The 144,179-nt window shown below is 36.2% G+C and overlaps 1 non-coding gene across 1 annotated transcript; it reads right to left on the bottom strand.

Annotated features, from left to right (window-relative positions):
• Nucleotides 1-7,238: 7,238 nt before the first annotated feature.
• Nucleotides 7,239-7,344, bottom strand: LOC149834922 (small nucleolar RNA R71). Its single transcript, XR_016432882.1, has one exon. It is a non-coding gene; the product is annotated as a small nucleolar RNA R71 (small nucleolar RNA).
• Between the last annotated feature and the right edge of the window lie 136,835 nt (nucleotides 7,345-144,179).

The following is a 144,179-nucleotide window of genomic DNA, read 5'->3' as shown; positions in this document are numbered from 1 at the left end:
GGGTTGCCTTGTTGGAAAAATAAATCATTTATAACTGGGCTAGGAAATAGAGATTTCCTTAAATGCAATTCACGATTTTAGAGGGATTGGTCTTCTACCAAAAACGAATTCCCAACTATAAAGACTCAAATGCCCTTCTAGCTAACATCTCACATTAAACAAATACCTAAATTATTTTAACATTAGTCTAACTAAACTAATAGATACACAACTAATTCAAGGGTACAAAGAGTAAACACGAAATGGAAATACCTAACACAATAAATCCTATACCAAAAATAAATTACTAAGTAAACACTAAATCAACTAGAACACAAATTCAACATTATGCTTACTCTAATTCACGTCTAACTAAAGCTAAAATTAAACAACATAAATTATTATATGAACTGCTACTTATGAGACTATGAACAAAAACTAAATACACAAAACGTTGCATGAAATCTACACTAAAGTAAAAACTAAAAGATACAAACTAATAACATATTCTAATCTAAGTTATCCTCCATTAATATACTATTGAACATGAACTGAAAAAAAAAACTATGAACACTAACATTAATCTATTTAACCTGCTGGGAATTAAACTAAAACAGAAAACGTTAAATCAACTACCTAAGATAATCGGCTAACATGAAAACATACAACATAAATTCTACCATAATGCAAGATAAAAATCTATTGAAACCTAATCAGTAATGAACAGATTGACACTAATTCGGTAAACTAAAGACTACAGAAAACACAACTAAAATTACATTAATCAATTAATACCATCCTACAAAATGATATTCACAAGAATCACTAATTTGATCAAGGACTAAACAAAATTAACAATCAAACTATCTAAATAAGCTAATGCTGGTAACCACACGTTCAGACCTAACTCCTAATGGCAGACTAATGGAATAAACATGCAGCACACAACCGAAAATGGCAGTCACACGCACATACATAAAAGCATCCAACGTTGGAATAAAAATATGATTTTAAATAACACAAAACCTAAACATTCTACATGCTGGTTTATGCATGACATTTTCTACACTAAGGCGGGACGAAAATACAGAAAACACCCAACACATTACACACACACATGATAGGTTTTAGCTAGAAGAGAAGGGAGAAGAAGACCTACCTCTTGGGCGATCCGAAGACTGAGGGGAAAAGGCAGAGCGGACTTTGCTTGGCTTCGTACCGTGAGGGACCTCGTTGATGTTGGAAATACGCCATGGTACCATGTCCTACAGCTGCAACACGTTGGAAATCCACCGAAGATGAAATGTGAACCGATTCTCGATCGGGGGGCGTAGAAGACCGGATGGAGGTAGGGTCGGCCCTTCTCGTTGGAGTGTTTCGCACTTCCACCCGAGAAAAGTGTTTCCCACCTCTGCTGCACCTGCAAAACACAGCAACAATGGAGATTAAACAACATGGAAGATAAAGAAATGAGAAGATTTGGAAAGAAGGCAAGAAAAAGCTTGAATCTCAAGCTTGTCTTCATGCTCTAATGGAGATGGCATGAGGTGAAAGATGAGAAGGGGGCTGGAGTTAGAATCGTGCTCCTAGGGCACGAAAACCAAAGCTAAGACAAGGAATGGCTGGGCGTCTCCCCCTCTTTTAACGATTTTGCTTGTTTGGGTTTATTTTCAAAAACAGTGTTAAAAACAAAAGAATTGCTGGGTGCCTCTTTCTGCAGAGGGTTTTCAGAAAATGTTTTATGAAAACATGAATGGGTTGGAGCTGGGTTGAATCCATGTATTTTGGTCCAGATCCAGGATCCAAATGGGCGTCTGGATCCAAATCTCTCAAATCGGATCTGATATTTGACCTGTTACACTGTAAATGCCATAATTCCTTCAAATTAACTCCGATTTTGATGAAATTCGAACCAGAGCTCCCTAACATCATTATTCACCTAAGTGTATGCTTTAAACCTATAAATGATGCATTTATGCAGTAAAATTGTATTAATAAAACGTGATATTTATGCATCATCAAATACCCCCATGCTAGAATAATTGCTAGTCCCTAGCAATACACTCTACCATGTAATGAAAATATGGACTACCCATTTAACATGAAAGCTCTTATTAAATAAAATAAAATAAAAATAAAAAACTAACTCACTTTCGTAGGAATCACGGTTTCATTTAGCTTATGCAACAAGCCCTTTAAACCCCTGGGTTACCCCAGTGGACGAGTAAGGTCTCGTGAGGGTTTGCAGAGATGCTACCCACAAACATCAAAATCATGCATGAATAATTTTTCAGAAATAATAGGCAATTAAGAACTTATTGTAAACAAATATTTCATGTAATCTACATTTTCAAAACAAATTTAGAAATTTCTATGCCACCACAGTAAAAATTATTTTTCTTTCACTTCTCTAAACTTGTAATTATTTATGAATTTTCTCAGAAAGTCAAGTATTATCATGTTTTACTCATTTATCCTCACCTGTATATTTTCTGCACAGTAATTCATTAATTCTTCTTAAGCATTGAATTTCTCTCTTTAAGCTCATTCTTTTTCTTTTGATATTCTATTTTCACTCTTTTTCATTCTTCTAAATTAAGCACTATTTCGAATATCAAGTTTTCGTGACCTGTGTAGCGAGCTTTAGGTCAGTGACTCCTAGGTTGGCCGACCTTAGGGCACCAGATACAAAGTATCCCTCGGACTTAATTGCTCGAGTCACTAAACCTTCAATTCTAATAGTTACGTATAGTTTTCCTCTCATCATGTGCAATGTCTCTATCTCTTAGGCTTTCTATGCAGTCCTTGTAACAAGTTTTCGAATCGATGACTCCCAAACCAGCTGGCTTTAGGGCACCAGGTGTAAAACACCCTTCAGACTCTACTTACTCGAACTACAAAGGCCACAGATATCGACTAGATAAGAGAATAATCTCCTTCGTTATCCATTTCGTAAGAGACTCAACCATTTCAACTCGTGTCTGAGTTCCACTACTAGGATTCGCGAAGAAATCAACAACTAAACGTCGCTCTATTCTATTAAACTCATTTTTCAAAAACATAATTCAATTGCTCACTTCTCTCATAAAACACACTGTGCATACTTATACTTAAGTGAATCAAAACTTTATAACATGCAAATACTATCTTTTCTTTAAACTATTTCATAAACAACTACTCTATTTAAATCAGATAAGAAAAAAAAATTCACATGGGCTTATACATTTCTAAATTGTCAGATCATGCAGAAATACAATCATAAATGCTACAACTTATTCTTAAAAAACTGACTTTTATGAGTTTTCAAGCTATCAGACATAAAGAAAAATTTTAAAAATTTGTGCATCTAAACCATCCCCCCATGCTTGAATGACACTGTCCCTAGTGGCATACAGAATAATGCAAATATGCAACGCAGATGCACACTACAGAACAATAAAATGAATAAGGAGGAAGGATTGATACAACCTGGCATACTCAAACTTCTGAAGTTGTCGATTGACTGGATTCTGCACCACCACTATGCATGTACAAATGCATAGCTTTCTGCTGATTTGGTCAATGTTCTACTTTTGAAGGCTTATTCATATCCGATTACTTGAACTCATACATTGATGGATCGGATGTTCATACATGTAACTCAAGAAATCCAAATGAAATCAAAATAAAATTCAAAATAAAACACATGAATACTAACTACTTTATTTTAATATACATATGATACATCCAATACTACAGTTAATAATCTAAGAACACTAATACATAAAACAACTAGACTATGTTAGACTTATTCTATCAATGCAACTAATAACCTAAATCTAGGTCTAAATCAGTAAAACAATGAACAAAATAGCAACTAACCTATGTTAGAATTAAACTATGAAGATTAAGCAAATCTAAATCAGCAAGTTAACAACTATTCTATTTTAAACTATGTTAAACTAATCTAATTAATCTATGAAATAAAAGCATCTACTCTAAATCAGAGAGTTAAACACTAAACTATTTTAAACTATGTTAACACTATCTAATTAGTTTATGCAATCTATGTTAACAATGTTAAACTAAGTTAATTACTCTATGAAATAAAAGATAAGTGATCATGCATAATATTTGCATTTTATTAATCATTATTTATGCATGATCCGTGTTAAAAATCGCTCTAAAAACATTATTTATTGTTAATTCTGAGAAATCACATTGAATCAAATTTTATCAGAAAATCGAGTTTTCAACGCTTTCTCTACGGTTTTAGTATTTTTATTAGATTTAGATTTTCTTAATGGTAGTTTAGTTAGCTTAGGTTTGTATTAGCTAATTTGTAATTTTTAATTAGTTTAGGAAGTTTTCTTTTTAGACAATAAAATAGGTTTTACTAAAGTGGGTCTTTTTGAAAATTATTGAAAACTGTTGGACTTGTGTTGAAAAAATTGCTTTAACCTAATATTATATTATAAATAGTATACTAAAGCAAAAGGGAGACGTTTTTCTCTGGTTGGAGTTCACGCCTCTCTCTCTCTCTCTCAAAACCGGCTTCCTTTCTTCTTCCTCTTCTTCTTCTTCCACTTCTTCCGTTTCCTTGTCTTCTTTCTATTAACTGCTTCATCGCTGGCTACCTCATCATCTTCAATAGAAAAGTGCAGCTGCAGCCCAGGGATCAACCGTTCTTCTCTCAACCCTTCTAGCGAATCACTCGGTAACCCTATTCGTCTCTCCCATCTTTGTGGATTTGAGCTTCATCGTATGGATATTTCTTTACGTTTTGCATGAGCATTGCATAGAGTATATTTTGTATTCTTTTGGTTGTCATTACAGCTAATTAGATTAGTAGTTTTCAACCTTTGCAAAAAGAAAAAAAAAGAAAAGAAAAAGAAAAAAATTTGTAGTATCGGTTTTGACGTTAAATTGTGAGGCCGTGTAGTTGGTTCCACGTTTTGTTAATGTGGCTGTCGGTTGTTTGATTTCTGGTAGTTAGTATTATTGAGTATTGGTTAGGTTAGAGTATAGTTTCAGCATCACATAGTGTGTTGGATTAGGCATAGTATTTACTTTGTTGATTGTCATCTATTTTTTTTTTTTTGAATAGTGGTTAAAAAAATAATATTAAGTTCACATCATTTTTTTTTCTGTTTTGAATTAGCTAGTGTCAGTTGTTACCTAATACCTTTTATGCATTAGTACAGTAGTTGTTCTTTCTTTGGTGCATCATTTTAGTAGTTTATTGCATTAGCTGTTTGGAATTTAAGTTTCATTAGTTGTTTATGCCTAACGTTATGTCATTTTATTTCACCATTAGGTTATTAGCTCTTAGTTATTAGTTGTTGATTTCTGCAGTATTTATTTCATTAGTCGTGGGGTACTTCATTAGTAATTGTTTGTTTTGGTTATTCATTACATGGGTCATTGATTGCATTATTCCATGGTTGCACTGATTTCATTAGTTTGAGTGCATTAGGCATATGTTGTAGTTATTTATTTCATTAGTTTATGTCACGTTATTTGTTTTAGAATTTTATTTCATATGTGATTCAGCCATCTTAATTCATGTTGCTTAGTTTGGTTGATTCAACATAGGGTGATTAATTTGTTTTAGCTTAGCCATGCTTAATTAGATTTTTCGTATTATAGTGTCGTTCACGTTCTTCTCTACATTAGAAATCATTAATTTGCTTTGAGTCTATGCTATCGGTAGTTAGATCATAGTTGTTTACTCTAGATTCACGGGTGGTGTTTATAGTTTTATTTTAGTTTCTAAGTTGTTACAACAGATTGCTAGTTAGTTATACTAATTCGTCTTGTAGTGGTTTGCTAGAGTTAGTTTAGATCTGTTTTTAGTATTTTTAATCTTAGAATTGTTTTACTTCTATTTGTACTGCTGCGTTTTGTATTGTTGTTTTGCAGGAAAGCGTTTGGACGTGCGAGAGAAGTGATCTCAAGCCTCTGAAGATTTCTCAGTCCCTCAGGAAGGGCCCCTCAGAAAAGCCAAAGTTCAAGAAAACATACATTACCTCAAGAAGGGATAGGAAGCCTCAAGCACTGAAGACTTGCTTTTCTTTTTAGATTAGGATTTTATTTCATTTAATTCAATTCATTTGGGTTTGTAATAAGGCACCTTAATTATTTGTTTAAGCACTCTGCGTAGGATAGTACTCTTTAGATAGTCATTCATTTATTTAATTCTTTTTCTTTATTTTGGCAATAAAGAGTAGTGTAGTTGTGTGTTTGAATAAGAGTATTTCCCGTTCCCTGAGTTCGACCCGGACTTCACCACTCGTGCGAGCCGGTTTTTATATTTTTGGTGTCTGGCTTTCACTGGATTTTCATTAAAAATATTGTTTTAAAAAGGGTTTTCATAAAATTCACACCAAATTTTGGCGCCGTTGTCGGGGAACGGCGAAATACTAGTATTCACTTTATTGCCTTGTGTTTGTTCTCGTATTTATAGGTTGTTAGTTTAATTCAGTTCTTTAATTAGGATTATTTAGTTTGCTTTTCGCATTTAGGCTTAGAACCACGTGTGTGCATACCGTAGAGACAAGCTTACTTTTCTGCACAGCTCACCCATTAGGATCCCTTTAGAAGTGACTGTGTACGATTGGTACCGTGCACATAGATTTCATTTTCGTGAATTCTCTACTGAGTGCAACTGCGTGGTGCTTGTTTATTTCTTGTTTTCAGTAATTGTTTTTGTTACTCATTTTGTGGTTTGTGTGGTTTGGCCGCTAGCACGTTAGTGAGGTAGAAAAACCCAATTTAGGACGGTTGCTGCACCGGTCTACCCTTTGGTGCATGCACGGGCGACGTTCGCGTGAACCTGAGCTTGCCGAATTTGTTAAGGATCCCGAATCTTTCTTTAGGAGAGCCCATCAATCCAGCCCCATGGCTGAAGATCAGCAGTTGATCCGTCCTCTTAGGGAGTACTTCATGCCCAACACATACACTCCTGCCTCCTGCATCACAAGACCTGATGTAGGAGCGAACCATTTTGAAATCAAGGCCAGTGTCATCCAGATGTTACCCTCCTTTTATGGCCTTAGCAACGAAGACCCATACCGTCATCTCGACAAATTTCTCGAGATCTGCTCCACGGTGCGGATCAACAATTTTGGAGATGACGCGTTAAGGTTGACGTTATTCTCCTTCTCCCTTAAGGATAAAGCCAAGCATTGGCTGAAGGCCCTCGATACAGTTCAAATTACCACTTGGGAACATATGCAAAGGGAGTTTTTAAAGAAATACTTCCCAATTGGTAAGACGAACCAGTATCGAAAAGTCATCACTAGCTTTTCACAGATCGAGGGAGAAATATTTCATGAAACGTGGGAGAGGATGAAAGATCTTCTCCGCAAGTGTCCCCACCACCAGGTGCCCCGCTGGCAAGTGGTGCAATATTTTTATGATGGTCTCACTGAGAAGAACCGTCAAATGGTTAACGCTGCCTGTGGGGACACTTTTATGCTCAAAAGTGAAGATGAAGCATGGGCCCTTTTTGAGACCTTGAGCGAGAACTCCATGCACCATGCTTCTGCTTCACGATCTGAGAGGGCCACACCTGTGCAAGATGGCGCAAAGAAGGCTGGTATATTCGAGATAGGGATGCACCTTGAGTTGCAAAACAAGGTCGACCAACTATCCCAGAAATTGGATCAGTTGTTGTCGGGTCCCTCTCCAGTCCTACAGGTGTGTGCGTTGTGTGCTAGCCCTGCACACCATGTTGTTGATTGCCCCGTTGCGCCACAGTCCTTTGAGTTTGTCCAGGAGCAAGCTCAGATGACGCAGAGTTTCGCTAGGCCCGCACCCAATCCATATTCCAGTACATATGACTCGGGCTGGCGGAACCATCCTAATTTTTCATGGAGAAATCCACAAGCCCAACCTCCCAACCCTTCCCAAAGCCAACCCAGGCAAGGCGGTTATGTGCCTGGATTTCAGAGAACTAGCTACCCTTCAGCTCAGCCTACTTATAATCAACCCCAATCTCAGAAGCCTTCGTCCAGCCAGTCCTTTGAGGACAAGATGCTGCAAGCCTTCTCGGATATCAAGGCAAATATGAGCTCCCATACACATTCTATTGCGAAGCTTGAGACGCAAATGGGACAACTCGCCGAGGCGCTTAGCAGGCGGAGTGTGGGGGCTTTACCTAGCCAACCGGTGGTGAACCCTAGGGGTAAGGAGCCGATGCATGGCCTGCACATGACAGATCCCCATCAAGAGCAGGCTCAAGCGATAATCACCCTTAGGAATGGGAAGCAATACCAGGCGAGGGAGGCTGCAGAAGAAAGAGAGAGAACGAGTGAGAAGCAGCCTGTCCCCACCGTCCCACCTCAGGAAAGCGAGAGGGCTCTAACATCTGAGCCTTCAAAGTCCTATATTCCCAAAACCCCCTTTCCTGAGGCGTTAGAGAGGCCGAAGTCATTAGGCAAGCATGGAGTGAACATGCAGGAGATGCTTGAGATATTCAAGCACGTCCAGATAAACCTCCCCTTACTTGATGCCATTCAGTAAGTCCCTGCATATGCAAAGTTCCTAAAGGAGCTTTGTACGCAGAAAAGAAAGTTGAAGTCACAAGTGCCGAAGAAGATATACTTGACTGAGCAAGTGAGTGCGGTGTTGCAACACCAAACCCCACCAAAGCTTAAGGACCCAGGGACTCCAATTATTTCATGTGTCATAGGAGACATCACTGTCGAGTGTGCATTGCTCGACCTTGGGGCAAGTGTCAATATCTTGCCGGGTTTCTTTTATGACAAATTTGGATTAAAGGAGATGAAGCCAACACCTATGACCCTGCAGCTTGCAGATAGATCAATCAAGGTCCCGCGAGGGATTTGGAAGATGTTCTAGTCAAGGTAGAGGACTTCTACTTCCCTGTTGACTTCATCATTTTAGATATGGAGGGAGTTAATGATATGCGACAGACCCCCATCATTCTTGGACGCCCCTTTCTGGCCACTGCCAATGCGTGCATTAATTGTCGCACATGCGCGATGGATGTCTCATTTGGCAACAGGAAGATGAGGCTGAACATTTTTCATGCGGCGATGGGACCTGCCGGCGATGAGGCTTCTTTCGAGGTCGACTTCATTCAGGACCTGGTAGAAGCAGAGCATGCCTGATTATTGAGTGATCCACCTCAAGAGGAGGTTGATGAATCACTCGAAGAAGATTGCCATGGGTCGATAGAGAGTCGGACAGGTGATCTGAGTTGGACCTGGCACTTCGAGCCGCTTCCTGAATTGGCAGAAAAGCCGGCCTGACCATCCATAGAGAGTCCGCCTGAGCTTGAGTTGAAGCCCTTACCGACCTCACTCAAGTATGCCTTCCTAGGCAAGGATCAGACTCTCCCAGTCATTATTTCCGCAGACCTGACTGACACACAGGATTGTCAGCTGTTACAGGTCTTGCACAAGCATAAAGAGGCGATTGGATGGTCGGTGGCAGATCTGAAGGGGATAGACCCCTCCTTTTGCATGCATCAGATTATCATGGATGAGGGGGCTAAACCCTCAAGAGAGGCGCAAAGGAGACTAAATCTCCATATGAAGGAGGTGGTAAAGAAGGAGGTAGTCAAATGGTTGGATGCTGGGATCATTTATCCCATCTCTGACAGTCAGTGGGTGAGCCCTACCCATGTTGTCCCCAAGAAGTCTGGGCTCACTGTAGAGATGAATGAAAAAAGAGAAAGTGTCCCCATGAGGACTACCACGGGATGGCGAGTATGCATAGATTATAGAAAGTTGAACAGTGCCACTAGGAAGGATCACTTCCCTCTGCCGTTCATCGACCAGATCTTGGAGAAACTCGCCGGCCAGCAATATTTTTGTTTCCTGGATGGTTATTTAGGATACAACCAGGTGGCCGTTTATCCCGAGGACCAGGAGAAGACGACGTTCACCTGTCCATATGGCACTTTTGCTTATAGGAGAATGCCGTTTGGGCTCTGCAATGCCCCGGCAACATTTCAGCGATGCATGATGGCGATCTTCTCGCATATGATGGATGATGTCCTTGAGATTTTCATGGATGATTTTTCAGTCTATGGCTCTTCATTTGACGATTGTCTTCAAAAGTTATCTCGTGTGCTTCAGCGTTGTAGGGAGACAAATCTGGTTCTTAGTTGGGAAAAGAGTCATTTCATGGTGAGACAGGGGATTGTTCTTGGACATATTGTGTCTGAGAAAGGAATCAAGGTTGATAAGTCCAAAGTGGAGACCATTGCTAGATTAGCTCCACCGACCTCTGTGCGGCAGGTGCGATCATTTCTAGGGCACGCAGGTTTTTATAGAAGGTTCATTAAGGATTTTAGCCAGATTTCTCGACCGTTGTGCAACCTGCTATCAAAAGATCAGCCGTTTATGTTTGATGATGCCTGTCTGAAGGCATTCTTGGCCTTGAAGGAGGCTCTGACTACTGCTCCTATTCTTCGATCTCCTGAGTGGTCAGTGCCATTTGAGATTATGTGTGATGCGTCAGATTACGCGGTTGGAGCGATTCTCGGTCAGAAGATTGACCGACGATCTCATGTGATTTATTATGCTAGTAGGACCCTCTCTGATGCGCAAATGCATTATACCACCACAGAAAAGGAATTACTAGCCGTAGTTTTTGCTCTTGAGAAGTTTCGCTCATATTTGTTAGGCTCCAAGGTCATCATTTACTCAGATCATGCAGCATTGCGATATTTGATGAGTAAAAAGGATGCCAAACCGCGTCTCATTCGATGGATCCTTCTGTTACAAGAATTTGATATCGAGATTCGAGATAAGAGTGGATGTGAGAATCTTGTAGCAGATCATTTATCCAGACTGACAGTGGAGACATCCACTGATCAGGGGCAGATTGATGATTCATTTCCGGATGAGCAGCTCTTTCATGTCAAGCATCTGCCTTGGTTTGCGCGTATAATCAACTTTTTGGTGACTGGAGAATACCCTGCGCACTGGAACCGCAATGAGAGAGATCGATTTTTCTCGCAGGTAAAGCACTATTTTTGGGATGAACCAGAGTTGTTTCGATTATGCCCAGATCAGATGATTCGGAGGTGTGTTCCTGAGGAGGAGTATGACTCCATTCTATCATTTTGTCATTCCTTGGCTTGTGGAGGCCATTTTTCTAGTCGAAAGACTGCCGCGAAGGTCCTCCAGTCAGGATTTTGGTGGCCGACACTGCATAGAGATGCCCATGATTTTTGTAGGAGGTGCTTGCGCTGTCAGCAGACGGGACGCATCGCCAAGCGTGATATGATGCCCCTCCTTCCTATTTTGATTGTTGAGATTTTTGATGTGTTGGGCATTGATTTTATGGGTCCTTTCCCGCCTTCGTTCGGATTTATTTATATTCTAGTGGCGGTTGATTATGTCTCAAAATGGGTCGAGGCCGTGGCCACCCGAACCAATGATCATAAGGAGGTGCTTCGATTTATCAAGCACAACATTTTTAGTCGGTTCGGAGTCCCTAGAGCGATCATTAGTGATGGTGGTACGCACTTTCGTAATGTACAAGTAGCTTCCTTACTTAGGAAATACTCGGTACATCATCAGATTGCCACACCGTACCACCCACAGACTAGTGGCCAAGTCGAGGTCTCCAATAGGGAGATCAAGCGGATTCTTGAAAAAACAGTCCGGCCAGACCACAAGGACTGGTCTCAGCGCCTTGATGATGCCCTTTGGGCCTATAGGACTGCTTTCAAGACTCCGATTGGCATGTCCCCATACCGATTGGTTTTTGGGAAACCATGCCACCTTCCTGTTGAATTGGAGCATAGGGCATATTGGGCTATCAAGAAGTTCAATTTTGATATGGCCCAAGCTGGCGCTGAGAGGAAGTTGCAGTTGAGTGAGCTTGAGGAGTTGCGCAATGAAGCCTACGAGAGTGCCAAAATATACAAGGCTCGAACCAAGCATTTCCATGATCAACATATTGTGAGGAAGCAGTTCGAGCCTGATCAAAAGGTGTGGCTTTATCATTCACGTCTCCATATTTTTTCAGGGAAGCTGAAGTCCAGATGGGATGGACCATTCATAGTCCATAGAGTTTTTCCACATGGAGCAGTAGATCTTTTGGACCCTCGAACGGGTAGCATTTTCAAAGTTAATGGGCAGCGACTAAAGCCCTACATTTCTGATATGGTGGTGCAGCAAGACATTGAGGCTATTAACCTCGTGGATGCATGAGGGGGAGCACAGGTTTGTATGTTGTATTGTTAGTAGGATCTAGTAAATATCATGGATGGTTTTTCGTTATTTTGCTTTGCTTTCTTGTATCTCATGAGTATATTGTTAGATCAGGTACTCATTCTTGTGCATTCATAGGACATGCATCCATATGTCAGGTGACTTCTACTCTTTTCTTCCGATTATCTTGTTTTCATATGCAGTCCCTTAGTTTCATATAAGCATGGGGGAGTGCCACTGAGAACAGTGTCATTTAAGCATGGGGGAGGGTGTAGTTTGCACACCCAATTTTTCATGTCTTTGTACTTGCATTTTTATGTCAACTCATAGAAATTAGGCTTTTAGGGAATGAGTTTGAACTTATATGACTGCTTTGCAACATCTAACGTTTTTAGAGAATTTTTAAGCCCCACGAAAAACTTTTTCTAACACGAATCTAGAAAACCATGGCTATTTATGTGTATTTCAAAGAAATGATTATAGATGCATGTTAGAGTTTATTTTGAATCACAAGTATGGATATGCACAGTTTTATTTTTTTGAAAAACTAAGCCAATGAACAATATTGCATTTAAGAGCTCAAAAAGTGAAACGAGCATACGTTTAGTTGTTTGATATCTTCGTACTCCCTAATAGCTGGGCTTAGACACAAGTTGAAGTGTTTGAGTCCATGTTGAAAAGGATAACGAAGGAAGTCAATTCTTTGTCTACGTTGATATATGTGGCCTATTTTGTTCGAGCAAGTACAGCCTGAGGGGTGTTTACACCTGGTGCCCTAAAGCCATCTGGTTTGGGAGCCACCGGCCCGAAAGCTCGTTACATGGACTTTATAGAGAGCCTAATACATATTGACATTGCACATGACAGAGAAGTAGACTATACGTAAACTATAGAAAATTGAAGGTCTAGTGACTCGAGCAATTAAGTCTGAGGGATACTTTGTATCTGGTGCCCTAAGGTTGTCTGGCCTCGGAGTCACTGACCCAAAGCTCGTTACACGGGTCACAAAAACTGGAAATTGGGTATAGTGCTCAGAAAAAAAAATTGATTGAAAAATGTGGAAAATTAAAAATCAAGAAAGAGAAAAGAGCGTAAAAGAGAAAAGTTCATTGCTTAAAAGCAAATATTGAGAAAACCTGTGCAGAACACATATGAGTGAGGATAAGTAAATAATGATATGTATGTATCTCAATTTCTAAGGATGAAACATAAATGATTATGCTATTTAGAAAAGTGAAAGAAAATATTTTATTCTATGGTGGCAAGTAGAAGACTCTAATCCTGTTTTGATGATGCAATGGCATGAAATAATTGTGGAAATGAACTCCTTAACTGCCTAATGCTTTGTGTTTTAAAATGCTTATGCATACTTGACACAGATGTTTGTGGGTAGCATCACTGCAAACCCTCACGAGACCTTACTCGTCCACTGGGGTAACTCAGGGGTTGAAAGGGCTTGTTGCATATGCTAAATGCAACCATGATTCCTACGAAAGTGAGTTAGGTTTTTATTGTGTCTAGTTTAGTATTTTTGCTTTTGCTTCAGTTTGCTTGAGGACTAGCAAACGATAAGCATGGGGGTATTTGATCATGCATAATATTTGCATTTTATTAATCATTATTTATGCATGATCCGTGTTAAAAATCTCTCTAAAAACCCATTTTTATTGTTAATTCTAAGAAATTGCATTGAATCAAATTTTATCAGAAAATCAAGTTTTCAACGCTTTCTCTACGGTTTTAGTATTTTTATTAGATTTAGATTTTCTTAATGGTAGTTTAGTTAGCTTAGGTTTGTATTAGCTAATTTGTAATTTTTAATTAGTTTAGGAAGTTTTCTTTTTAGACAATAAAATAGGTTTTACTAAAGTGGGTCTTTTTGAAAATTATTGAAAACTGTTGGACTTGTGTTGAAAAAATTGCTTTAACCTAATATTATATTATAAATAGTATACTAAAGCAAAAGGGAGAAGCTTTTCCCTGGTTGGAGTTCACGCCTCTCTCTCTCTCTCAAAACCGGCTTCCTTTCTTCTTCCTCTTCTTCTTCCACTTCTTCTGTTTCCTTGTCTTCTTGCTATTAACTGCTTCATCGCTGGCTACCTCATCATCTTCAACAGAAAAGTGCAGCTGCAGCCCAGGGATCAACCATTCTTCTCTCAACCCTTCTAGCGAATCACTCGGTAACCCTATTCGTCTCTCCCATCTTTGTGGATTTGAGCTTTATCGCATAGATATTTCTTTACGTTTTGCATGAGCATTGCATAGAGTATATTTTGTATTCTTTTGGTTGTCATTACAGCTAATTAGATTAGTAATTTTCAACCTTTGCAAAAAGAAAAAAAAAAAGAAAAAAGAAAAAGAAAAAAAATTGTAGTATCGGTTTTGACGTTAAATTGTGAGGCCGTGTAGTTGGTTCCACGTTTTGTTAATGTGGCTGTTGGTTGTTTGATTTCTGGTAGTTAGTATTATTGAGTATTGGTTAGGTTAGAGTATAGTTTCAGCATCACATAGTGTGTTGGATTAGGCATAGTATTTACTTTGTTGATTGTCATCTATTTTTTTTTTTTTTGAATAGTGGTTAAAAAAATAATATTAAGTTCACATCATTTTTTTTTTCTGTTTTGAATTAGCTAGTGTCAATTGTTACCTAATACCTTTTATGCATTAGTACAGTAGTTGTTCTTTCTTTGGTGCATCATTTTAGTAGTTTATTCAATTAGCTGTTTGGAATTTAAGTTTCATTAGTTGTTTATGCCTAACGTTATGTCATTTTATTCACCAGTAGGTTATTAGCTCTTAGTTATTAGTTGTTGATTTCTGCAGTATTTATTTCATTAGCCGTGGGGTACTTCATTAGTAATTGTTTGTTTTGTTTATTCATTACATGGGTCATTGATTGCATTATTCCATGGTTGCATTGATTTCATTAGTTTGAGTGCATTAGGCATATGTTTTAGTTATTTATTTCATTAGTTTATGTCACGTTATTTGTTTTAGAATTTTATTTCATATGTGATTCAGCCATCTTAATTCATGTTGCTTAGTTTAGTTGATTCAACATAGGGTGATTAATTTGTTTTAGCATAGCCATGCTTAATTAGATTTTTCGTATTATAGTGTCGTTCACATTCTTCTCTACATTAGAAATCATTAATTTGCTTTGAGTCTATGCTATCGGTAGTTAGATCATAGTTGTTTACTCTAGATTCACGGGTGGTGTTTATAGTTTTATTTTAGTTTCTAAGTTGTTACAACAGATTTCTAGTTAGTTATACTAATTCGTCTTGTAGTGGTTTGCTAGAGTTAGTTTAGATCTGTTTTTAGTATTTTTAATCTTAGAATTGTTTTACTTATATTCGTACTGCTGCGTTTTGTATTGTTGTTTTGCAGGAAAGCGTTTGGACGTGCGAGAGAAGTGATCTCAAGCCTCTGAAGATTCCTCAGTCCCTCAGGAAGGGCCCCTCAGAAAAGCCAAAGTTCAAGAAAACATACATTACCTCAAGACGGGATAGGAAGCCTCAAGCACTGAAGACTTGCTTTTCTTTTTAGATTAGGATTTTATTTCATTTAATTCAATTCATTTGGGTTTGTAATAAGGCACCTTAATTATTTGTTTAAGCACTCTGTGTAGGATAGTACTCTTTAGATAGTCATTCATTTATTTAATTCTTTTTCTTTATTTTGGCAATAAAGAATAGTGTAGTTGTGTGTTTGAATAAGAGTATTTCCCATTCCCTGAGTTCGACCCAGACTCCACCACTCGTGCGAGCCGGTTTTTATATTTTCGGTGTCTGGCTTTCACTGGATTTTCATTAAAAATATTGTTTTAAAAAGGGTTTTCATAAAATTCACACCAATAAGCTATTCTAAATCAGAAAATCAGTAAATACAGGAATCAACACTGCATTCTCTAACACTCGACTGTTTAATATATCATTGAAGCATGGAATTCAGTGAATCTTATCAAAAACAGCAAATGAACCCTATATTTTTCTATGTTAATTCTATACTAACTAAAACAATTAAAACATACTAAACTAAACACATATATTAATAAAATGATATCTCAGAAATATTCAGAACATAATCGTCGTTCCCCGGCAACGGCGCCAAAATTTGGTTGCACGTTTGGAGATGATATTTTTAAACAATATTTTTCAATAAAAACATGGAAAAATCGTCAACCAAAGATATAAAATCGACTTTCCACCGAAGTGGCGAGTACAGGTCAAATCCACAGGGAACAGGACAATTCTGAAATACTTCTAAAATAACACTTTATTAATCAAACAAAGTTTACAATCTATGTCAATGTTTACAAGTTACATTAAATAACATTCTAACTATGAAAATAAACTACAATAGGTGACTAAGTCTTCAGCAGGTCTCCAGGGGCAAAATTGTCATTTCACATCAAGTGCAGTCGCACATCACAATTGAATTGCATCTGTGAACCTGTTCTAACTTAACAACCTACATAATAAAAACACAAAGTCAGTGACTAAATTAATAATTAATCTAAATTACATCTACAACGATTTCTAAATTATTTCTAAATTAAACTACAGTTAATTTAAATATAAAAAACTAAAATTATACTATCTAAGTGAACTAACTAAGCTAAGCAACTCTAATTACTCTAAATACTGTTAATATACTAACTACAATGTTAGAAAATAGTAAAACTACACGAAATCAGACAAATGAGTAAAAGACTGTTTTGTCCCTAAAGAAGGCAAAAATGGATTCTGACAACTTTTCGCAAAACGACTGTTTGAGGAGTCAAACGAATTCCAAAATTCATCAAATCACTTCTATTCTGTAAAAGACAGATCCAAGAAACTGACACATTTTACAGAAGTGAAAAATACGTTCTGGATCTCCAGAACGAAGCGTTTCAAAATCAGGATAATTTGGAAAATCGCAGGATCCAAAATTTCAAAATCCGAAAAAGCTGTTTTCATAGTACGCTTAAAAACCAGACCAAATCAACTCGGATCGAGCTGAAATGTGGTCTGAAGACAGTTGACACACCAATGTGGAGAATAGAAAAATAAGTTTTGGAAAACTCAATAAAAATCCACATAAAATAATGCGTGCACGAAATGGTAAAAATTAGGGTTTTGGTTCAGTGCACTATTCATCCCTTCGAATCCACAATTGACATTTGGACATTGAACCACGTACAAAAACAGTCCTAACTGAACCTAACCTACTATTAAACTACAGCAAACAATAACAATTAAACTAAGTTATAAAATCTAAGAAATAACCTAACCTAAAGTCACTAATACTCTAAATAAGATACCTAAATAAATATAAACTCTAACTAGACATAATATATAACATCTAATATCACTAACTAAATTAACTATCTATTCTAATATTAATTCTAACTTACTAAAACAACTACTAACTTACGGTTAGTCTAACTAGCTAAGATTACTTACTAACTAAATTAAACACTAACTATGTTAACTAACTATCTAGGGTTATTTTACTAAGGTTAGGGGTTTAACTAAGGCTAGGGTTAGTAATTAACTACGGTTTAACTACGGTTAAACTAACTACTTAAATTTAGTAACTAACTAAGGTTAGGTATTTAACTAGAGTTATTCTAACTAGCACTAATTACTAACTAGGGTTAGTACCTATTTAAGTCAGACACTAACTAGGGTTAGCTATGAACTAAAGGTAGTTAAGATACGGTTAGGGTATGGATTTAACTAGGGGGCGATTGGGATTAGGTAGGGTTAACTAAGGTCAAACGAGGTTAACTAAGGGTAAACAACAAAGTACAATTAGAAACCTAAGGTTAGGCTAATTAGCATTAATTAGAGTTATACACTAACTACGGTTAGTTCCTAAATTAGGTCAACTAGGGTTAGCTATGGTTGACTAGAGGTATGACTAGGGTTAGGTTAACTAGCTAGGGTCGACTATAGGTTAATAACTAACTATAGTTAGACTAACTATGTCTAAACACTAATTAGGGTTAATAAGAGATCAACTAGGGTTAATTGGCTTTAACTACGGTCGGTTAGGATTAATTAACTAGGGTTAGTCTAGGTGGCGGTTTTAGAATAGAATTTGAATAGGGTCCACGCCAACCTAGATTAGACTAATTACATTACTAACTCATTGTCATTTCCTAAAACATTAGTACAAGTCTAAATTAACTCCTATATTAACTATACCCTAAAATTAGCATCTACTTAATTAGACCTACACGAATTTCACTAATCTAACTCTTACACAACCAACTAAATTAATTAGCTAATATTAATTTTAGGCTATGAACTACCTAAAAGGGGTCATACACGGTTTTCTAAATCCTATCCTAAGACAAATAATGCTAAATTGAGTAACACCTAAGCAATGCTAATTCCTAACTAAGAAAATAGTTAATAGGGCAATCAAGATATGAATCCACGAATTTAGTAGGAACCTCTCATCTCATTATTGCATTAATTACACTTAGGAAAGTGTTCAACTTTAAAAACCGTCCAGCCTCTTTTTCATTAAAACCATTAATTCCTTTTTGAAAACCTTTCCCAAAAACACCCTATACGATTTTGGCTAGATTTAAAAGAGCATATAGCATTAAATCCTTTTTTTTTTTTAAATCTTTCCCAAAGCATCCCACACGATTTTTGGGGTTGGCTTTAAATGAGCATTTATAATTTCAAAACTTCCACAAAACTCGTGTAAATGCTTTTGGAAGGAACTTTGGAATTCCAAAGGGTTTCCAAAAGTCGTGTAACCCTCATTAAAAGGCCCTTTGGAATTCCAAAGGGTTGCCTTGTTGGAAAAATAAATCATTTATAACTGGGCTAGGAAATAGAGATTTCCTTAAATGCAATTCATGATTTTAGAGGGATTGGTCTTCTACCAAAAACGGATTCCCAACTATAAAGACTCAAATGCCCTTCTAGCTAACATCTCACATTAAACAAATACCTAAATTATTTTAACATTAGTCTAACTAAACTAATAGATACACAACTAATTCAAGGGTACAAAGAGTAAACACGAAATGGAAATACCTAACACATTAAATCCTATACCAAAAATAAATTACTAAGTAAACACTAAATCAACTAGAACACAAATTCAACATTATACTTACTCTAATTCACGTCTAACTAAAACTAAAATTAAACACCAGAAATTATTATATGAACTGCTACTTATGAGACTATGAACAAAAACTAAATACACAAAACGTTGCATGAAATCTACACTAAAGTAAAAACTAAAAGATACAAACTAATAACATATTCTAATCTAAGTTATCCTCCATTAATATACTATTGAACATGAACTGAAAAAAAAACTATGAACACTAACATTAATCTATTTAACCTGCTGGGAATTAAACTAAAACAGAAAATGTTAAATCAACAACCTAAGATAATTGGCTAACATGAAAACATACAACAGAAATTCTACCATAATGCAAGATAAAAATCTATTGAAACCTAATCAGTAATGAACAGATTGACACTAATTTGGTAAACTAAAGACTACAGAAAACACAGCTAAAATTACATTAATCAATTAATACCATCCTACAAAACGATATTCACAAGAATCACTAATTTGATCAAGGACTAAACGGAATTAACAATCAAACTATCTAAATAAGCTAATGCTGGTAACCACACATTCAGACCTAACTCCTAATGGCAGACTAATGGAATAAACATGCAGCACACAACCGAAAATGGCAGTCACACGCACATACATAAAAGCATCCAACGTTGGAATAAAAATATGATTTTAAATAACACAAAACCTAAACATTCTACATGCTGGTTTATGCATGACATTTTCTACACTAAGGCTGGACGAAAATACAGAAAACACCCAACACATTACACACGCACATGATAGGTTTTAGCTACAAGAGAAGGGAGAAGAAGACCTACCTCTTGGGCGATCCGAAGACTGAGGGGAAAAGGCAGAGCGGACTTTGCTTGGCTTCGTACCGCGAGGGACCTCGTTGATGTTGGAAATACACCATGGTACCATGTCCTACAGCTGCAACACGTTCGAAATGCACCGAAGATGAAATGTGAACCGATTCTCGATCGGGGGGCGTAGAAGACCGGATGGAGGTAGGGCCGGCCCTTCTCGTTGGAGTGTTTCACACTTCCACCCGAGAAAAGTGTTTCCCACCTCTGCTGCACCTGCAAAACACAGCAACAATGGAGATTAAACAACATGGAAGATAAAGAAATGAGAAGATTTGGAAAGAAGGCAAGAAAAAGCTTGAATCTCAAGCTTGTCTTCATGCTCTAATGGAGATGGCGTGAGGTGGAAGATGAGAAGGGGGCTGGAGTTAGAATTGTGCCCCTAGTGCACGAAAACCAAAGCTAAGACAAGGAATGGCTGGGCGTCTCCCCCTCTTTTGACGATTTTGCTTGTTTGGGTTTATTTTCAAAAACAGTGTTAAAAGCAAAAGAATTGTTGGACGCCTCTTTCTGTAGGGGGTTTTCAGAAAATGTTTTATGAAAACGTGAATGGGTTGGAGCTGGGTTGAATCCATGTATTTTGGTCCAGATCCAGGATCCAAATGGGCGTCTGGATCCAAATCTCTCAAATCGGATCCGATATTTGACCTGTTACACTGTAAATGTCATAATTCCTTCAAATTAACTCCAATTTTGATGAAATTTGAACCAAAGCTCCCTAACATCATTATGCACCTAAGTGTATACTTTAAACCTATAGATGATGCATTTATGCAGTGAAATTGTATTAATAAAACGTGATATTTATGCATCATTAGGTGGGTTACAAGCAATAGTGCAGAAGCAATAACAATAAACTCTTACATTGAATTATTACAAGTCATCAATTACAAACTTAATGAGTTTATTACAAGTCAGAGTTCCTCAGAACATCCGCAAAAGATATGGTCACATGGCACTGTCCACAACAACGATCAAAATCGCTCGCCTTTCTCTATTTCCTGAAAAATATTAACTCAGAAGGAGTCAGACTACCCCGTCTAAGTAAGAAGCATAATATCCATATGAATGTGCTTGGTGTCATGTGTACAAGTATATGTGCTACCTTTTATATAAGTAGTAACAAACTTTTGGGTAGTAACAAACTTTTGAACAAATGTGGATTTACCATTCATTTAATTAAAGCATTTCATGACATATTGCATAAAGTATAGACATCAATGTACAACATATCCTATTTATGACTCACATTTAAGCTATCACATTTTTCATGTAAAGGAAAACTGATCTGGGTTAAGCACCACATAAATCACACTTAGGTTATCACTATTTGCATATAAAGTAAACCAGATATGAGTTAAGCATTACATGAATGAATCATAAACATGTTCTAACAATTGCAACATCAAGTAGTATGCAACTTACCTGAAGATTTTTCAGGAATGTTCTAGCTTTATGTTTTCTCTTGTTAATTACCCTATGGGTATGCACAGACATTCGACATCGTAGCGAACTAAGATCAAATGGGGGTTTATTATTTTATAACCCGTATGACTAATCGTACGGATATCCAAAGGGGACGGTTCATGACCGAGAGAGTACTCTCCAATGGCTAGAACTAGAATTAGGATGCACCCTATAACTTCTGCAGAAGACTTGGATCTACCACCTTAGACGCATTGGCAATTATAAACATCCCAAATTTTCCTCATCCATTCTCAGACACACCCTCGTGTGAATGCCAACCCTGGTAGGTCAGTGTAGGAGTCCAACCCTGAGTCTATCTTAGGAAATTACTATTTTACCCCTAGGTCATCCCGGACCCCAGTCAGTTGGAGTCAACCAAGCTCATTCTCAATCTCAAAACAGTTAGAATGTCAATCATTTCTAGCTCACCTGAGCTCACAATAATCAAAACATATTCATTTCTGACCATTCCTGCCAAAATGGGATCATTTCTTCAGAAATGAGCTCATTTCTCACTCAAATCTAAGCCAATTTCCTCTGAGTCAGTCATTCCTAGTCAGTCATATTCCCTTGAGTCTAGCTTGAGCTCACCATAAGTTCAAGTGCTCCAGTTTCAGTTCAAGTCCACTTTCATGTGTCTAGAAGCCCATTTTAGCCCATTTCAGCTCATTTAACTGAAATTAAGCTGAGTCCAGTCAGTTAAGCTAGTGTTTGAGCTTTAGTTTTAGTTCATCTCAATATTTCTGATCTCTATTCTAGCTCAAACCCAGTTCTAGTCTACAACTCACTTCACTCCAGTGACCATTTCTTGCCACTTCTCTAAAATGGCAACTTTTTTGACAATTCAGTCTGGGAGTTCAGTTGAGTCAGTGTCCTGTCAATCTATTTGACTTCTGAAACCCTAAAACATAGCTCAATCCAGTTTATTTTAGTTTAAACCAGCTCAAACCTCAATTTTCAGTGTCACTCTGGCCCGATAGAGACCAAAAACCATTTATTGAACCATTTTCCCCATTTCTGTCAAAATTGTTACTTTTTGAACAGGTACAATTGTCAATCAAGGTCCAATATCTAAAATTCTTCATCCAGGGTTAACATTTTGCATGGCATTTTATATCATTTTCCATCATTTCATAACATTTCATAATATTTCATTTCATTTTCGAGATCCAGAACTCCAGTTTTGAAAATTTCAATCCAGATTTGAGTTTTAAAGTTTTCAAAAATCAATTTCAAACCCTGGGTTTCCAAATTGATATTTTTTTACCCCCAGGATTCTAAATTTGGAAATATTTTCTCGAGAAAACAATTTGGATTCTTCTCAAACTCGGTTTTTCAAATTCTAAATTGGATTTGCTTCGCAACGGGGTAAAGAACTTCAAATTCTGAGCTCATTTCAAAAACTGCCAAAAATAGCTCATTTCATCCAGAAATTTTTTAAGAGACCATTCTACCCTCTGGCCTTCAAAATGAATTTCAAAATTGAAAATGGGCCTGTTATCATCGCAAATTTTTTTCTCCCTCCCTTTGCGAGAGTGAGAGAAATGATTTCGCGAGTCAAACTCGACCAAAGTTTTTGAAAATGGTTTTGAAAATTACTCGCCTTCGTTTTAAAATTTTGCGAGAAAATTCCGTGGAATGGGATCTGCCTGTCGGTATGAGGTTCAACCGTTCCTGGCGACTTTACCAGGGGTAATTGAACCAAGGATCAAATGTGCGCTTTGACTAAGTTAAATTATATAAATTATGCTCTATTTTCCTAGAATGCATAAAGAATCAGGCATGTGCTATGGAATTTTGAAAAGATGCAAGTTTTGAAAGGGTGATGTTTGCTTGGAAAGTTGAAATATGCTTAGAAAAATGATTGGAAAAGTACTTGAAAATTGAATTCCTGGTAAAATCATTGAAGTTCATAGGAAATCAGAAATTTGCAAGGGAAAATGAATACTCAGGAAAACTTGGACTTTGGGAAAATCGATTTTGAGATTTAGATTGCTTTTCTGAGGAAATGGATTTGAGAATTCTGAGAAAATCAAGAAAGCTCATTGGAAAATGATTTTGAAATGGAAAATGGATTCTCAGGAAAATGGGATCTTTGAGAAAATCGATTTCTGAAAACTTGGGATTTTGAAATTTGAGAATTTTAAAACATTGGAAAATCTTGATTTGAACTTGGGAAATACTTTGAAGTTTCATGTGAAAACTTAGGATTCTGAGAAAATCAAATCCTGAGAAAAACTTGGATTTTTTTTAGAAAACTGTTTTTTTTGAAATGGAATTGGGAAACGATTTTGAAAATGATGCAAATTGAATGAATGAATGAATTTGAAAGGGGATTTCATTGAGGAGTTGGGAAAACCTTTTTGAGTTTTTGAGAAATACAGTGCATTTTTGAAGTTAGCCTAAGAGTGTAGGCTGAATGTGGCTAATACGAAGATCATAAATCTTGGTTTTCTTCGTATTCTGACTATGGCCATAAATACGAATCCCACCGAGTTTATAAACTCCATAAGTGCTTATGCACGTGCCATTCGTATCAACCATAGTGAATTTGGAAAAATGTGCATGAATGATACATCAGATATTTGAATTTTGCAGAAATCAAACTATATGCAATGCAATCCTATTCTAAGCTGAAAAAGTAACTCTTATTCCAAATATTACATTGCTTTTTACATTGAATTGAATAAAACAAATAAATAAAATGGCTAAGTCTTCCTTTAGAATGTTCCTGCAAAATTAGAAAACAATGTTAGCACAAAATTGTAGGTTTTTCTGAACTTATTCGAAAATATTAGAAATTATCGAATATTATTCAGATATAAACCCAAAATCATACCCCATTGCATATAAACATGAGAAAATATGAATAAATTTCTAAAATAAACTTGGAAATTCGAAATTGGGGTCAAAATGAAAAAAATGCCCCTGTTGACCTTGAAATCAGGGTTTTCTGAAAGAATTTTTGTAAATTTTGGAGTTTTGCAAATCAAATGAAATAAATCAAACATAATATGATGAAATATGATGATATGCATGAAAATCTATGGAATTAGAACTTGAAATTTCGAAATTTAGGACAAAATGACCAAAATACCCCTGATAACAAGACTATGGCCTTGAAACCAGGGTTTTCTGAAATAAATTTTGCAAAAATGAGAAATTGAAATGCAAATGAGATTTAAATTAACCCTAATATGACATAACATGCTTATTCACATGATAAAAACCCTAAGATGGCAAAAATATTATAAAATATTGAATTTTAACTTGATTTTCACCTGATTTTTGCCTCTAAATTTAAAAATAAACTGACATACAAAGCAAATGAACTTTGATTTGAATCAAATTTGTCATGGACACCTATACTAACCCTAAAAACAGAATGGAGCTCGAAAATCTAATTTTTTTATATTTTCTTAATATGAAAAATAGCTAAAAATCCTAAAAAATCAGAATTTTACCTAAAATGTTGATTCTAAATTGGATTTCAGATATCAAACTTCCATTAAAATTTACCAAATTTTATGAGATGACAGAGGACAGTAAGGTAAGGATTTTTTCATTTTATACATTCTGGTTTTGACCTATGATCGGAGCTGGACAACTCCGGCAAGTCGGATCGGAATCCGGCGACTCTAGGGTTTAGGGCAAACAAACAGGTTTCAAGAGAAAATGTGAAAAAAATAGCATACAGATGGGGAAATGGATGAAATTGTGAAAAACTGTCCCTGACAAACAGAGGAAGATTTCCTTTTTTTACAGCATTGGGGTTTGGGTTACGGTTTGGAAATGGGCACACTGTTATCAGAGACCTGGATCTCTGGAATTTCTGATTATTGGAATCTGTCAAACAGAAAACAAAATTTTGGGAAACATATTTGGGCAATTCAAAAAATTCCCAAATTTTGGAAAATGACAAAGTAATGGGTTAGGAACAACTTTCATGTTGAAAGTTTTGACAGACGACTTATGTATTGAACAGACACAGCACATTAGAGTCGGTCTATACCCTAACAAGGAAAAATTGAGGTTTTCCCAGAGGTCTGGAAAAATCGTTTTTTGACAGAGGTCAAATCTACTTGTAAAGATTCCAAAATTTTCAGACAATTAGAACATTTTACCATGAATCTACTGTGATTTTAATGGGAAGATCCAAATTTTCCACATGGGTGATTTAGGAGGTTTTTGTCTGCCTAAAGAGAAACTGGAAATTCTGAAAATGTGCAATCTCAGTTTGGGATTCAGTTTATTAGGTAAGGTCTTGGTATCCAAATGGATCTAGATTTTCTACAGGACGTCCCAGACAATAAAAAAGATTCATAAATCAACTTTATGGAATTTTTGAACAAGAACACATGCATGAAATAATGACAAGATTCTGCATAAAAAACCAAAATCTATGAAATATTGATAAAGCTATGAAAAATTAATGAGATTCATAATGAAACTAATCTAAATGCATATTTTTAATCATGAAACTACATGAAACACAAAATTAAAATAAAAAACAATGGGAGTATGATTCATTTTTTTGAAATTGGCTGTCAAAAGCAGGGATCTGATCCATCCATCGGACGGATCTCTCTCTCTATGCAGCCCACAACCATGAGAAGCCTATGAAATTCTAATGAAAATCAATAATGCATATAGAGGCTTACCTTGGACCGGTTTGGATCAGCTGCAATGGGGTAGGCGGAATAGTGGTAGTTGTGGCTGGTGGGTGCAAGGAATTGGAGGCAATGGCTGGAGCTATGGAGTTGCAGTTGGGCGATGGAGCCGGTGGTTGTTGAAGATGATGTTGCTTGCTGCTGGAACAGTGGGGGAGGTTCTACAAGGTGGCTGTAGGGGAGCCCAAACCATGACATCCATGGCTGCTGAGGAGAGAACTTGAGGGTGTAGCAAAGAGAGAGAGAGAGAGAGAGAGAGAGAGAGAGAGAGAGCATCCGCCGTATCTCCCCTTTCTCTCTTTTTCTTTTTCTTTTTTTTAACCCAAAACTTAGGTCTTGATTGCATAAGGCTAAAGTTTTAAAAAAGGTTAATGAGAATGAAAAGAAGGGTTTACGTGAATGGGTTGGAGAATAGGGAAAGGAAGGAAGGAAGGGAAGAAGGAAAGAAAGAGGAAGAAGAAAAGAAAAAAAAAAAAGAAAAAGAAAAGGAAAGAAAGGAAGAAGAAAGGGAAAGAGAAAGAAAAAAAAGAAAAAGGAAAGAAAGGAAGGAAGAGGGGGCTGGAGGTTTGGGCGATCCCCTTGCGGGTCCCACCTTAGGTAAAATAAATAAATAATAAAAACAAAGGAAATAAAGAAAATGTAATTTTTTTCTTTTTTATATATAAATTAAAAAGGCAAATGCAAATGGATGGGCCATCTCAGAGTGAGTCCAAATCCCACTTTTGAAATTCATTTTGACGATTAGAGGGGTAAAATAGTCTTTTAAATTTTTTTGAACGAAACGAGCTATTTTTGGCAGTTTTTGAAATGAGCTCGGATTATGAAGTTCAATACCCCGTTGCAAAGCAAATCCAGCATAGATTTTGAAAATTTGAGTTTGAAATAAATCCAGATTGTTTTTCTCGAGAAAATATTTCCAAATTTAGAATTTCGGGGTAAAAAAAATGTCAATTTTGGAAACCCAGGGTTTGAAATTGGTTTTTAAAAGCTTTTAAAACTCGATCTGGATTGAAATTTATAAAACTGGAGTTCTGGATTTCAAAAATGAAATGAAATGTTATGAAATGCTGAGAAATGATATGAAATGATGAGAAATGACATGAAATGCTATGCGAAATGCAGACCCTGAATGAAGAATTTTGGATGTTAGACCTCGATTGACACTTGTACCAGTTCAAAAAGTGTTAAAATTGATCAAATTTGCAAAATGATTCAAGAAACGATTTTCGAATTCTACCAAGCTAGAGTGACACTGAAAATTAGGGTTTGAGCTGGATTGAACTGAAATGAACTGAGTTTTTGAGTTTCAGAACTCGACTGGACTGAAAAGATACTGACTCAACTGTACTCTCCGACTAAATTTTCAAGAAATAATGTCATTTTTAGAGAAATGGTACAGAATGGTCACTGGAGTGAAGTGAATTACAAACCAGAGCTGGGTTTGAGCTAAAACAAAGATTGGTATAACTGACATGAACTAAAATCGAAGCTTGAACACTAGCTCAACTAGCTGAACTCAGCTCAATTTCAGCTAAAAGAGCTGAAACGGGCTAAAATGGGCTCTTGGACTCTTGGAAATGGTTTTGAACTGAAATTGGAGCACTTGAACTTTTGATGAGCCCAAGCTAGACTCTGGGGAATATGGTTGACTGAGAATGACTGACTCGAAGACAATTGAATTGGATTTGAATGAGAGATGAGCTTATTTCTGAAGAAATGATCCCATTTTGGAAGGAATGGTCAAAAATGAAAATGACTTTCTCATTGTGAGTTCAAATGAGTTTGAAATGACTGATATTCTAAATGTTCTGAACTGACCAATGAGCTTGGTTGACTCCGACTAACTGGGGTCCGGGATGACCTAGGGGTAAAATGGTAATTTTCTTAATGAAAGTGGGTAAAATGGTGATTTTTTTGAAACTGACTCGGGGTTTGACTCCTACACTGAACTAACAAGGTTGGCACTACACGAGGAGGGTTGTCCATGTTACGACAATGAAGCCATACATGATACTTCAAGTACAAGGTTTTGATGATGAGCAAGTGGAATCAACTGCATTTCAGCTAAGGCTATGAAGAAATTGAAGAATTCAATGAAGAATCTTTGAAGACTAGTGTGCAAATGTTTAATTCATTAAAAGTCTTAGATTCTTGTAAGAGCCTTACTTAGAGTGCATATTTAGGTTGCATTTCACCTTAAAAGTCTTTAGAAAAACTTTTCTAAAAAGAACCCTCATGAAAATCTTTTTAGAAAACTCTTTTCTTAAATTTTCATGTTTATTAGTCGACCAATAGACTTACCAGTCGACTAATCCTTTCGCGCCATATTTTCTAAAAAGCCATTTTTTGTCAAATTAGTCGACCGAAGGTTTTATCAGTCGACTGGACAGAATGTCTGTTTTCTGGAAAATTAGCAGCAGTCGACTAATGGTTTTATCAGTCGACTGAACAAAACATGTGTTTTCTGAAAATTTAGCAGCAGTCGACTAATGCTTTTTATCAGTCGACCGAACAGAATGTTTGTTTTTCAGAAGATTTTAGCAGCAGTCGAGTAAAAGGTTTTTCAGTCTACTGATGATATTATCAGTCGACTAACTTTTCTCAAGTTGACTGAGTTTCAAAAGTTCAGATTTTCAAACGGCTCGATTAACAGATCAGTCGACCGACGATAACTGTCAGTCTACTAATAACTAACTATTAGTCGACTAACTAATGTTTCAGTCGACTAATTTTGTCGTTTTCCTGAAACTTCAAAAAGGTGTGTCTTTTCATTTTTCAAACGTTTTGATCGTTCGAAATTGATAGTTTTGATACCCTTTCATACCCTCAACGTATGAAAAACTTTAACTATAAATATGAGTGCATTTTACACTCAAAAGAACAAGAATTCAATCGATTTGAATCATTTACTTATTGCTTTTCACTCCTATTCATTCAAGTATTTGTTTTCTCACTCACTTGATATTTTCACTTCAGTTTTTCACTCAAATCACTTTGAGAGATAGTGAATTCGTGAGTAGAGTATTTCAACAACCTCAAAAGCCAATTGCATCTCATTTTCATTCAAAAGGAAGGCTCATAGGTTGTTTTGTAAGTTGTTACTTATTTTCTGTAAAAAGGACTCCTTGGTGTAAAGGAGTTGTTTGCTTTCAGTAGGGTTGTTACTGAAAGTGGGACCAGTTATGGTCTGTGTGATCTTGTAGTTTACAAGGTTGATAGTGGATATCTCAAGCGAGTTTTGCTTGGGGACTGGATGTAGGTCGGGTTAGACCGAACCAGGATAAAATCTTGTGTTCTTTGTGTGTTTGCTTTGAGATTTGCAAAATCATTAAATATTCCGCAGACAATTTTTAAAAGCACTATTCACCCCCCCTCTAGTGCTCGTTGTCTAGATCCTAGTGCACTTTCATTTGGTATCAGAGCATAGGTTTGCTATTACTTTGATTTGACCATCATCTAGCATGGCAACTACAACATCTCAGCACAAAGAAGGAAGCTCCTTTGTTCGTCCTCCTCTCTTCGACGAAACAAACTATGGATACTGGAAAGTAAGAATGACAATATTCTTGCAATCCATGGATCTCGATATCTGGAGAGTTGTTTCAGAAAAGTACCAAACTCCATCAACTGATTTCAGCCGATGGACCGATGATGAAAAGAAGACTGCTTCTCTGAATGCCAAAGTCATGAATGCATTATATTGTGGCGTTGACAAGGTAGAATTCAATCGCATCTCTCAATGCTCTACAGCAAATGAAATTTGGCATACTCTTCTAGTAACTCACGAAGGTACGTCAAAGGTAAAGGAATCTAAAATTGTGTCTTTAGTTCATAAATTTGAATTGTTCAAAATGAAGCAAAATGAATCTATATCGGACATGGTAACTAGAATGACCGATATAACTAACACTTTGAAATCCCTTGGAAAAGAATATTCACAAGTGGATTTAGTCAGAAAGATTCTAAGGTGTTTAACTCCTGAATGGGAGAGAAAAACCACTGCTATTGAAGAAGCAAATGATCTCAATACTCTCACTCTTGAAGACTTAGTTGGTAACCTAATGGCATATGAGGTCCAACTTCAAGACAGACAAGAAGAAGAGTCTAAGAAGAAATCTCTTGCTTTTAAGGCTACTTCTGACTCAGAAAATTCAGAAGAAGATAAAGATGAAGATATTGCTCTCATCACAAGGCAATTCAGAAGATTCATCAAAAAGGGAAGATTTCAAAGAAAGGTAAAGAAAGCAGATTCTTTCATTCCCAATGAAGTCAAGTGCTTTAACTGCAAAAAGGCAGGACATATCAAGAAAGATTGTCCTCTTCTCAAAATCAAGCCCAAGGACCAATTCAAGAAGAAAAAGGCATTTCAAGCATGTTGGGCTGATAGTAACTCCTCTTCCGATGAAGAATCAAATGAAGAAGTCGCCAACATGTGTTTTGTAGCACAAGAAGATTCGGTAAGTCAATTTGACTATGATGAGTTATTTGAAGCATTTAATGATTTATATGCTAAATTTAAGAGTCTTAGTTCTAAAAATAAAGAGTTAAAAACTGAAAATTTAACTCTTGACTCTCAAAATAAAGTGTTACTTCAAGAAATAGAAGATCTCAAGAAGGAAAATTCTTGCCAAGCACTTGAGATAAAAGAAATTGGAGTTAGAACCAATCTCTTACAAAAAGAAATATCTAGTCTTAAAGAAAAGTCAAATGATCTTCTTTCTATAGTGACCAAATTCACAAATGGTCAAGAGAATCTAGAAAAGCTTCTTGGTTCTCAAAGATGCTCGGTTAATAAAACTGGATTGGGATATAGCTTCTTTAATACTCAAAATAGACCAAACTATGTGATGAAAAATCAAAGACATTATTATCAACCTTTTGTTCATACAACTAAACTTTCTAGTTCTAATAGAAATGCATCTAGATATGATTATTCTAGACATGTTTATTCTAAATTCTTTTATAGAAAGAATATTTATTATCAAAGGAAACCAAAATCCAAATGGATATGGGTTCCTAAGACTAACTCTCATGGACCCGAAAATAGAAAGGGGTCAAATGCTCTGTTTTCTGATTTTGTTGTAGGTACACAACATAAGGAGCAAATGGATATTGGACAGTGGCTGTTCCAAACATATGACTGGAAGGCCGAAGTTATTTTCCACCCTCCAAAATAAGGATGGAGGAACCGTCACCTTTGGTGACAATAACAAGGGAAAAGTGATAGGTATTGGTAATATTGGTAATCCAAAATTTCCCTTGATAGAAAATGTTCTTTTAGTAGATGGTTTAATGCATAATTTAATATCTATCAGTCAATTATGTGATAAAGGTTTTCATGTTTCTTTTGAAAATGATTTATGCTTAATTTCTGATTTTCAATCTAAAAAGATCATTTTTAAAGGTAAAAGAAGAAACAATGTGTATGAACTATATCTAGATGAATTACCCTCTTTTAATGAAAAATGTCTTATTGTTTCAAATGAAATTCAATGGTTATGGCACAAGAGACTTGGACATGTTAACTTTAAAATTATTTCAAAGTTATCCAAGAATGATCTTGTAAGAGGCCTACCTAGAATACCATATAAAAAGGATCACTTATGTGATGCTTGTCAAAGGGGTAAACAAATCAAGAGTTCTTTTAAAGCAAAAGATATAGTTTCAACAAAACGTCCTCTTGAACTTTTACATTTAGATCTATTTGGACCATCTAGAATTCAAAGTTTGAATGGTAGCAAGTATGCTTTTGTTATAGTAGATGATTATTCTCGGTTTACATGGGTGATTTTTCTAAAAAGCAAAAATGATGCTTTTTTAGAATTTTCTAAACTTTGTAGAAGAATTACAAATGAAAAATCTACATCTATTATTAAAATTCGTAGTGATCATGGTGGTGAATTTGAAAATGAATCTTTTCTAAAGTTTTGTGATTTACATGGTATATCTCACAACTTTGCTTTTCCTAGAGCGGCTCCACAAAATGGAGTTGTTGAAAGAAAGAATAGAACTTTGCAAGAATGTGCTAGAACCATGCTTCAAGATAAAAATTTACCAAAATACTTTTGGGCTGAAGCAATTAATACAGCATGTTATGTCTTAAATCGTGTTCTTATTCGACCAATTTTACATAAAACATGTTTTGAATTGTATTATGATCGTATACCAAAGATCTCATATTTCAAAATTTTTGGTAGTAAATGTTTCTTGTTAAATACCAAAGATAATCTTGATAAGTTTGATTCAAAATCAGATGAATCAATATTTCTTGGATATTCTTCTAGAAGTAAAGCATATCGTATTTTCAATAAAAGAACATCTTGTATTGAAGAATCTTTACATGTTGCATTTGATGAGAATTATGAGCAGGTTATACCTCTAAGCGAAGGAGAAGAAGTAATACTTCAAGAAGAACCCTTGATAAAGAGTACTTCTCAAGAAAATATTCCTCTTCAACCAGTTTGGAAAGAAGTTCCTAATCATCCACATGAACAAGTTATTGGTGAAATAAAGAGTGGTGTCCAAACTAGAAGGCAGTTAGAAAAATATATTGCAAATGTTGCTTTCATATCTAAATTAGAACCAAAGAATATCAATGAGGCTTGTGTTGATGAATTTTGGCTTTTGGCCATGTCTGAAGAACTTAACCAATTTACTAGGAATGATGTTTGGGATCTAATTGATAGACCAAAGGATCATCCGGTAATTGGAACAAGATGGGTCTTCCGAAATAAGCTGGATGAAAATGGTGAAGTCATTCGTAACAAAGCAAGGCTAGTGGCACAAAGTTATAATCAAGAAGAAGGCATAGATTTTGATGAAACCTATGCACCAGTGGCTCGATTAGAGTCAATTCGAATGATGCTTGATTTTGCTAGTTACATGAACTTCAAGTTATATCAAATTGATGTTAAGAGTGCATTCTTAAATGGACACATCAATGAAGAAGTTTATGTAGAGCAACCTCCAGGCTTTGAAAATGAGAAATATCCAGAAAAAGTCTACAAATTGAAAAGAGCTTTGTATGGACTCAAACAAGCACCAAGAGCGTGGTATGAAAGACTACGAAATTTTCTAGAACAATCTGGTTTTTCCATTGGTCGGGTAGACTCCACTTTATTTATTAAAAATCTTAATTCAGATATTCTTATTGTGCAAATTTATGTTGATGACATAATATTTGGTTCTACTAATGATTCTCTTTGTAAAGAATTTGCTAAAGCTATGCAGGAAGAGTTTGAAATGAGCTTGATGGGCGAATTAAACTACTTCCTTGGACTTCAAATAAAGCAAACTGAAGAAGGAATCTTCATCAATCAGGCTAAGTATACAAAAAAACTTCTCAAGAGATTTGGGATGGACTCATCGAAATCAAGAATGAATCCTATGAGTACAACTACTTCTCTTGATAAAGATGAAAATGGTAAAAGTGTAGATACTAAACTCTACATAGGTACGATCGGATCTCTATTATACTTAACTGCTAGTCGACCTGATATTATGTTTAGTGTTTGTATGTGTGCAAGATTTCAAGCTAATCCAAAGGAATCTCATTTAACTGCAGTAAAACAAATTTTTCATTATTTGAAAGATACTTCAGATTTCAGATTGTTTTACCCAAAATCATCTTCCTTTGATTTGGTTTCATATAGTGATGCAGATTTTGCAGGAAGTAAATCTGATCGCAAGAGTACTAGTGGAACTTGTCATTTCTTAGGAAATTCCTTAGTCTCTTGGTTTAGTAAAAAGCAAAATTCAGTATCACTCTCAACAACTGAAGTAGAATATATAGCAGCTAGTTTAGCATGTTCACAAGTACTTTGGATGAAACAGACCTTAAAAGATTTTGGTTTGAATTACTTCACAACAACTATTTATTGTGATAACACTAGTGCTATAAATCTTTCGAAAAATCCTATTCAGCACTCAAGAACTAAGCATATTGAAGTTAGACATCATTTTTTAAGAGATCATGTGTTAAAAGGAGATATTTCGTTAAATTTTATTTCCACTAAAGAACAACATGCCGATATCTTCACTAAACCTCTTAAAATGAAGATTTTATGAGAATTAGGAGAGAACTAGGTATTTGCTCATTTTTGGATTTATAAAAATGCTGATTTTTGAACAAAATCTCAAAATCGCACTATATTAGTCGACCGATAAAATTCTAGTCGACTGGTGTTTTAAATTTTGGAATGTATCGCACCATATTAGTCGACCGATATATTTCTAGTTGACTGATGATATTTTTTAGAATGAGTCGCACATTCTTAGTCGACCGATAAAGATTTAGTCGACTAAAATTTTTAAAAAATTTTAAATGAACGGACCCGATACCCCTTGGATTTTTAAAACCCCCTTTCTTTTTAAAATAAGCATCGTTTCACTTCGTTTTCGTATCTTTTCATTTTTCTTAAAAACGAAACCCTTAAAAACGAAAACCCCTTTTGGTCTCTTTCCTCTCTCTCTTCCGAAAAACCCTCGGAGTGCCGTTCGATCCCATTTTCGCTGGGATTTTTCTTGCCGTGACAAGGAGACGCCGGAGTCTTCTGGTTGTGATCTTGAAACGCCGGAATCCTCCTGCAGTAACTGGCGCATCTTCAAAACACGCCGGAACTCTCTTGTGTGATAGTGCATTGCCGGAATCCCCTTGTGGCCGACTTCTCACTCGTCGTCAGCCATTGTATCCTCCTTTGGTTCTGTTTCACATCGCCGAACAACGTTCTACTTCTGCCGGAAATCATTTGGAAGCCGTCATTATTTTTGGTAACTCTATTGTTTTTAACCATGCCTCGTACGAAGTCTGCATCTGCAAAAGGTTTAGGTTCTCCTCCTCCTACACCTTCTTCAAGACATGTTTTTTCACTAAGATTACTTCGCAATCCTCTTCTCTATGATACTTTTGGATCAATTTCTGCACTACCTATTTTACCAGGCCGAAATGTTCTATTTCACTTGTTTTCTCGTTATAAAATAAGAGAATTATTTCCTAGTATTTCACATCTTTTTTATGCTTGTGCAAATACCCTTCACTATCCTTTTCTTATTCACTTGTTTTACACGAATTTACAAATGGATCATGAAACTGGAGTTTTGTCCTCTCTTGTTCGTGATGTTGAAATCGAGTTTGATTCGAAATTACTTGGAGAAATTCTTGAAATTCCACCTTCAGACACTCTTTTCAACACTATTGAATTGAATGATGAAAGAGTTTTTGAACAAATTCTTCTTCCAGGAGCACCTCACTGCCCTCCTTTCAAAAATACTAATCTTCAAACTCGTGCACGCATTGCTGGACGAATCCTTGCCCACAATGTTCTACCCAAAACTGGTTCTTTTGATTATTATTCCACAGATCTATCTACGACTCTTTATGTTTTATTTGGAAATATTTCTGTCAACTGGGCCAATGTGTATTTTACAAACTTGTGGAAACAAAAACCATTTCTTCCTTATGGTTGTCTTTTAACCTGTATTTTTAGACATTTTAAAGTTTCTTTAACAAATGAAAAATACATTGAGCAAAAAGAGTTCTTTGATCAAACAATTTTTAAAAGAATGAAAATTAAATATCTGCCTCCTTTAAATGTTGATCAAACTGAACCATCTGATCCTAATGAACCATCAATTTCTGAACCTTCACCTTCTGCGACACCTTCATCTCATGCAAAAAGAAAGAAATTTTCGACAAGTCAAGACCATGATGAAGTTATGCAGAGACTGGAAGCTTTAGAGCTGCATCAACATACTTTTCGTGAAGATGTGACTCAACAACTATCTTCGATTCAGAAAGAGATTACTTCAATCAAGGATTTGCTCGACTCACTTTTCTAATCTTTGTTGTCTGAACTTTCATACTTTATGGGTTGTAATATTTTAAACTTGTATCTCTATTTTGCTTATGCTATTTTTGCCCTTACTCTTTTTGATTCTGACAAAGGGGGAGAAAAAGATGATAGCAATTACAATGAAATTGCAGGAGATCTTGCATGAGAAATGCAAAATTAAGAGAAAAAGAAAGCTTTGAATGAATGTATTTCTAAATGCATGAAGAAATGATGAATGGAAATGCAAACCAATCAATATGTGATATATGTGCTTTAAATGTGCTAACTTTTAATGTTTTGCAGCATATTGATAGGGGGAGTAAAATCTCCATCTATGCATCTAAATGCTTCATCTTTGATTAAGTTTGTCATCATAAAAAATGGGGAGATTGTTACGACAATGAAGCCATACATGATACTTCAAGTACAAGGTTTTAATGATGAGCAAGTGGAATCAACTGCATTTCAGCTAAGGCTATGAAGAAATTGAAGAATTCAGTGAAGAATCTTTGAAGACTAGTGTGCAAATGTTTAATTCATTAAAAGTCTTAGATTCTTGTAAGAGCCTTACTTAGAGTGCATATTTAGGTTGCATTTCACCTTAAAAGTCTTTAGAAAAACTTTTCTAAAAAGAACCCTCATGAAAATCTTTTTAGAAAACTCTTTTCTTAAATTTTCATGTTTATTAGTCGACCAATAGACTTACCAGTCGACTAATCCTTTCGCGCCATATTTTCTAAAAAGCCATTTTTTGTCAAATTAGTCGACCGAAGGTTTTATCAGTCGACTGGACAGAATGTCTGTTTTCTGGAAAATTAGCAGCAGTCGACTAATGGTTTTATCAGTCGACTGAACAAAACATGTGTTTTCTGAAAATTTAGCAGCAGTCGACTAATGCTTTTTATCAGTCGACCGAACAGAATGTTTGTTTTTCAGAAGATTTTAGCAGCAGTCGACTAAAAGGTTTTTCAGTCTACTGATGATATTATCAGTCGACTAACTTTTCTCAAGTTGACTGAGTTTCAAAAGTTCAGATTTTCAAACGGCTCGATTAACAGATCAGTCGACCGACGATAACTGTCAGTCTACTAATAACTAACTATTAGTCGACTAACTAATGTTTCAGTCGACTAATTTTGTCATTTTCCTGAAACTTCAAAAAGGTGTGTCTTTTCATTTTTCAAACGTTTTGATCGTTCAAAATGGACAGTTTTGTAACCCTTTCATACCCTCAACGTATGAAAAACTTTAACTATAAATATGAGTGCATTTTACACTCAAAAGAACAAGAATTCAATCGATTTGAATCATTTACTTATTGCTTTTCACTCCTATTCATTCAAGTATTTGTTTTCTCACTCACTTGATATTTTCACTTCAGTTTTTCACTCAAATCACTTTGAGAGATAGTGAATTCGTGAGTAGAGTATTTCAACAACCTCAAAAGCCAATTGCATCTCATTTGCATTCAAAAGGAAGGCTCATAGGTTGTTTTGTAAGTTGTTACTTATTTTCTGTAAAAAGAAGGACTCCTTGGTGTAAAGGAGTTGTTTGCTTTCAGTAGGATTGTTACTGAAAGTGGGACCAGTTATGGTCTGTGTGATCTTGTAGTTTACAAGGTTGATAGTGGATATCTCAAGCGGGTTTTGCTTGGGGACTGGATGTAGGTCGGGTTAGACCGAACCAGGATAAAATCTTGTATTCTTTGTGTGTTTGCTTTGAGATTTGCAAAATCATTAAATATTCCGCAGACAATTTTTAAAAGCACTATTCATCCCCCCTCTAGTGCTCGTTGCCTAGATCCTAGTGCACTTTCATTCCAGAAATGAATGAGAAAAATTTGGGGTGTTTACAGATGCCCCTCTTTGCTACTAAGTCGGCTTGAAGACGAGCTTAGTGGCAAAGAAAAACACACCAAATTTGGGCTATAAAAATGCCCCAGTTAGAAGGATCTGACTGGATATGAAGAAATTAGCCCTTACGAAAATGGTAGATATGAAATGGAGAATAAAGAAGAGAAATTTACTTTAAAAGAAGTGAGATTCAATGGATCCTTCAGACTTCCGCACAATGAATCTAATAGGGGTTTTGCAAAAGGATGAAATTGGGGTCCCTAAAGTTTGAAAAGGGGTTTGATTTTGGGCGCCTCATTGCTGAGACTAAATAACTTTTGAAATTGATGACCTTTTGCAGGAAATGATTGGTGGGTTAACCTCAAGCCGAAATTGGACTGTCTATGGTGGGACAGTGGGGACATAGGGAAGTATGTGAATCTGAGAACCCAGGCGCTTAGATTATACCAAAAGAAGGGAAGGAATCTTGAAAACTCCCGTTATTAAGTCCTAAAGGGATAACAACTGATGTCAGGATGCACCAAAAATGAACCTCAAGCTCTCGCTTCATGCTAGGATAGCTAGAAAATGTTGTCAAAATGGTGAAAATTTGTTGTTGATTCAAAATAATTGAAAGTGATGCACATTGTTTTGAAAATATTCCCTCTTTTCTACCTGAGGTATTACCTCCGTAGAATCAAGATTCGAATTCAAATTGCTTGCAATTGACTTTTTTTCAAGGAAGCTATCAAATTTTTTGATATGAACAGAAAAGAGAGTATTCTTGATATTGTGAAAGCAATTGGTGAAAAAATATTAATAATAGAATTTCACAAAATTAAAGAAGATTTTTGACAGATTTGGCAGTCTGATATCGTGGGATTCTTTCTGCCTACTTTTTTTTTATTGGCAAAATTAGAGCTCTCTTGGGTTTTGGGGATTACATCATCCTTCATTTTGGAGATGTCCTGACTTTTCTCTCTCTCTCTCTCTTTTTTTTGGGGGAAGAGTATGTCACAAACTCCTTCATCTCAAAGATGTTCTGATCCTTCTTTTCTCTCAAGGATTATATTGACGGTTATTGGCTCATTGATTGGAAATCTCTTGGTGATAGCAGAAATTAAATATCCTTTAGGGTTTATCGGGAGGCTCATCGCAGTCGCCTTCATCTTGATGGTGATCTGAACTTTCCCTGGAAGGATCCGTCACAAACTCCTTTATCTTGGAGATGATCCAAATCTTCTTTGGCCCCGGGGGTCTAGCTCGCATAATTCGTCTTTAACTTGACGACAATTGAGAGATCCTTTTTGCAGATATTTAATTGCAGCTTAAACGATTGAGGAGATATGGAAATTGAATGGATTTTTCTGTGTCTTCCAGGATATTTCGACTGCCTTATTTTTCAAGAATGATCTTTAAAAATATGTCATTGACTGCGATCAATATCGATCACTCATGGCTTTGCGACAACATTGAATTTCTTTTGCTGGCCATATCAAGGATTTATTCTCCATCCTTTTGGTTGGCCAATAGAAAGATTTTGAATTTTGAATCCTTTTTCGTGAAAGCTTTGTCCTTTCGAAAGTAATATTGAAGGTATTCTGAGGTAATGTTTTTGTGCAATAAAGATTTTAAAATCAAGAAATATTTAATGACAAATTGACAAAATGTTCGTGAAATCCTTTGTGAAAACGAGTATTTGAAGCATGACTCAACGCATCCATGACAAAAAAATTCTTCTCCTTTCCCCAAAGGAAAAGATTCAGAAATGGGAAATAGAAATTACTCCTCTCTTCCCTGAAGAGGAGGTGAACAAAGGATAGCATGCGAAAAGAATGAGCTCCCTCGAACTCTCCCTGTAGAAAGGGTCTCTCGCAAGAGAAAATGACTGAAATTGGTATTGAGTGACCAAAAGGTCGAATTTCGAATTTGTTAATTGGAGATTGGAAATTTGGAAATGGGAATTTTGAATTTAGAAATTGGAAATTGAAAATTGAAAATTGAAAATTAAAAATTGGAAATTGAAAGTTGTTTGACCTGAAGGTCAAAACTGAAAGTTAGAAATTGGGTGACCCGGAGGTCGAAATTGGGAATTAGAACTAATATAAAGATTGAATTTGAAAGAATGACCAATACGCATACAGGAACTGGTAAAATAACCAATGCGAGGTTAGATTTTGTAAAAGGACCAATTTGAGGATTGGATTTGGGAAGGACCAGTGCTAAACCGAATTTGGAATGACCAATTCGAAGTTTGGTTTTTAGGAAGGACCAGTGCTAAACCGGGTTTGGATGGACCAATTCGAAGATTGGTTTTTGGGAAGGACCGATGCTAAACTGGGTTTTGGAAGGACCAATTCGAAGATTGGTTTTGGGGAAGGACCAGTGCTAAAACTTGGAAGGACCAGGTGCTAAATTGGGTTTAGAAGGACCAATTCGAAGATTGGAATTTGGGAAGGACCGATGCTAAATCGGGTTTTGGAAGGACCAGGTGATAGACTGGGTTTAAAAGGACCAGGTGTTAAACTAGGTTTGGAAGGACTAGTGCTAAGCTGGGTTTAGAAGGACTAGGTGCTAGACTGGGTTTAGAAAGACCAGGTGCTAAACTGGGTTTAGAAGGACCAGGTGTTAAACTGGGTTTAGAATGACCAATTCGAAGATTGGACTTTGGGAAGGACCGATCCTAAGTCGGGTTTGGAAGGACCAGGTGTTAAACTAAGTTTGGAAGGATCAGTGCTAAGCTAGGTTTGGAAGGACCAGGTGCTAGACTGGGTTTAGAAGGACCACTTCGAAGATTGGACTTTGGGAAGGACCGATGCTAAATCGGGTTTGGAAGGACCAGGTGCTAGACTGGGTTTAGAAGGACCAGGTGTTAAAATGGGTTTGGAAGAACCAGTTCTAAGTTGGGTTTGGAAGAACCAGGTGATAGACTGGGTTTAGAAGAACCAGGTGCTAAACTAGGTTTAGAAGGACCAGGTGTTAAACTGGGTTTGGAAGGACCAGGTGCTAAACTGGGTTTAGAAGAACCAATTCGAAGATTGGACTTTGGGAAGGACCGATGCTAAATCGGGTTTGGAAGAACCACGTGCTAGACTGGGTTTAGAAGGACCAAATCAAAGATTAGACTTTAAGAAGGACCGATGCTAAATCGGGTTTGGAAGGACCAATTCAAAGATTGGTTTTGGGGAAGAACCAATGCTAAATCGGGTTTTAGAATGACCAATTCGAAGATTGGTTTTTGGAAAGGACCAGTGCTAAACCGGATTTGGAAGGACCAGGTGATAAACTGGGTTTTAAAGGAAGATTCGAATCAGAATTCAAATCTTCAAGGGAAAACTAAATGAATTGGGTTTTGAAAGAAAATTTGAGTCGTAACATGGATCTTCTAGACCAATTACTAAATTGCAGAAAAGTTTGAGTAGGAGTTCAAACCTTTAAAGAAAAGCTAAGCAAATTAGATTTGGGAGAAAATTCAAGTCGAAACTCTAATTTTCTATACCGATTCTAGACATTTGAATTGGATTTGAAAGAAAATTTGAGTCGAAACTCTAATTTTTTAGACCAATTTAGAAGGAAAAGAAAACTCAGGTCGGAACTCGAATCTTCGAAGGAAAACTGGATCCATTGTGGAAGGAAAAGAAATTCGAGTCGAAACTTGAATCCTGAAGGAAAAGTAGATCAATTTGGAAGGAAAAGAAATTTGACTCGAAACTCGAATCCTGAAGGAAAAATAGATCAATTTGGAAGGAAAGGAAATTCGAGTCAGAACTCGAATTCCAAAGAAAAACTAGACAAAAAGAAGGAAAGGAGATTCGAGTCAGAACTCGAATCCCTAAGGAAAACTACACCAATGTGGACACTGAATTTTAAAGTGTAACAGTGTGAATACCGGATTTTTAAAATGAACCAGTACAAGCATTATGTTTTGAAAAATTACCAGTACGAATACTAGGTTTTGGAAAATTACCAGCACAAACACTGAGTTTTTGAAATTTTACGAGCACAAACACTAGATTTTTTGAAAAATTACCAGCACGAACACTGGGTTTTCAAAAAATTACCAGAACGAACACTGGATTTTTGAAAAATTACCAGCACAAACATTGGGTTTTAGAAATTTACCACCACGAACACTGGGTTTTGGAAATTTACCAGCACAAACACTGGACTTTTGAAATTTTACCAGCACGAACACTAGTTTTTTTGAAAAAATACCAGCACAAACACTGGGTTTTTGAAAAATTACCAGCACGAACACTAGATTTTTGAAAAATTACCAGCATGAACACTGGGTTTTGAAAATTTACCAGCACGAACACTGGGTTTTTGAAATTTTACCAGCATGAACACTGGATTTTTTAAAAAATTACCAACACAAACACTGGGTTTTTAAAAAATTACCAGCATGAATACTGGTTTTTTAAAAAATTACCAGCACGAACACTGGGTTTTTGAAATTTACCAGCACAAACACTGGGTTTTTAAAATTTTACCAGCACGAACACTGGATTTTTGAAAAATTATCAGCATAAACATTGGATTTTTAAAAAATTACCAGTACGAACACTGGATTTTGAAGAATTACTAATTGATTCTGATAGAAAATTTTCAGTCTTCACCCTCACGATGACTTGGACAACTGTCAGGGTCTCAAAATTTATCCCTTATCCTGAATGGGTAGTTCAGGTTTATCCCTTAACCTGAAGGAGAAGTTTAATGCAAATGCAAATTGATGCAGATGAATGCGAATGAATGCATGCAAATGCAAATGCAAATGAATGCAAATGCTGTAAATGGGTGCACATGCATGCAAAATGAGAGATTTGTGTGATCCTGCCTGCATACAAGACATTTTGAAGACACTTTTTAAAATAATGCCCTAGTGTAACTGAGAAAGAAGAATTTGACCATTATTGAAGAAAATATATTAAGGAATTACAAAGGATGGAATAGAGGATTTAAGTATAGAATTTTTTCAAATGTTGAGCATTGATGGGGTCTGATATATCTACACCATCGGCATTGATGAGCAGATATGAATTGTGGGGTAATGCTTCCTCGACAACATAGGGCCCTTCCCAATTCGGCGACCATTTGCCACCTCTGCGGTGCTTGAGATAAGTCGTTGATCTGAGCACTAGATCATTGACTCAAAATTTCCTTTCAATGACAAATTTTGCATATTGTCTGGCTACCCTCTGCTGATATGATTGAGCGTGCTCTGCTGCTCTGAGCCTCCTTTCATCGAGCAAATCAAGCTATACTAGCCGTTGTTGCTGATATTGATCAAGAGGTAATTCTAGAAGTGATGCAAATTTCAGAGCAGGTTTCTAAACATGTAGAGGCAGTACTACTTCAGTTCCGTAGACAAGTTCTGACGGAGTAGCATTAGTTGGAGTTCAAATGGTGGTTCTGTATGCTCACAATGCATCATGGATCTTCTCATGCCAGTCACGACCTGTTTCCAAAGTTCGTTCCTGGATTCTAATCAGAATTTTATTGGTGGCCTCTGCCTAACCATTCCCTTGAGGATAATAAGGAGCAGATAAATGATGATGGATTCTGAACTTTAAGCAGAATGTCCTCATTCTCTCATTCTTGAAATGACTGCCATTGTCTGACACGATATCGTGCGGTATGCTGAAACGACAAAAGATATTCTTGTGGATGAATGAGACCATGTGTTGACCTTCTACTGTACACAAAGTGATAGCTTTGACCCATTTAGTGAAATATTCTGTTGCGGCAAGAAAATATTTGTAGTCGTTTGAAGCAGAAGGAGTGATGGGGCCCACAACATCAAAGGCCCACATAAAAAATAGTCATGGAGAGATGGCAGTTTGCAAATATGTTGCTTGCGCATGAATAGAAGGTGCATGTACCTTGCATAGAGCATACTTCTTCACAAAATGGTAGAAATCTTGCTGCATAGTCTTCCAATAATATCCTGCCCAGATGATTTGCTTGATAAGAGTTTGGTAGCCGACGTGACCACCATAAATGCCTTAGTGTACTTTTTGCATGACTTCTTTGGCTTCATCTTCATTTAGGCATCTGGAATATTCAGAACCGAATCCACGATGATAGAGGACATCGGCGAGAATAAAATATCGGGCAGACACACGCCAAATCGCTCGTTACTCTTACCAGTGATATTCTAAGAGAAGGAGACAGATGTCTTCTCCTTGATGGGAGCCTTTCTGAGACTGTCTTCAGCTTGCTCGGACATCATCCTAATCATCATTTTCTTAAACATATGATATGCAGCAGGATCAATGTCATCCCTATCATTCGGACTCTGTCTTCTTACAGTTCTTGGAGAATTCATCTCTTTTTACTTGATGCTTTAAAAATCACTGGTGCACTTGATATAGTAGTGTCTTCTTATCTCATCTGGACCACTTGAGAATACCGATATTCTCTGCAGAATGTGATGGATGATTAAATTTTGATGATGAAGATTCAGGATAGAAATGAATATTAGAAAAATATTTGATGAGAATTTGGTAGATAATTGAAAGAACATCCCATTACTAGGGATTGGGTCACCGCTAGAGTCACGACAATTGTGTTGTCATTCTTTGCAAGGAAAACGAACAACTGCAAATATGCCTTGTCACCTAGGTGAGGTCGTCAAACCATGATAGAATGAAAATTAAAGGATTTTTTTTATTGAAGGAAAAATATCATTGCATCAATAGTGGACTTTGAGAAAGAGAGAGCATATAGACAGTCTGACACCACTCTTAATGATCAGTAGAGATACAAGGACCGAGGAAAAGAGTGAGAATGATGAAAGAATCTGAGCCATATCTGGCAGAATGGTATGTTCCAGACCATTGCGTTGATGCAAGGTTGAACTCTAGCACAACTCTTGATAGTAGCCACATCTCTACGCTTAGATGTGTCTGGGAGGTGATAACTCTCGATCAAAATAGTCCCATACCACTTCTTCTTCTTGCAGATAATCAATTAGAAACCGGTACCGTACAACTGGAAGGAGCTCCTTGCCGTTGTATCTGAATAAACTAGCTCTGGTTAGCACATGCTGAAGAAACTAAGACTGAAGTGCATAAGTACATCCCTAGACAAAGATGGACTCTCCAAGCGTGAAACGAATCAATCTTCTGTATAGAAAAGCAAGTGCGGCCATGGCTATCGAAAGACGGTTGGTCTGTCGACTTCGCCATCTTCTCAGAAGCTATACTATTTTGACATCCACATAATTTTGTCCGCCTGGAAAGAAAGCGAGTCCCACAGTGCACATAACCCTCGCATGCTAAATTCTCTCTTGAGTTGTCCTGGATAGCGAGCTGACTTCCACGAATGTCCCATATTGTTGATAGATCTCGATCAGGCTCACATATTTATACCCATTTTCTTCAATCAGCGGCCAAGACGTACGCCCTGTCATGCAAACTACAACATTTTTAAGGTCCAGACCCTTGACATTGATCAGAAACTGCTGCTCCAATGGATCTTCAGGTTGACAGGATGGCTCTAGCAATCCCATGATCTGTGAAAATTCATCCATTAACAGGGTCATCTCGCCCCATGGGAACCAAAATATGCAAGTGCGCGGATTCCACCACTCTGCCAATGCATGGATCAGATTGTCGTTAATTGTCAACTTTTCCACTGTGGATGCCAGTTCCAACTCGCAATCGCTCAAGTGGTCCGGAAACATACGGAAGAAGTTTTTGAACCAAATGTAGTACCACCGGGGGAAGAAAGGTCCGGTGCTGAGAGATCGATGCTTAGGAAGACTTTGTCGCACCTCGTAGGAGATGTGACCTTAAGAAAAAACAAAATCGAGTTGACTGGATGCCATTGGACTGAAAGATAGGAAGATTGGAATTAGACTTTGGAAAAATACAAGAATTTTGAAAATTGCAGGCATGATAAAATAAAAAGTTGAAAATTCGAAGTTCAGAGGAACGAAAGAATGAAAAATCACCTGGAGTTTTGAAGAAAAGGTGGATAATTTGGAAAAATCGTCTAGGGTTTTTTAGAAAAAGGCGATATTTCACAAAAGATGGAAAATGAGGTATTTTAGAAAATATGTCTGGTATTTTAGAAAAATTGGGAAAAATATGAGAAAATAAGACAAAAATGAATATCATACATTCAATCACAAACAATTATGCACATACAGCAATCCCTAAGAATCTAACTCTAAATGCATTGATTTTGAAAGAGCTTTAGGATCCTAATCCTGACTCTAGGTTCAGATCAGTTGTGTCCAATCATGCTATGCTGATATACTTGTGCCGAGGCTCGATGTACGTGGCATAAAAAATCATCTTTGGTTCTAAGCTTGTGTTTTCCCAACATCCTTAAGCGCCTGTCGATATACATTAGACTATGGCCCTTGGTACGTGGCAGGGAGGCGTTAGCCCAAATAAGTGGCCCAGTTGTGAGGCTCTGTCTCAAACTATGGTTCTGGAAGAGAGCCCAACAACATGAAGACCGGGTAGACATAGGTGGAGTGATTTTTGAAAACATGAGCATATGCAAGCAAACAAAGGGCTTTAAGTCCTAAAGAGACAGAATTTTGAAATATTTTGAAGAAGCAAACATTGTTTTCATACAAATCCTAGATTGAGGAGTGTTATATTCAAGACCTAAGTCTAAGTGAGCATGAATAGATCCCCTTAATATGGTTCTACCAAACCATGCCTAGTCTATATGCAGTCCATGTCAGCTAGGTTCAAGTCTAGGCTCCTAGGTTCGCATGATATCAGAAAATGAAGCAGACAGTTCATAGAACACGATTTTGATAATTGAGCTAAGTCAAAGCACACAGTTGATCAGACGAAGACAGGTCCCATCTCGGTCGCCAAACCTGTTATCATCGCAAAATTTTTCCTCCCTCCCTCTACGAGAGTGAGAAGAATGATTTCGCGAGTCAAACTCGACCAAAGTTTTTGAAAATGGTTTTGAAAATTACTCGCCTCTGTTTTGAAAATTTGCAGGAAAATTTTATGGAATGGGATCCACCTGTCGGTACGAGGTTCAACCGTTCCTGGCGCCTTTACCAGGGGTAATTGAACCAAGGATCAAATGTGCGCTTTGACTAAGTTAAATTATCTAAATTATGCTCTATTTTCCTAGAATGCACAAAGAATCAGGCATTTGCTATGGAATTTTGAAAAGATGCAAGTTTTGAAAGGATGATGTTTGCTTGGAAAGTTGAAATATGCTTGGAAAAGTACTTGAAAATTGAATTCCTGAGAAAATCAATGTTCATTGGAAATCAGAAATTTGCTTGGGAAAATGAATACTCAGGAAAACTTGGACTTTGGAAAAATCGATTTTGAGATTTAGATTGCTTTTCTGAGGAAATGGATTTGAGAATTCTGAGAAAATCAAGAAAGCTCATTCGAAAATGATTTTGAAATGGAAAATGGGATCTTTGAGAAAATCGATTTCTGAAAACATGGGATTTTGAAATTTGAGAATTTTAAAACATTGGAAAATCTTGATTTGAACTTGGAAAATACTTTGAAGTTTCATGTGAAAACTTAGGATTCTGAGAAAATCAAATCCTGAGAAAAACTTGGAAATTTTTTAGAAAACTGATTTTTCTGAAATGGAATTGGGAAACGATTTTGAAAATGATGCAAATTGAATGAATGAATGAATTTGAAAGGGGATTTTATTGAAGAGTTGGGAAAACCTTTTTGAGTTTTTGAGAAATGCAGTGCATTTTTGAAGTTAGCCTAAGAGTGTAGGCTGAATATGGCTAATACGAAGATTATAAATCTTGGTTTTCTTCGTATTCTGACTATGGCCATAAATACGAATCCCACCGAGTTTATAAACTCCATAAGAGCTTGTGCACGTGCCATTCGTGTCAACCATAGTGAATTTGGAAAAATGTGCATGAATGATACATCAGATATTTGAATTTTGCAGAAATCAAACTATATGCAATGCAATCATATTCTAAGCTGAAAAGGTAACTCTTATTCCAAATATTACATTGCTTTTTACAATAAATTGAATAAAATAAATAAATAAAATGGCTAAGTCTTCCTCCTGAATGTTCCTGCAAAACTAGAAAACAATGTTAGCACAAAATTGTAGTTTTTTCTGAACTTATTCGAAAATATTGAAAATTATCAAATATTATTCAGAAATAAACCCAAAATCATACCCTCTTTGATATAAACATGAAAAATGATGAATAAATTTCAAAAATAAACTTGGAAATTCGAATTTGGGGTCAAAATGACCAAAATGCCCCTGATGACCTTGAAATCAGGGTTTTCTGAACGAATTTTTGTAAATTTTGGAGTTTTGCAAATCAAATGAAATAAATCAAACATAATATGATGAAATATGATGATATGCATGAAAATTTATGGAATTAGAAATTGGAATTTCGAAATTTAGGTCAAAATGACCAAAATACCCCTGATAACAAGACTAATGCCTTGAAACTAGGGTTTTCTGAAATAAATTTTGCAAAAATGAGAAATTGAAATGCAAATGAGATTGAAATTAACCCTAATATGACATGACATGCTTATTTACATGATAAAAACCCTAAGATGGCAAAAATATTATAAAATATTGAATTTTAACTTGATTTTCGCCTCTAAATTTAAAAATAAACTGACATACAAAGCAAATGAACTTGGATTTGAGTAAAATGTGGCATGGACACCTAGACTAACCCTAAAAACAGAATGGAGCTCGAAAATCTATTTTTTTTTTATTTTTTCTTAATATGGAAAATAGCTAAAAATCCTAAAAAATTAGAATTTTGCCTAAAATGTTGATTCTAAATTGGATTTTGGATATCAAACTTCCATTAAAATTTCCCAAATTTTATGGGATGACAGAGGACAGTAAGGCAAAGATTTTTTCCTTTTACACATTCTGGTTTTGATCTATGGTCGGAGCTGGATAACTCCGGCAAGTCGGACCGGAATCCGACGACTCTAGGGTTTAGGGCAAACAGACAGGTTTCGGGAGAAAATATGGGAAAAATCACAAACACATTGGGAAATAGCTGAAATTGTGGGAAAATGTCCCGGACAAACAAAGGAATATTTCCTATTTTTACAACAATGGGATTCAGGCTACGGTTTGGAAATGGGCACACTGTTATCAGAGATCTGGATCTCTGGAATTTCTGGATATTGGAATCTGTTAGACAGAAAAGATAATGTCGGGAAAAATACTTGGACAATTCCAAAAATTCCCAAATTTTAGGAAATCACATAGTTTTGACATACAACTTATGGATTGAACGGACACAGCACATTAGAGTCGGTCTATACCCTAACAAGGAAAAATGGAGGTTTTCCTTGAGGTCTGGGAAAATCGATTTTTGACAGAGGTCAAATCTACTTGTAAAGATCCCAAAATTTTCAGACAATTAATAGATTTTGCCGTGAATCTACTGTGATTTTAATGGGAAGATCCGGATCTCCCACAGGGGTGATTTAGGAGGTTTTTGTCTGCCTAAACAGAAACTGGAAATTCTGGAGATGTGAAATCTCAGTTTGGGATTCAATTTATTAGGTAGGATCTCGGAATTCAAATGGATCTAGATTTTCTACAGGACATCCCAGACAATCAGAGAGTATCATAAATCAATTTTATGGAATTTTTGAACAAGAACGCATGCATGAAATAATGACTAGATTTTGCATAAAAAACCAAAATCTATTAAATATTGATAAAGCTACGGAAAATTAATGAGATGCATAATGAAACTAGTCTAAATGCATATTTTTAATCATGAAACTACATGAAACACAAAATTAAAATAAAAATCAATGGGAGTATGATTCACTTTTTTGATATTGGTTGTCGAAAGGAGGGATCAGATCCATCCATCGGACGAATCCCTCTCTCTATGCAACCCTCAGCCATGAGAAGCCTATGAAATTCTAATGAAAATCAATAATGCATATAGAGGCCTACCTTGAACCGGTTTGCATCAGCTGCAATGGGGTAGGCTGGATAGTGGTAGTTGTGGCTGGTGGCTGCAAGGAATTGGAGGCAATGGCTGGAGCTATGGAGTTGCAGTTGGGCGATGGAGCTGGTGGTTGTTGAAGATGATGTTGCTTGCTGCTGGAACCGTGGGGGAGCTGCTACAAGTTGGATGTAGGGGAGCTCAATCCATGACAGCCATGGCTGCTGAGGAGAGAACTTAAGGGTGTAGCAGAGAGAGAGAGAGAGAGAGAGAGAGAGAGAGAGAGAGAGAGAGAGAGAGAGAGAGAGCATCCACTGTATCTCTCCTTTCTCTCTTTTTCTTTTTCTTTTTAATAACCCAAAACTTAGGTCTTGATAGTATAAGGCTAAAGTTTTAAAAAAGGTTAATGAGAATGAAAAGAAGGGTTTACGTGAATGGGTTGGAGAATAGGGAAAGGAAGGAAGGGAAGAAGGAAAGAAAGAGGAAGAAGAGAAGGAAAAAAAAAGAAAAAGAAAAGGAAAGAAAGGAAGAAGAAAGGGAAAGAGAAAGGAAAAAAAGAAAAAGGAAAGAAAGGAAGGGAGAGGGGGCTGGAGGTTTGGGCGACCCCCTTGCGGGTCCCACCTTAGGTAAAATAAATAAATAATAAAAACAAAGGAAATAAAGAAAATGTATTTTTTTTTCTTTTTTATATATAAATTAAAAAGGCAAATACAAATGGATGGGCCATCTCAGAGCGAGTTCAAATTCCACTTTTGAAATTCATTTTGACGATTAGAGGGGTAAAATAGTCTTTTAAATTTTTTTTGAACGAAATGAGTTGTTTTTGGCAGTTTTTGAAATAAGCTCGGATTTTGAAGTTCAATACCCCGTTGTGAAGCAAATCCAGCATAGATTTTGAAAATTTGAGTTTGAAATAAATCCAGATTGTTTTTCTCCAGAAAATATTTCCAAATTTAGAATTTCTGGGTAAAAAAATGTCAATTTTGAAAACCCAGGGTTTGAAATTGATTTTTGAAAGCTTTTAAAACTCGATCCAGATTGAAATTTATAAAACTGGAGTTCTGAACTTCGAAAATGAAATGAAATATGATGAAATGTTATGAAATGCTGAGAAATGATATAAAATAATGAGAAATGACATGAAATGCTATGCGAAATGGAGACCTTGAATGAAGAATTTTGGATGTTAGACCCCGATTGACAGTTGTACCAGTTCAAAAAGTGTTAAAATTGATAAAATTTGCAAAATAATTCAAGAAACGGTTTTCAAATTCTACCGAGCTAGAGTGACACTGAAAATTAGGGTTTGAGCTGGATTGAACTGAAATGAACTGGATTGAGCTGGGTTTTTGAGTTTCAGAACTCGACTGGACTGACAAGATACTGACTCAACTGGACTCTCCGACTAAATTTTCAAGAAATACTGTCATTTTTAGAGAAATGGTACGGAATGGTCACTGGAGTGAAGTGAATTACGAACCAGAGCTGGGTTTGAGCTAAAACAAAGATCAGTAATACTGACATGAACTAAAATTGAAGCTCGAACACTAGCTCAACCGGCTGAACTCAGCTCAATTTCAGCTAAAAGAGCTGAAACAGGCTAAAATGGGCTCCTGGACTCTTGGAAATGGTTTTGAACTGAAATTGGAGCACTTGAACTTCTGATGAGCTCAAGCTAGACTCTAGGGAATATGGTTGACTGGGAATGACTGACTCAGAGACAATTGGCTTGGATTTGAATGAGAGATAAGCTCATTTCAGAAGAAATGATCCCATTTTGGCAGGAATGGTCAAAATGAAAATGACCTTCTCACTGTGAGTTCAAATGAGCTTGAAATGACTGATATTCTAAATGTTCTGAACTGACCAATGAGCTTGATTTACTCTGACTGACTGGGATCTAGGATGACCTAGGGGTAAAATGGTATTTTTCTTAATAAAAGTGGGTAAAATGGTGATTTTTTTTAAACTGACTCGGGGTTTGACTCCTACACTGACCTAACAGGGTTGGCACTGCACGAGGAGGGTTGTCTAGAAATGAATGAGGAAAATTTGGGGTGTTTACAAGGCCCACTCTGAGATGGCTTCTCCATTTGCATTTTCCTTTTAATAAAAAAAATCTTTTCTTTTCAATTTTCTTTGCTATTTTCATTTTATTATTTTTTTGAGATATGGGACCCACAAAGGGGGGTCGACCCCCCCTTCTCCCCCCTTACTTTTCTTTCCTTTTTCTTTCTCCTTTTTCTTTCCCTATGTGATGCCTCAGAATTTTGACTTAAAATCCTTTAGATTTTTAGGGTAAACTCTTTTTTTTTAATACATCGGACAAAGCGAAAAAACCAGAAAGGGAAAACAAGTGGAAAGCTCTGGGCGGATCACAGAGTGAACAACAAAAATATGAAACATTTTATTTATCATAGCTTTATATAATGATGCAACATTTCTCTTTACAAAAACACTGCCAAGATCTTCGCACACCTAGAAGCAAACATCTGCATCACCATAAAATAGGGTCAGTACTCTTGCGAGGTGGTGAGAAATCAACCATGACAATCCATAAGCCAAACATAGCATTCATCGCATGACATGCATCCATTTACATAAATACTCAAGGTAGCAGAACAAGTGACATATATGTGCATCCTGGTGAAACAATTATATTATCTGAAATGATAAAACAAAAACAACTACAACCAGTGAGAAGCAGTAAGGAATAACACTAAGAAGTGAATAATGATGCCAACACTAACATAGTTACATAGATGCATCACTCATTAAGCAATAGAGTAAGAAATTGCAACTCTAGTATCATACTCAAAACCAAGCATTAAAAGTCATTTAGCATGATTATGAACATTTTCGTTTAACGGGAACAATGAATAATTCAATGAAGGTATATATATATATATCCAGGGCAAGACATCTCCAGAATCATATCACACAAGTTATAGAAGTATGTGAGACACCACGTTCCTGATATTAGTGAGCTCATCTCACGAGGTGGGTCTATCGCCCATGATAACTCGCCAAGGAGTTCTATCAACCACGAATCTCTATAACACAAGTACTCAAAATCGTCGACATATCTAACACGTAATCAACCATCGTGCCACATGTCATTATCCCATGTTATTTGCAATCGAGAATTATCATAAATGCGCAACCAAAAGTCATGTGTGTCGAGAAATGTGCAAGTGACAAGTAGCATGAACACTTATTGGGAAACATAATGCTCGATTTATTAATCCCATGATTCTAATTAAACCCAATTAAGTGTGAAAACACTAAGCAAGTGAATTTCTTGCTTTTCTTTAATTCATAACATTGCATATGATTTTTACTTTGCTTCGTGTACCTCGCCAACAACATAATTGTCAACTATGTTGTGCGTAAGTGACATAAGTGAAATGTCATCACTAGTGTGGAATATATATATATATATATATATATATATATATATATATATATATATATATATATATATATTTGTACCACGACAACAAGGAAAATATTTACTAAATTTGGGACACGGCAAACATAGTCGTGCTTTCAAGATTTCAACAAGCTAACATGTGCGGCTATCGATCCGGTAATGGGGAAACCACACAACCACGAGGAAAGAGGCCAACAACATGCTGCCCCCAACCGCTGCAGCAACCACACCACTGATGGTTGCGCCATGGCCATGCTCTGGTCTCGAAATCGCAACATACAACAACACAAGCCGCCATCAAAATTTGTTGCGGCCGCACAACTTGTTGCAGCTCGGAAGCGACGCCTCCTGACCGACCAACGTAGGGTGCTGCTGACACATGGTTATAGCATCCCACTGGTCTGGACAGAGGTCCAGACGCACGCAGCTGGACCAAGGGGTCTCTAAAACTTGGCAGCAAGTCTGGATATTCGGTCCAGACTTGCCCGAACCGACGTCCGCAATGCACCACCTGAACCGGGCTTGGGTCCTGAGCACTGGTTTGGAATGGGATGTCCAGACCAGCCACGGGTGCATGTCGCACCAAATGAGAAGGGGCAGGGCGCTGCCACAAGGGTGCTAGTGCCTCATGGCCACCCGAGTGCATGTCTAGCACTCGGTGCTGGCCATGACACACCGAAAGCCACCCCTCCCTGTCTGAGCACTGTACTCAGACCGAGAATGGTTTCAGTCCAGTCTGAACCATAGTCGGTTCAGACTGAGACAAACCGAGAGAGAATGAGAGATGGCGGGTTCGACTAGGTGCAAGCCCGAACTGCCACCCGAGCACTAAAGAGTAGGTGGCAGCCTTTCTGCCGACCCTTCCACCATGTGGGGTAGCTGCAAAACAAGAAGACCACGCTCAGATCCAACCATTCCAACAGAAATAAAAATAAAAGCAAGAACCCCAAAGAAAAATCGCAGCATTTGAGGAAGCAATGTCAAAAGAAAAAGATCATGCTATATGCAAAGCATGAACCGAAAACAAATGCTATACTTATATGCAAAACATGAACATACATATATTTTTAAAATGAAATGCCAATGAGCTAATGGAAGAAGGAGGAAATCTCACCTCCGAAGGCTTTCAAACGTCAAATAGAGCCTCCTCCTGCATGGGCGTGTAGGGTGGAGAACACGTAGTACCCAACCCTACACACTAGCAAGGAGAAATAGGGTAACTCGGCAATGGAGGAAGAGCCCCACAGTTTGGGGAAGAAGAGAAGAATGAGAGGGAATGAGGGAAAGAGAGAGAGGGGGTGGGGGATCGCCCATTAGGGCTTTCTCTCTATTTCTTCAAGGGTTAAATACCTAGGGTTCCTAGAACGAATGGCTAGGATTAGCCTAAGGAAGATGGAGGGCTGGGATGGCTCTCACGCCCCTCCAAGCCATGGCATTTTCGCAAATACCATGCATGGCCGCCCAACTCTTCCATACGTTTTGTATAATTCAAAAGCTTTAAAAACTCTTTCAAAAATGCCACTCAAAAGGGTTTCTAAAAGCCATAAAACTTTGAAAATATTACAAGGGGAGCCACAAGGTTTCCGCCCCTTGCAATCCAAAGAAAACACGCCATGTCTAGCTACACTTAAAGTCTTACAAAATTGCCATGGGCTGCCGCCCACTTAACCAACCCACGGCTAAACTTCAAAAAGTCTCACTAATCTTACTAAAATGCCACTGCCCAGCTGATCAACCCTTGACCAGCTGGTCCACCAAGGCCTCATCCATCCATTAGAGGGTTGCCCCTGGTCAGATCCAGATCCAAAACTATAATTAAATAGTACAATGCTCATTTAATACTTTAAATAAAAATTAACTTTATCACAACATATTTTCATTTTTGAATTCTCAATTGTCACAAAAATCTCAAAGTTCCTTTGAAACATTTTCCATCGTTTGCGAGAAATGCTCTCGTTACGACCCGTATACTATCGATATGTATTTTCCAGTAATTCACATGCACTGACAAGGTTTTTTCCTCGTTTGGGTCTCAAATTTGAGGATAAACTAAATATATAAATTATGAAATTACCTTCCAATTTTTTTTATAAAAATAGTTTAGAAATCCAATAGTCTTTTAGAGTTTTATTTCAAAAATACCAAAAATAAATAAATACAGAAAATACGAGGAAAAAGAAACAAAAAAATCGAATCGAAAATGAAAAATACAAAAAAATGGTTTTAAAAGCCTCTTTTTGAGAAAGTTCTTTAAAAGAGAGCCTTGTTTTTAAAATTCGGAAGACTTCCTCAACAAACTGGCTTCCCTTCCAGAGCCTTCCTTTTCTTCTTTAAAAAGGGCACACAGGAGAAGGGATGGCCATCGGTTCTCATCCTCCCTCCTGCTTAAGCGGTTGAAAAGAATTTTACCTAGTGGAAGCACAAGGAAGGAATCCTTCCCCCTTAGTTCTCCTTTTTCACGATTTCTGCAAATCGCTTTGGATCCATCTGAACTCCCTTCAGAATCCCTGCAAACAAGGTAAGTGTCTTTTCCTAGTTTCTTTTGTTATCGACACCTTCTCTCTTGAGTTTCTCGTTGTGTCCCACCAGAGCAATCGTGGTAAGGATGATCTGCTTATGGCAGATCAACCTACCTCAATGCAACATCAATAGGAATGGTTACATTCCTACATTTTTTTTCTTTCGCTTTGTAATTTATCTCTGAATTTCATGATTTCTGTATCATCTCGAAGGCCAGTACTTCATCGATTCATTTTGTGCATTAGTTTTAATCCATTTTGCTCTCTGTTTATTTTCATTGCAACATATAAATAGTGAAATATTACGAATCCGGTAGCCGTGAAAACAATTTTTCGGCTGGATCTGATTTAAAATCGAGTGAATATTTTTTTTAGTATAACTCAGTTTTAGATCATCAGATTTGTTTTCTTTCAGCATAACTCGTTTTTTTTTTTCATTCAACGGATCTTAACATTTTCTCAGAAAATTGATAGATCAACTAGATTGATTCTCAATTTTTTTTTGTTTGTTTGGGTTCATCTTCCCGTCAATAATGGTTATCTGTGCATACTGGGTTTCTTGCTTTTTATAATACAAGGCTCATTGTTGTTAATTTTCGTTGCCTCCTTGTTAACATATCATTTATGCATTTTGTTGATGCTTTCCTTAGATTCCTGAAGCTTTGTTCCCATCATCGGTATCTCATCCCATCTTAATAGACAAATCATGCATTCGTGACACTTCCCTGTCTTCAGCATCACTTCTACAGGCATGCCAAATATGACATTAGTCATCTGTCATTCCATTTCAATCTGCATTGACATATAAAGCATTTACATATCGTTCTCTTTTGCCAATCATTTCTAATTTTCTCTAATTTCCACAAATTTGTTTTAGCATCTATTTATATCTGAACTTTTGCCTTCATTTTAAATTGTTTGTTATATGTGATTTCCTGCTTATATTCCAGTACATTTCGGCCTCCGATTCACATTTTCAGATTCCCTGTTTTGATTTATGTAATATTGTCAATTAATATTAGAGTCCCTGTACTTTCTACTGCATCTCATATCCCCTCTGTGCAATCCATGCTTTCTGCATTTTTGAGTTATGTCACCATCACATTGAGGCGCTCCCATCACGTTGTTAATTCTCATTCACCTGATACACATTTTGATCTGGGAAGCTCTATGACTTCTCTGAGAAGTAAATCACCAATGTGTTGGCATTATTATAATATGGGATGCATTTCAGACCTGCGTTCGATTCGGCCCCTTTGCAGTAAGGTGAAGCTCTCCATGGGTCCATGATAAAACCAGGAATTTACTTAAATTTCTTCATACATAATTCCCTGTTAAATACATGTATGGCGCTTGGTAGAATTAACCGCACTAAAAAAAATACATAAAAAAAGAAAAGAAAAGGGGAAAAAGGGTCGTGATTCTGGTACATGGGAGGCATGAGGATGGTAACTCTTTTCTAAAGTTTTTCTCTTTTTTTCAGCTAAGCTTCAAGAGCTTTTTCCAAGCTTAAAAATCTCAGCTGAATCACCTCTCAGTTGCATTTGGGCAATCTTCATTTTGCCATTCAGGTAACGTAATGAAAAATTATAAGTATTTTGGCAATGTGTTACTAGATTGTGTCATTGGGTCTGGTTTAGATCATTATGCTGGTATAATTAATATTCTGGGAAGGATTGGGTGTTGGATGGAGGCAGAAGAATTCATATCACCTACTGCATCACATCTGGTCCAGCCGTCTGGGAAGCTCTCTTTCTGGGATACTTGCAGGAGTCTTGGAGATATGGAAGTGGCAGAAAGAGCTGCAAGAAAATCGTTTCTTTCATATCTAAAGAGCAGGGTTTTAGCAACCACCTATGTTGCAGTAGAAACATGATCTGAAGTATCGAGAATGAGGGTCTCTCCCCCCCCTCTCATCCAAAAGACACAACAGATTAGATGAACCAACCAAACCAATTGAGCTAGCATCTTCATTTACCTGTGCATTGGCAGCTTTAGACCTTATCATTGATACTAGCATATTTCCTGTGCGCTTCTCATTATAATCTGAATGTGGTATTTCGTTTTAACTCTGTCATTTTATAATTTGTAAAGTCAATCCAAAATTAGGATAGTCTTCTTTACTGTATTTTAATCTTTTTCATACTATTTAGCATTGTCTCGTATCAACCATCCATCACAATTTACTGGAATATGAATTCTCTATGATATAAGTGGGAATGGTAGCAAGTAGCACTATGATTGATTCAACTCGCTGGAGTTGATTGTTGACACTTCTGAAATGGAATTTCTTACCTAGAAGCCTGATATATATTGAAGCCTCTTGACTTTTGTTGTCTCTAGAGCTACAGACCCACGTCCAGCAGGGTCTGGAAGTGACTCCTCCATTATGATACATGTATTTTTGCAGGAAGCTCAAGAAATTTCCTTCCAAGCAGAAGCATCAAGTAAGATTGGATAGTTCACAAAAAATCAAAGGGGTCCTAAAGTCTAATCCACTGGGTTCTGTCATGATTCAACACTTCACACCCATTTTCATTTTACTCATTCATCACCACCATGCTTCATATATATCCCAGCAGTGCATCTCTTCATCGAGTGTTAAAATCTCTAGGTGCCTTGTCATTTGTGGCATAAGTCCATTGAATTTCTGTATTCATATTTCACTATACTCCCAGTATGCATGTTCTGATATGTTATCCATCATGTTTCCTGTTTTGTTATTCTTTTAAAAATTTTCTTCTTTTATTAGAGTTTAATTTAAAATTAACTCAAGATATATATCAATGGCCATAGTCAGAATATATTGAGAGTTAATTTCATTTTAAATTCTATAAAGGCACCAAAAATGTGTTTTATTCTTCATTTGAATTTAAATATGATTATTATATAATACATTTTATGACCATAGTCCGAATTGTATTATATCTTCAATCTTATTTCAATTCATTTAAAGGATGAAATATGCTTTTCAAAATCCAATTTCAAATTCTTTAAATTCATTCATCATTTAGGATAGAATTGCATCATATTTTCAAACTCTTTCATATTATTTTAAAATCTAAGTGATTTTTGAGATAATTCTTCAAAATATCCTCTTCACTTCTCAAGTCAATCTTCAATTTTCAATTCATCTTTCTATCTCACTTCAAAATTCAATTTCAAAGTCCAATTTGACTTTGAAATTTCAAATTCTCTTCTTATATTCAAAATTCAATTTCCAATTCAAGATTTCAAAGTTCAATTCAACTTTGGAATTCCAAATTCATTTTCAGGATTCAATTTCAAATTCAATTTAACATTTCAAATCAAAGTTCAATTTAACTTTGAAATTCCTGATTCATCTTTTGATTTCAAATTCAAAACTTTAAAATCAAGTTTATTCTTTATCTTCAAAGTGCTATCTAAAGATTGAGTCTTGATTCTCGATTCAAAATCAAAGTTTTGAGACTTATTCTGAATCTCAAAATTTGGTTTTTCTTAAGCTTTAAATTCAAATCTGGGTTTTTCATAATCCTGATCCATTTTGATTTTCAAAAACCAACTCTATGGACTACATATTTAGAATCGAGTTTCACCTTGGATTCAGATTTCCAAATCCAATCTCCATTTAGGATTCTAGATTTTGGATTCAATTCCATTCAGGATTCCAGACTTCGGATCCAATTCCATTTAGGATTCCGATTTCCAAATCCAATCTCTATTTTTGGATCCCAGACTTTGGATCCAATTCCATTCAGGATTCCAGATTTTGGATTCAACCCCATTCCAGACTTCGTATCCATATTCCATTTAGGATTCCAGATTTCAGATTCAACTCCATTTTGGATTCCCGACTTCGAATCCAAATCCATCTAGGATTCCAGATTTCGGATTCAACTCCATTTTAGATTCCAGACTTCGGATCCAATTCAATTTAGGATTCCAGATTTAGTTCCATCTTGGATGTTGGATCTCAGGTCAAAAAAAAAATCCATTCCAGATTTCAGATCAAAATTCTATTCTAGATTTTAAATCTAATTTTCCAATTCTCATTTTTCAAAGCCAATTTCAAATCCATTTCTCAAATCTAAAATTCCAATTCAATTACTATTTCGGTATTGAATTCAAAATCGATTCTTAAAAGTCAATCCAAATTCGAAGTCTATTATGACTTTGAAAATTCATTCCTATTTCAAGAATTTCAATTCTAAATTCCCTTTCTCCTTATTCTTTTCAAATCAAAATTTATTTTCCCAACTCTGATTATTTCAAGACTTAGAACTTCAAAAATCTTTTCAGATCTATCTCAAGTTCTAAGTTAGATTCAAACTTTCAAAAAATCATTTCTTCACTCCATTATCACAGTTATCTCAGAATCACTTGGAAAATCTCAAATTTCCAAAAGTGTTTCCTCAAAAGCATACATTTTTTGCATCTGCATTGCACAAGCATGATTCTCTGTGCATTTTTAGACTTAGAATAAATTCTTAGATAATATTTTAGCAAAGCAAAAAGGCATAAATTCGATCCTTGGTTCGATTACCCCTGGTAAATGTGCTAGGAACGGTCGAACCTGGTACAGACGAGCGAATCCCGTCTCTTCATTTTTACATAAATTTTCAAAATGAAGGTGAGTAATTTTAAAACATTTTCAAAATTTTGGTCAGATGAGACCTTGCAAAAGAGTTCCTCTCTCTTCTCTCTTTTCTTATTCTCTCTTCTTTTCTGTCTTTTATTTCTCTTTAAAAGGGAATAGAGGCTAGAAAGGCAAAGAGAAGGAAAAGAGGAGAACCAAGAAGAAAATTTTTGTATGATCACAAAAGTTGGCGACCGTGATGGGACCTGTCTCCGTCTGGTCGAATTTTTGCCTTTTGCTTTGCTTTAATCTTATCTAAGTCTTTATTCTACAAATGTCAGCTTCATTTTCATGCAAACCTTTGGAGCCTAGACTCTGTCCTAGCTGACATAATGCATATAGGATTTAAGTATTGTTTGGTAGAACCATATTGGGAACATTATTTCATGTTCACATTAGACTTAGGTCTAAAATACAACTCTCCTCAATTCTAGGGATTGAATGCAAAACAATGTATACAAGTGTATGTTTCTCTTCATTTTAATTCTATCTCTTTTAGCACTTGCATTAGAGCTTTATGGTTTTATTGCATGTTGAACATGTTTTCGAAAACATCCCTACCTATATTGTCCCGGTCTTCACGTTGCTGGGTTGTCTCACTGAATCATAGTTCGGGAGAGAGCCTCACAACTGAACCACTTATTTGGTTAGCGCCCCCCTACCACGTACCTAAGGGCCATAGTTCAAGGTATATTGGTAGGTGCTCAAGGATGTTGGGAAGCCATTACCTTGGAATTGGAGAAATATTTTTTATGCCACGTACTTCGAGCTTCGGCTTAAGTATATCGTCATACCTTGATTGGAATCAGATGATCTGAATCATAGAGTCAGGATTAAGGTCCTACATGTCATTTCAAATATTGCATTTAGAGTCAACCTTTAGGGAGTGCTGTATGCGCATCCTTGTTTATGCAGTTGTGATTATGCGATGTTTTCTTGTATTCTCCTATATATATCAAACATTTTCCAAACCCTGGGTATATTATTCAGAACTTCCTCTTATTTTCAAAAACCCAGGTGTAGATTTTTCCTCTACCTATATTCTTTTCTCTTTTAGATCAAATTTTCTTCAAAAAAACCCTGGAAAATTCTTTTAAATTTCCTTAATCTTCTAAAAAAAATATCAGGTTTGTATCTATTCTTTAAGAGTCTATCCGTAAGTCCTGTATTCTATCTAATTCTCCTCATTCTTTTTACCCCAGTATCATTCTGATGGCGTCCAATTCCCTCGATGTGGTCTTTCTTAGAGATCATGTCTTCTATCAGATAAAGGATGGATCCCGAGATTTTTGGGTTATCCAAACTCATTCCTTCTTCCCTCGATGGTATTATTCTTGGTTTGTCACCTTCTCGCGTATGTTCCCAGACCACTTGGATGACTGTGGATTGGAGATGTCATCAGCAGTAGGCAAGCAGACCATCAACGACAGTCTGATTCAAGCTATGGCAGAACGGTGGAATCCACGAACCTGCACATTTTGGTTTCCATGGGGAGAGATGACTCTACTGATAGATGAATTCAGTGACATCATGGGATTGCCAGAACCAGTTGGTCAGCCAGATGATCCGGTCGAGCAGCAATTCCTGATCAACGTCAAGGGGGTAGATGTTCAAGAAGCATTAGCCAGAGCAACAGAGAGCAGATCTTGGCCTTTCACTGAGATCAACGAAAGTCAGTTCATCGACCTGTTTGGGATCTATCGTAAGTATGGAGCTTACGAGGAAGTTGACACCTTGTCCCGAGCAGCAAAAGACAGAATTCAGCATGCCATGGTCCTATGCACAGTGGGATTAGCATTCTTCCAGGATGATCAGAATTTCATCGATGTCAAAGTTGCCCAACTCTTTCGAAGATGGGGAAGCAAGCAGACCTGTCATCTTTCAGTTTCCATGACAGCATTAGCCTTTCTCTACCGAGGCTTAGCTCACTTCGCCCTTGGGGAGACCATTTTGGTGGAAGAATGCATGTATGCCTTGCAGTCTTGGTTCCTACGACATGTGCCATCAAAGGCCAGTTCTTTCAGGTTCAATAGCAAGAAGCTGAAATCTGCCATTCAGTATCGAGCTTCGATCGAGAGTCTGCATCAGGAAGAGATCCTTTGGGATTACTTTGACAGGCGAGAGTCAGTTCCTCGCTACACTTACGCTCGTAGCAAACACTACAGATTGCTTGGTCTCTTCTTCTGCGTCAACTATCAGCTAGAGAGGTGTCTCAGACAGTTCTCACAACGGCAGGTTCGTGCCAACATTTGCTTTCCGACCGGCAACATGCCAGAATTTGATTTGCAGTCGGATCAGTGGTTTAGGGCATACCATGTAACCAAATACACTTGGGATTCCTTTATTTCTCTGTCTGTATTTTCTGGACCCAATGTATCCACTGAATATCAAGAATGGTAGCAAACTTTCTGTCCACCCTCTCTTTGTCTTTGAATCTATTATCAATAAAATTTACTTTTTTCTGCTAAATAACATTTTTGGGCCAAACATTATCATTTTATAGCATAGATAGCCACGATGTTTGTGGTGACCTTATCTCCGGCAATGGGGATATTCCTTTATCTTCTTTATTCATCTTTAATATTTTTTATCATGGTTGACGACCTCGCCTAGGTAACAAGGTACATTTTTCAGTTGTCATGAGAATGATGATGCAATTGTCACAAATCTTGTGACGACCCAATCCCTGGTAATGGGATCATCCTTTTAATTGTCTACCATATCCTTCATTCTCTTCTCAAAATGTTGTTTTGGAAAAAGCTTCTTCCGCGCTCTAACCATTCCCCTTATTCTTCATAAAGCATTGGCATTGTCAGAATGGTTCAAACAAGAACTGGAAAAGAAATAGCTCCTTAGCACAGTGACAGTGAGGCGAAAGGAATGGACTCTCCCAAGTCAGCCAGATGACAGAGTCAGTATAAGGGAGATGATATCGATCCCGCCATGTATGGCCTGTTTCAGAAGATGATGGCCATGATTATGTCTGAACAAGCTAAGGCCAGTCTGAAAAAGGTCGTTCCTAAAAACAAGCTGAAGAAGAAAGCTGTGAAAAAGCAGGTCAAAATCATCAGAAAAAAGGACCAGTCAGACACTACTTCTGAGGACGCATAATCAGTAGAGGAAGGGTCAGAAGAAGAAGAGCAGTTTGTCTTCAGTCAGAATCTTCTGCGGCAATTCATAAAGATTGCTGATGAGCCTGAATCTGTGAATAAGCCCAAAATTGGGATCCCAGCTGAGGACCTGATGCACGAGCAATTGAGAGAAATGACTCGAACAATCAAAGATATCTAGGCCAAGAGCAAAGGCAAGCAAACCTATTCTGGCGAGGATTTCTATAACGGCCTAGACGAGAATGATAATCTGGAGAATCTTCCTCGAAAATTCCTCAAATTTGATGGAACAGACAATCCAAAAGCCCATCTGGCCACGTTCTATGCAGAGTGTGGTCGCTTCAGAAAAGATAATCGGGCCTTATTCATCTGCTTCCCCACAGTCTGGAAGGAGTAGCAGCCAAGTGGTATGTAGACCTGTTATCATCGCAAAATTTTACTTTTGCAAGTCAAACTGACCTTTGAAAAAGATTTTGAAAATAACTCGCCTCTGTTTTAAAATGCAGGATAATTCCAAAGAATGGGACTCGCCTTTCGGTACGAGGTTCAACCGTTCCTGGCGCCTTTACCAAGGGTAATTGAACCAAGGATCAAGAGTGTGCTTAGCTTTGCTCAACTTGTCATAATCGTGTTCCATTTCCTAAATGCACAAAGAATCAGGCATGTGCTATGAATTTCTGAAAATGCAGATTTGAAAACATGATGTTTGCTTAGAATAACTGAAATACTTGGAAAATTCTAGAAAAAGATGTCACTTGGAAAATCGTGAATCATGGTGAAAGTATTTCTGAGGAAAATGAAAATCGATTTCTGAAGAATCTTGAGGTTTTGTGAAAATCGATTTCTAAGGAATTTTAAATAACTTTGAAAAACTTGATTTTTCTAAATTTAAACTTTGAAATTGAATATATAACTTAGAAAATCATGATTTGAACTTGATAAATACTTGAAATACCATTTGAAAGCTCAAAGTTTTGAGAAAATCAATTTCGGAGTAAGACCTAGAAATTTTGAGAAAATTGATTTCTCTGAATTGGAATTGCAATTTGCAAATGAATGAATATGGATTTGAAAGACTTGATTTTGAGGAATTGAGAAAATCCTTTTGTATTTTTGAGAAATGCAGTGCATTTTGAAGTTAGCCTAAGAGTGTAGGCTGAATGTGACTAATACGAATATCACAAATCTATGTCTCATTCGTATTCTGACTATGGCCATAAATACGAATTCCACCGAGTTTGTCAACTCCATAAGAGCTACTGCACATGCCATTCATGTAGACCATGGTGACTTTGTAAAATCTGCATGAATGACAAACATAACAGTTATATATCAAAGTTTAAAACTATATGCAATGCAAATCCTAATCTAAGCAGAAATTGAAATTCTTATTACAAAGTTTACATTTAATTTACATCACTAATTGAATTTAAATACAGAAAAATAAAGTCTTCAATATCCCTGCAAAACTAGAAAATTGGTTAGTGAAGATATGTTGGTTTTTCTAGATTTATCCAGTAATATCTAGAAATTACTGGATTTTGCTAGATATAAGCCTTTTTCCATGATTCCCTGAGATAAACATAATAAAATATGAAATAAAATAGAATAAACATGGAAAAAGATTTGAAAATTCGAAATTGGGGTCAAAATGACCAAAATACCCCTGATAGCAAGACTATGGCCTTGAAACCAGGGTTTTCAGAAAGATATTTTATAAAATACAACTTTTTGAAATTCAAATGAGGATAAATTGAACCAAATATGATATGATATGATTAAAAATGAGAAAAACAAAGTTTGGAATTTCGAAATTGAGGCCAAATGACCAAATTGCCCCTGATAGCAAGACTATGGCCTTGAAATCAGGGTTTTCTGAAATAAATTTTGGTAAAAACTTTAGATTTAGGATTAAAATAAATATAAAATTGACCATGAAGCATCCTAATATGATTCTAAACATGAACAAACCCTAAAAACATGAATTTATACATGAAAATCAAGAAATATCATGAAAATCATGATTTTAGTAGTGTTTCGGGATCCTACGAGCACCCTGTTTTGTAATTTGGCTCATCTAAGCATAAAATGGATTACAAAATTGATAAAAATCGGTACCTGCACTTGTTATCACCTTAAAACCATATTGGAATCATAAAAATATATTTTTGACATTATTCCAATTTGAAAATTGCATTAAAACCCTAAAATATGCTATTTTTATCCATGGTCACATACCAGTTTTCGTGTTAAACCTGAATCATGGGTCAATCCACAATGAAAATTCTTAAAATTTTACAAAGGTAAACTAGACAGAAAAACAAAGAATCTTCCGTTTACAGATCGGGAAAATCATCTCTGATGAGGGAGATACTCTTCCGGCAATCTGGACTTAAATATAATGAATCTAAAATTGGTTAAAACAGGTACTTCCGGTTGAAAATACATAAATAAATAGCAGACTTCATCAAAAATTTTTGAATTTTCATCAGTGAATATTAGACAGAAAAATAATGAACTTTCTTTTTTACAAATCATGAATCGGATCTACGGTTAAAGATCTATGATCAATACAAGTCGGATTAGGGTTTTAATAAATCATAACGAGTTTTAAAACATGGATCCGACTTTCTGACAGAGGAAAAATATCAAACAGAGACAAAAAATTATGAAAATTTTATAGTAAACAGCCTACATCAACATAAAGCCACTTCACTTTACGGATCTTGAATCAGATATCAGATTAAAAAAATAATGTATCTGCAAGTTATGCTTGAAATTAAACAACGATTTTAATCAACAGAAATCTTGATTTGACTTTGTATTTTATTAACAGGGTTCCCGAATCCCAAAACGTATCATTTTTTATAGTAGTTCACTGATATATCTATAAAAAAACATATAAAAAATCAGAAATTTTAATGAACATTTCAATGCGAACTAACATGCTTTCTACTGATCTGAAATTAAAATATGCAGAAATCTAAGAAACACTAAAAAAATATGATTTAACCATGAAAAACCATAAAAATTATCTAAACAGCAAAAAAATAATAATTTTGATGATAAAACACATGTAATAAACATTAATGTGTTAAAAAAATAAATAAAACACACGGAATCCATGGCTGGAATTGCTTTTACCCTTGAAACCATGGATTTAATCCATTTAATCGGATAAATCTCATGTTTTCTTGGTTAAGAATATAAAAAATAATGCAATAAACGATTCTAATGGATTAGAATAATGAAAAACAACATGGAATAGGGTTAGATCATCTTCTTGAATTGAACTTGAGGTTCTTGAGGTTGAATCCTTGTTTTAAATCATGAAAGGGGAGGTGCCAATGGTGAAATATAATATAAAATCATAAAAAACTAATAAAATAATAATAAAATAATGTTAAAAAAACTCACCTTGGGGTTGCAACTTCAATGGAGGAAGAAGAGGTGCTGGAGAGAGGAGGGAGACCACGAAAATTTGAGAGAAAAACAGCCTCCTTAACCCCTCTAAAGAGCCCTTATTTATAGTTTTTCAAAACCTCCTTAATTAGGGTTAATTAAGGAGTTTTATTTTTTTAGAACTCTTTCTAATAAATCTAATAAAGGGGACAATGATTTTTTAGAGAATTATAGCCTAGGTGAGACTCTAATTAATCCCTAATTAACACCTAATTAAACCCTACAAAGTCCAAATGTGACACCACCTAGTATGGACCCACATTTGGTTTTTAAAACTTGAATTTAAAACCTTTAAAAACCAATGGTTTAAAACTTAAATAAAATGGATTTTCAAAATTGCTTTTGACTCCTCTAAACCCATAACCTAACTAGGACATTGACTAACCCTAGTCTAACCTTGACTTCTTCAAACGTGGCGCCACCCCGAGTAGGCCCCACTTGAATTTTCAAAAATGATTTTAAAACTTAAAAATGAGAGGTTTTTCAAAAGAGATTTAAAAGTATACTTTGAGATTGAAAGTTTTGAAATGACACAGAGTCCTGACTGAGTCAGAACTTCTCTGGATATGGCGCCAACTGAGTGAGCCCCACATCGAAGTTTTAAAATTTTGAAATAAAGACTAAAAATAGCTTTAAAAAGGGGTTAAAATCAATAAATGAGATTTAAAGACTTGAAAATAGGGTCCTAATCGAACTAGAACTCCGGGCTAGAGTCCTGAATTTTTAGGACTCTAAGATTTTAGGATTTTAAAAGCCAAATGAAGAAGTTTTTGAAAGATTTTATCAAAAATGGTAAAATAAGTCAGAAAACGCAGTCAGGGTTAGAATCCTAACTCAACTGAAACTCTGAAATAGAGTTCTGAATAAACTAGGACTCTACAAAATAACCTAATTTTTGAAAAACAAATGGAAAAAAGTAAAAATGGAAGCAAAAACAGACTCTAGAACAGACTCCTGACTGGATTAGGACTCTGGGATGGAGTCTTGATCAGACTAAAACTGTAGATTGTTTTTTGTATTTTCTGAAAAACAAATGAAAGAACTTATGAAAATAATGACAAATATTGAAATAAAATAGAGTTATGATTCAACTGAGACTCTGAGGACAAAGTCCTATTTGAACTAGGAGTCTGAGTTTTTAGATTTTATGAGAAAACAAATGAGAGAATTTTGTAAAACAGTTAAAAACAAGATAAAATTCAAGTTTTGATTTAGAGTTCTGATCTGATTAGGACTCTGAGAAAGAGTCCTGATTCGACTAGGACTCTAAAAATTTTTGGTTTTCTGATAAGCAAATGATGAAATTTAAACAAAGCTTTTAAAAATCAGTGAAAATGAAGTGCGAAAACACACTTTGGATAGAGTCCCGATTCGATCAGAACTCTGGGGCAGAGTCCTGATTCTATCATGACTCTAGGATAAAATCCCAGAATTTTTAAATTCTTTGATAAAAGTGTAATAGTTTTGATAGATGGAAAGATTCTCTCAAATTTGAAATCAGGATCAGAGTGCTGATCCAACTAGGACTCTTAACAGAGTCCTGTTTTGACTGAAACTCTGAGTTTTTGACTCATTTTGAAAGATTTGGTTAAAAATAGGTAAAAATAGTGACAAAAGACAGAGTCCTAATCCGACTGAAACTCTGAAAAAGAGTCCTAATCCGACTGGGATTTTTGAAGAAGAGTCCTAATCCAACTAGGACTCTGGGATTTTGTCCAAAATGGAAGATTTTGAAAGGTTTTCTCCAAAAATAGGTAGAAAAAGTAGTAAAAAGTAGAGTTCTGATCCGACTGGGACTCTAAGATTTTGGCCAAAATGGAGAAAATGGACAAGGGATATGACCATAACTAGTTTAAAATCAAAATGGATTTTTGAAAATGTTTTTTTAAAAAGATAAAAAGATAAAAAGATAGAGTCCTGATCCAACTCGGACTCTAAAATTTTTGAGAAATTTGATAAATGAAGAAATCCAGAAGCGACACCACCTAAATGGGTCTCATCTGAGAATTGAAATCAGTTGAAAATTGATTTTAAAATGAATCCAGATTGTTTTCTGAGAAAAAAAATTCAAAATATAAGGTCCTGGGGGTTGGCAAATGACAGAATGTTGATTAAAACCCCAGGTTTTAAAATTGATTTTGAAAAAAAAAGTTTTAAAACTTGAATCTGGATTAAATATTTTTAAAACAGGAGTGCTGGATCTCGAAAATGAGATGTAATGACATACAATGCTATGCAATGTAATGAAATGGTATGCCGAATGCATGCAATGATATGCAATGACACATGCAATATATAAATAGTAGATGAGGGTGAAAATTTAGGGTGTTTACAGATGCCCCTCTTTGCTACTAATCCGGTTGTAAGCCGAGCTTAGTGTCAAAGAAAAACACACCAAATTTGGACTATAAAAATGCCCCAGTTAGAAAAATCTGGCTGGGTGTGAAAGAATTAATTCAGATGATGATGGTAGATATGGAATAGAGAACAAAGAAGAAGATTCACCTCATCGAAATGAGGCTCAGGCTTAGCCCTTAATCTGGATGGGACAGGAAATGAAATACCTCATCAGAATGAGGCTCAGGTTTAACCCCTTGACCTGATCGGGGACGACAGACGGAATCTTCAAATGAAGAAACCATGATGGGACCTTCGAATTTTGCACAATAAATCTGAGAGGGTTTTGCAAAAGGAAGGAAAATGGGGTCTCTAAAGCTTAAAAAGGGATTGATCTTGGGCGCCTCATTGCTGAGACTAAATAACTTTTGAAATTGGTGACCTTTTGCGAGAAAATGATTGGTGGCTTAACCTCAAGCCGAAATTGGACTGTCTATGGTGGGACAATGAGGACATAAGGAAGTGTGCGAATCTGAGAGCCCAGGCGCTCAGATTATACCAAAGAAGGGAAGGAATCTTGAAAACTCTCGTTATCAAGTCCTAAAAGGGATAACAACTGATGTCAGGATGCGCCAAAGATGAACCTCAAGCTCACGCTTCACACCAGGATAGCTAGAAAATATTGTCAAAATGTTGAAAATTATCGTTGATTTAAAATGATTGAAAGTGATGCACATTGTTTTGAAGATATTCCCTCTTTTCTACCCGAAGTATTACCTCCAACCGGGCTTAACTCCGTAGAATCAAGATTCAAATTCAAATTGCTTGTGATTGACTTCCTTTCAAGGAAGCTATCAATTTCCTTGATATTCTTGATATTATGAAAGTGATTGGTGAAAGAATATTGATAAAAGAATTTCACAAAATTAAAGAAGATTCTTAGTAGATTTGGCAGTTTGATATCCTGGCAGAATTGAAGCTTTCTTAGGTTTTTTAAGGGTTACATCATCCTTCATTTTGGAGATGTCCTGACTTCTCTTTTTCTCTTTTTTTTTTTGAAGGGTACATCACAAACTCCTTCATCTCAGAGATGTTCCGATCCTTCTTTTCTCTCAGGGATTATATTGACGATTATTGGCCCTTTGCTTGGAAATCTCTTGATGATAGCAGAAATTAAATATCTTTTAGGGTTTGTAAGGAGGCTCATCGCAGTCGCCTTCATCTAGATGGTGATCTGAACTTTCTCTGGAAGGATCCATCACAAACCCCTTCATCTCGGAGATGATCCAAATCTTCTTTGGCCCCAGGGGTCTAACTCGCATAATTCGTCTCCATCTTGACGACAATTGAGAGATCCCTTTTGCAGATATTTAAGTACAGCTTGGGTGATTAAGGAGAGATGTAAATTGAATGGATTTTTCTGTATCACCCAGGATATTTCGACTGCTTTATTTTTCAAGAATGATCTTTAAAAATGTGCCATTGACTGCGATCAATATCAATCACTTATGCCTTTGCGATAACATTGAATTTCCTTTGCTGGCCATATCGAGGATTTATTCTTCATCCTTTTGGTTGGCCAATAGAAAGATTGTGAATTTTGAATCCTTCTTCACGAAAGCTTTATCCTTTCGGAAATAATACTGAAGGTATTCTGAAGTAATGTTTTTGTGCAATAAAGATTTTGAAATCAACAAATATTTAATGACAAATTGGCAAAATGTTCTTGAAATCCTTGATGAAAGCAAGCATCTGAAGCACGACTCAACGAATCCCTGACAAAAATTTTCTTCTCCTTTCCCCAAAAGAGAAGATTCAGAAATGGGAAATAGAAATTACTATTCTCTTCCCTAAAGAGGAGGTGTTTGCAAAACGAACTTTTGAAGAGAAATTAAGCTTTCGTCAAAACTTCCTAACATTAGGCTTCTCTTATGGAAAGGTGGCCAGTAATGGTGAGGTCGGTGAATTGGTCATGAAGGAACGGGTCCATCACACTCTCCCCGAAAAGAGGGTCCCTCATGATGAAATGGCCTAGTATGAAATTGTGGTCACAAGGAAGGCGAACTTCCGTCGAAGCTCTCCATGAACTAAGGGTTCCTTTTATGAAATTGGAATTTTGTTTTGCAAACGGTTCACAAAGACACAAGTCCCTTCAAACTCTCCCTGAAAAGGGGCTAAGCGAACAAAGGATAGCATGCGAAAAAAACAAGCTCCCTTGAACTCTCTCTGTAAAAAGGGTCTCTCGCAAGAGGAAATGATTGAAATTGGTATTGAATGACCAAAAAGGTCGAAATTGGAAATTGGAAATTTGAAATTTGAAATTTGAAATTTGAAATTTGAAATTTGAAATTTGAAATTTGAAATTTGAAATTTGAAATTTGAAATTTGAAATTTGAAATTTGAAATTTGAAATTTGAAATTTGAAATTTGAAATTTGAAATTTGAAATTTGAAATTTGAAATTTGAAATTTGAAATTTGAAATTTGAAATTTGAAATTTGAAATTGAAAATTGGAAATTAGAAATTGATTGACCCGAAGATCAAAATTGGAAATTTGGAAATTGATCGACCCGAAGGTCGAAATCGGAAATTAGTTTACTGGGAATGACATGGGTTCAATTGCAAACGACATTCCTTCACTAGGAACAACATGGGTTCAATAGGGATTCAGCCTAAGAACGACATTTGTTCAATTGAGAACAACATTGGTTCACTAGGAACGACATGGGTTCAATTGCGAACGACATTCCTTCACTGGGAACAACATGGGTTCAATAGGGATTCAGCCTAAGAACGACATTGGTTCACTAGGAACGACATGGGTTCAATAGGGATTCAGCCTAAGAACGACATTGGTTCAATTGAGAACGACATGGGTTCAATAGGGATTCAACCTAAGAACGCGGATCAGGAGGACTTCAACCTACAAATCACATTTCTGAAAAATACCAATCCAAAAGGGGTTCGACCTAAGGACTGTAAAGAATATTGGATCAGAAGGACTTCAACCTACATATCAAATTTTTGGCAGTGGGATTAGTTCCGAAGAGGGTTCAACCTAAGAACCGGGGATCAGTAGGAATTCAACCTACAAATTGAATTTTTGAGAATGAGATTGGTTCGAAAGGGGTTCAACCTAAGAACCACTGGGTTGAGAAGGACTTTTGGTTCACAAAGGGGTTCAACCTATGAGCCGTATTGATTTGACAGCGTTCAACCTACAAATCACATTGGTTTCGCAGGGGTTCGACCTACGAACTATCAATTCCATAGGGATTTAACCTAAGGATCACATCGGTTCCGTAGGGGTTTGACCTACGAACTATCAAATCCATAGGGATTTAACCTAAGGATCACATCGGTTCTGCAGGGGTTCGACCTACAAACTATCAATTCTATAGGGATTTAACCTAAAGACCACATCGGTTCCGCAGGGGTTTGACCTACGAACTATCAATTCCTTAGGGATTTAACCTAAGGATCACAGTTTAAGATGGAAGGGTTCAACTTATGGGTTTTGAATTTGGAAAATGAAATTTTATTTATTTATTTATTTATTTGATAAAAAAAATTCTTAGTTCATGATTTGAAAAGACCATCATAGTTAGTTGCTCATGGCCTGTTTTCAGGATTAACCCTTTATCCTGAGCGGGGAAGCTTGATGAAAATGCAGATGAATGCATGCAAATGCAAATGTATGCAAATGAATACAAAATGATGTAAATGGGTGCACATGCATGCAAAATGGGAGATTGGTTTGATCCTGCCTGCATACAGAACATTTTGAAAAAAAAATCAAGAAAAATGCCCTAGTGTAACTAGGGAATAAGATGTTAGACGAAAGGATAAGTAATTGATATTTGATGAAAATTCTTTGAAGATAACAAGGTAAAAACTGACAATGAGCTTATTGGTTGATTGGAGAGGCACTCTGAAAAAGGTTACCCCTTGTAAGAAGACATTAAACATTTGCAAAGGAGAAATATAAAAGATGGCGCCAGGCCATAAGGAAAATTGACAAATTTATTAATGCATTGAAGAAGGAAGTAACAAATTGATAAAAAAACTGGGACTGCATTGTCCCTTTAAAATGACAAAATGATGAAAGTGACATAGTCTCGACATTGTCAATTTTTAGAAAACTTGCTCAGGATGGTCGACTGGTGTCTTCCTCATCTTCAATAAAGATATTCTTGTCGATGCAATCTTGAATGATATTCTTCAAGACAAAACAATTCTCAGTGTCATGCCCTACTGTTCGATGAAATTTGCAGAATTTTTCTATGAATCTGCCCATGATTGTTGCAGGATCAGCTGTTTTAGGTAAACAGATCATATCTTTTGCGAGCATGTATTCCAGAACACTCTCTAGTGGCTGGTCCAGAGGGGTGAACTTTCGATCTGTATGCATATATAAAAAGAAAGAAAGCAAGAGACAACAGAGAGGAGAGGGAAGGGGGGGACTCACCATGATCTTGTTGCGGTTGATAATCTCCCCCCCCCCCCCTTTTTCTGGTTAATTCTGAGAACAAAAGGAAAGTTGGAGCTCTGCTATGGGACTCATTTCAGGGAAAAATGAAGAAGAAGAAGTCATGATGGAGATACTATAGATGACTTCCGTGGCTGGTTGCAAAAATTCTGAAAGAGGGAGCCGAGGCTCCTTCAGTGGTTCAGAAGAGATTAGAGGGAAAAGGGGGAAGAGGAAAGCGATCATAAGATGGAGAGGTGAATGGCGGATCAAAAGAGGCGCAGTGGAGAGGTGAGAAATGGATGAAGAGAAACAGAAGAAGTGTCGAAGTGGAGGGGTGAAGGCGATTTCTCAGAGGGAAAAATGATCGTGAAGGAGAAAGGGGCACATGGAGTGGTGAAGGCGATGGTCTTTTGAGAGAACATATGGGCTTGTTAAATAGGCAAAGGAGGAAAGATCGAGAGAGAGAGAGAGAGAGAGAGAGAGAGAGAAGGTGGAGGGCCATGGTCTCTATCGCCCCTCCTGCGGTTCTTCTTGCAACGGATGGCCGTTGGGATTTTACAAATCGAGTCCTCCATTTTTTTTTTTAAATTTAAAAAAGGGGGCTCATTTACAAGGTTTTTTTAGAAAGGTGGTTTTAACTACGAGAATGTTTTGAAAAAGAGGTTTTTAGGCTAATTTTTCATATTTTCTTTTTCTTTTTTCTTTTTTCTTTTTTTGTTCTTTTCTTTGCATTTTCTATATTTTTTTCTGTGTTTTTGAAATAAAAATTATGAAAAAATGATGGATTTTAAACTATTTTTGCAAAAATTAAAAAATATTTACAAAAGAAGAGTTTTCTAAGAATTCAGGGTTATCCTTTGGAATTTTCTTCAGAAACGGGTTTGGATCCGAAGTTTTGAGGAAATATTTGAGTTTTTTATCTCGAATTATGGAATACAAAACGGTGGATCCAAATGGATACCGGATGAACTATATGAGTTGTTCAGAAAATATTTTTGGATTTTTATAAATTTGATTTAAAAATTGGATAACGAGGCTCAGATTTGAATTCTAATACTGGATCCAGATCCAAAAGTGAGTCAGATGTAGAAAATGGGTTTGATTCTAGTAAAATCCAAGAAATAATTAGAATTTAGATTGAAAGTGACTCAATTATTCAGAAAATGGGGGCTAGGGGCAAAAAGGGAATTTTTTTATAATTTTTGAAAAATTTGGGGTGTTCACAATGTCAAGCCCGATGAAATTTGCAAAACTGCTCTTTGAATTTGCCCATGATTATTGGGGGGATCAACTGCTTTAGGCAAATGGATCATATCTCTCGCAAGCATGTATTCCAGAACACTCTCAAGTGTTTGGTTCAGAGGGGTAAACTTTTGATCCGTACTCCAATTCTTATGTTTTGGTTTTTCTTGATCTTTCTCTGTATGTCGAGGACTAGATTGAAGAGGCTTATCATTGTTAGAGAATTTTCCTTTTGGGCCCTTGGATCTCTCTGAATTGTTATCATGATTTTTCTTGTTGCCTTTGCTATCATTGGCAGAAAGGGTGAAGTGAACCTTCTTCTTCTGCTCATTCTGATTGTTGTTCAGGCAAAGATGAAGCCTTCATAAACTCCATTTTCCATACTCAGCTTGAGCCATTTGGCTCATTCCGTCAGTTAGATGAAAGTCTTTGACGGTGTAGTAGAAATAAGACCTCTCAGGGGTTGCAAAAAATTGCTCAAGATTAGCGACAATGCATGCCCCTCTGATATCGGGTCCCTTATTTTGTTACAAGTTGACCTCTTTCTATGAATAAAATCTTTGGCCTTCTCATTTTCTTTCTGCTTGAGGCCACAGAGATGGCTAAGAGTCGGAAGTGCATTGGCATTTAAAAAGAATCGTTCGATGAACAAGTTCACCACCTTGTGGAACTCTTTCAGTTCGATCAGATTTATGTGTTTCGAGTACCATTTTGCAGTTGTTCCCTCCAGACTGTGAGGGAAGCAAAGGAAGAGAGCTCAATTGTCTTGTTTGAATTTTGCATATTCAACAAAGAACATGGTCAGATATGCTTTTGGATCACCAAAACCATCGAATTTGATAAACTTTCTGGGGAGATCATCAAGACTGTCATCCTCGTCCAAACCATCATAGAAGTCTTCGCTCGTGAATACCTTCTTGCCCTTGTCGCGGGCTTGCAGATCTTTGACCATTTTGACCACATCTCTGAGTTGTGGTTGGTCATAATCATTGACAGATTGATCCTTGAACTTGTGGGCTAACCCCTGTCCCTAGGTTGATTTGCGAAATGCTTGTTGAGTTTCGAACTCTTCAACGATGTCACCTACCGATTCTAATTCATCAGATGTATCCTCATGTTGGATACGCTTCTTGGATATCTTCACTTGCTTTTTCAATATCCGACCCTTGGTATTCTTCTTGGTGAAGATTTTCTCTGAACTAGCTTCAGCCTATTCACTCATCATCTTTTTCATCATCTTCTGAAAAAAGGGCATACATCTGCGGATCAACATCATCATTATCCTGCCGGCCTCGACCCTTGGAAGATCGTTGAGATGACATCTTCTGCTCAGATTTGGAAGAGTGATTGTTATGCTGAATAGGTGCAGTCTTTTTACTGGACCTTATCAACACCATGAAGGATTGTAAATTCTCTCTGCAGGGCAAAACTGAGGGTTAGGTCCTGAGAATGATTTTGAATAGGAAGAAAATATTTGCTGGGAATTTGGTAGACAATTGGAAGAATATCCCATTACTAGGGATTGAGTCGTTGCTAGAGTCACGACAATTGTGTTGCCATTCTTTGCAAAATAAACAACTAGAAATGTGCCTTGTTACCTAGGCAAGGTCGTCAAACCATGATAGAATGAAAATGTGCCTTGTTACCTAAGTCTATGTGAGCATGAAAAATTCCTCCTCAATATGGTCCGACCAAACCATACCTGATCTACATGCAATCCATGTCAGTTGGGTTAGAGTCTAGGCTCCTAGGTTCACATGATATCAGAAAATAAAGGCTGACATTTTGTAGAACATGATTTTGTTAATTGAGCTAAGCCAAGACACATGATTGATCAGGTGAAGACAAGTCTCATCTTGGTCGCCAAACCTGTTATCATCGCAAAAATTTTCCCTCCCTTTGCGAGAGAGAGTAATGATTCTGCGAGTCAAACTCGACCAAAGTTTTGAAAATTGGTTTTTAAAAATTACTTGCCTTCATTTTTTAAATTTGCAGGAAAATTCCGTAGAATGGGACTCGCCTGTCGATAGGTGGTTCAACCGTTCATGGTGCCTTTACCAGGGGTAATCGAACCCAGGATCAAAAGTGTGCTCTAACTGGGCTCAAATATCTAATTATGCTCTATTTCCTAAAATACACAAAGAATGAGGCATGTGCTATGAGATTTTGAATAATGCAAGTTTGAGAAACATGATGTTTGCTTGGAATGTTGAAATTTGCTTGGAAAATACTTTGGAAAAGTGATGACTTTTAGAAAATCATGAATTTCATTGGAAAATAACTTTTGAATGGAAAATAGATTCTTAAGAAAATTGAAACTTTGAAAAATCAATTTCTCTGAAGTGGAATTGGAAAATAAGCAAGAAAAATGATGCAAATTGAATGAATGAATACGGATTTAAAAGATATTTTATGAGGAATTTGAGAAAATCCTTTTGTATTTTTTGAGAAATGCAGTGCATTTTGAAGTTAGCCTAAGAGTATAGGTTGATTGTGGCTAATACAAAGATCACAAATCTGGGTCTCGTTCGTATTCTGACTATGGCCATAAATATGAATTCCACCGAGTTTTTCAACTCCCTAAAAGCTTGTGCATGTGCCATTCGTGTCAATCATAGTGGATTTTAGAAAAATGTGCATGAATCATACATCAGATATTGAATTTTACAAAAGCAAACTCTATGCAATGCAATCCTATTCTATGCAGGAAATGTAACTCTTATCCAAATATTACGTCTGATATCACATTGAATTGAAATAAAGGAAAAGTAAATGAAATCTTCTTCCTGAATATCCCTGCAAAACTAGAAAATAGGGTTAGCACAAAAATGTAGGTTTTTCTAGAGTTATCCGACAATATCGGGAAATTATCGAATTTTACCCAGATTTAAACACTGATTCATACCTCCTTGATATAAACATGAGAAATAAATGATGAAAATAGATTGAAAATTTGACAATAAGATTTGGAAATTCGAAATTGGGATGAAAATGACCAAAATGCCCCTGATAGCAAGACTATGGCCTTGAAATCAGGGTTTTTAGAAAAATATTTTATAAAATGAGAGCTTTGAAATTCAAATGAAGATAAAATCAAATACAAGATGATATGATATGATTTTATGCATGAAAATACGAAAATGAAAGTTTGGAATTTTGAAATTGAGGTGAAAATGATGAAAATGCCCTTGATAGGAAGACTATGGCCTTGAAATCAGGGTTTTCAGAAATATTTTTTGTAAAACTGAGGATTTTGAAATTCCAATGAATGCAAATGAGATTGAAATTAAAAATAATATGAAATGATATGATTATATGCATGCTAAAACCCTAAAAATGCAAAAATATCATAAAACACTGAATTTCGCCTGAGTTTCGCTTTTATTTTGGCAATTTAACTAACACACATGGAAAATGAACTTGAAATTGCCCCAAATTTGGCATGGACACCTAAATTAACCTTAATAACAGAATGGAATTCAAAACCTTTTTTTTTTGCATTTTCTAATGTGGAAATTAATAAAAAATCTTGGAAAATCATGATTTTTGCCTTTTATTCTTGACCTAGCTTAATAAAAAGCAAATTTTGAATAAACATTTACCATGGAAATGCACCAAATTTTATGGGGCGACAGAGGACAATTAAGCAAGGATTTGTTCTTTTTACAAAATTAGGATTCGACCTATGGTCGGTGAATTACAGCTCCGGCAAGAGGGATCAAAATCCGATGAGTTTGGGATTGAAAGCCAACTGACAGGTTTTGGTAAAAAATTATAGGCAAAATAGCAAATCGTGACCAACACCTTTGAAATTTTAGCAGGACCTCACTGACAAACAGAGGAACAATTCCTTTTTTTACTGTTTTGGCATCCAACTTAGGGTTACAGAAGACACATTAAACTAACATGCCCTTAATTCTGACAAAATTGAATTAACAGGTAATTGACAGGCAAGGTTATAAAATCTAGGAAAATTTGAAATCTAGATCTTATAATCTGAAATTATAGGAAATGATAGGATGTTTTGAGGAACAATTCATTTTTTACAATTGGAGCATCCAACTTACGGATTAGGAAGCCACAGTGAATTAAGGTTGGTCTAGACCTTGATAAACTTGTAATAAGCTTTTCACAAAGTGCTGTAAAATCCGAATTTTGGCAGATGGTAAACCTTTTTAGAAAAATCCCTTAAAACATAGTAAATTAGTAGATTCCTCCCCAGATCTACTGTATTTTTTAGAGAATGAATCGGATCTTTCATGGGGGAGATTCTGAATGAACAAGTCTGCTATAGGGGGATTTAATACTATCACAGGGTTAAAAACCCGATTTGACTTTTGATTTGTTTAATGGAGATGTAAAACTAAAATTAATTCCAATTTTTGGCAGGAGATCACAGACAGATAATCATAACTATCATAAAAATTTCATAATTTTTGAATGAAAATACTCACATAAAATAACAACTGTATTTTACACATAAATGAAAACCTATGGATTCTAAGTTAAATATTAATAAAACTATGTAAAATGAACAAAATGACTATGAAATAATAAAACTAACCTATATGCAACATTTAAACATGAAAGCTATATGAAATATGAAAATAAAACCAAAAACCAATCAGGGGGCATGATTCATTTTAATATCGACCAAACGAAATGGGGGATTAGATCCATCGAATAGATGAGTCACCCCATTCACAGTCTTAAGAGGACAACAAGAATATAGCCTCTTCTAAACTTCACATTAGGAGTTTTATATCAACATGAATCCAGTTTCCAAACTGGATTTCATGTTGATATTCATGACAATCATACAAAAAAGAATAAGAACCTCATATCAACATGTTATAAGGAGAGCAATCAAAGTGAATATCAAATAGAGAAAGGGGATATCCTTACCTTGGAATGGCTGAAAGGGGGGGTCTTGCTGCAATGTATGGGTGCTTGAAGGGATCAAGGAGGGCTGCACTTGGGAACTGGCTGGAAGTAGGTACCGTAGTGGTGGTCACCACGGTTGGAGGTGGTTGTAGGTAGGGATAGTGCTGCCTTGGTGCAGCTGAAGCAAGAAGGGTGCAAGGAGTTGGTGTTGTTGCTGGAGCGTCGGCTGAAGGAAGAAGGATCTTGAAAGTTGGAATAACGCACCAAAGGAGAAGCTGCAACTGGTGGTTGCAACCACGGGATGCTGGAAGTTGGTGCTGGACCTGCTAGGCGTGAAGGAGGAGGTTGTAGTACTGGCTGCACTTGTTGGAGAAGGTGGTGGAAGGGAGGTTGGAGAGACGTTGTTGCAACTATGTTGAGGGAGAGAGATGGAGAGAGTGTTAGGGCTGATAGGGAACAAAAATGAGAGAGAGAGATAGGTTGAGAAGGGATAATGAGAAGGGGGAATAGGGGGGCATGAATGAGAGAGGATGGTCGCATGGCCCAGCCGTGTGATGGCCTTAGGTTTTAGTAGGTGGGAAAGAAGAAAGGGGAAAGAAGGGAAAGAAGAAGAGGGAAAAAAGGAAAGAGAAGGAGGGAAGAAAGAAGAGGGATGGGGCTGGCGTCAAGGAGGAGAGAGGAAAGAGGAAGGAAGAAAGGAGGAAGGAAGAAGGAAAGAAAAGGAAGAAAGAAGAAGGAAAATGGAAAGAAAGAAGGGAGAAGGAAAAAAAAGAAAAAGGGAGGGAAAAGAAGAAGAAAAGGAATGGAAAAAGGGAAGGAATGACTGACTTGGAGACAATTGGCTTGGATTTGAACTAAAAATGAGCTCATTTCTAAAGAAATGATCCGATTTTGGCAGGGATGACCAGAAATGGACATGACCTGCTGACTGTGAGCTTAGGTGAGCTAGAAATGACTGACATTCTAACTATTCTGAGCTTGAGGATGAGTTTGACCGACTCTGATTAACAGGGTTCTAGGATGACCTAGGGGTAAAATAGTAATTTTTTAGGTAAAAATTGGTAAAATGGTAATTTTCTAAAACAAACTCAGGGTTGGACTCTTACACTGACCTAACAGGGTTGGCATCCACACAAGGGGGGTTGTCTGAGAATAGATGAGAAAAAATTGAGGTGTTTACAGATGCCCCTCTTTGCTACTAAGTTGGTTTAGGGCCGAGCTTAGTGGTTGTAAATACCCCAAATTTTCCTTATCCATTCTCAAACAACCCTCCTCATGCAATGCCAACCCTGTTAGGTCAGTGTAGGAGTCAAACCTCGAGTCAGTTTCAGAAAATCACCACTTTACCCATTTTTATTAGGAAAATTGCCATTTTACCCCTAGGTCATCCCGGACCCCAGTCAGTAGGAGTCAACCAAGCTCATTGGTTAGTTCAGAATAGTTAGAATATCAGTCATTTCAAGCTTATTTGAGCTCATAGTGAGAAAGTCATTTTCATTTCTGACCATTTCTGCCAAAATGTGATCATTTCTTTAGAAATGAGCTCATTTTTCACTCAAATCCAAGTCAATTGTCTCTGAATCAGTCATTCACATACAGTCATGTTTCCCTTAGTCTAGCCTGATCTCACCAGAAGTTCGAGTGCTCCAGTTTCAGTTCAAAACCATTTCCAAGTGTCTAGGAGCACATTTTAGCCCATTTCAGCTCATTCAACTGAAATTGAGTTGAATCCAGTCAATTGAGCTAGTGTTCGAGCTTCAATTTTAGTTCATGTCAGTATTACTAACCTTTAACCCAGTTTAGATTCATAATTCACTTCACTCTAGTGACCATTCCACACCATTTCTCTAAAAATGACAGCTTTTCTTGAAAATTTAGTCAAAAATGTCAGTTGAGTCAGTGTCTGGTCAGTTCATTTGAGTTCTGAAACTCTAAAACCCAGCTCAATCCAGCTCATTTCAGTTTAATTCAGCTCAGACCTTAATTTCTAGTGTCACTCTAGCTCGGTAGGGCCTGAAAACCATTTCTTCAACCATTTTACAAATTTTATCAATTTTAATGTTTTTTAAACTGGTATAGCTGCCAATCGGGGTATAACATCCAAAATTCTTCATTCAGGGTCTGCATTTCGCATAGCATTTCATGTCATTTCTCATCATTTCATATCATTTCTTAGCATTTCATCACATTTCATTTCATTTTCGAAGTCCAGAACTCCAGTTTTATAAATTTCAATCCAGATCGAGTTTTAAAAGTTTTCAGAAATCAATTTCAAACCCCGAGTTTTCAAAATTGACATTTTTACCCTCGGGAGTCTAAATTTGGAAATATTTTCTCAAGAAAAATAATCTAGATTTATTTTAAACTCAATTTTTCAAATTCTGCATTGGATTTGCTTCGCAACGGGGTATTGAACTTCAAAATCCGAGCTCGTTTCAAAAACTGCCAAAAATAGCTCATTTCGTCTGGAATTTTTCTAAAAAGACTATTTTACCCCTCTAATTTTCAAAATGAATTTCAAAATTGGAACTTGGACCCGCTCTGAGATGTCTCATCCATTTGCATTTGTCTTTTTAATTTATATATATAAAAAAAAAATTATTACATTCTCTTTATTTTCTTTTTTTTTTATTTATTTATTTTACCTAAGGTGGGACCCACAAGGGGGTCGACCACCCTAGTCCTATCTCTTCCTCTCCATTTCCTTTCTTTCTTCTTCTCCTTTCCTTTTTCTTCTTTCTTTTCTTTCCTTCTTTCTTTCTTATTTTCCTTCTTTCTTTCTTTTCTTCCTTTCTTCTTCTTCTTTCTTTTCTTTCTTTCTTTCTTTCTTTCTTTTTCTTCTTTCCTTCCTCCTTTCTTTCTCCTCCAGCCCACTCAAGTACATCACCTCTCCCAGCCCCTCCTTCTTCTTCTTTCTTCCTTCTTTCTTTCCTTTTCCCTTTTCCTTTCTTCTCTTCCTTTTCTTTCCTTTCTTTCCTTCCCTTTCTTTCCTTCTTTCCTTCCTTTCCCTCTTGCCCAGCCATTCACGTAAAGGGTTCTCTCCCTCTTTCATTGTCTCATTAAGCCCTAAGTTGATGATTTTTTTTTCCTAAGTTCAACAAAGAGCAAAAAAAAAAAAAAAACGTTGGGCTCTCATGGCTGCGCCCCTTTTCACCCTTTCTCACTCTCATCTCCCTCTCTCCTCTCTAAGCCCTAACTTCAACTTTCTTAAGCCTTCCTTTTGGAAGCAGCCACAGCCGTGGTCTCTCTTGGTGGAGCTCACCTTCAGCAACCTCCTTCACGCCCAACTGCTGCCCATCTCCTCATCACCATCGGCTGCAGCTCCACAAGCTCCAGCAACTCCCTCTCGTAGCAACTCTACCACATAAAGCATCACCAGCCATTAGCAAGTGGTGCATCTCTTCAGCCTTCCCCATTGGCGGCAGCGAATCAAACCACTGCTCCAGCCTTCACTGCAGCAACTTCTCTTTTCAACTCTCCTTGGCACTAGCTACCTCAAACGTTCCAGTCTATATTGCAGCCATTGCCCAACCTCCATATTCCATTGACAGCAACCCCTTTCGAGTAGCCTCCACCTTCGGCAGCTTCAATCCTTGCAGCCATCACAAGATCAGCATCTCCAGCATTCCTACGGCCTTGAGGCATCCCCTTTTCAAACTTGAAAGAGCTCCTTCCATTGTAGCTGATCCAAGGTGAGTCTGTACCTCCCTCTATGCTATGGTGATTTTCCTTAAGAAAAACATCATTTTTTTTAAATGATGAATCTAATATGCCATCCAGTTTAACATTGGATTTATATAGTTAGGAAAATTTCTTTCTTTCATGAACAAAGCCATGCAAATGAGGTGATCCATCTGATGAATGGATCAGATCCCTCACTTTGATGGCTAACATTAAGCATAGGTTGTATATCCCTGGTCACCTTCTTTTGTTGTTATTTCTCAGCATTAGTTTCATATAGATTATATGTATTAAATGCTGCATTTAGTTTGATTTTATCATATCATATTTACCTTATTCATTTAGTTTAGTCTGATTAAAATTCTATTCAGAATTGTAGGTTTTTTATTCATGCGTCTAGTCCAGTTGATATTTTATGTGGGAATTTACATCGATAAATTCTGAGGTTTTTATATCAAATATCCTTACACATTCCTAATTCTTTACCAAATATTTGGATCAATTTGGGTTTTGTAACCCTCTCAAACAAACCGAATCCCAAACTGGGATTTAACATTTCCAAAACTTCTAATTTCTGTTTTAGCAGACTTGTCAGCTTGAGATCCCTTAGATGAAAGATCTGAGTCTCCCCTAAAAAATTACAGTAGATTCACGGTGCAATCTACTAATTGTTTAAAAAATTTGAGATCTTTACAAGTAGATTTTTTCTCTATTAAAAATCGATTTTCCTAAACCTTTGGGAAAACCTCGATTTTTCCTTGTCAGGGTATAGACAGACCCTAACGTGCTGTGTCCGCTCAACCCGTAGCTCGAATGAAAAAACTTTCAACACAAAAGTTATTTCTAACTCCCTTTACTGTCATTTACCAAAATTTGGGGCTTTTTGGGATTATCCCAATATTTTTCTCGGATTTATCTTTTCTGTCTGACAGATTCCAATATCCAGAAATTCCAGAGATTTAAGTCTCTGATAACAGTGTGCCCATTTCTAAACCGTAACCTGAATCCCAATTTTGTAAAAATATGAATACTTTCTCTGTTTGTCAGAGACATTTTCCCATAATTTCAGATATTTTCCCATTTGTCTGCTATTTTTCCCACATTTCTCTTGAAACCTGTCTGTTTGCCCCAAATCCTAGAGTCGCCAGATTCTTATCCGACTTGCCAGAGCTGTACAACTTCGATCATAGGTCAAAATCAGAATGTGTAAAAGTAAACAATCCTTGCCTTACTGTTCTCTGCCACCCCATAAAATTTGGGAAAGTTTTATGGAAGTTTGATATCCGAAATCCCATTTAGAATCAACATTTTAGGCAAAATTTTGATTTTTTTAAAGATTTTAGCTATTTTCTATATTAAGAAAATACAAAAAAATAGATTTTCGAGTTCCATTCTATTTTTAGGATTAGTCTAGGTGTCCATGCCAAATTTGGCTTAAATTCAAGTTCATTTGCTTTGTATGTTAGTTTATTTTTAAATTCAGAAGCGAAAATCAGGCGAAAATCAAGTTAAATTTGATATTTTATGATATTTTCGCCATTTTATGGTTTTATTTATATAAATAAGCATGTCATGTCATATTAGAGTTAATTTTAATCTCATTTGCATTTCAATTTCTCATTTTTGCAAAATTCATTTCAGAAAACCCTGGTTTCAAGGCCATAGTCTTGTTATAAGGGGTATTTTGGACATTTTGACCTAAATTTCGAAATTTCAATTTCTAATTCCATAAATTTTCATGCATATCATGGTATTTCATCATATTATATTTGATTTATTTCATTTGATTTTCAAAATTTCAAAATTTCAAAATTTATGAAAAATTCTTTTAGAAAACCCTGATTTCAAGGTCATCAGGGACATTTTGGTTATTTTGACCCCAATTTCGAATTTCCAAGTTTATTTTCAAAATTTATTTCTTATTTCCCATGTTTATATCAAGAGAGGTATGAATTTGGGTTTATATTTGAATAATATTTGATAATTTCTAATATTTTTGGATAAATTAGAAAAAACCTACATTTTTGTGCTAACACTGTTTTCTAGTTTTGCAGGAACATCCAAGAAGAAGACTTAGCTTTTATTATTTTATTTCAATTCAATGTAATATCAAATGTAATAATTTGTAATAAGAATTTACATTTCCTGCATAGAATAGGACTGCATTGCATATAGTTTGATTTTTGCAAAATTCCAATATCTGATGTATGATTCATGTGCATTTATTTCAAAATCACCATGGTTGACACGAATGGCACATGCACAAGCTCTTATGGAGTTTATAAACTTGGTGGGATTTGTATTTATGGCCATAGTCAGAATACGAAGAAAACCAAGATTTATGATCTTCGTATTAGCCACATTCAGCCTACACTCTTAGGCTAACTTCAAAAATGCACTACATTTCTCAAAACTCAAAAAGGTTTTCCCAATTCCTCAATGAAATTCCCTTTCAAATTCATTCATTCAATTTGCATCATTTTCAAAATCATTTCCCAATTCCATTTCAGAAAAATCAGTTTTCTCAAAAATTTCCAAGTCTTTCTCAGGATTTGATTTTCTCAGAATCCTAAGTTTTCATATGAGACTTCAAAGTATTTCTCAAGTTCAAATCAAGATTTTCCAATGTTTTAAAATTCTTAAATTTCAAAATCCCAAGTTTTCAGAAATCGATTTTCTCAAAGATCTAATTTTCCTGAGAATCCATTTTCCATTTCAAAAAATCATTATCCAATGAGCTTTCTTGATTTTTTTTCAGAATTCTCAAATCCATTTTCTTAGAAAAGCAATTCCAAATCTCAAAAATCGATTTTCCCAAGATTCAAGTTTTCCTAAGAAATCATTTTCCAATGCAAATTTCTGATTTCCAATGAACTTCAATGATTTTCCCAGGAATTCAATTTTCAAGTACTTTTCCAATCATTTTTCAAGCATATTTCAATTTTTCAAGCAAACATCATTCTTTCAAAACTTGCATTTGTTCAAAATTCTATAGCACATGCCTGATTCTCTGTGCATTCTAGGAAAATAGAGCATAATTTAGATAATTTAACTTAGTCAAAGCGCACATTTGATCCTTGGTTCAATTACTCCTGGTAAAGGCGCCAGGAATGGTTGAACCTCGTACCGACAGACAGATTCCATTCCACGAAATTTTCCCGCAAATTTTCAAAACAGAGGCGAGTAATTTTCAAAATCAATTTTCAAAACTTTGGTCGAGTTTGACTCGCGAAATCATTCTTCTCACTCTCGCAGAGGGAGGGAGGAAAAAAATTGCGATGATAACAGTGGCAAAAAAAACACACACCAAATTTGGGCTATATATATAAAAAAAATACCCCAGTTGGAAGGATCTGACTGGTTATGAAGAAATTAGCTCTGATGAAAATGGTAGATATGAGATGGAGAATAAAAAAGAAAACTTTATCTTATAAAAGTGAAGTTCAGGTTTCGCCTTGAACCTGGATGGCACGAACAAATACCTCGTGTAGAAACGAGGGGTCACAAAGAGGGTAATGAAAATGGTTTTCCCTAAAAGCTTTGGAAAAGGGAGTGATTTGGGCATCCCATGACTGAGACTGAATAGCTTTGAAAAATGGCCTTTTGCGAAGAATGGTTAAGGTTCTAACCCTTATCCTAAAAGGGGGACAAAATACCTCATCAGACTAAGGCTCAGATTTAACCCTTAACTTGATCAGAAAATGAACATGATGGAATCCTCGACTGAAGAGACCATGATGGGACCTTTGAACTCCCACACAATGAATTCGATAGGGATTTTGCAAAAGGATGAAAATCGGGGTCCCTAAAGCTTGAAAAGGGATTGATTTTGGGCGCCTCATTGTTGAGACTAAATAACTTTTGAAATTGATGACCTTTTGCGAGAAAATAATTGATGGCTCAACCTCAAACCGAAATTTGACTGTCTGTGGTGGGACAGTGGGGACACAGGGAAGTGTGTGAATCTGAGAGCCCAGGTGCTCAGATTATACCAAAAGAAGGAAAGGAATCTTGAAAACTTCCATTATCAAGTCCCGATAAGGGATGACAAATGACGCCAGGATATGTCAAAGCAGACATCAAGCTCTCACTTCACATCAGGATAACTAGAAAATATTGTCAAAATATTAAAATTTGTTGTTTGATTCAAAGTAATTGAAAATGATGCACAATGGTGCAGAAATATTCCCTCTTGTCTACCTAAAGTATTACTTCCAATTGGGCTTTACTCTGTAGAATCAAGATTCAAATTCAAATTGCTTGTTGTTGGCTTTTCTTTCAAGAAAGCTATCAATTTCCTTGATATGAACAAAAAGATAGGATTAACATTGTGAAAGCAATTGGTGAAAGAATATTGATAATAGAGTTTCACAAAATTAAAGAAGATTCTTGGCAGATTTGGCAGTTTGATATCCTGGGATTTTCCTCATGATGATCTTTTTGCACTCTTTTTGAGATAGAATTGGAGCTCTTATGGGTTTTTGGGGAGAAGTTTATTGCATCATCCTTTATTTTGGAGATATCCTGACTTTTCTTTTTCTGGGAAGGGTACGTCACAAACTCCTTCAACTTGGAGATGCTCCGATCCTTCTTTGTCTCAGGAATTATACTGATGACATTGTCTCTTTGGTTGAAAATATCTTTTGACGATAGCTTTGATTAGATATCTTTTAGAGATTGGCAGGAGGCTCATCGCATCAGCCTTCAACTTGAATATAATTTGAACTTTCCTTGGAAGGACTCGTCACAAGCTCCTTCAACTTGGAGATGATCCAAATCTTCTTTGCCCCCAGGGGTCTGACTTATCCACCGTCTTCAACTTGACAATATTTTAGCGATCCCTTTTGCAGATATATAATTGCAGCTTGATATTTATTGAAGAGATATTGACATTGAATGAATTTTTTCTTTATCACCCAGGATATTTTCACTGCCTTATTTCCACAAGAATGATCTTTAAAAATGTGTCATTGACTGCGATCAATATCAATCACTTATGGCTTTGTGACAACATTGAATTTTCTTTGCTGGCCATATCGAGGATTTATTCTTCATCATTTTGGTTGGCCAAGAGAAAGATTTTGAATTTTGAATCCTTTTTCGCAAAAGCTTTGCTCTTTCGGAAGTAATGCTGAAGGTATTCTGAGGTAAAGATTTTGTGTAATAAAGATTTTGAAATCAACAAGTATTTGACGACAAATTGACAAAATGTTCTTGAAATCCTGTGTGAAAGCGAGCATTTGAAGTACGACTCAACGCATACATGACAAAAATTCTCCTCTCCTTTCCCCAAAAGAAAAGATTCAGTATTTGATAAAAGATCAACTCGAAAGTTGAGTTTTGACAAGAAAATTTGAGTCAGAACTTGGATCTCTGAAGGAGAATTGGGAAGTTCGAGTTGGAACTCGAATCAGTAAAACTAAAAGCATCATTGGTTCACTTAAGAACAACATAGGTTCACTTAAAAACAATATTGATTCACTGGGAATAACATGGGTTCAATAGGGATTCATCCTAAGAACCGCAAAGAATATTGGATCGGTAGGGATTTGACCTACAGACTAAATTTTTTGGAAAAGAAATTAGTTCCAAAGGGATTCATCCTTGGATCAGGAGGAACTCAACCTACATATCACATTTTTGAAAAACACATCCAAAAGGGGTTCAACCTAAGGACTGTAAAGAATATTGGATCAAAAGGAATTCAACCTACAGATCAAATTTTTTGACAATGAGATTGGTTCAAAAGGGGTTCATCCTAAGAACCGTGGCCCAGTAGGAATTCAACCCATGGATCACATTTTCAAAAATGAAATTGGTTTAAAGGGAGTTCAACCTAAGAACCACTGGGTTGAGAAGGACTTTTGGTTTATAAAGGGATTCAACCTATGAGCCATATTGGTTTGACAGGGGTTCAACCTACAAATCACATTGGTTCAGCAGAGATTCGACCTACAAATCACATTGGTCTAGCAGGGATTCGACCTACGAACTATCGATTTCATAGGGGTTCAACCTAAGGGTCACATCGGTTCAACATGGATTCGACCTACAAACTATCGGTTCCATAGGGGTTAAACCTAAGGATTACATCGGTTCAGCAAGGATTCGACCTACAAATCACATTGGTCCAGCAGGTATTCGACCTACAAAGTATCGATTCCATAGGGGTTCAACCTAAGGGTCACATCGGCTCAGCAGGGATTCAACCTATGAACTATCGGTTCCATAGGGGTTCAACCTAAGGATCACATCGGTTCAACAAAGATTCAACCTACGAACTATCAATTTCCATAGGGGTTCAACCTAAGGGTCACATCAGTTTAGCAGGGGTTCAACCTACAAACTATCGATTCCATAGGGGTTCAACCTAAGAATCACATCGGTTTAGCAGGGGTTCAACCTAAAAACTATCGATTCCATAGGGGTTCAACCTAAGGATCACATCGGTTTAGTAGGGGTTCAACCTACAAACTATCAGTTTCATAGGGGTTCAACCTAAGGGTTACATCGGTTTAGCAGGGGTTTAACCTACAATTTGTCGATTTCATAGGGGTTCAACCTAAGAATCACATCGGTTTAGCAGGGGTTCAACCTACAAACTATCAATTTCATAGGGGTTCAACCTAAGAATTGCATCAATTTAGCAAGGGTTCAACCTACAAACTATCAATTCTATAGGGGTTCAACCTAAGGATCATAATTTAAGAAGGAGATTGGTTCAACTTGTGGGTTGAATTTTGGGAAATGAAAATTCTTGATGAAAAATTCTTAATTCATGATTTGAATGAACCATCATAGTTAGTTGTACGTGGCCTATTTTCAAGATTATCCCCTTATCTTGAATGGGGAGCTCAGGTTTATCCCGTAACTTGAAGGAGAAAATGAATTTGATGCATGTGAATGCAAAAGAATGTTGATATATGCAAATGAATGCAAAATTATGTAAATGGGTGCACATGCATGCAAAATTAGAGATTTGTTTGATCCTGCGTGCATACAAGACATTTTAAAGTAAAACAAATTTTCAAGAAAATGCTCTAGTGTGACTGGGGAGTAAGATGTTGGATGAAAGGATAAGTAGTTGATATTTGGTGAAATCTCTCTGAAGGTAACAAGGTGAAAACTGACAATGAGCTTCTTGATTGATTCAGGAAGCCTTTTGCAAAGGAGGAATATAAAAGATGGCGCTAAGCCATAAGGAAAATTGATAAATTTATTAATGCATTGAAGAGAGAAGTAACAGATCGATAAAAGAACTGGGACCACATTGTCCCTTCAGAATGACAAATATCAAAATGATAGAAATAACATAGCCTTGACATTGTCAATTTCTTAGAAAAACTTGATCAGGATGGTTGACTGGTGTCTTCCTCATCTTCAACAAGGAGATTCTTGTTGATGTAATCTTGAATGATATTCTTCAGGATGAAACAATTCTCTGTGTCATGTCCTACTGCCCGATAAAATTTCAAAACTGCTCTTTGAATCTCCCCATGATTGCTGCGGGATCAGCTGCTTTAGGCAAACGGATCATATCTCTCGCAAGCATGTATTCCAGAACACTCTCAAGTGTCTTGTCCAGAGGGGTGAACTTTCGATCCGTACTTCAATCCTTGCATTTTGGTTTTTCTTGATCTTTCTCTTTATGCTGAGGACTAGATTGAAGAGGCTTATCATTGTTGGAGAATTTTACTTTTTGGCCCTTGGATCCCTCTGAATTGTTATCACGATTTTTCTTGTTGCCTTTGCTATCATTGGAAGAAAGGGTGAAGTGAACCTTCTTCTTCTGCTCATTCTGATTATTGTTTGGGTAAAGATGAAGCCTTCATAAACTCCATTTTTCATGCTCAGCTTGAGCCATTTGGCTCATTCCGTCAGTTAGATAAAAGTCTTTGACAACGCAGTGGAAATAAGACCTCTCAGAGGTTGCAAAAAATTGCTCAAGATTAGCGACAATGCATGCCCCTCTGATATCGGATCCCTCATTTTGTTACAAGCTGACCTCCTTCTGTGAATAAAATCTTTGGCCTTCTCATTTTCTTTCTGCTTGAGGCCACAGAGATGGCTAAGAGTCAGAAGTGCCTCGGCATTGAAAAGGAATCATTCGATGAACAAGTTCACCACCTTGTCAAACTCTTTCAATTCAATCAGATTTATGTGTTTCGAGCACCATTTTGCAGTTGTTCCCTCCAGACTGCGAGGGAAGCAAAGGAAGCGAGCTTGATTGTCTCGCTTGAATTTTGCATATTCAGCGAAGAACATGGCCAGATGTGCTTTCGGATCACCAAAACCATCGAATTTGATAAACTTTCTGGGGAGATTGTCAAGACTGTCGTCCTTGTCCAAACCATCATAGAAGTCTTTGCTCGTGAAGACCTTCTTGCCCTTGTCGCGGGATTGCATATCTTTGACCATTTTGACCACATCTCTGAGTTGTGATTGATCAGAATCATTGACAAATTGATCCTTGAACTTGTGGGTCGACCCATGTCCCTAGGTTGATTTGCAAAATGCTTGCTAAGTTTCAAACTCTTCATCGGTGTCACCTACCGATTCTGATTCATCAGATGTATCCTCATGTTGGATACGCTTCTTGGATATCTTCACTTACTTTTTCAATATCCGACCCTTGGTCTTCTTATTGGTGGAGATTTTCTCTGAACTAGCTCCAGCCTGTTCGCTCATCATCATTTTCATCATATTCAGAAAAAGGGCATACATTTGAGGATCAACATCATCATTATCTTAGCGGCCCCGACCCTTGAAAGATCGTTGAGACGACATCTCTTGCTCAGATTCGGAAGAGTGATTATTATGCTGAATAGGGACAATCTTTTTACCAGACCTTGTCAGCACCATGAAGGATTGTAAATGCTCTCCGTAGAGCAAAACTGAGGGTTAGGTCCTGAGAATGATTTTGAATAGGAAGAAAATATTTATTGAGTCGTTGTTGGAGTCACGACAATTATGTTGTCATTCTTTGTAAAATAAACAACTGAAAATGTGCCTTATTACCTAGGCGAGGTCGTCAAACCAAGATAGAATGAAAATGTGCCTTGTTACCTAAGTCTATGTGAGCATAAAAATTTCCTCCTCAATATGGTCCGACCAAACTATACCTAGTCTACATGCAATCCATGTCAGTTGGGTTAGAGTCTAGGCTCCTAGGTTCACATGATATCTGAAAATAAAGGCTGACATTTTGTAGAATATGATTTTGATAATTGAGCTAAGCCAAGGCACAAGATTGATTAGGCGAAGACAGGTCCAATCACGGTCGCCAAACCTGTTATCATCGCAAAATTTTTCCCTCCCCATGTGAGAGAGAGAAATGATTCTACTAGTCAAACTCGACCAAAGTTTTGAAAATTGGTTTTTAAAAATTACTTGCCTTCATTTTTTAAATTTGCAGGAAAATTCCGTAGAATGGGACTCGCCTGTCGATAGGTGGTTCAACCGTTCATGGTGCCTTTACCAGGGGTAATCGAACCCAGGATCAAAAGTGTGCTCTAACTGGGCTCAAATATCTAATTATGCTCTATTTCCTAAAATACACAAAGAATGAGGCATGTGCTATGAGATTTTGAATAATGCAAGTTTGAGAAACATGATGTTTGCTTGGAATGTTGAAATGTGCTTGAAAAATACTTTGAGAAAGTGATGATTCTAGGAAAATCATGAATTTCATTGGAAAATAACTTTTGAATGGAAAATAGATTCTCAAGAAAATTGGAACTTTGAAAAATCAATTTCTTTGAAGTGGAATTGGAAAATAAGCCAGAAAAATGATACAAATTGAATGAATGAATACAGATTTGAAAGATATTTTCTAAGGAATTTGAGAAAATCCTTTTGTATTTTTGAGAAATGCAGTGCATTTTGAAGTTAGCCTAAAAGTGTAGGCTGACTGTGGCTAATACGAAGATCACAAATCTGGGTCTCGTTCATATTTTGACTATGGCCATAAATACGAATTCCACCAAGTTTTTTAACTCCCTAAAAGCTTGTGCATGTGCCATTCGTGTCAACCATAGTGGATTTCAGAAAAATGTGCATGAATCATACATCAGATATTGAATTTTACGAAAGCAAACTATATGCAATGCAATCCTATTCTATGTAGAAAATGTAACTCTTATTCCAAATATTACGTCTGATATTACATTGAATTGAAATAAAAGAAAAATAAATAAAATCTTCTTCATGAATATCCCTGTAAAACTAGAAAATGGGGTTAGCACATAAATGTAGGTTTTCTGGAGTTATCCGACAATATCAGGAAATTATCGGATTTTACCCAGATATAAACCCTAATTCATGCCTCCCTGATATAATCATGAGAAATAAATGATGAAAATGGATTGAAGATTCGAAATTAAGATTTGGAAATTCGTAATTGGGATGAAAATGATCAAAATGCCCCTGATAGCAAGACTATGACCTTGAAATCAGGGTTTTTAGAAATATATTTTGTAAAATGAGAGCGTTGAAATTTAAATGAAGATAAAATCAAACACAAGATGATATGATATGATTTTATTCATGAAAATGTGAAAATGAAAGTTTGGAATTTCGAAATTGTGGTGAAAATGATGAAAATGCCCCTGATAGCAAGACTATGGCCTTGAAATCAGGGTTTTCAGAAATAATTTTTGTAAAAATTAGGATTTTGAAATTACAACGAATGTAAATGAAATTGAAATTGAAATCAAACATAATATGAAATGATATGATTATATGCATGCTAAAACCCTAAAAATGCAAAAATATCACAAAACACTGAATTTTGCCTGAGTTTTGCTTTTATTTTGGAAATTTAACTAACACACATGGCAAATGAACTTGAAACTGCCCCAAATTTGGCATGGACACTCAGATTAACCTTAATAATAGAATGGAATTCAAAAACTATTTTTTTTAGCATTTTCTAATGTGGAAATTAATAAAAAATCTTGGAAAATCATGATTTTTGCCTTTTATTCTAGACCTAGCCTAATAAAAACCCAATTTTGAATAGAAACTTACCATGGAAATGCACCAAATTTTATGGGGTAATAGAGGACAGTTGGGCAAGGATTTTTTCCTTTTTCAGATTTAGGATTCGACCTATGGTCAAAGAATTACAGCTCCGACAAGAGGGATCAGAATCTGGTGAGTTTGGGATTGAAAGCCAACTGATAGGTTTTGGTACAATTTACAGGAAAAATAGCAATCTGTGACCAAAACCTTTGAAATTTTAAGAAGATCTCACTGACAAGCAGAGAAACAATTCCTCATTTTACTGTTTTGGCATCCGACTTAGGGTTACAGAAGACATATCGAACTAACATGCCCCTAATTCTGACAAAATTGAATTAACAGGTAATTGACAAGCAAAGTTGTAAAATCTAGGAAAATTGGAAATCTGGATCCTAAAATCTTGAAATTCTGGGAAATGACATAGGATGTTCTGAGGAACAATTCCTATATTGACAATTTGAGCATCCGACCTACATATTGGGAATCCATAGTGAATTAAGGTCGGTCTAGACCCTGATAAACATGTAACAAGTTTTTCACAGGGTTCTATAAAACCCGAATTTTGGCATATGGTAAAACTTTTTAGAAAAATCCCCTAAAATACAGTAAATTAGTAGATTTATCCTTGAATCTACTATATTTTTTAGAGAGTGAATCGGATCTTCCATGGGAGAGATTTCGAATGAACAATTCTGCTAAGGGGGATTCAATACTATCACAGGGTTAAAAACCCGATTTGACTTTTGATTTGTTTAATGGAGATGTAAAACTAAAATTAATTCCAATTTTTGGCAGAAGATCACAGACAGATAATCATAATTATCATAAAAATTTTAGGATTTTTGAACGAAAATACTCACATGAAATAACAACTAGATTTTACACATAAATGAAAACCTATGGATTCTAAGTTAAATATTAATAAAACTATGTAAAATAAACAAAATGACTATGAAATAATAAAACTAACCTATATGCAACATTTAAACATGAAAGCTATATGAAATATGAAAATAAAACTAAAAACCAATCAGGGGGCATGATTCATTTTAATATCGAACAAACGAAATGGGGGATTCGATCCATCGAATAGATGAATCACCCCATTCACGTAGTCTTAAGAGGACAACAAGAATCTACCCTCTTCTAAACTTCATATTAGAAGTTTTATATCAACATGAATCCAGTTTCCAAACTGAATTTTACGTTTGATATTCATGACAATCATATAAAAAGGAATAAGAACCTCATATCAACATGTTATAAGGAGAGCAATCAAAGTGAATATCAAATAGAGAAAGGGGATATCCTTACCTTGGATCGGCTGAAAGGGGGGGTCTTGCTACAACGTATGGGTGCTTGAAGGGATCAAGAAGGGCTGCAGTTGGATGATGAAGGCTGGATGCAGTTGGGAACCGGCTGGAAGTAGGTACCGTAGTGGTGGTCACCACGATTAGAGGTGGTTGTAGGTAGGGATGGTGATGCCTTGGTGCAGCTGAAGCAAGAGGGGTGCAAGGAGTTGGTGATGCTATTGGAGTGCCGGCTGAAGGAAAAAGGATCTTGAAAGTTGGAGTAACGCACCAAAGGAGAGGCTGCAGCTGGTGGCTGCAACCACGAGATGCTAGAAGTTGGTGCTGGACGTGAAGGAGGAGGTTGTAGTACCGACTGCACTTGTTGGAGAAGGTGGTGGAAGGGAGGTTGGAGAGACCTTGTTGCAGCTATGGTGAGGGAAAGAGAGGGAGTTAGAAAGTTGGAGAGAGTGTTAGGGCTGAGAGGAAACAAAAATGAGATAGAGAGATAGGTTGAGAGGGGATAATGAGAAGGGGGAACAAGAGGTGTGAATGAGAGAGGATGGTCGTACGGCCCAGCCATGTGATGGCCTTAGGTTTTAGTAGGTGGGAAAGAAGAAAGGGGAAAGAAGGGAAAGAAGAGGAAAAAAAAGAAAGAGAAGGAGGTAAGAAAGAAGAGGGATAGGGCTGTCGTCAAGGAGGAGAGAGGAGAGAGGAGAGAGGAGAGAGGAAAGAGGAAGGAAGAAAGAAAGAAAAAGAAGAAAGAAGAAGGAAAAGGGAAAGAAAGAAGGAAGAAGAAAAGGAAGAAAAGAGGAGAAGAAGGAAAGGGAAAACGGAGGGAAAAGAAGAAGAAAATGAAAGAAAGAGGGGAGAAAATCTAGAATTTTGTTTATATTTTTTATTTTTACATGTGGCGCAAGCATGGAGTGGGCTCACACAGTTTTTCAAAAAGGGTTTTCAAAGTGGGCGCCACATTGGATTGGGCCCACACAATTTCTAAACCAAGGAAATAAATAAAACCCAAAAAGGTTCAGTGTGACACCACTTAGAGTGGGTCCCACTTGTTATTTTAAAAGCCAATTTTGAAAACCAAAGGGGTGAAATGGTTTCTTAAAAAAAAATTTGGATGAAATGAACTATTTTTGGCAACTTTGCAATAAAGCTCGAAATTCGAAATTCTATACCCCTTTGTAGAGTAGATCCAATTTGAAATTTGAAAAATCATGTTTAAAAAGAATCCAGATTTTTTTCTTGAGAAAATATTATCAAATTTAGAGTCCTAGGGGTAAAAATGTCAACTTTGGAAACTCAGGGTTCAAAGTTGAACTTTGAAAACTTTAAAACTCAAATCTGGATTGAAATTTTCAAAACTGAAGTTTTATATCTCAAAAATAGAATGAAATGTGATGAAATGATATGAAATGATATGAAATGATGGAAAATGATGAAAAATGATATGAAATGCCATGCAAAATGCTGACCCTGGATGAAGAATTAAATGTATTAGACCCTGATTGATAGTTATACGAGTTTAGAAAGTGTTAAAATTGATAAAAAGGGCAAAATGGTTCAAGAAATGGTTTTTGGTCTCTATTGGGCCAAGAGTGACACTGAAAATTAAGGTTTGAGCTCGTTTGAACTGGATTGAGCTGGGTTCTAGGGTTTCAGAACTCAAATGGACTGACAAGATACTGACTCAACTAAACCCCTGGATTGAATTGTCAAGAAATGCTGTCATTTTCAGAGAAATGGTGAGAAATGGTCACTGGAGTGAAATAAGCTATGGACAAGAATTGGGTTTGAGCTGGAACAGAGATAAGTAATACTAAGATGAACTAAAACTGAAGCTTAAACACTAGCTCAACTGACTGAATTTAGCTCAATTCCAGCTAAAATGAGCTGAAATGGGCTAAAACACACTCCTAGACTGTGGGAACTGGATTTAAACTGAAACTGGAGCATTTGAACTCATGGTGAGCTCATGCTAGACTCAAGGGAATAAGATTGAGTGAGAATAACTGACTTGGAGACAATTGGCTTGGATTTGAACTAGAAATGAGCTCATTTCTAAAGAAATGATCCCATTTTGGCAGGGATGACCAGAAATAGACATGATATGCTCATTGTGAGCTCAAGTGAGCTAAAAATGACTGCCATTCTAACTGTTCTGACCTTGAGGATGAGTTTGACTGACTGTGACTGACAGGGTTCTAGGATGACCTAGGGGTAAAATGGTAATTTTCTAGGTGAAAATGGGTAAAATGGTAATTTTCTAAAACAAACTCAGGGTTGGACTCCTATACTGACCTATCAGGGTTGGCATCTACACGAGGGGGGTTGTCTGAGAATGGATAAGGAAAATTTGGGGTGTTTACACTTTCTTGTATTCGGATATTAAGTATCGTAAACTTGTTGTGTTTGCGATGATAATATGATATTACCGAACCATGTACATACATAGAGAACTTAGTATAACATATTAAGTATACTTACTCAATGTAGGGGTCAATCGCTAAGAAATTAAAAAGGATATAGATTTATGTTGCATCTTGCTCTCGATCTTATAAGAGTCTTGACCAGCAACTGCCAAATGCATGCCCAAGTGGTTTAAATATCCATAGTTTGCCAGCCACAGTAACTTGTTCTCTATCATCATTACGAGGTGGGCAAGTGTAACGTGTTGGAATGTGAGGTTTAAAGTACATAGATGAGAAATTTGAAATCTCTTCTTAAGTGTACGCCTCACAAATTGAACCCTCCACTCTTGCTTTATTCCGAAGCTTTTTTTTAGGTCAAACATACATCTGTCAACAATATACATCTCATAATACAATAAATTCTCAATAGCATTAGAGAGAAAAATATAAATAAAAATATACCCTTCAAATGTGTACATCCACTGATATTACACAGGACCACCAACCCTAAGTTCATATGGAAAATGTATGATCACATGTTCTATAACATCAAAAAATATTGGCAAAAATATCTTTTCTAGCTGACAAATAGTAGTGACGACAGAATCCTCGAGATTCTTTACCTCAGTTACCACAACTTTCGATGCACACAATGTTCTAAAAAATCTACTCAACTCGGATAATACCCCCCATATAGGTTTGTCTAACATATCATGGAATGCTAGGAGAATCAACTGTTGCATAATGACATGACAATCATGGCTCTTCAACCCATATAATTATCTCTCGTCTATCTTCACAGCCCGAGCAATGTTAGAGACGTATCCATCTAGAAATCTCAACTGTCTCAACCACTGACACACCTAATTTACTTGATCTGATCCAAGCACGTACCTTACATTTGGTTTCAGTACTTTGCCATTGTACTCTTGGAGTTCTAATTCTGGTCTTTTACATATTACTTTTAAATCCATATGGGCCTTCAGATTATTCTTCGTTTTTCCTTTGACATTCATTACCATATTGAACACATTATCAAACACATTTTTTTCACATGCATCACATCCAAATTATATCATATCAATAAGGTCGGCCAATATGGTAGTTTCCAAAATATAGATTTCTTTGTCCAATTGTGATCCTTCTCAAATCCAAGAAAGGGCATTGGACTACGGGCATTTGTCAGTCCATATGAAAAGTATCGCAATCATCTTAAAATCTCTATGTCAGACAACCGTGTAGGTGAACCTTCTATTTCAGTTGTGCCTGCTTGGAACACATTCTTTTATCATCGGAATGGATGGTCTCTGGGTAGAAATCGACGGTGACAATCAAACCAACATGCCTTTCTTCCATGCATCAATCTAAAAGATTTTGTATCCTCCATGTAGTATGGACATGCCAGCCTCCCATGTGTGCTCCAACCAGATAACATACCATATGTAGGAAAGTCATTAATTGTCTAAAGAACAACAACCTTCATATTGAAGTTTTATTTTTTGTGGGCATCATACGTGAGAACACTGTCATCTCATAGTATTTTTAGTTCATCAATCAATGACCTTAAATATACATCAAGATTTTGGCCTAGAGACGTCGAATCAGGGATCAATAGTGACAAAAAAAGATTTTGACGCTTTATACACAAACTTAGAAGAAGGTTGTATGGGGTCACAAATAATGGCCAACACGAGTATGGGGTTGATCTACCCCCAAATGGATTAAATCCATCTGTATATTAACTGAGCCTAACATTTCTCACTTCCATTACGAAGGTCTGATGAGTACGATCAAGTGCTTTCAAGCTTTTGCATCAACAGGATGCATGATCTTGTCTTCATCATGTCGAACTTTATTTGCATGTCATCTCATGTGTTTAGTTGTCCTCGAAGACATATACAATCGTTGCAATCTAGAGGTGAGAGGAAAGTAGCAAGGTGACTTGTATGACACTTCTTTTGACCTCGTGCTAGCATTGCCTCTTGTCTTTGGCTTGAACTGAGGATGCCCACATGACAGACATGATTTGCTATTTTCTTGATCTTTGAAATACAACATGCAGTGATTTGAACAAGCATCTATCTTTTGATACCCCATACCTAGAGTGTTGACCATAACCTTTGCACGATAGAAATTTTATGGCAATTTATCATCTTTGGGCAACATAGTTTTCACAATAAAGTACAAATGACCAAAACATGATTGACTCAAATTATACTCTGACTTCAAATTCAATAGTTGAAGAACTGTAGACAAGATAGTGTGACTCTCACAACCATTCCATAATGGCTCATCAGCATATCTAAGTAAGTCATAAAATCTACTAGCCGCATCGTTTGCTGTTTTTTCCTCTACCCCAATTGGTACATCACTAGGACCCATAGCAGAACCCAGTTCTGGTCCAACGACATCAAATATCAAATCCACATATGGATTATCGTGCACCACATCCACCCGTGTGTCAAAATTATTCCAAAATTCTTTACCATGAAGCATCCAATTCTGATAACCACTCACAAAATCCTTCTTGTATAGGTGATGTCTAACGCCATGAGGTTCTACAAATTGATTATTCTTACACATCGTGCAGAGGCGCCTAATCAGACCAGTGGGATCCACTGTATTGACACTTACCATTGCAAATTCAATAAAATTGTCAACACCATTCATATATTCAAGCAACACCTCATTATCAACTATCCTACGGTACATCCATTCATGGTTTGCAATCATTTTATCCTACTAGTTAAAAGAAAATCATAATAATGCATCGATGAAGAAAATATCTAATTTATCATGCATTGATGGTGGATGTAATGATTTGATATATATATATCACAAGTATATTTAGAAAGATGAAATCATATTCACAAACGTGATACATTCAATTTAAGCATGTTTTCATGATACAATTTTACATGGAATGCATAATCAAATAAAAAATAACTTCATGCAAGCATAGATAGTCATGTCAAACATTGCAATACATTCAATCATTCATATCACAACAATGTCAAACATGTACTTACAACAAACACACTCTAATATCCCACTAACTACTACTGTGACTGGCATGGAATCTGAACTACAAAAATAAGAGCACTTCTATTCTCATACATTCAAATCATGCTCAACATGATTTCCAAACTTCAACAAATATGTCCTAGATATCCACAAGTAAGTGAGTGTGTGAGCAGAAAAGTGTTGCATCCAAGAAAGTAAATAACATGTGATGCACTTGCATTACTTACTCACCATGGGTATTTACCCGATTTGCATGCTTTTGCATTTGTATTTTTTTTGTTTCTTTTTGCATGGCATTTTAAGCTGCATGTGATGCTTAGCATTAAGCATCACGCATTTTGCTCTACTACACACCTGCAATGCACATTTATATATGAGCTAAAGGTGCATATTTTTCTTAGCATTCTTGTATCCACTTTCCCCTACCTTGGGGGTTTTGGGGGTTGCACACGTCTCGAGTATATGAGCTAAAGGTCTCAGGTTGTAGGACGCATGTGACTTTGTCGTGCGAGCTGCGAAGGCACAACATATTAGCATGCTAAATAATAAAAATGAAAGAAGAAGAAGGGGTAGAGGAGACACCCTTGTCGGACAGAGAAATGAAAAGGGGAAAGGGGCGAAGCCCTCGTGCCGAAAACCCAAAGGCAGTAGAGGGCCTTGCCGCTGCCTACCGAAGAGATAACAGGGGAAGGAGCTAGGCCCCTGCCTACCAAAAATTAGAGCAGGCAGGGGCCTTGCCCCTGCCAATTTGACCAAGCCGATGGTAGGGGCTTCGCCATTGCCTGACAGAATACAGAGAGGCAGGGGCTTCACCCATGCCTAACAAAAACTTAAGATGAACGGTCGGGGTCAGATGCTCAGTGAGGCTGCCAGAGAGGGAGGGTGGGGTTGTCGGCAAGCTGCAGGCCAATACAAGGATGAAGAAGAGAGACGAGAGACGAGAAGCAAAAAGATTAAGAAGAAGACAACAAAGAGGGAGGGAAGAGAACACCTGAGAGGGCTAGATGTGGAGTGGGGGTCATCGACGTTGGGTGGCCAAAATACGGCGAGCAGGAGAGAGGGCTCACTCGAGGGAAAGGGGCGACAGAGGGGGAATGACTGATGAAGGAGAACAAGAGGTGGCCGGTGAGGTCTCTAGAGAGAGATGGCAAGCAACGCAGGGGTGGTCGGCAGAAGAGGGGGGAGAGAGAGAGAGAGAGTAGGTTCACAGAGTTAATTTCGTGCCCTAGATGGGCTGTTTTATATCAAAAATTAGCGACGGATTAGCGATGAAAAAATTCTGTCTCAAAATTCATCGCTAATTAGCGATGGATTAGCAACGGAAAAATTCTGTCATAAAGTTGTGAAGAAGTTTGAGATGGAACGTTTCCATCACTAATTTGTCGCTAATTATCGACGGATTTTAAGACAAAATTTTTTCGTCACAAATTCTGCAACTAATTCCAATTTTAGGGATGATTAATTTTCTCTCGCTAATCCATCGCAAAATTGGGATGGATTATTTCTATCATAAATTTTCATCGCTAATTAACATTTTTCTTGTAGTGTTTACTGGTCATATCAAAGATTTTCTTTATCCTTTTGGTTGACGAACAGAAAAAGCTTTGAATTTTCTTCTTTCTTTGCAAAAGCTGTGTCCTTTTGGAAAGAATACTGAAGGTAATTTGAGGTAATTCTTTGTGCAATAAAGATTTTGAAATCAACAATTATTTTTAATGACAAATTGGCAAAATGTTCTTAAAATCCTTGGTGAAAGAAAGTACTTGACATCCGATTGACATATCCATGACTAAATTATCCTCTCCTTTCCCCAAAGGAGAGACTCAGGCTTGACCCTTACCTGAACGAGTAATAAAAAAATACTCCTCTCTTACCTGAAGAGGAGGTGTTTGCAAAATGAACTTTCAAAGCGACATTTAATTTCTATCAAAACTCCCTAACTTTAGGCTTCTCTTATGGAAAGGTGGCCGATTGGATGAGGTCGATGAATTGTCATAACGGAGCGAGTCCATCATACTCTTTCTCGAAAAAGGGTCCTTGATGACGAGATGGCCTAACAAAAAATATTGGGGGGGGGGGGGTCACAATGAGAACGAGCTTCTGTCGAAGCTCTTTATGGAAACAGGGTTCCTTGTGTGACAATAAAAAATTAATTTGCAAACTGTTCACGAAGATACGAGTCCCTTTAAACTCTCCCTAAAAAGAGGTTCAGTGAACAAAACATAATTACATGTGAAAGAAACGAGCTCCCTCAAACTCTCCTTGGAAAAAGGGTCCCTTGTAAGAAAAATGATTGATATTTGATATTGAGCCAATTGGGAATGAGTTCGACACGAAGGTCGAATCTTGAAAGACCATGATTGGCAAAAGGGACCCGTGAGTCAAAAAATGATTTATTTTGATAAAATTGGTAACCTGAAGGTTTGCTTGATAAAATTGATGACCCAAAGGTTGGATTACAAATTTGATAAAATGGGCGATTCGGAGGTCTGATTGATGAAATTGGTGACCCGAAGGTTAGCTTGATAAAATTGACCCAGAGGTCTACCAGACAAAATTGTCTGACCCGAAGGTCTGATTGATAAACACGGGCAACTTGGAGGTCTGCCTAACAAAATGATTGACCCAAAGGTCTGAAAATTAGCATTGAGTTTGAATCTTGGTGCGGAACCACTATAAGGATTGAATTTGAAAGAGCGACCAGTACAATAATTGGATTCGGCAAAAGAACCAACGCAAAGTTGGATTTTGGTGAAAGGACCAATTTAAAAATTGGATTTGACAGAAAAGTTTGAGTACAAACTTGAATCTTTGAAGGCAAACAAGACAAATTGGATTTGAAAGAAAATTCGAGTCAGAACTCGAATTTTCTAGACCAATTATTGAATTTGAAGGAAAGAAAATTTGAGTCAGAACTTGAATCCCGAACCAATTCTTGAACTCGAATCTTCTAATGAAAACTAAACCAATTAGGATTTAAAGGAAAGAAATTTTGAGTCGGAACTCGACTCCCGAAGGAAAAACTAAACCAATTAGGATTTAAAAGAAAGAAAATCCGAGTCGAAACTCGAATCCCGAAGGAAAAACTAAACCAATTAGGATTTAAAGGAAAGAAAATTTGAGTCGGAACTCGAATCCTGAAAGAAAAAGTAAACCAATTAGGATTTAAAGGAAAGAAAATTTAAGTCAAAACTCGAATCCCGAAGGAAAAACTAAACCAATTAGGATTTAAAGGAAAGAAATTTCAAGTCGGAACTCGAATCCCAAAAGAAAATAAACCAATTGAAGGAAAAGAAAATTTGAGTCAGAACTCGAATCTTTAAAGAAAAACTATACCAATTGAAGGCAAGAAAATTCGAGTTGAAACTCGAATCCCAAAGGCAACTGAAAAAATTGAGTCGGAACTCGAATCTTTGAAAAAAAACTATACCAATTGAAGGTAAAAAAATTCTAGTCAAAACTCGAATCCCAAAGGCAACTGAAAAATTCGAGTCAGAACTTGAATCTTCGAAGGAAAACTAGACTAGTGTGAATTAGGTTCAGAAACATTGACCAGTAAAAATCGGATTTAGAGAGTCCGACTAGTAAGAATTGGATTTAGAAAAAGGCTTAACCCGAAGGTTGATTTTTCCATGATCGGCAAAAATGGTTTTGATAAAAGACTCGACCCGAAGGTCAAATTTGAAAAAAACTGGTGCTTGATGATCGTGACAGGAGATTTTTAACCTTCACCCTCACGATGACTTGGACAACTGTCAGGAGTCTTAGGATTATCCCTTATCCTGAATGGGTAATGAATTTGATGTAAATTGATGCAAATAGATGCAAATAGATGATGAAAGATTTTGTTTGATGTTGCCTACATACGGGACGTTTTGAGGTAAAAACAAATTTTCAAAAGATGCCCCAACGTAACTAGGGAGTATAGTATTAAACCAAAGGATAAATGATTGATATTTGACTAACGCCCTCTGAAGATAACAAGGAAAAGATTGATGATGCGCTTTTTAATTGATTCGGGAGGCGCTCTAAAAGAGGTCACTCCTCGCAAGCAGACATTTTCCAACGAAGGAGAAGGACAAAAGATAGTGCCAACTATGAGAAAATTTGATAAATTTATTGATGCATTGAAGAAGAAGAATAACAAATCAATAAGAGAACTGGGACTATATTGCCCCATCAAAATGATAAGAGCAGAATAAAAGAAGTGATATAGCATCGGCATCATCCTTCCTCTTCGCATCCAGAAAGGATGTTGGCAGGATAGCTGATTGATTCTCTAATTTGCCTCAAGCAAGAAGTCCTTTGTCGATGCAATCCTGCACAATGTTCCTGAAATCCAAGCAATGTTCTATGTCATGCCCCAATGCTCGGTGATATTTGCAGAATTGATCTTTCCATTTCCCCATAGTGACAAAAGGATCAACAGCCTTCAAAAGTCTGGCCATATCTTTTGCGAGCATGTATGCGAAAATACTCTTGAGTGTTTGATCTACTGAGGTAAACTTGCTATCATGGCTCCAACCTTCACACTGTATCTTTTGCTGAGTGCTTGATTTCTGTTGAGGCTTGACCAACACAGTCGACTGGTCCTCTTTTTCATCCTCAACAAAAGATTCTTGTCGATGCAATCTTAGATGATGTTCTTCACGACAAAGCAGTGTTCGGTGTCATGTCCCACTGCCTGATGAAATTTACAGAATTGATTCATGAACCTTCCCATGATCGTGGGAGGATTGGAGACTCTCGAGAGCTTGACGAGTCCCTTGGTCAGCATGTATCCAAGGACTTCTTCGAGCGACTGTTCTAAGGGAGTAAACTTGTGGTCATAACCCCAACCATCATGCTTTATTTTTTCTTTCCGCAAGGATTTCTGGTGAGAACTCGACTGGAAAGGTTTGTTGTCTTGCTTGAAGGTATCTCCCTTTTTGCCTCCATTATTGCTTCTGTCGGGCTTAAAACCTTCTATGTTGCTGCTCTTGCTAGTGATGTTTTTGGAGAAGGTGACAGATGCCTTCTTCTTGATGGGAGCCTTTCTGGGATTGTCTTCAGCTTGCTCAGACATCATTTTAATCATCATTTTCTTAAACAGCTGATATACAACGTGATTGATGTCATTCCTGTCAGTCTGACTCTATCCTCTGACCGATCTTGGAGAACTCATTTCTTGCTCGGATGTAGAAGAATAACTGGTATGTTGGATGGGTGTGGTTTTCTTGCCGAACCTTGTCTAAACTATGTGAAAGCATGAATGCTCTCTGGAGAATAAGATGGATGGTTAGACTCTGAAAAACGATTTGGGATAAAATGAATAGAGGAAGAATATTTGTTGAGGATCAGGTTGACAATTTGAAGGATATCCCATTACCAAGGATTGGGTCATCGCTGGAATAATAACAATTGTGTTGTTAATCTTGTAAAGGAAATAAACAACTAAAATATGCATTGTTACCTAGGCGAGGTCATCAAACCATGATAAAATGAGAATTGTCGGAGGAGAATGATTTTATTAATAATAAACTTGACAAAGAAAAGGTGGATAGATGATCTGACACCACTCATGGTAATCAGAAGACACTTGAGGACGAGGAAAAACAGTGAGGGTGACAAAAGAATCCCAGCTATGCTTGGCAGAATAGTATGTTCCAGACCACTGAGCAAACTTCAAATCAAACTCTGGCATAATGCCTGATAATAATCGAGTCGCAATGCGCTTCTGCCTCTGCAAGAACTACCTGACATATCACTATGGCTGGTAATAGACGAAGAAGAAGGGTCTGAGCAACTTGAATCTCTTTCCATATGCATAAGTGTATCGAGGGGGTGACTCCTGATGGTCGAAGTAGTCCCACACAATTTCTTCTTTATGGAGGTTCTTGATCAAAAATTTGTACCGAGAAGTAGGTAGTGGCTTCTTGTTGTTGTATCTGAATGAGCTGGCTCGAGCCAGCACATGTCGAGAGAACCAAGAATGTAATGCGTAGATGCACCCTTCTACTAAGATCGAATCTCTGAGGGTAAAATGGGTCAATCTAGGGTACAAGAAGGCAAGTGCGACCATGGCGATCGAGAGACGGTTGGTCTGCCGACTTCCCCATCTTCGCAAGAGTTGCATTGTTCTGATGTCGATGTAGTTTTGTCCATCCTGGAAGAAGGCTAGTGTAAACACCTCAAATTTTTACCCTCATTCACAAACACCTACCTCCTGCCACTAGGACCCACTCTCTGCAGTCTTCAAGGAACCAACTGGTCGATATTTGAGCCAGAGCTATTCATAGCCCAAATTTTACAAAAAATTCAAGTACTCCATCTTACAATCAAGATTCAATCCTCATTTTGGCTAAATTTCAATTATCAATTCTCATCTTTAGATGAGAATCTCTAAATTTTGTGTCTCTGCCAAGGGTCCGAGATTCCAAGTTCTTGATCCAGAGTTTACATTTCATGTGTCATTACATGTCACTGTGTGCATTTGGCATATCATTTCATGGCATTGCATGTCATTGCATCTCATTTTTGAGATCCAGCACTCCTGTTTTTCAAAATCTTTCAATCCAGATTCGATCTTAAAACTTTTCTTTCAAAATCAATTTCGAAAACTTGGGTTTCATATCAACATTTACCATTTTGTCAACCCCAGGATCCTATATTTCAAAATATTTTTTTTAGAAAACAATCTGGATTTATTTCATACTCAATTTTTAACTGATTTCAAATCTCAAATGAGATCCATTTAGGTGGTGTCGCTTCTGGATTCTTTCATTTGTCAAAATTCTCAAAATTTCAGGGTCCTAGTTGGATCAGGACTCTGTCTTTTCATCTTTTTAAACCTTTTCAAAACTCCATTTTGATTTAAAACCAGATGTAGTCTTATCCCTTGTCCATTTCTGTTATTTTTGACCAAAATCTCAGAGTCCCAGTTGGATTAGGACTCTTTTCCAAGAGTTTCAGTTGGATCAAGACTCTACTTTTTACTTCTATTTTTTTTACCTCTTTCTGAGAAAATCTTTCAAAATCTTTCGTTTTGGCCCAAAATTTTAGAGTTTTAACTCCACTCTGACTTCTGTTTCTACTTACATTTTCATTCTCTTCACTTGTTTTTCAAAAATTATTTCATTTCGCAGAGTTTCAGTTGATTTAGGACTTTATTTTAGAGTTTTGGTTGAGTTAGGACTCTAACTTTGACTATTTTTTTACTTATTTTTATTAATTTTGAGAAAATCTTTTAAAAACTTCTTCGTTTGGCTTTCAAAAACCTAAATTTCAGAGTTCTTGTTGGTTTAGGACTCTAGCCTAGAGTTTCAGTCCGCCTAGGATTCTATTTTCAAAAGCTTTGAATTTCATCTATTGATTTTAACTCCATTTTAAAACCATTTCCAATCTTTATCTAAACTTTTTCAAAACCCTGATGTAGGGCCCACTCAGTTGGTGCCACATCTGGAAGAGTTCTGATCTAGTCAGGACTCTGTGTTGGTTCAAAAACTTTCAATTTTAATTCCAATTCTGAACCTCTTTTGAAAACCTGTATTTTCAAGTTTTAAAATTGTTTTCTGAAAAATCAAGTGGGGCCCACTCTAGGTGGCGCCACACTTGAAAGAGTTAGGGTTACCCTAAGTTTAATCAGTGTTCTAATTAGGTTAGGAGTCTAGAAGAGTCAAAAACTTGATTTTAAAACCTTATTTTCACTTTAGATTTTGACTTTGGTTTTTAAAGTTTTAAAAATTAGGGTTTTAAAAATCAAATGTGGCACCACATTTGGGAAGTTTCCTAAAACATTTAGAAGTTTAATTAGGGTTAGTTAGAGTCCCTTTAGGGTTAGAAACCCACCAAAAATTATCCTCCCCATTTAGCTTATCTTGATAAACTCCAAAATTTTTAAAACTCTCCAAATTAACCCTAATTAAGGTGTTTTCAAAAGCTATAAAAGGGGACCAAAGGCATGGGTCAAAGGGAATATTTCCCTCTCTCTTTTCTCTCTCATTTTTTGTGGCCTCTCTCTCCTTCCAGCATTCTCTCCTTCCTCCATTGAAGCTACAACAATCCAAGGTATTAGACTAGGGTTTTGATGTTTTATTGAATATCCATGTATTTCAATCTTTGATACGTAAAAATCATGCTAGTTCACATTTAAGTTTCTATAAAAAAAATCTGTTTTTTTTAGAGTTGGTTTACAGATTTGTCAGTGACCTCCCTTAAAAAGATCAGATTATTTTGGGTTCTGTAACCCTGTCAAAAAAATAAAAAACCAAACTGTGATTTTTAAACCGTGAAATCGCTATTGGAAATTAGAAACAAATTGCAGAAGTGTTATCTCTCTCGTCAGAGATCCAATTTATGATCCGTAAATTGCAGTAGTTTCATATTGATGTCTAGTATTTACTATATGTTTTTCATATTTTTCTGCATTTTTTTGTTATTTTTCCTCTGTCAGAAGATATAATTGGTTTCTCAGAGCCTGTTATGCTTCGTTCAAACCTTAGATTGACTTGTGTCAATTGTATTTCCCTAACCGGAGATACGATTGATAATCTGCAAAAATAAACATTTTTCTATGTGTCTGATATTCACTTATAAAATTTCATAAATTTTTAATATGATTTGCTATATTTCCCTATACCCAAAACCAGAAGTACCTATTTTAATATGTTTTATATTTGTTAAATTCAAGCATATATTATCGATCACTCTTTAGCATCTGAATAGAAAATGTCGTCTCTACGATCTCCCAAGGGTTAGAGTCAGCAGAGCAATGATAATGTTGATCCCCAGATGTATGCTTTATTTTAGAAAATGATGAATAAGATGTTGACTGAACAAACAAAGGCTAGCTTAGGAAAAACTCATAATAAGAAAAAGGTCAAGGGCCGAACAGTGAAGAAGCATGTGAAGATCTCCAAAAAGCAGAGTCGTCACGAGGACACTTCTGATGAAGTAGAATCAGTGGGCAATACCGATAAAGAATACGAGATTCAACAAGCACTTTAAAAGTCAACTCAAGGGCAAGGGTCGGCCTATAAGTCTAAGGATCACTCTGTTAATGACCCTGACCAGCCACAGCTCAGAGATGTGGTTAAGATGGTCAAAGACCTGCAAGCTTGTAACAAAGGCAAGAAGGTCTTCATGAGTGAAGATTTTTACGATGAACTAGATGGGGAGGATAGTCTCGACAATCTCCCTAGAAAATTCATCAAGTTTGATGGTTCTGGCGATACTAAGGCACATCTTGCCATGTTCTTCGCAGAGTGTTCTAAGTTCAAAAAGAACAATCGAGCCCTATTTCTTTGTTTTCCCTGCAGTTTGGAGGGTATCGCAGCAAAATGGTATTCAGAACATATTAATCTCATTGAACTGAAGAAATTCGACAAGGTGGTCAATCTGTTTATCGAATGCTTCCTATTCAATGTCGAGGTGCTACCGACCCTCAACCATCTCTGCAGCCTTAAGCAGAAGGAGAATGGGAAGGCTCGAGATTTCATTCATAGGTGGAGGTCTGCATGCACTCTCATTGATCTTGAGCAACTTTTCACAACCCCTAAGGGGATTAATTTTTACCTCACCATCAAAGACTTTCATCGAACTGACGGAATGAGCTGAATGGCTCGAGTTAAGCATGAAAAATGGAATTTATGAGGGTTTCACCTTTGCCAAGAACAACAGTCAACAGGAATCCAAAAAGAAAACCCATTTTTACCTATTTCACTAACAACAATAAGAACCATCATAAAGGAAATGCGAAAGATCACAGTTATGGTTCAGGGGTTAAAACCCCAGCAAAAATAAACAAAAGGGAAAGTTGATTCCTCAGTATGATAAGCAACCTCAGCAAACTTTTGAGCAAGGGTCGAGACCTCAAGAAAGACCAAAACGTGAAGGGTGAAGCTAAAATTACAAGTTTACCCCCCTGGATCAGACACTCGAGACAATGCTTAAATATATGCTCACCAGTGACATGATCAAGCTCCCAAGGGTAGCTGATCCACCAGTGGTCATGGGAAAAATGAAGGACAAATTTTGCAAGTTTCACTGAACTGTGGGACATGACACTGAGAACTGCTTTGTTCTCAAAAATATCATTCAAGATTGCATTGACAAAAATCTCTTAGTAGAAGGCACCAAAGATAAGAAGATGACTATACTAAAATAGTCATTCCTTCAGCAGTGATCTTAGATCAGCCTTTTCAGCCACAAGATCATATTGAGCCATGTCTTAGTGAGGATATTCATATCCAGCATCAGGTTCTAGTGCTACAGCGGGCCCAATCCAATGCCCAAAGGATGGACCTCGTTTCAGCTTTTAGCAAGTTGAATGTCTCAAAGGAACCTGCCAAGGCATCCCTTGAAGTGGGCAGAAGAATTCCTGGGTTCCCTATGTGCTTCATTAAGACTACCAAAGATGAGAACGGGACAATCAAAGAAAACACTAATTCGGTCCAGAAACCAGTCATTGCCCTCTCGAATGTGTCAATCCTCGAATTGGCACATGCTTCTTCAAAGCACCAGCAGGTCTTAGATGATCTATTATGAAAGATCAAAGTCAAACCAAGCACAACTCCAAAAGATATGGCCCATATCGTTAATCAGGCCATGACCAACGCTCCAATTACTTTTTCAGATGAAGATCTGCCAAAGCCTCACGCATTTCATAATAATGTTTTATATATTATGGTTCGAACTAGGGGAATGATGGTACCCCACGTACTCATTGATGGAGGTAGCAGCCTCAACATTTGCCCTGAGATGACTGCTAAGGCTTTAGGCATAAAAGAAAAGGAGTATGCGCTAGATCCAATCACCATCTATGGGTTCGACAACCATAGACAGACCATGAAAGGCAAGATTTTTCTGGAAATCTTCATCAACTACTTTGTCCACACGGTTCTCTTTCATGCTTTCAATGTGCCACCAACGTATAATCTTTTATTGGGGCGAATGTGGATTCACAACGCAAATGCAGTGCCATCTACTCTACATCAATGCATCAAGTGGTCCAAGGGCGGTATGATCACTACTGTTCTGAGAGAGGATCCAGAAGAGAGGCTGCCACAACCTATGATTCCCAAGCCAACCTATATCGTTGATATCCCTAGCATTAGGGAAAGTGAAGAGATTATTCTCAGTGAAAGCCTTGAAATGCTAAAGTTAGATGCCACACCAGAGACGAAGCATACCACCGTGATGGCCCAATGGCAAGGACCGCATTTCTTCAAGATCAGAGGTCGTCTTGATTACAACAGCTTCAGAGATCATCTATTATTCTTGGAGTTCATAAAAGCTAAGAAAGGATTTGACTTTCTACTGAAGCATGGTTATCAGCCTTTTAAAGGCTTGGGCAAGAACGAAGATAGACGGATAGATCCAGTAATCCCTGACCATCATCCGCGCAGGGAAGGATTGGGGTTCATGGGCAAGAGATCTCATAAGGATATTGTCTTCATCAAAGGGATCCATTAAATGCATCTGTCATCATTCTTTTTCTTTTTCATTTCTTTGATTTTTGCAGCTTGTAGGGACGATGTCCCATTTCAGTTCATTTCCTTTAATGTCATCATTTCATTTAAGTCTTTAATAAAGTTATCGATTTTTCTCGTCTATCTGGATGCCATCCTTCTCTTCTCTCTCTATAATTTGTCTTCGAAATTCGTTGTTATTATCCTTTTCATTTCATGCAATTTGTTTCATAATAAGCGATTTTTTTAAATACTATTCCTTTTCCAAAATTTCAGAATGTCTTCCCAATCAATAAAGAGACTAGTCATCAATCCTTCAATCGTGTTGAAGCCTGCAAAAATGTATCGAGTCAAGGAAAGAACAAAGGACAGTAAGACAACAAAGCAGTTAGAAGAACTCGCAAAATTTGATTCATCTCTTCAAGAATTACCAGAATTCACAGCGATTCAGAAGCAAGACGAGCCATCATCCCTAGTTCAGGATCCAACTAAAGACATCAATATTGGTTTAGAGGATAGTTTGAAGATTCTCAAGATCGGTACTAGTCTGAGCACAGAGCAGAAGGAAAGGCTCATCGATTTTCTCAAGAAATACCAAGAAGTGTTCGCATGGACTTATGAGGATATGCCAGGTTTAGACCCCAAATTGGTTGAACATCGCCTCATTTTGAAACTCGATGTTAAACCAGTTAAGTAGAAGTTGAGAAAAATGGATCCTCGAATCGAGCAGCAGGTCAAGGAAGGACTTGAGGATTTGCTCAAAGCAGGATTCATTCGGGCAATAGATTATCTGAATTGGTTGGCAAATATTGTAGCAGTCTCCAAGAAGAACAATAAAGTTTGATTTGAATCGACTTTCGTGATCTCAACAAAGCTGCTCCAAAGGATGACTATCCGCTCCCCAACATCGATCTCTTGATTAACAGCACGACTGGTCTTGCCATGTTCTTCTTTATGAACGGATATTCCAGATATAATCAAATCAAGTTGGCCGCTCGAGACCAATCCAAAACATCCTTCACCACGCCATGGGGCACTTTCTGTTATACGATTATGCCATTTGGACTCAAGAATGCCGGGGCAACCTATCAACACGCAATGATCATTATTTTCCATGACCAGATGCATAAGATTATGGATGTGTATGTCGATGATATTGATGTCTTCTTTTAAATCGTTGTAATTTTGAAAAGATTTTTTTATATGAAAAACATGTGAAAACCAGACATCAAATAATAAAAACCGGTTCTCACTAGTGGATGAGACCGGGTCGAACTCAGGGAACGGGAATATATCGTATTCAAGTACACAAATCTAAACTATTCTTTATTGCCAAATTATTGAAATGTAAAATGTTCAGAAAAGGTAAAAACAACTAACTATTACAACAAATGAATACCCTTCGCAGAGGGCGTAAAGTGCAATATTTACAAACCCAATTAAATTCCTAATTCTAAACTAAAAAGTAAAAAGAAAATCTTCTATTCTTGCACTTCGTGTGTCGTGTAATCACTTCCGCTCTTGTGCAATCCTACACAAATCAAAAGAAGCACGAACAGTACAAAATAAAAGAATAAAACTATACTAAAAACTTTATAAAATCTAAAGGACACTTCAAATTAGAGATGATTACTAACTACTAACTAATTGATGAACTGACACCCAACTATTGGTAGATTAAACTGAAATCTACAAGTTAATAAACTAATACTCAACAATTAAATCCATCAAAACTCAAATTTGCTCCAGCTAACACCTAATAACAACATGCAATGATACTCATTAAGAATCAACAGTGAAATTCATAGAAAATACACTGTGAAACTTAGCTTTTCATGCATTTGATATGTACTGGATTTACACAACATTATCATTCACTGATATTTCAAACATCTACCGAAATTTTTACTCCAATCTCTACACTCTTCAATCAATACAAGATTGCTACAAATTATTTTCAAGACTGCCGGATTTCACTCAACTTCAACTGTTGGAAGACTTTTGCCAGAAATCATTAATTATCAGTAAAGTTCAGAAATTTATGTTGTAAATCACGATTAACATAGAGCAAGCTCGATTCCTCTGTGTTAATCTTAGCATGAAACTCTCGATTTTCACAACTTATACATGGAATTACTAGAAATGCAGTTCTCAGATACAATATCAAGTCGCCAGATTAATCATGCAATCAAGGAAAACATTAAAAACACATTGATCGAAATTTTGGAATAACACTCATCGATTTGCATCTCAATCGATTGAAGACATCTCAACCGGCTGATTCCATTCGATCAAACAATACTCATGCAGGCTAGAATCAATTGGGAATCATTTGCCAGAATTCCCTTGATCAATGATCAAACTTACCAGGAAAACAATCACTTGTCAGTATTCCAAACAACAAAAGAGATCAATTATTCAGTTATTTCAACAGATGGCGATCAGAGATCAGTAACAGCCATCGGAAATCAGTAAACCACAATATTCAATCGAATTTCAAACAATTAATCACTGAGAAAAACAATAGTATCAAATTGAAATAGCAATCGTGAAATGAATTTCACGGTGGATCAAGAATGAAACCACCGGATTCACATCTTCACGATAATCGTGAAGTTATTCCGGCTAAAGCAGGGGATTCTGATCAACATCTCCAGCAGATCCAGAGATTTCAGGTGACTGAGCACTGTATCCTCATTCCGGCAGGTTATTCCGATCAGCATCTCCAGCAGATCCAGAGATTTCAGGTGACTGAGCACTGTATCCTCATTCCGGCAGGTTCTTTACGGCAGTCCAGAGCTCCGATTGGTACCAGAAATAAGCTTTAAACAATAATGATCGCCAGAAAAAAATTAATGGAAATCGATCCAAATGATCGATCAAATTTCTGTAGAACTGTGTTGAAATTCGACGATTGCACAAACAAATTTGATGATTCGAATTTAATTTTTTTCTCAGGACTTCAAATCCAAGCAAACCGGAAACAGCTACCAGATTTCTAAGTTTTATTTATACAAGCACAGCGGCAATGTTTTGTTTTCTTTATTTTTATTATTTTATTTTTTTTTTTAAAAAAAATTGAAATACAGAAAATCAAATAGAAATGAAACAGAACTTATGTATAAACTGAATCTATGAAACTATATAGCTATTTAAATGAAATTGAAAACATAATTTGAATTGAAAAGAAAGTTTGCAGAAAAAGTCAGATGCTAATGCTAATACGATGAATTCAAAATACACAATGGAGTTGAAATCAAACATTACATCTACTAATTACAAGAAAAAAAAAACAGAAAAAGAAGAAGAAAATCAGAGGAAAAGGAGAAGAAGAAGAAGAAGAAGAAGATAAGAAGAAGAAAAGCTCACCGTAACTGGAGGGATTAGAAGAGAGGTTGGAATCCTCTCTCTTGCTTCAGCCGTTGTCGGAATTCTCCACCGGAAAGAGGATGAGAAAAAGAGGGGAAAATAGGGAGAAGAAGAAGAAGAGGTAAGAATAGGTGGAGAAGAAGGGGAAGAAGAGAGGGCTTGGGCAAAAGAGAGAAGACAGGCCTCTCTTCCACCTACGTATGGTATTTATAATTTTGAAAGTTTTTCCATAAGTCCATTTTATTTCAAAGAATTCCATTTCAAAACCTCTCTTCAAAAAGTTATTTACAAAGCAACTCAAAATGACTATGTTTTAGAAAATACAAAAACTAAGTCTATTCTAAATCTAATTTTTTTTTATGATTTTCAAAAACTAAACAACTACAATTATGACAAACACTAAAATAGGCATTAAAATGTAAAATAAAACTATTTTTCATGCATTTTCTATTTTTAAATCATTTTAGCACATTTACTCGAAACTAACATAAAATTGTGTTTTTAAATCATTTTCTCATGAAATCATGCATATTTTTATATGAAAAATCCCTAAAATATATGCATGATCAAATACCCTCATGCTTATGTTTTGCTAGTCCTCGAGCAAACTAGAAAAATGCACGAAATCAAACTATTACCTAACTCACTTTCGTAGGAATCACGGTTGCATTTAGCTCATGCAACAAGCCCTTTCAACCCCTGGGTTACCCCAGTGGACGAGTAAGGTCTCGTGAGGGTTTGCAGTGATGCTACCCACAAACATCTTTGTCATGTATGCATAATATTACACATCCTCATAAGCAGTAGGTAATTAAAGACTTTGTTTTCACAAATATTTCCTATTATTTCAAAATCAAAATATAATTAGAATTTTTTATATACCACCACAGAAAAGAATTTCTTTCACTTTTCTAAATATCACAATTATTTATGTTTTATTCTTAGAAAATCCAATAAAACATATTATTATTTACTTATCCTCACTCATATGTTTTCTGCACAGGTTTTCTTAATTACACTTCTAAGCACTGAACTTTTCTTTCTTTTTAAGCTCTTTTCTCTCTTTTTTTTCTTTTCACGCTTTTTCTTTTTGCGCACTTATTCTTCTCTTATAGCTTGCGTGTGGTCTGCTTCTATGCTTTGTGCAATGTCAATATCTTCTATACTTTTTCAATACATACCAAAAGATATCAACTAAGACATAAAAGTGACTTCCTTCATTCACCTTTATAACATGAGAGTCAAATATTTCAACTTATATCTGTTCTCAGTTACGTAGGATCACAAAGTTTTCCACTCTCCTTTTCGAAATGGAATTAAAAGTTTCAACTTACATCTAAGTTCCATCTACTAAGGATTGTGGAATTATCCAAACAACCTAACGCATGCTTTTTCTCACTTTTTGAGCTCATTTTTATGCTTTTGTTCATTTGCTTAGTTTTTCAAAAATAAAACTGTGCATATTCATATTTATGATTCAAAATAAATTCTAACATGTATCTATCATCATTTCCTCGAAATCCGCATAAACAACCATAATTTTTAGATCTATGTCAGAAAAAAAATTTCGTGGGGCTTAAAAAATCCTCTAAAAACATTAGATTTGAAATAACATTCATATAAGTTCAAACTCTTTCTTTAAAAATCTATTTTTCATGAGGTATGTGTAAACATGTGCAAGAACGTAAACAGAAATATCAAGGTGTGCATTCTACACCCTCCCCCATGCTTATATGACACTGTCCCAGTGGCACTCCCCCATGCTTGAATGAAACTAAGTGAATGCACATGAGAGAAATAAATGAGGGAAAGAGTAGAATAACCTGACATGAATTAAAAATGCACATTCTATGAATGTAATGAATGCAATGTATACATGACAAAATCTGAAACTCATAAAAAAATAGAAAACTGAAAATAAAACCAAATAAAATCTACAAATCCTAACAAATGTAAAACTGTACAGAATATGGGTTGCCTCCCATAAAGCGCTAAGTTTCACGTCCCCAGCCAGACGGATCCCTGGAAAAACCTTCATCGTCCATGAGATCAATGGACATGAAGTCAGACTCAACCGGGCTCTATGTAGAAAAGAGTGTCATCTGTGACACTACGCACTGTGTTTTCATCCCTTCTACCTCCAAATGTAGTATCATAACTCTCTCGACGTGAAGAACAGATATTAGTCTCATCTGAGAGACTGGTCAAGAATCGAGAGTCTAGGACCGACCGAGTATCAATGAATGCAACTTCAGACAAGTGGTGAATATGATCAGGCCTGACTTGGTGAAGCACCTTCTGCATCTGTACCTCTTGCTTACTAAAAATTGGTGATCCTAAAGGCTGAGAAAATGGGGCTTTATATGATGAAAATGTATGTTGTGAGTAAGGCCCCTTCTGTTGAGGTATCATGGAGATCGACTCGTCAGTAGAAATGCTATGAGGTTCATGAGTTGATTCCTGAGTGGAGTGACACGCCTTCCCATACTGGAGGGATGTAACAGATTTGACTGGCTCATGAGGTGAAGTAGGTTGCAAGTCAAATAACATGGAATCCTCTCCCTTGGATGTGACAACAGACTGACTATGAAGGTTCCCCTGGCTTTGCCTAGTAAAAGTCTCAACCAACTGTCCCATTTGAGTCTCTAGCTTGGCTATTGACTGCGTATGGGAACTCAAAACTTGTAATATCCTATCTTGGAAGGATTGACTAAATGAAGGCTCATGAGGATGGGGTTGAGTATAAGCATGTTGGGCTGGGGGATGAACCTGTGGAAAAATGGGATGTGAGTAACCTTGTGAAGGGTTACTGGGTCTATACTGTGTCTGGGGGGGCAGATGGGATGAGGAAATAAACTGGTTTCGCCAACCTGGGTTATATGAGGATGTAAATGAATCGGGCATGGGTTTAGCGAATCCTTGGGCAGCATTCACCTGCTCCTGAACGAATTCAGGATATAATGACGCTGTCGGACAATCCGCAACACAGTGTGCAGGGCTAGCACATAGCTCGCACACTCTTTCTACTTGATTTCTCGAAGAATTGGCTAAAAAGTGATCTAACTTCCTAGTCAACTGGTCAACCTTGGTATGCAATTCTAACTCGGACCCAACTTCGGAAATCCCAACTTTCCTAGGACCACTAGACAGAGAAGTAGTCCTATCGAGTCGTGAAGACAAAGCATGATGCATCGTGTTTTCACTCAAGGTCTCGAATAGAGACCACGCTTCATCCTCACTTTTGAGCATAAAAGTGCCCCCACAAGACGAATCAACCATTTGACGATGCTTTTCAGTAAGCCCGTCATAAAAATACTACACCAACTGCCAACGAGGCACCTGGTGATGAGGACACTTGCGGAGAAGATCTTTCAATCTCTCCCAAGACTCGTGAAATTGTTCTCCCTCAATTTGAGAAAAACTGGTTATAGCTTTACGCAACTGATTCATTTTACTAATTGGGAAATATTTTTTTAAAAATTCTTTTTGCATTCCTTCCCAAGTAGTAATACGAACCGTCTCAAGAGATTTTAACCAGTGCTTGGCTTTATCTTTGAGAGAGAACGGAAACAAAGTTAACCTCATAGCATCATCTCCAAAGTTATTGATTCGCACAATCGAGCAAATTTCAAGGAATTCGTCGAGATGACGATATGGGTCTTCATTGCTAAGGCCATAAAACGAAGGTAGCATTTGAATCACACTGACCTTAATCTCAAAATGGCTCGCTCCTACATCAGGTCTCGTGATGCAGGAGGTGGGAGTATACGTATTTGGCATGAAGTACTCCCTCAAAGGACGGATCAATTGATGATCGTCAGCCATTGCGTACACCTTAGAGTAGACCGGTGTAGCACACGTCCTGACTTTGGGTTTTCTACCTAACTAACGCACTAAGCGGCCAAACCACGCAAACCACAAAGCGAGTGAACTAAAAACAACAGAAACTAAACAATCACCACGCAAGTAAACATAACAGAGATGATGCAAAGAAATATAAAATCTATGTGTACGGTACCAATCGTACACAGTCACCTCTAAGGGGGTCCTAGTAGGTGGGCTGTGCAGAAAAGTAAGCTCTTCTCTAAGCTATGCACATACGTGGTTCTAAACCTAAATGCAACACAAACACTAGGCAATAAAGCGAATACTAATATTACGCCATTCCCCGGCAACAGCGCCAAAAATTTGATGTCTTCTTTTAAATCGTTGTAATTTTGAAAAGATTTTTTTATATGAAAAACATGTGAAAACCAGACATCAAATAATAAAAACCGGTTCTCACTAGTGGATGAGACCGGGTCGAACTCAGGGAACGGGAATATATCATATTCAAGTACACAAATCTAAACTATTCTTTATTGCCGAATTATTGAAATGTAAAATGTTCAGAAAAGGTAAAAACAACTAACTATTACAACAAATGAATACCCTTCGCAGAGGGCGTAAAGTGCAATATTTACAAACCCAATTAAATTCCTAATTCTAAACTAAAAAGTAAAAAGAAAATCTTCTATTCTTGCACTTCGTGTGTCGTGTAATCACTTCCGCTCTTGTGCAATCCTACACAAATCAAAAGAAGCACGAACAGTACAAAATAAAAGAATAAAACTATACTAAAAACTTTATAAAATCTAAAGGACACTTCAAATTAGAGATGATTACTAACTACTAACTAATTGATGAACTGACACCCAACTATTGGTAGATTAAACTGAAATCTACAAGTTAATGAACTAATACTCAACAATTAAATCCATCAAAACTCAAATTTGCTCCAGCTAACACCTAATAACAACATGCAATGATACTCATTAAGAATCAACAGTGAAATTCATAGAAAATACACTGTGAAACTTAGCTTTTCATGCATTTGATATGTACTGGATTTACACAACATTATCATTCACTGATATTTCAAACATCTACCGAAATTTTTACTCCAATCTCTACACTCTTCAATCAATACAAGATTGCTACAAATTATTTTCAAGACTGACGGATTTCACTCAACTTCAACTGTTGGAAGACTTTTGCCAGAAATCATTAATTATCAGTAAAGTTCAGAAATTTATGTTGTAAATCACGATTAACATAGAGCAAGCTCGATTCCTCTGTGTTAATCTTAGCATGAAACTCTCGATTTTCACAACTTATACATGGAATTACTAGAAATGCAGTTCTCAGATACAATATCAAGTCGCCAGATTAATCATGCAATCAAGGAAAACATTAAAAACACATTGATCGAAATTTTGGAATAACACTCATCGATTTGCATCTCAATCGATTGAAGACATATCAACCGGCTGATTCCATTCGATCAAACAATACTCATGCAGGCTAGAATCAATTGGGAATCATTTGCCAGAATTCCCTTGATCAATGATCAAACTTACCAGGAAAACAATCACTTGTCAGTATTCCAAACAACAAAAGAGATCAATTATTCAGTTATTTCAACAGATGGCGATCAGAGATCAGTAACAGCCATCGGAAATCAGTAAACCACAATATTCAATCGAATTTCAAACAATTAATCACTGAGAAAAACAATAGTATCAAATTGAAATAGCAATCGTGAAATGAATTTCACGGTGGATCAAGAATGAAACCACCGGATTCACATCTTCACGATAATCGTGAAGTTATTCTGGCTAAAGCAGGGGATTCTGATCAACATCTCCAGCAGATCCAGAGATTTCAGGTGACTGAGCACTGTATCCTCATTCCGGCAGGTTATTCCGATCAGCATCTCCAGCAGATCCAGAGATTTCAGGTGACTGAGCACTGTATCCTCATTCCGGCAGGTTCTTTACGGCAGTCCAGAGCTCCGATTGGTACCAGAAATAAGCTTTAAACAATAATGATCGCCAGAAAAAAATTAATGGAAATCGATTCAAATGATCGATCAAATTTCTGTAGAACTGTGTTGAAATCCGACGATTGCACAAACAAATTTGATGATTCGAATTTAATTTTTTTCTCAGGACTTCAAATCCAAGCAAACCGGAAACAGCTACCAGATTTCTAAGTTTTATTTATACAAGCACAGCGGCAATGTTTTGTTTTCTTTATTTTTATTATTTTATTTTTTTTTTAAAAAAAATCGAAATACAGAAAATCAAATAGAAATGAAACAGAACTTATGTATAAACTGAATCTATGAAACTATATAGCTATTTAAATGAAATTGAAAACACAATTTGAATTGAAAAGAAAGTTTGCAGAAAAATTCAGATGCTAATGCTAATACGATGATATCAAAATACATAATGGAGTTGAAATCAAACATTACATCTACTAATTACAAGAAAAAAAAAACAGAAAAAAAGAAGAAAATCAGAGGAAAAGGAGAAGAAGAAGAAGAAGAAGAAGATAAGAAGAAGAAAAGCTCACCGTAACTGGAGGGATTAGAAGAGAGGTTGGAATCCTCTCTCTTGCTTCAGCCGTTGTCGGAATTCTCCACCGGAAAGAGGATGAGAAAAAGAGGGGAAAATAGGGAGAAGAAGAAGAAGAGGTAAGAATAGGTGGAGAAGAAGGGGAAGAAGAGAGGGCTTGGGCAAAAGAGAGAAGACAAGCCTCTCTTCCCCCTACGTATGGTATTTATAATTTTGAAAGTTTTTCCATAAGTCCATTTTATTTCAAAGAATTCCATTTCAAAACCTCTCTTCAAAAAGTTATTTACAAAGCAACTCAAAATGACTATGTTTTAGAAAATACAAAAACTAAGTCTATTCTAAATCTAATTTTTTTTTATGATTTTCAAAAACTAAACAACTACAATTATGACAAACACTAAAATAGGCATTAAAATGTAAAATAAAACTATTTTTCATGCATTTTCTATTTTAAAATCATTTTAGCACATTTACTCGAAACTAACATAAAATTGTGTTTTTAAATCATTTTCTCATGAAATCATGCATATTTTTATATGAAAAATCCCTAAAATATATGCATGATCAGATATCCTGGTCAAATATAAGGAGGAGGGAGACCATATTGATGCTCTACGCCAAGTCTTCAAGGGACTCATTTTATTCAAATTGAGACTCAATCCTCAAAAATGTGTTTTCAGAGTAGAGTCAGGCAAGATACTTGGTTTTATGGTCAACAAAAGGGGAATAGAAGTAGACCCCATCAAGGCAAAGACTATCATTGATATGCCACCGCCAACCAATCTCAAAGAGTTGTGCAGTCTTCAGGGATGTATGCAATCAATCTGACGATTCATATCCAATTTAGCCATGAGGTGTGAACCTTTCAATCATCTACTCAAAAAAGGAGTGAAATTTGAATGGGGACTAGAGTGTCAGCAGTCATTCGAGCGCATTAAGAAGTATCTTCTCAATCCTCCCATTCTGAAGCTGCCAGAATTGAGAAAGCCTATTTTATTATACGTCTCGATCAATCAAACCGCTTGCGGCGGATTCTTGGCACAATATGAAGAAGACAGTTGGGTAGAGCATGCCATTTACTATGTAATCAAGACTTTTATTGACTATGAGAAGAAGTATTCTCAGATAGAGAAGACATGCCTAGCACTAGTCTGGATGTGTCAGAAATTGAGACATTACTTGTTAGCATCGGAAGTCAAGATTCTATCAAAGCTCAATCCTCTTAAGTACATTCTTGAACAACCATTTCTCAGTGGATAGATCGTCAAGTGGAAAGTTTTGTTGATGTAATATGACTTAGAGTATGTCTTTTAGAAGTCAATTAAGGGTCAGGCTATTGTCGACCAGCTGGCCGATTTTCCTTTGTCAGACGAGGTGAAAGCCGATGATGATTTCCTTGATGAGCGCATTCATAATGTTCAGCAATCTTCAATTTAGAGTCTATTTTTCGACGGTTCCAAGAACATGGCTGGTATAAGGATCGAGATCTTATTGATCACACCCGAGAAGGAGATGATCACTTTCTTCCTCAAACTCGATTTTCAATGCACTCATAACATGGCCGAGTATTAAGCTCTAATACAAGGTCTGAGAATTATGCAAAACTTCAATGTTAAGAGAGTGCATGCTTTCGGCGACTCGCTGATTGTTGTCAGCCAAATCAAAGTTGAATGGCAGGTGAAAGATCAGAAGCTACTTTTTTATCAGAAGATTGTTCTAGCTCTCATCGATAGCTTTGATGTATTCCAGCTTTTTCATATCAAAAGAGAATTTAATCAAATAACGGATGGCTTGGCCAGCCTAGGCTTCATTATGTCCTTCAAAGACAAGAAATCTTGTCGCTCTTTTGAAATTGGCAGACTCGACCAATCTGCCTTCATTTCAGTTATGAAAATCAACCAGACCGAGCAGAAGAAGAAGCCTTGGTATTAAGATATCAAAAATTATGTTAAAACTGATGAGTTCCCACCAAAATTGTCAAAAAAGAAACAGAAAGCAATTCAGCGTATGTCTGTCCAATATTTTATTCTTGCCAATGTGTTTTATCACCGTGGATTCAGTGCCGAGTATTCCAGATGCTTGGACGAAGAAGAAGCCAAGGAAGTTGTTCAAGAAGCGCACGAGAGCATTTGTGGTGGCCACATCGGCTACCAAACTCTTGTTAAACAGATCATTCGGGCAGGATATTATTGGAAAACCATGCAGCAAGACTGTTATCATTTCATAAAAAAATGCGTTCAATGTTAGATGCACGCACCTTCCATTCATACACTGACCACGTATTTGCAATCAGTCGTATCTTCGTGGCCATTCTCTATGTGGGCTTTCGATGTTGTAGGCCCAATTACTCCTTCTACCTCTAATGGCCATAAATATTTCCTTGCTGCGACAGAGTATTTTACCAAGTGGGTTGAGGTTGTCACTTTACGTACAGTGGAAGGCCAACATGTGGTCTCGTTCATTCACAAGAATATTCTTTGTCATTTTGGCATACCACACAACATTGTTTCAGATAATGATACTCATTTCAAGAATGAAAGAATGAAGACCTTTTATTCAAAATTCAGAATTCATCATCATTTCTCAGCTCCTTACTATCCCCAAGGGAATGGTCAGACGAAATCTACAAATAAAATTGTGATTCGCATTTTGGAAAGAACTATTGAGATGGGTCGTGATTGGCATGAGAAAATTCATGATGCACTATGGGCATATCGAACCACCATTCGGACCCCGACCAATGCAACTCCTTCAGAGCTTGTTTATGGAACCGAGGTGGTACTGCCTCTTCATGTTCAGAAACCCGCTCTTAAGTTTGCATCATTATTAGAACTATCACTCGACCAGTATCAGTAGCAGAGGTTGATACAACTTGATCTACTCGATGAGAAAAGACTCAAAGCGGCAGAGCATGCTCGATCTTATCATCAGAGGATAGCTAGGCAATATGCCAAGTCAGTCATTGAAAGAAGATTTCAAGTTAATGATCTGGTCCTTAGATCTATATCTCATCTCAAGCACCACCCGCATGGCAAATGGTCACCAAACTGAGAATGTCCCTGCGTGGTCAAAGAAGCGTTACCACGCAATTCATATCGTCTAATTAATGCGGACGGGGTAGAATTACTCAATCCTATCAATGCCCGACATTTGAAGAAATTTTATACGTAGAAAAATTCTATTCTATCTTTTGTATTCCTCAATAAATTTCCTTCAAATAATGATTAATTATTCTTTTGTCTGAACATCTTCTAATGCATCTTTTGTTATGAAACTTGTCTTTTATTTGGAATACCCTTTATGTAGGCAGGATTAAACAAAATCTTTCATCATTCACTTATCTGCATTCACTTGCATATATTTGCATTTATTCGCATTTATTTGCATTCATTTTGCATTTGCATCAAATTTCATTCAGGATAAGGGACAAATCCTGAGACCTCGACAAATTATCCAAAGCATCATGAGGGCAAAGATTGAAAATCTCCCTTCACAATCAACAGGTAATTTTTCAAAATCCAGTGTTCGTACTGGTAATTTTTTAAAATTCGGTGCTTGTGCTGGTACTTTTTCAAAATCTTGTGTTTATTGGTCAAACTATTCCAAGATCCAGTTTCTTACTGGTTGAGCTAGTCCAAAATTTCATCTTTACACTTATCGAATTTTCTTTCCTTCAAATTCCAGAATTGGTCTAGAAGATCCGAGTTCTAACTCAAATTTTCTTTTAAATCCAATTCAAATTTTTAGAAATGGTCTAGAAAAATTGAGTTCCGACTCAAATTTTCTTTCAAATCCAATTCATCTAGTTTGCTTTTCTTCAAATTGGTCTAGAAAATCTGAGTTCCGACTCAAATTTTCTTCCAAATCCAATTCGTCTAATTTGCTTTCTTTCAAATTCTAGAATTGGTCTAGAAGATTCGGGTTCCGACTTGAATTTTCTTCCAAATCCAATTCATCTAGTTTTCCTTCGAAAATTCAAGTTTCTACTCGAAATTTCTTTCAAAATCAAGAATTGGTCTAGAAGATCTGAGTTCTAACTCGAATTTTCTCTCAAATACAGTTTGTATAGTCTTCCTTCAAAGATTCAAGCTCCGACTCGAACTTTTCTTCTGAACCCAGTTTTACATCAGTCCTGTCAAATCCAATTTTCAAATTGGTCCTTTTACAAAATCCAACTTTGCATTGGTTCTTTTACCAAATCCCGTATTCGTATTAGTCGTTCTTTCAAATCCAATTTTTATACTAATTCTACATCATGATCAATGTCAATTTTATTAAATAGACCTTTGGGTCAATCAATTTCTCTCCAATTGACCTTTGGGTCAATAATTTTTGACAAGCGACCTTCGGGTCATCAATTTGTATCAAACAAACCTTAGGGTTATCAATTTTATCAAAGTCAGTGTCATTTTTCCGACCTTCGGGCTTTGGGTCGCATCCATCAATCATGGTTTTTCAAGATTCGACCTTTGTGTCGAACTTGTCTGCCAATTAGCTCAAAATCAATTATCAATCTTTTCTCTTGCGAGGGACCCTTTTTCCAGTGAGAGTTCGAGGGAGCTCGCTCCTTTCGCATGTCTTTATTGTTCGTTCATTGAATCTCTTTTAGGGAGAGTTTGAAGGGACTCGTGCTTCACAACCAGTTTGCAAAACAATCTTTATTATCACATAAGAAACCTTTTTTTCAAGGAGAGTTTCGATGGGCCATCTTGTCATCAAGCACCCTTTTTCCAGGGAGAGTGTGATGGACTCGCTCCTCTATGATATCCTTTTTGACCTTTGTCATTTGCCACCTTTCCATAAGAGAAGCCTAGAGATAGGGAGTTTTGACGGAAACTTTATTTCTCTTTGAAAGTTCATTTTGCAAACCCCTCCTCTTCAGGGAAGAGAGGAATATCTTTTATTACTCGTTCAGGTAAGGGACAAACCTGAGTCTCTCCTTTGGGGAAAGGAGAGGAGAATCTAGCCACAGATATATCATTTAGACCTCAAGCGATTTCTTTCACCAAGGATTCCAAGAATATTTTGCCAATTTTTCATGAAAAATAGTTGTTAATCTCAAAATCTTTAGTTGCATAAATTTTATCTCATATTACCTTCAGTATTCTCTCTGAAAGGACAAAGCTTTTTGTAAAGAAAGAAGAAAATTCAAACTCTTTTCTGTTGGTCAACCAAAAGGATGAAAAAAAAAGTCCTCGATATATTCGGCAAAGGAAAAATTCAATGATGTTGATAAGCCGTAAGTGAATCGGTATTGATCAGAGCTATGGCGCATTTTTAAAAGCTATTCTGTTGGTAATAAGGCAGTGAAAATATCTTGGGTGATATAAAAGAATTCACTTAATCTCAATTTCAATAGCTCTCTAATTAGTCAAGCTACAATCAATTATCTGCAAAAGGGATCTCTCAATCATCGTCAAGTTTAAGACGGGTGGATGAGTCAGACCCCTGGGGCCAAAAAAGACTCAAATCATCTCCAAGCTGAAGAAATATGTGACGTATCCCTCCAGGAAAAGTTTAAATCATCACCAAGTTGAAAGTTGATGTGATGAACCTCCCGACAATCCCTAAAAGATATTTTGATCACTGTTATCATTTTCAATCCAATGAGACAACTCTATCAATATAATTCCTGGGACCAAAGAAGACCCAGATCATCTCTAAGTTGAAGAAGCATGCGATGTGTCCTTCCAAGAAAAAACCAGAGCATCGTCGAGTTGAAAGCTGATGTGATGAGATTCTCGCCAAATCCCAAGAAAGTTCAATCTCTATGACTCAAAAGAGTGCAAAAGATCATCATGGGTAAACCCCAGATATCAAACTGCCAAGAATCTTCTTTATTTCATGTGAAATTCTTTATATCCTTCCATTAATTGCATTTATGATACTGAGAACAAATTCCTTTCTTTTTATATCAAGGAAATTGATACCTTTCGTGAAGAAACTCAACAACAGTAGATTTGATTTTGATTCTAGATTCTACAGAGTTAGCCAGTTGGAGGCAATACTCTAGGTAGAAGAGGGAATATCTTTCAAAAAAATGTGCTTACATTTCAATTATTTTAAATCAACTACAATTTTTACCTTATTGACAATATTTTAAGTTATCCTGACATGAAGTGAGAGCTTGATGTCCATTTTGATATATCCTGGCGTTGTTTTATCCCTTTTTAAAACTTGATAACGAGAGTTTTCAAGATCCTTTCCTTCTTGTTTTAATTTGAGTGCCCGGGCTCTCAGATTTGCACACTTTCCTGTGTTTTTCATTGTCCCACCATAGACAGTTCCCGTTCAGGGTAAGGGTTAAACCTGAATTGTTTCTGCAAAAGGTCATTTGTTTTAAAAGTCATTCAGTCTCAACAATGAGACATCCAAGATCAATCCATTTTCAAGCTTTAAGAAACCCCCTCTCTGCCTTTTACAAACCCCTCTTGGATTTATTGTGCAAAATTCAGAGGCTCTGTCATGGTTTCTTCTTTTGAGAATTCCATTTTCCTCTTCAGGTTAAGGGTCAAACCTGAACCTCGTTCTTCCATGAGGCATTTTTTTCTGTCCCATTCAGGTTAAGGGCTAAGTCTGAGCCTCATCTCGATAAGGTGAATTTTCTTCTTCATTCTTCATTCCATATCTACCACTATAAACTGAGCCAATTCTTTCATACCCGGTTAGATTCTTCTAACTCGGGCATTTTATAACCTAAATTTGGCGTGTTTTTCTTTGCCACTAAGCTCGGCTTTAAACTAGCTTAGTAGCAAATAGGGGCATCTGTAAACACCTCAAATTTTCACCCTCATTCATAAACACCAACCTCTTGTCACTGGGACTCACTCTCTGCAGTCCTTAAGGAACCAACTGGTCGATATTTGAGTCAGGGCTATTCATAGCCCAAATTTTACAAAAATTTCAAGTACTCCATCTTACAATCAAGATTCAATCCTTATTTTGGCTCAATTTCAATTTTCAGTTCTCATCTTCAACTGAGAATCTCCAAATTCTTTGTCTCTGCCAAGGGTCCAGGATTCCAAGTCCCTCATCCAGAGTTTACATTTCATGTGTCATTACATGCCACTGCATGCATTTGGCATATCATTTCATGGCATTGCATGTCATTGCATCTCATTTTCGAGATCCAGCACTCCTGTTTTTCAAAAAATTTCAATCCAGATTTGATCTTAAAAATTTTCTTTCAAAATCAATTTTGAAAACTTGGGTTTCAGATCAACATTTACCATTTTTTCAACCCCAAGATCCTATATTTCAAAATAGTTTCCTTAGAAAATAATCTGAATTTATTTCATACTCAATTTTTAACTGATTTCAAATCTCAGATGAGATCCATCTAGGTGGTGTCGCTTTTAGATTCCTTTATTTGTCAAAATTCTCAAAATTTTAGAGTCCCAGTTGGATCAGGACTCTGTCTTTTCATCTTTTTAAACCTTTTCAAAACTCCATTTTGATTTTAAACCAGATGTAGTCTTATCCCTTGTCCATTTTTGTCATTTTGACCAAAATCTCAGAGTCCCAGTCGGATTAGAACTCTTTTCCAAGAGTTTCAGTCAGATTAGGACTCTACTTTTTACTTCTATTTTTTAACCTATTTCTAAGAAGACCTTTCAAAATCTTTCATTTTGACCCAAAATTTTAGAGTTTTAGTCAGATTATGACTCTTCCTAGAGTCTTAATTCGGTTAGGACTCCACTCTGATTTCTGTTTCTACTTTCATTTTCATTCTCTTCACTTGTTTTTAAAAAATTAGTTCATTTCGCAGAGTTCCAGTTGATTTAGGACTCTATTTCAGAGTTTCGATTGAGTTAGGACTCTAACCCTGACTGTTTTTTTTTACTTATTTTTACTAATTTTGAGAAAATCTTTCAAAAACTTCTTCGTTTGGCTTTCAAAAACCTAAATCTCATATTTCTAGTTGCTTTAGGACTCTAGCTTAGAGTTTCAGTCTGCCTAAGACTCTATTTTCAAAACCTTTGAATTTCATCTATTGATTTTAACTCTATTTTAAAACCATTTTCAATCTTTATCTCAACTTTTTCAAAACCCTGATATGGGGCCCACTCAGTTGGCACCACATCTGGAAGAGTTCTGATCTAGTCAGGACTCTGTGTTGGTTCAAAAACTTTCAATTTTAATTCCAATTCTGAACCTCTTTTGAAAACCTGTATTTTCAAGTTTTAAAATTATTTTCTGAAAAATCAAGTGGGGCCCACTCTAGGTGGCGCCACACTTGAAAGAGTTAGGGTTAACCTAGGGTTAGTCAGTGTTCTAATTAGGTTAGGAGTCTAGAAGAGTCAAAAACTTGATTTTAAAACTTCATTTTCACTTTAGATTTTAACTTAGGTTTTTAAAGTTTTAAAAATTAGGGTTTTGAAAATCAAATGTGGCACCACATTTGGGAAGTTTCCTAAAACATTTAGAAGTCTAATTAGGGTTAGTTAGAGTCTGTTTAGGGTTAGAAACCCACCAAAAATCATCCTCCACATTTAACTTATCTTGATAAACTCCAAAAATTTTAAAACTCTCCAAATTAACCCTAATTAAGGTGTTTTCAAAAGCTATAAAAGGGGACCAAAGGCAAGGGTCAAAGAGGATATTTTCCTATCCCTTTTATCTCTCAATTTTTGTGGCCTCTCTCTCCTCCCAGCATACTCTCCTTCCTCCATTGAAGCTGCAACAATCCAAGGCAAACTTTCTTTTAGTTTTTATTATTTATCATTAATTTTTTAATGTTTATTTGATGTTCAAGTCATTGCCGCCCCTCGTGTATTGGATTCAAGCTTGGATTTTGTTCAAGAACCATGAAATTGATTCATGAAGATGATCTAAGACTTTGTATAGACAGTTTTCATGATTTCAAACCATTAAAATTGTTTATATTAATGTTTTTTTTATATTTAAGCCAATAAAAGATGAGATTCGCCCATTTAATGGGTCAAATCCATCTTTTAATGACTAAATCAAGTGTTCTACCATGCTTCCCTGATTTTTTTTATTTATTTTACCATGTTAATGCTTATTTCGTGTTTTCAAATGTCAAATCATGATTCGTTGTGTTATTTACATAATTTGTTTTTACATATTTAGACTAGGGTTTTGATGTTTTATTGAATATCCATGTATTTCAATCTTTGATACATAAAAATCATGTTCGTTCACATTTAAGTTTCTGTCAAAAAAATCTGATTTTTTAGGGTTGGTTTGTGGATTTGTCAGTGACCTCCCTTAAAAAAATCAGATTATTTTGGGTTCTATAACCATGTCAAAAAAATTAGAAACTAAACCATGATTTTTAAACTGTGAAATTGCTATTGGGATTCAGGAACAACTTACAAAGGTGTTATCTCTCTCGTCAAAGATTTGATTTATGATCCATAAATTGCAATAGTTTCATATTGATGTCTAGTATTTACTGTATGTTTTTAATATTTTTTTGCATCTGACTGTTATTTTTCCTCTGTCAGAAGATAGAATCAGTTTCTCAGAGCTTGTTATGCTTCGTTCAAACCCTAGATCAACTTGTGTCGATTGTATTTCCCTAACCAAAGATTTGATCGATGATCTTTAAAAAGGAAAATCTTTTTATGTGTGTCTGATATTTACTTCTAAAATTTTATAATTTTTTAATATGATTTTCTATATTTCCTTGTACCCGAAACCAAAAGTACCTATTTTAATATGTTTTATATTCGTTAAATTCAAGCACATATTGTCGGAATGATATCTCCCTAACTAGAGATGATTTTTCTGATCTGTAAAAAAGGCAATCTTTGTATTTTTGTCTAGTAGCTATCTGTAAATTTTTATGAATTTCTATGGTGATTTGATCTCTGATTCAGGTATGACACTATGATAGGTACGTGCCCGCGGGCAAAATCGCATATTTTAGAGTTTTATGCAATTTTCATATTAAAGTAATGTCAAAAATAGTTTTTTTCAATTTTAGTTTAATTTTAGAATTATAAAACGTGCATGTGTTAGTTTTTATTAATTTTGAAATTCGTTTGAGGCTCAGACTGATTAAATTGCAAAAATAGGGTGCCCGTGGAGTCCCGATTCAAGCAAAACACTAACAAAATCATGATTCTTGTGATATTTCTGATTTTTTTCATAAAAGCTTATGTTTTTAGGGTGTGTTCATGTCTTTAATCATGCTAGGGTGCTTCACACCCAATTTTGTGGTTATTTGATTTTATTTAAGCCCTAAATCTAAAATTTTACCAAAATATTTTTTGAAAACCCTGATTTCAAGGCCATAGTCTTATTTTTAGGGGTATTTTTGTCACATTTCCCCAAATTCCAAATTTCAAAGTTATTTATATTTATTATTTATTTAATTTTACATCATATTTTATTATGTTTATCTCAGGAAAATATGGGAAAATGCTTATATTTAGATAAATCCAGTCATTTCTAGACATTATTGGATAAATCAAGAAAAGCAAACATATCTTTACTAACAAATTTTCTAGTTTTGCAGGGATATTCAAGACTGTATTTTTTTCCTTATTTAAATTCAATTAGTGATGTAAATAAATTGTAAATTTGGAATAAGAATTTACTTTTCCTGCTTTGATTAGGGTTTGCATGTGCAGATACTTTAATTTTATAATAATGTTAATGTGTGATGAATGATGATTTATGCATATTTAAATTCACCATGGTCTACACGAATGGCACGTGCACTAGCTTATAGGGAGTTGGTAAACTTGATTGAGTTCGTATTTATGGCCATAGTCAGAATATGAACAAAATCCAGATTTATCATCTTCTTTTAAGCCACAATCAGCCTACACTCTTAGGCTATCTTCAAAAGCCATTGCATATTTCAATCTTTTATAAATGTTTTTTTCTCCTTTTATAATCAAATAAGATATTATTCAATATATATTTGTGGCCATAGTCAGGGATACGTGATGAGTTTATTTAATCTAAGTTCTATAAGTCACAAAAATTCTTTTATCAATGATTTCTCAAAATTTCTTCAGAAAATATTTTATTAAAATAGCATTCATTTATCTAGGTTTAGATTGCATCATGAAAATATTTCACAGGGCCACACACCCCTTTCTTTTAATTTATTTCTCAACTTCATCTCAGAAAAATCGGTTTTCCTTAAATTTGCCCTGATTTTCCTCAAAATTGATTTTCTAAAAAACCCTTTATTTTTCAAAGGATTTACAAATGCTTTTTAAAGCCCAAAAATCGATTTTCCAAGTTATATTCCCAATTCCAAAGTTCAAGTTCTTAGGAAACAAACTTTTCTCAAAATTATCCAAGTTTTCCTCAAAAATCAATTTTCCTAAAGCAACAAAGATTTCTTTAGAAATCATTTTTCCTCTTCTTCAGAAATCAACTTTCTTTTTCTCCATAAATACTTTTTCAACCATGATTCACGATTTCCAGGTGCTTTATTTTTCAAGTATTTCAAATCTTTAAGGCAAACATCATGTTTTCAAACCTGCATTTTCATAAATTCATAGAACATGCTTGATTCTTTATGCATTTAGGAAATAGACCATGATTTAGACAAGTTGAGCAAAGCAAAAGACCATATTGATCCTTGGTTCAATTACCCTTGGTAAAGGTGCCAGGAATGGTTGAACCTCGTACCGACAAACGAGTCCCATTCTTCGAAATTATCTTGCATTTTAAAACAGCGGTGAGTTATTTTAAAATCTTTTTCAAAGATCAGTTTGACTTGCAAAAGTAAAATTTTGCAATGATAACAACTAGTCCTATTGTGCATAAGACCATTGCATGTTGAATCATTTCTTGTGCTGCTCAGAATAAGGAGTTGACTTCTTCAAATGCCCCATACTATCGGTATGACTCAAACAAGTCGACACATTGAGTCTCATATGCCTCTATTAGGGGCCAGGATCTGCGCCCAGTCATATGGGCTAAAGCATCTCGGGGGTCAAGTCCCTTGACATTGATTAAGAACTACTGCTCTAATGGATTCTCTGGCTGACCAACTGGCTCAAGTAAACCCATAATCTCTAAAAAATTATCTAGTAATAGAGTCATCTCTCTTCAAGGAAACCAAAAGGTAAAGGTGTGCAAATTCCACTGCTCTGTTAATGCTTGAATCAAATTGTTGTTGATGATCTGCTCTCCCACTCATGATGCCAGTTCCAATCCGCAGTCGCTCAGATGGTCTGGGAATATACGGGTGTGATCGTTGCAAAATTTTTCCTTTCTTTCCTTCTTTTCTCCTTTCAATCATTTCTCCCTTTTTGAAGGGAAAAAGAAAGAAAGAAGAGAGGAGAGAAAGAAAGAAACTCTTTTGGAAGGTCTCACTTGACCTTTATTTGAAAAATATTTTGAAAAAAATTAACTCGCCTCCGTTTTGAAAATTTGCGGGAAAGATAGAGATACGGGATTTGCTCGTCGGTACGAGGTTCAACTGTTCCTGGCGCCTTTACCAGGGGTAATTGAGCCAATGACCGAATCAATGCCTTTTGACTTGCCTAGATTTTGTCTAAGTGATTAATCTAAAATCCTAAAATGCATATTGAATCATGCTTGTGCTTATGAAGATGTATGCTTTTGAGAAATGCCTCAGAAATTTTGGGACTTTTCCAAGTGACTTTGAAATAAGTTTGAAAATATCCTTGAAGAAGTGATTCAGAAATTGAACTTAGTTTGGAAAACTGAAATTTTGAATCTAAACTTGGAACTTGAGATTTTGGAAAAGGGAACTTGAAGCTCTAAAGTTGAAATCATAACTGAGATTAAAAGATTGAAATAGATTTAAAAAAAGGAAGATTCAAAATTAAAATTTAACTTGGGAATTGGAAATGAATTTGACTTTTGAAATAGATTAGAGATTTGAAATCAGAATTAAACTTGGAAATTGAATTGGAAATTCAAACTGGATTTTGAATTGATTTTGAACTTGAAATTTAACTTCGAAATTGGAATTGATATTCAAAGAATGAATTTAGAACATAAACTTTTGATTTTGAAATTGAAAATAGAATTTGAATTTAAAAATTGAATTGAATTGAATTTAAAAATTGAATTTTGAAGTTGGAATATTGAATTGATTTTGAAATTCAAAGTAAATCTCAAAATTTGATTTGGAATCTCAAAATGAATTTCAAAACTTTAATTTAGAGTTGAATTAAAACTCAGGATTTGAAATAGAATTCGAAGATGGAAATAATGAATTTGAATACAATTTAAAATGTGAGATTCAGAAAGGTGAAATTCAGAAATAAGAATTGAGAGTTGGAATTTAAGATAAGATAGATTTTGAGAATAAAAGATGAATTTGAATTTATAAATAAGAGTTGAAAAATGATTCTAAATTCATAAATAAAAATTGTATTTTGAAATTTTATCTCAAAAATCCCTTGGAATTTGGAAAATGATTTGAAATAATTTGAGAAGAATGCAATTCTATTCTGAATGATGAATGTTTTAAAAGAATTTAAAGATGGGATTTTAAAAGCATATTTTATTTTTTAATATAATTGAAATAAGATTAAACCATAATACATTCATGACTATGGTCACAAATATATTATAATATAATTAATATTTAAATTCCAATAAAGAATAAAATAATTTTTTGTGCCTTTATAAGATTTAAAATGAAATTAACTTTTAATATATCCATGACTATTGCCACAAATATATCTTAAGTTAATTCACATATTAAATTATGATACATGAAGAAAAGAATATTTTAAAAAAATATGATGAAAATCAAGTGTTATTCCATAAAAGATAAAAATCATAAGTATTGCTCACATTTTGACTATGGCCATAAATGTGAATCATTTACTTAGAATTATTTACCTTTTATTAGAAAGGTGCACGTGCCATTTGTGTTTCACCATCGTGGATTTTTGAAATAAAAATAAGAATAAAATGAGATGTCACAGACAATTATGAGATCTATATGCTCATACATTCTATTCTAAACTGAAAGGATAAAAGATTTTCATTAACATCTAATTATTACAGTCTTGAATTGAAATTGAAATTATGAGATTCCTAATCTAGGAAGGAAATCTACATTTTCCATATATTTCCTGCAAAAACTGAGTTGGCACAAGATAACAGACAAATATAGAAAGAAATTGCAAATATCATATTGGATTTAGAATGCAAATGATGAAATGTTCATGCATATGCCTTATGCTAATGAAAATTGAATGCATCATGTTTGATGCGAAAACATATATTGGTATACATATTTAATGTGCTAAGCTAACGAGGAAATGGATACTAAAATGCATATGTAATATCCTAAGTTAATGAGAAGATGAATGTTAGAATGTATATGTAATACCCTAAACTAATGAGAAAATGAATATTAGAATGTATGTATAATGCTTATGTATAATATCTATGCATGAATGGGACAATTTCTGTTGGAATGTGTATAAGGATGCATTTACTGAAGATGTATTATAAGTATGATGAAGTGTACATGACAGTGTATCTAGATAAGGTGCAAGAAAGCCAACAAACCTTATTACATACATGCAAGGGAAGGTGAAAGTGTTCATAATGAAATGTAAGTGATGGAGGATGAGAGATATTAAATGATATGCTCATGGGGATTGGGCGATATGCTGCTAGCATATCAACTGATAGGCTATAGGCATATCAACTGATGTTGTAAGCATATCAACTGATGCTGTAAGCATATCAACTGATATGTTATGAGCATATCAAAGGATATGCTATAAGCATATCAAGTGATATGCTGGAAGCCTATCAACGTATCAAGCATTTCCATGGATTTCCTGGATACAGAGAGAGGCTATGGAGGAGATGATAATGCAGGGGGAAGTGTTGTGCAAAATGTAGTGGAGAGTGTAGACAGGTGCAGCAGGGAGTGTTGTGAATATATCAGATGAGGAGTTGTGATATAGAGACACAGCAGATGGTAAAGGTGGTATGGCAGTGAGATGTTGGATATATATAGGATGAGATGAACTCCTGACAAATGTTGTGGATGCTAGCAAAATGCATTTGGATTTACAGCAAGTGAACAAAATGCCTTTATAGAGTAGTTTTCAGCAAGTGTTAACAAAATGCATTTGTAGAGCAAATTTTCACCAAGTGCTAACAAAGTGCATTTATAGAGCAGGTTTCAGCAAGTGCTGCAAATGCTCGTAATGCCTATGGCAAAGTGCCATGAAGGGAAGATGCTACAAGTGTGAGGATGTGGTTGATGATACTGCAAATGCAGCGAGTGTGGGTATAGGTGACTAAAGTATAGTGTGAGAGGTGGATGGTGAAGAGATGATGCTAGGTGCAGTAGGTATAAGTACATGAAGGAGTGATGGGAAGCAAAAGGTGGTGGTGAGGGTACTAAAAGGGCTGAAGCAGTGCTCGACACTGCTGTAGATGCCAAAAGGAAAACCACAGCAGTGCCTTGGCACTATTGTAGGTATATAAAAAAGGCTACAGCAGTGCCTAAGCACTGCTGTAGGTGCCAAGAGGGAAAACCATAGCAATGCCTTGGCACTGCTGCAGATATATGAAAAGCTACAGCAGTGCCAAGGACTGTTGTAGGTGCCAAAGGGAAAATCACAGCAGTGCGTTGGCACTGCTGTAAGCATATGAGAAGCTACAGCAGTGCCAAGCACTGTTGTAGATGCCAAAGGGGAAGATCACAACAGTTTCTTCCAATACATCCTTCCTTAAAGCACCACTAGGGGAAGCGAGACTCAGACACATCATGTTTGCACCAGCAAGAGGAAACTCCATTGCACCCCTATCCACTTGAAATTTCTTCATTATGCCTGGATATTGGTTAAGAAGGCAGTAGGTGTGGGTTTGTAGAAAAATGTAAATGTTGTGTTGAAGAGCACAGGTGCAATAGGGATGTGCAATGTGATGGTTAGTACAAGTGTAAAGGTGTTGTGGTGAAGATGTCGCAAGAGTGTAAGTGTCAATGTGCTTGTTGTGTGTACACAGGTGCAGTGGTGTTGTAAGTGATGTTGTAATGACAGCAAGTGACATGCATTGTGAGGTGTCATTTGTCATGTGAATGACCTTGGAGACTTTGCAGCTTCCAAAGATGAAACAAAAGATGGATTTAGCTTGTAAGATAAGACCTAAAATTGAGAAGAAGGCAAAACCAACGTGTGGCCACCTCTATTATTCTACTGCAACATCAAAGCCCACATATAAAAATACAAAAGTCTCTGCTAAAGACAAAAAGAAGGATGCAACAACAATTCTTTGGGAATTTTAATTCTAGTGAACAGAATTAGCACAATATCAGAGATCCCAGGACCTTCATCAGCATGTATGAGGAATATGGGAAAAGAATAAGGAGATAACACTCCAAGGTCAATATCCAGGCCCACATTTTGAACAAAGCGAAATGAATCTCACACCAGAATTTCACAACAAAAGTCATTCAAACTTGCCAGCATATTAGATTGGGTTGCTACTCAAGGTAGATCGGAACCAAAAGGAAACACAAATACTCGTGTGATCTGATCTTAGATCACCAATAGTTGAACTCACCTATAGATCAGGCACAGTCAGTATAGTATGTCTACCTCAGCAACTCGATTCATTACACATTGTTATGATCCAGTAGATCAACCTTAGCAGATCAGCACGTCAAGGAGGGAATAAATATATCGATCTGATCTAAGAGGTTCTGCAATTTGTTTACAGCACTAATCCGAATTCCACACAGCAAATCAGCCTCAGTAATTGACTTTACACGGTTAAACAATAGATAAAATAGAGGAAATGTAGATGCACTGAGACATACACAGTAGATGAGTAAAACTCGGATAGATGAAGCTACGATGTTGAATCTAACTACCCATCGATGCAACATGCTATGATATCAATAGGATAATGTGTATGAAACATGATGCTAATAATAAAATCATCAGACCTGAGAGAAGAAACACCAAATTCAACACGACAAGAAAGAAGAATGGCAGGTGAAAATCGAAAAAACTATTACAATTGAGAATCAAAAGCTAGACATCTGATGCAAAACCGAACAGGGTAATGCCATGAGGATGTGGGTAAGATGAAGCATGTTGCAGTAACAGATGAATGATAGTAGCAACGACAACTAGCAAATCTACAAAAGATGGCGTGAACAATCAAATGCCATGAAGTAAAATCAAAATGAAAAATACACTGAACAAAGTGAACAAAATGCAGTCAAATGCTACTGAAACTGAAGATCAAATGCAAAACAGACAATCTGATGTAAACATCAAAGGTAAATGGAAAATCAAAATGAGAAAAAGAAACAGGATACGAATACAGAGGAATGTTGAACGAATCAATATTCAAATTGCACAAGCCAAAGAAATTTCAAAAAACAAAGAGAAAGAAAAAAAAATGTTGAAATCTGATCATTCCATTGATATTGCACGTATGTGAATTGATATTGCTATAAGCAAATCAATGCCACAAGGAGTGTTTTAATGGGGCGATGAACAAGAAAAACCAAATAAAAGAGAGAAGGAGGAACTCTTACCGTGGTTGGGCTTCGGCTTGAGAGGGAGGAGGCAAGAATGTTGGGGATTATGCTTCTTCTCCAAGGAAGAAGAGTAAACCGGGAAAGGGGGAAAGAAGAGGGATCAAGAGGCGATGAAGAGGTTGATGACGGATGAATTTTGATCGACCCCTGCGGCTCTTCTTATAACAGAAGGTCGTTGGGGGTTTTTACAAATCGGGTCCTCCAAGTTTCAAAGATTTTCAGAAATAAGGTTTTTGAAAAGGGGTTTTTCAAAAATGATGGTTCTACTTACAAGGCTTTATAGAAAAAGGGGATGGAACTACTTATAAAAATTTTCTTTTGTATTTTTGAAAGAAGCCTAATTTTATGAGAGTTTTTAAGATGGACTTAAAGAAGATAGGGTCTAGACAAGGTTTTCAGAAGTTTTTATAAAATATTTGCTTTAAAATTTGAGGTTTTTGTGAAAATTCATGATTAATTTCAGAAAGTTTCAAGAAATGGATCTGGATCCAGAGTTTTTGATAAAACATTCGAGTTTGGATCTCGAAATTTAGGGAATGAAATGAGTGGATCCAAATGGATATTGGGTGAACTGTCTAAGCCATTTAGAAAATTATTTTTGTATTTTTAAATTTTGAATTGAACATTGGATAATAGGGTTCAAAATTGGATTTTGGATATTTGATCTAGATCCAAAATTGGGTCGGATAGGGAAACTGAATTTGGATTTCGGATCTTCAACCAGTGAATCCGGAAATGAATGGAAATTGATCAGAAGTTGATCCAATTTATTTAGAAGAGGGGGGGGGTCAGAGGCAAAAAAGGAATTTTTGATTTTTTTTGAAGAATTTGGGGTGTTCACAATGGGAGAAGTTTTTAAGCCAAGAATAGTACCACCGAGGAAGGAAAGGTCTAGTGTTCAGTGTTCGATGATCAGGGAGACCTTGTCGCACCTCGTAAGAGATATGACCTTCAGGAAAGATGAAATCAAACTGACTTGATGCCATCATGATAGACTAGAAAATAAAGAAGAAGTAAGGACAAGACTTGAGGAAAATGCAGAATTTTTGAAGAAATTGCAGGCAGGATAAAAATAAGGCTGGAAGGTCGAGATCCAGAGGAAAGGAAGGAGGAAAAATCCCTTGGAGTTTTGAGGAAAAGCAGAGAATTTGGAAAAATCATCCAGGGTTTTGTGAAATTCTTGTAAAGAAATTATAAAAATACATGGAAAATAAGGGATTTTCAAAAAACGTCTAGAATTTTCAGAAAAATTATGGAAAAATATAAGGAAACAAAAGGGATAAAGAGAAATAATATTCAATCACATCCTGCACAAACAAGTATGCGCATACAACATTTCCTAAAAGGTTGTCTCTAAATGCACAAGTTTAAAATAGTTGTAGGACCCTAACCCTAACTCTAAAGCTCAGATCATTTGTGTCCAATCATGCTATGCCGATATACTCAAGCTGAGGCCCAATGTACGTGGCATAAAAAGAATTTTCTTTGGTTCTAGGCTCATATTTTTGAACATCCTTGAGCACCAGCTGATATACTTTGGACTATGGCCCTTGGTACATGGAAGGGGGGAATCAACCCAAATAGGTGGCCCAATTGTGTGGCTTTGTCTTGAACTATGGTTCTAGAAGAAAGCCCAGCAATGTGGTGGCCAGGTAAAAGTAGGTGGGGTTATTTTTGAAATATGATTAGCATGCAAGAAAATAGAAGGCTCTAATGACCTAAAGAATTAGAATTTTGAAAGATTTATAAGAAGCAAACATTGTTTTCAATCAAATCCTAGATTGAGGAGGATTGTATGAGACCTAAGTCTATGTGAGCATGAATAATGCCTCTTCAATCGGTCCTACCAAACCATGCCTAAGTCTATATGCAATCCATGCCAACTGGGTTTGATTCTAGGCTCCTACGTTCATAAGAAATAGAGATGACATTGTAGAACACGATTTTGACAATTTGAGTAGAGCAAAGCACCAAATTGATCAGGCGAAGACAGTTCCCATCATAGTCGCCAAACCTGTTATCATCCCAAAAAATTTACTTTTGCAAGTCAAACTGACCTTTAAAAAAGATTTTGAAAATAAGTCACCTCCGTTTTAAAATATGAGAAAATTTCGTAGAATGGGACTCGCCTATCGGTACGAGGTTCAACCGTTTTTGGTGCCATAACCAGGGGTAATCGAAAGAAGGATCAATCATGTACTTTGCTTTACTCAACTGTCTAAATCGATGTTCTATTTCCTAAATGCACAAAGAATCAGACATGTGCTATGAAATTCTGAAAAATGCATATTGAAAACATGATATATGCTTCAAATTTTGGATAATTCTTAAAAAAAAAACACTTTGAAAATCATGAACCAGACTTGGGAAATATTTTTGAAGAAAGGAAAATCGATTTCTGAAGAAAATCCAGATGTTTTGAGAAAATCAATTTTGAGAAAATCGATTTTGAGAAAAACTCAGATGACTTTAAGAAAAAATGATTTTCTGAGATAGGTTCTTTGAATTGTTCAGAAGAGTGGGCGTGTGGCTTTGTGAAATCTTTTTATGATGTCATCTAAACCTAAGTGATGCATGAATGCAGTTTTAGAAAATATTTTTTGAAGAATTTTGAAGATCATTTAGAAAAAGGATTTTTATGCCTTATAGAATTTAGATGAAAAAAACTCAACACATATTCCTGACTATGGCCACAAATATGCATTGAATATACCTCATTTGATTCTAAAAGGGCGAAATACTTAGAAAAGTTTTGAAAATATGCAATGGTTTTTTAGGATAGCCTAAGAGTGTAGGTTGTTTGTGGCTTAAAAGAATATGATAAATCTGGATATTGTTTGTATTCTAACTATGGCTACAAATACGAACTCAATCGAGTTTATCAACTCCTCAGAAGCGAATGCACGTGCCATTTGTGTAGACCATTGTGAGTTTAAATATGCATAAATCATCATCCATCACACATTGACATTATTAAAAAAAATACATGCAATGCAACCCTATTCTAAGTAGAAAATTAAATTCTTATTCTAGTTTTTTACAATTTATAATAATAATAAATTAAAATAAAGGAAAGGGAAATAAAAAAATACAATCTTGTGTGTCCTTGCAAAACTAGCAAACTTGTTAGTGAAAATATGTCGAATTTTTTGGATTTATCCAACAATATCTAAAATTAAGAGATTTATCCGGATATAAGTCTTTTTTCATGTTTCCCTGAAATAAACATAAAGGATGATGCATAATTGAATAAATAATAAAAATAAAAAAATTTAAAATTTGGAAATTTAGGAAAAATGGCCAAAATACCCTTGAAATTGACCTTTATTATAAATCAATGTTGAAATTAAGGTTTCTTAGAAAATATTTTGGTAAAAAGTTTAATTCAGAGATCAAACAAATTCAAAACGATGCAAAATCGGGTGGAGGGCACCCTAATATGATTATGAACATGATCAAGCCCTAAAAATATAAAACTTTTCATGAAAACTTCAAAATATTATAAGAAAAACAAGTTTTGCCCATGTTTCACTTGAATCAGGATTCCACAGGCATCATGTTTTCATGATTTAACCAAATAATACATCAAATGAATTCCAAAATTTGTAAAAATTGGCATGGATACATCTAATAACCCTAAAATTAAAATGAAATTTAAAAATAGAATTTTTGGCATTATTTTGATATGAAAATTAAATAAAGATATAAAAATATATAATTTTGCCCGCGAGCATGTACCTGTCACAGTGTTAGACCTGAATTAGGCATCAAACAGTAATGAAAAACTGTGAGATATCGTTTCGAAAATATACGCTTGATTCTGGCGAATGTGTAACAGCTCCAGAAAAGACAGTTTTGATTTCAGTTTAAATAAAAATATCAGACAAAGTTCAAAAATTAGAAAAATCACACTAATAAAACTAGACATACTGTTGAATCTGTAGCATTTTACGGATCAGAAAAATGATCTCTGGTTTGGGAGATACGATCCATGTAAGTTGACCCAGAGCTTAAACCATGCATAATAATCTCTGAGAAATAGATTCTGATTTCTAATAAAATAAAAATACAAACAATCATGAAAAAATCTAAAA

The sequence above is a fragment of the Nuphar pumila genome, chromosome 6 (genome assembly GCF_984573655.1).
Source record: "Nuphar pumila chromosome 6, dmNupPumi1.hap1.1, whole genome shotgun sequence".
In the NCBI taxonomy this organism is placed as follows: Eukaryota; Viridiplantae; Streptophyta; class Magnoliopsida; order Nymphaeales; family Nymphaeaceae; genus Nuphar; species Nuphar pumila.
The sequence above is the reverse complement of the archived record's forward strand: the minus strand, read 5'-3'. Positions and strand labels throughout refer to the sequence as shown.